Source organism: Rattus norvegicus, chromosome 13 (genome assembly GCF_036323735.1).
Source record: "Rattus norvegicus strain BN/NHsdMcwi chromosome 13, GRCr8, whole genome shotgun sequence".
Taxonomy (NCBI): domain Eukaryota; kingdom Metazoa; phylum Chordata; class Mammalia; order Rodentia; family Muridae; genus Rattus; species Rattus norvegicus.
Window position 1 is genome coordinate 86,666,126 of NC_086031.1, and position 117,272 is coordinate 86,783,397.

A 117,272-nucleotide genomic window follows, 5' to 3' on the forward strand; every position below is an offset into this window, starting at 1 on the left:
GAACAGAGCCTCATTTACCTCAGGCTCACCTTGAGCTTGTTAACGCAGTTTTCTGAGTTTCTGACCATCTTGCCAACGCCTCTGGAGTGCAGCCATTACAACCACACACCAAGACACTCAGTTCATACTGTGCTTGGACTGGAAGCCAAGGTTGCACGCGAGACGTGTCTTTCAGTGACTCATAGAGCACACTCAGTTACCTTTCCCACTTGTGATGCCATAGCATTTCTAGCTTTATAAAAAAATGCGTGACCTGTTTTTTTGTTTTTGAGATAAGGTCTCATATAGTCTAGATGGACCTCAAATGCATAGTCCTTCTGTTTCAGTCTCCTGGGTGCTAAGATTATAAGCAAGTTCCTCCACAAATTAAATATTTTAATTTTCACAAAAGTAAATGCATAATAACAATAAATGTTGATGATGGTGGTGGTGATGATGATGGTGGTGGTCGTGGTGGTAGTGGTGATACTGACAGGGTCTTCCTACATAGCCTATGCTGGCCTCAAATTTGTGGTTAGCCTTTCAAATGCTGGGATTATAGGCATAGATTCCTCCACACCTGACTATAGAACCTGCAGTTTTAAAAGCTAACTTGATTACATTATTTTATGTATATAGATGTTCTATCGGCATTATATCTATGTACATGCCTGGTGCCATGGAAACCAGAGGAAGTTACCAGATGCCCTGGGACTGGAGTTACAGATGGTTGGGAGCCACCTAAGTCCTTTGGAAAAACCCATCAGTACTTTTAAGAGCTGAGCCGCCTCTCTGGCACTCTGCCTTGCGTTCTTAAAGCCTGTGCCCACGTAACCCTCATTTTTCACCTTACTCTTAGGCAGTTTCCAGAATGTGTCTATTGCAAGTAGCAAAGTAATGCATATTTTCTGTAGGCGAATTCCGCAATGCCTTTAAAACGATCAAAATAGGGGACACTGAAATAAAAATACAGAATTATTACCTGGATGAATTTGAAGCCTAGGCTTCTTCCGGCCACGTTGTAAATAGTTCTCTCCAGGTGCCTCCCTCTCACCTTTGAGAGATGTTTCAGGGAAGCCTCCCTTAATACGTACTGATTTTATTTAAATAATATTTTATTTCTTCATAAAATGAAAGTAATAAACACAGTACTTAATATACAGCATTTAGTAGCATTTTATCTGTGCCTTGGACAGGTGCCTATGCAGCTCTGGGCAGAGCCTAGCTTAGCCCTCTGTGGCTGTGACAGAGTTGCCACATATTGAGGGATACATCCTATTTTTACCTTTCATTTCTCCTCCAGTCAGCTCAAAACACCGTCTTGGTTTCTTCTCTTTTTAACATGGATTTGTCTACTTGATTTCATATCCCTCAACCCTGGAACCGTAGTTCCCTTTCAGCATTCTCATGAAGACATCTAAGTCCTTGTTCTGGGAGCACATTGTACTGGCTGGTTTTGTGTGTCAACTTGACACACGCTGGAGTTATCACAGAGAAAGGAGCCTTCCTTGAGGAAATGCCTCCATGAGATCCAGCTGTAAGGCATTTTCTCAACTAGTGGTCAAGGGGGGGGCAGCCCATTGTGGGTGGTGCCATCCCTGGGCTGGTGGTCCTGGGTTCTATAAGAGAGCAAGCTGAGCAAGCCATGGACAGTAAGCCAGTAAGTAACATCCCTCCAGGGCCTCTGCATCAGCTCCTGCTTCCTGACCTGCTTGAGTTCTAGTCTTGACTTCCTGTGGTGATGAACAGCAATGTTGAAATGTAAGCTGAATAAACCCTTTCCTCCCCAACCTGCTTCTTGGTCATGATGTTTAGTGCAGGAATAGAAACCTTGACTAAGATACACATCGAATGCATACACACACACACACACACACACACACACACACACACACACACACCCTATTCAACATGCTCCCATGTCTCTTCCATGACACTAAAAGAAGAAAATAAGCTTTATGGGAGAGGGTATATGTCTGTTTTACCTAGAAGACTAACTTAGCAGAAGTTCTCAATAAAGACTCATTGGAAAAACAACAACATCAACAACAACAACAACAAAACCAACTGTAAAAGTCTTCAAGCCATCAAACCCCAGACTCTATCTCTGATGCTAGGTCTTAGACTAGATCCAAAGTTTGTATGCAGGCTATTTCTCTAGTGATAAGGTGGACTCCTCTATAGGTCCAGGGCTTACACGCTTCCCTTGGAGCATGCAGGTATAAACGAAGTCGAGATGAGTGGTCCCTGTCTTTCATCATATGCTTGAAATGACCTCAGATTACCAGCCAAACATAGGTGTTTAATTGGATTTTCTGTCCTTGCCCATTTTGACCACTGGTACTTACATACCCTTCTGGGACTCCACAGTCAATATTTCTGTGGCACCCTATAAAGTGGCTTATGCGATATCAAGCAAGAGTGAAGGTGTTGGAATAATTCGTGCAAATGCAACACAGTACCTGGCTCATAGCTGGTGGTTCCATTAATAAATTAATACCTTTATTTTGGGGGGTCAAACCTGCTTGTGCTGGACCCATTTGTACACCCCAGCAAGCAGTCTCCCGGTAGTCCTGATCTCAAGATCTGCACTAGAATAGGACCTAAGATTCTGTCCTGAGGCCTTGATTAATATATACTTATGTGTTGAGGCATCTCCCAGTCTTTTCCTCTGGGCTAACTGACAGAGTCAGTCACATTGGCAGAAAGAAACACAGATTCTGGGTTTGACAATGAACCTCAAAGTCCAAAGACCCTAAGAATAGCTTATTCTGGAAGGAAATGGTATTAGTTACCGCTGTGTCAAAATCCTGGCAGAAGCAACTTACAGGGGAAGGGGCTGATTTTGATTTTGTGTTCTAGAGGTTATAACCCATTGCCACCAGAGGCGTGGCGGCTTCAGGGGCATGGTCTGTGTTGGAAGGAGTTTGCAATATCTGCTTCTCCACAGCATGGTGGACAGGACTCGGCATGAGCTGGAAGCAGAAGGTTTGCCCATCGTCTCCAGGCAGGCTTTATCTTCTCTAGGTTCTACAGAGGCCTTGAATAACACCAGCTGGTCAAACACAACAGCCTGTGCGTGGAGCGTCTTTTAAGACTCAACCCACAATGTTCACATCTTGGCGCAATAGATTTATAGCCATCACACAAAGCAAAATGCAGTCCATCTGACTTCAAGGGTCCCGAGCGATAACAGTTCGATAGCCAATGTCTTTTATTGAGACGAAAGGCAAAGTCTTAGCTGTGAGCTCCTACAAAATAGAAAACTCACATACTTTCAATGTACAATGGCAGAGGAAACATTCACAGTCCAAAAGGGAGGGAGGGGGCGTGGCAAAGAAAGAGCCAAAGACAGGTCAGAACCTGGCAGAGAGACGTAAGCCTTGAAGCTCCGTATCTGGCATCCTGCTATGTGGTATCATCATGTAAGCTCCAAAGGATTTGGACCCTGCATCCTAAACCACACACGGCCTCTTTCTTGGGTGTTTTCAGTGGCTGAAGTTTTTCTTAGTAAATGCTTCATGTTCCTGGCAGTTCCAGCTCCCTGGAGTCTAAGCTGCAAGTTAGGCTTTGCCTTCATGGTTTCATGCACGCTCACAGGGCAGGTCCACTCAGAAAGCCCAACCTCGATACACATCACCTGGTTTTCCTCTCCTGGAACCACAGTGGCTCCCCACATTTTACATTCTGAACGTGTGGAAAGCCTGGATGTCGCTGAGTTCTGCTGCCTCTCCAGGAGAGAGCCATACCGGCTTGAATCATTGGGTCAGGGCTCCAGAAACTTCTGAGAACTGTGAGAATCCAGAGAAACACTTCCCCAGTCTTATGTGACGATCCAGGATGCTCCTGTGTTCAGGCGTTCTGTTTAAATGAAAGCTTTTTGAATAGTTTTCAGTTTATACCGTGAAGTTTTTCATAGACAGGGTCTTGCTCTCCATGCCCCCTTTCTATTGCCCTAGGGCACAGTCTGGGGTTACTCTTTTTTTTTCAATGTTCAGTTTCCTTTAATGATCCCCATCTCCCTTGAAGGGTAGGTGCAGGCAGCTAGGCGACTGGCAAGACACGTTCACTTGAAGATCTTGCCTTGATTGACGGTTTTGCCCACGTGCTGGAAGGCCCCCTCCCAGGAAAAGTACTCTCGAACGAGGGTCTGGGTCTCCTCACTACCAGGATCCAGTTTCCGCCATGTATATGACTCATAGTCCACCTGCCAATCTGGACTCAGCGGAAAGGCAAGATCTTGGCCTCGGAAGACCCAAACCCCAGAAATGGAGCTGCTGTTGTTGGTTCCAAACAGGATAACACTAGCAAAGGCATTCTTTCTTAGTTTGTCCAATCGCTGAAACATTCCAGTGATGAGGTTACAACTCATGAAGGTCTGGGTGAGCTCTTCAGGGAAGCGGTACTCAGCATACCACAGGGACCAGCCATCCTTATCAAAGTGCTCCCAAAAATATGGCAGCGCCACAGAGAGGGTGTCCTCATTGGTGTACTTTCGCTTAAACTCATCCAACACAAAGGTACTCTTGGGCAGGTGAGCGAAAGGGTCCTTGGCCTTGGGCTCAGCAGCCAATGCTTGCTCACAACCATCCATCTCTTCCTCAGGAGCTGGGGCAGCTGCCTTTTTTTTCCGCTTTCCGCTCAGTCTGGGGCTTCTGCTTCTCTTTTCGTGAGCCCTTTTCTTTCTTCGGGGTATCCTTTTTTGGCTGGCTCTCTGCGAACTTCTTAGCATCAAACCGAGCCATCTTTTCACACAGCTTCACCTCCCCCAAGATGGCCCTGAACTGGGGCTGGTTAATGCAGGTAAGGAACCTGGTATTGGGGAAGGCCTGGCGAAAAGAAGGCTCTAAGACCTGTTTATAGAGCCACAATAGGGTACAGACAACCGTGATGTCAGCCAGTGTCACTCTCTCACCAACCAGAAAAGTCCGTGTCTTCAGATGAGTGTCCAGCAGCCCCATGATCCGCTTCACCTCCTCTTTGGCATTTTCAGTGGCCTGCTTGTTGTGGTGCATAATGCCTAAGGTGGGGAGCACCCAGGTGCTGGCTGGAGGGACGATGTCACTGTCAGCAAAGCTCACCCACTGCACCACCTGCGCTGCTGCCTCTGGCATACTTCCCCGCAGCTCCTCATTGCTTACGTAATAGGCGATGGCATTGCTCTCAAATACGCAGAATCCGTCATCGCCCTCAAAGGCTGGAACCTTGTCCACAGGAAATTTTCTGAGAAATTCGGGGGTGTGGTTGGTTTGGCCGAAGTGGAAGTGGGGTGGTGCGGAGAGCACGCGGACCTAGCCCCGCTGTACTGAGCAGCGATGAGGGCCTTGAAGGCCCTCCAGTTTTCAGGGTATGTGGACAGGGTCCCAGCTGCCATGGTGATTCCACAGAGAGAGGGGGTGGGGCTGTCGGCGCTGTGGCAAAGTAAGCCGCAAGGGAGCTGGGGTTACTCTTTAAAGGAACTCATCTCTTTAACCATTACAGTCTAAACTGAAAAACTCATTTGAAAGCCTTTCATGTTCCCTATCAAACTGCATGCTTTCCCCATCTTCCTGTTCCCTTTATTTTGAGTTCTGTTGAGGTTTGGTCTGCTGCTATATATTGTAATACTTATTAATGGTCCCCAAGGTCTGGTTGCCCTCAGTGACTAGAGAATTCTCACCTATACAAAGCATGTATCCTTGCTCCTTAATTCAAAACTATTGTTTGAATAAAGATGCCGGCAGCCTATAGCTGGGCAGAAGAGAGGTAGGCGAGGTTTTTGTTCCCAGGCTTGGGATCTGAGGCGGAAGGATCATGAGGAGGGAAGAAAGAGAAGGTGGAGAGAGAAGATGCCATTGGGTAGGCTAATTATGAAAATGTGGCCATGAGGGCTGGCCAATTGGAGTAAGAGCTGCCCAGATGAAACATAGAAAATTATACCTCCGGGTTATTGATAGAGAAGTAGACATAATAACATAGAGGGTAGATATCTGCCCAGTCATGGTACTTAAAGGCTTATTATAAATATAAAAGGTTGTATGGGAACTGAATGATTGAGATTAAATATTTACACACAACAGAGTTACTATAAATGTGAATAAAAACGGTGAGTATGACTGTGCCACAGCCTAGATGCTGTGCTGTCTTGAAATTTTCTTCATCAAACAAATTAGTCCAATGCCTATGAATACAGCCTCATTCATAATTACTGGAGACAGGATGGGTATAGCCAGATTCTTTGTCAGAATATCTGAATGGGCTATATCCCAATCCCCAAGAGTCATTGTTCTCTGAAACCCCTTGGGCCTGCCTGACCTTCACCATCTGTATGCAAATACATGGGTCGTTGGGGGAGACATTTACATCCAGTCTTTGGCGGGAGTTTCTCATTCTGCTCGGAATGGTGAGATTTTTGTAGTTTCTTCCTTCCTTTCTTTCTTTCTTTTTTTCTTGAGTAAGAGGACGGAGTGCTGCTGTCTAGATAACATTTTCAAAGCTTAATGACCTTGGCGGGTGTGGCATTGCAGGTGGGGAGCTGGGACTCTTCACCTGTAGGCAGACATGAAGAAGAACACTGAACATGGGCAGAGTGCTGGATCTCTCACAGAGGACCATGTTGGGAAAACCCACCCCACACATATGGTATCAACTGGCTATGAAGATGTGCCCCTGTTTCCTCAACTGTTGATTGCTCTGCACAATGGTACCAAGTTGGCAGGATGTGTGGGGAGGAGTCTCTCCCATTATGCTAATAGCTTTTTTGCATGAGATACACGCATTTGAGGAATAAAGAGCTGGAGGTTGGAACTGGGGCAGAAGGAGAGGTAGAGAGAGGCAGAGAGGGAAGGAAGATGGGAACAGGTCAGGGAGGTAGAGAAAAGCGAGAGCCACATGGAGAGGCATGGTAGCAGGGAAGTTGGGTTGAGTCTGATGCCCCAGCAAACAGACTAACAGCCTTATACTATACAGGTGCATTTATTATTAAATCCCAAGCGGGAACCCAAAAGCCCACCCTGCCACCTGCGATAGCTGTTCATCCCAGACACTCTTTCTAAAAGGTACCCAAGCCATAGCTCATCCATGCAAGGTCCTACTGTTTACTTTTAGCTTAGAGAGATTACTCTCTAAGTGAAGTATAGTTATCTTTCTCCACCCTTAACAAGCCATTCGGTCTTGGGGTTGATTCACAAGTGCTTCCACCACTAAGGAAATCGTCTCCAGCTTCGTTATCTTATTGATCGTTTTGTAGAGGAAAGGAAAACAGAGGAGAAGGCACCATTGTTTCTGCAAAGCACAAGCCGCGGAGGGATAAGCCATGCATCTTACCACATCTGGTAAGAAGGAGGCTGCAAAGCAGGTGTTATACAGCCAGAGCAAGCAGATCTCCCTCCTCAGGTTACCATCTGCTCAGGAACAACAGGAGTCACCATAACGGTCACTGCGCATGACCCCTTTCCTCCCGTGCACAGCACAAACCACAGTTCTTCTCATCCAATTGCTTTAGACAGAACCCTTCCAATTTTCTTTATAATTCTAATCTGGAACCCCTTCCTACTCTGTTTTCATCTATTTCCTATATTTTTTGGGTTGCCTCAAACAAAGCCATGAAAAACTATCCAGAAGACACGCTCAAAGCTAAATGGCCTCCACATGTCTGGCATCACAGGCAGGGAGGGAGGGAGAGCTCTCCAGGTGAAGGCAGACATGAGGAGCCAGCCCGGGATCTGTTTTAGTCCCCTGAGAATCCCTTAGTCTAAGAAATACGGGTCTGAGCATGAGACAGGGAAAGGGGTTGGCAAGTAAGACGAGGCTCAGCCGTAGAGCTTCTTACCACTTTGGGGATCTGCACAGTGGAATAAAGTGTGTTTGGCGCATCTTCTTCTGGTCTCGTTTTCTGTTAATAAACACAGAACAACAAACAAACACAATCATCACCTAGCTCCTGAGTCATGTAGACAAGACCAGGGAGACAGCCAAGAGAAAGCAAAATATAGGAAAGAGAGGGTGGAGGGAAGAAAAGGAAGGTTCTAGAATGGGTGTGGGCAGTAGTAGTTCTCTTGTTTAACTCCTGCTATAACGATGTAGATTAATCATGTTGGAAGAGAGTCATTGCTTTTTATTCATATTGTTGTTCAGTCTTCTTTACTGTACTATTTTCTGTATCATGTTTCAATGAATTTCAAAATATGTTGTGCTTTGTCTCATGAACTGTGAGTGTCCTAAGGTGGCTGAAGACTGCTATGAAATTATAGTGTTGCAAACTGACTATCCTATAGCTGAAGGGCTCCTGGAGAAACAGTAAGGCTACCCAATGAATTGAACAGGAAGCATCGGTAAGGACAAAAACTTATGATCAGAGATAAACACCTTAAGTTAGTTTAAGTCTGTTCCTGACTGTACACCTCCTACCTCCTATGAGGAATTGAAGACCGACATCATAAACCGAGAAAAGGAAAAGATGACTCATGAGTGTTACATGAGTGTTACAGGCTTGGGTCAGAGACAGGTGTTCTAAAGGTCACCAACTTCTGCACAGACAAGAATGACGGTGTGTTTGGGGAGGCAGGTTGACTGAAGGTTTGGGACTATACATCCTAATCCTCTTCCTCTTTCCATGTTATCCAAGGGAGAAGCCTCAAGTGGAACAGGGAAAGACGTAGAGAGGTGGAACTGGTCACAGAAAAAGTAAATGGAAAAGGACTCACTTCTGTGTAAGGGATTGTGTCATAGTCTGTGTTCTCCAAGTGAGGGCAAGAGTTGGACATTTCCTGGTGGCCGTCCACTCTCTTCTTGTCTTCCTCAAAGCCTGAAACCAGGTTGAGAGAATCAAAGCCCATCTCTCATATCACTCACCATCTCCCCGGCCCTGGATGGTCCCGCTCAGGGTGCCCAGCCACCCCACTCTGAACTGGCAATGCTTTTGAGGACAGAGAGCTTTCAGTGGTAAAATGGAGAAAACTCTCAACAAATGAGGATGAGTTAGTCATTGTGTCATGTCATTTCCCAATCTCCAAATCTAGGTAGCCAAAGTGGAAGCAGAAGAGGTCAGGAATGTCCCCAGAATGTCTCTGACAGAGAAAGACAATCTATCTCAAAGTCTGCATTCATAACTTGATTGGTGCCACAACTTTCCTCTATAGTCCACACTTGACTTCACCAGGGATAGTACCAGTGGGGAGAGAAGAAACAAATGAGGAATTGGGAACACAGTGTGACACACATTGTAGAGAGTCAGAAAAAGGTATATCCAAGAGGAAAATGTCTAAGCAATATGTGAAAAGAAAGAGGAGTCTTGACGCTGATTGAGTAGAGAAGACAGGCTGGTTGGGGCACTGACAGGGATGAGGATAGGAAGAGTTGGGAGATCATTGTCTGCCAGGCAAGAGCAGAATGAGAGTCAGCAATGAGGGTAGGATCTGTGTCATCAGAAAGGCCACCTCTATATGTCCTTCTGAGGAAAGGACAGAAGTGGGCACTAGGGTAGGACCCTGTCCTCAGGAGAGAAGGCAAGGAGTGCTCTCTCTAGGTCGGAGCTAAGGCATAGAGCTGACTGCTTTCTTCTCTTTGTGTATGTGTGGGTTCACACTCATGTGTGAATAAGTGCAGGTATGTGTGTGCACACATGACTGCATGTGCATTGTGGGAAGGCCAGAGGTCAACCTTGGGTATTGTTCCTCAGGCATGGTCTGCCTTGTTTTATAAGACAAGTTCTCTTACTAGCTTGAACTAATGACTGGGTGAGGAGAGCTGGCAAGTAAGCGCCAGGGATGCACCTGTCTCCACCTCCCCAGTGCTGGGGTGACAAGTGCATGCTGCCACATATGGATTATTTTTTTAAAACGTCAGTTCTGGGGTTCGAACTCAGGTCTTTCCACTTGTATGGCAAGCACTTTACTGAATGAGTCATCTCTCCAGCCATTAACTCTACTTCTTAAGAGAAGAGACCATGCCCTCTTATGCCTGTATCTTTAACACTAAATTGGCACTAAATCTTGTACACAATATATTGCTTGAAGGATAAAAGGGAGAAGATATAAGAAAAACAAAAAAAATTCATAGTTTACCTTTTCCTTTCGGTATCCACCTAAAAAGAATAGTCACCAGCAGGATACAGAACAGGACGAGCACTAGTGTGACGCACAGAATGTATTTGAGGACCCTGGGTGAATTTAGGTCCTTGGCAGCATCTTTAAAGAGAAAATGAGCAGAGGCATGAGGAGGGTGAATGTGTGCGTGGTGGAGTTAACTAGGGAACAGGATCTAACTTCCACTTTCCTCCCACCCTGGTGGCTTCCCAGAGGCCTTTAGTTGATACAGCCTGTTTCCATAGGAACTGGGAGCTAAAGAAGATAGCGTTTCTCCAACCAGAATCTCCTGGGAAAAGGAGACTGTCACCTTTACAGAGCTTCTGGGCGAGGAGTGGGGTTGAGGAACTGCTGCTGACTGGATTCCTGGCTGTGCAGATTATGGTCTTGTCTTTCTCTCCCAGTCTCCAGGAGATGGAGAGGTTGGCACTGTCATGAAACTCATCGACTGTCTGTCCCACAGCTTTCCAGCTGTATGTCACATTCTCTCCTCCCCGTTCCACGGAACATGTCAGATTTAAGATGCAGGTGCCGTCCTTGCTGCTTTGCGAATCTGTGTTGACCTTGGGCCTTGACAGGTGCTCTGTAAAAGAGAAGGAACAACAAAAGATAGAAGTTTGTTAGCCCTACAGTCTTGCGTTCTTGGAGTTAACCTTCCATATCTAGGACCTCAATCTCCCTGGAATTCAAGAGAGGTAAGGAAGCAAGAAATCAGAGTAGAATGACTTATTATTTTGTTTGTTTTTGTCTTGTTGGTTTTCAATCTCTCTCTCTCTCTCTCTCTCTCTCTCTCTCTCTCTCTCTCTCTGTGTGTGTGTGTGTGTGTGTGTGTGTGTGTGTGTAGTCCTGGCTGTCCTGGAAGTGTTATTTTGTAGATAAGGCTGGACTTGAACTCACAGAGATCTACCTGTCTTTGCTTCCCAGAGTGCTAGGATTAAAGGCATGCTCTCCCCCTACCCTTGCAGAATATTTTATTATTATGTGGGAAAATCTGCTTGGCTCTTTTCTACACAGCAAGAATAAGAGCAGCAATTACAGAAGAAATAACCATTCAATCAAAAAGAACTGACATCCCCTGAGGCTAGCCTCAGGGCAAGCACTGCACTTACTTGCATTTTAGATGTTCTCTGTCTTTACCAGAGGCCTCTTAGCACTTGCCCCCAGACTTTCTTAAGTACACTTTCCTTTCTCCTCTCCAGGATAGAAAAGCGTTTGAGTGACACTTTTCCCTGTCATCTTGCTCCCAGCCCTTTAGGCTTGGAGGATCAGCAAATGGTTTATTGGTATTCATTTTCTACCCTAGAGCTTGGTCCCTTAAATATTTTTGCTTAAATACCTTCTTCTTCTTCTCCCTCTTCCCCCATAGACTGTCTGCAGATTATCTGCAGATTTCCAGTCGTTTCTACAGTGTCTGTATGGAACATAAGCCTGGATTAAGGTGTGTTGCCTTCCTCCTGAAGGCAACTTTTAGGTTCCACCTCCTCATTTCTCTGATACTGTAGTTCAGTGCACAAGACACCTAACTCTGGAAGATTGCTGAGTGACTGATTTATAAGCGTAAGTTCCCTGAGTGGTCTGTCCTCCTTCCCTCCCTCTTCACCTTTCTCTTTCTGTTGCCCAGGCTAGCTTCTACATGCTGAGTCTATGCAATTCTCCTGCCCCAACCCCTAGAGGATGTACAACTACGGGATGAGCCCAAGTACCTGGATCTTACTTTCTTTCTGATTTTTGTGTCTATTTCTCAATTGCTTAGAGGTTATAGGGGAAAGAATGTAATCATTTGTATCTAATAATCTCCTTAAGATAGACGCCATTATCCTCTTCTGTATATGGAAACTAAGACTTAATGAAAGCAACTTGGCTAAGGCTGTACCTAGTAAGTAGGCAACCCTTGGCTTCTGTCTCTGCGATAGCCACTTTGTTGCTGTTGTTTTTGAGACAAGGGTTCTCAGTGTGGCTCTAGCCATCCTGGGATTTAGAGATCTGCCTGCCTCTGCCTCCTGAGTGCTTAAAGGGGCATGCCACCACTGCCTGGCTGACAGTCTCACTTCTTAGGTTGCCCATTGTCTACACTGCATAGCCTCTTATGGAATCTCAGAGTATGCAGAGACCTTCTGGGCCAGTTACACATCATCCATTTGGGAGTCCTCTGCCCTGTGATCCTTGCTGTGTGATCTTGACTTGAATCTCCCAGGTATCAGGATGCTCACGACATCCATATGCTAGCCATCTACTATTAGAGCTGAGCCTGCTTACCATGGACATGCAGCACGTACTCCTGCATGAAGGGAGATGAAAGTGAATTTGACGCAATGTGAATCTCTGCACGGTAGTCTCCAGAGTCATTCTTCTTCAGCTGGCTGAGCTTCATGGAGTGTCTATCTAAAAAGACTATCCTTTCTTCATAACTTTGTGATTTGATGGTACCATTTTTATTTATTATGGCAAGAAAGAGTGTCTTGAAGGTCCATACAACACTGTCAACTTTTACTTCAGTAGTATTCAGAGTGAATGTCACAGATCCATCAAGGGCACCGGCCACCTCCTTTGGCGTTCCAGAAGCTGCTGTGACTGCAAGCACAGAAACCAGACTGTCAGCTCTTGCCACAAATTACTATGTCCTTCGGGACCTTGGAAAATCCTGAGAAATATCTAAGTTCAATACAAGCAGAACCCTGCTCTCACAAAAGCACTGAGATTAGAACCTGCAAGGTCACTGACTGCCATCACAACACATTCTCAGAGACCCCTACCCCTCAGCTCTTTGGTAAAATCGAAAGCCCAGCTCCATCCTCAGCAGGTTCCTGTGTGGGGGAACAACTAGGAGAGTTTGTCTGAGTCTCGTAGGACTACTGCATTGCTCCAGAGACAGTTTTGCCTGAGGTTGGTGAGCTAGGCTGCCCAACCTGGGAGCAGTGGTTCACAAGCATGAATCAGGGTATTGGGAAGAAAACAAAACGTTTGTGGTAACAATAGCTGACATGTTTAAGGGTGAATTCTCTTCCTAGTTTATGACATATTAGTGGATTCAGGGTCATCCCCATAAAAGGTTTTCATCCACCTGAATCCTAGCATACTCCTGTAGGAAGAAGAAAAAGGGTGAGTCTGACTGTCGGGGAGCACTTCTGTGGTGCTCACCCCACATGCTAGGGGAGTGTGGTTCTGTGTTCCTAGTGGGGTGTGGGAACTCTGCTGGTCAGACAAACATGGAAGGCTAGATTGCATTTACCCTGTGCTATCATTGGGTTGCTGGTCTTACAGGAAACACTGAGGCTCAGGGGTGAGAGGATATAGCCTACGATGTGGAACTCAGCAAGGATGAGAAACAAGGCAGGCTAAAGCTGGAGCTGGGGTTCACAAGCTCCCTGGAATCCAGTCGCCGCTGGGAACTGCATGGAGTGGGGAAGGAAGGGAGCCTGCAGGCTGAGGACAAGCCCAGGGCAGGGGGTGGGGACGGGGGTCCCGGCTTAGCTCATTGGCAATTGCCCTGAGTTTAGCAGTGATTGTCCTTAGCTTAGCAGTGATTGTCCGGGAGCACTGAGGGGCCTTCTGCAGGAGACTTAGATAGTGGGGTTCTTTAGACCAAGGCGCCGTCCATGCTCCCCATGGTGGTTCTTGATGAGATAGTCTATGCTGATCTATACCATTTATTGACTGGTCATCGTGGAAAATGGGTACATACCACCTCCTCAGGGTGGACCAGAGATTAAATACCTTTTGCAAGAAGGAATGTCTGGGAAGGGAAACTGATTGGCTAAACCCTCAGGGCCCATTTAGATACCTCATTAGCAAGGAGAACTCTGTTCTGATCTATGTGACCATTGGTCACAATCCTACGTAGGGTGTCAGGAGCCATAATGGGACAAGCTAATAATTAGCAGGTGATCTTCCTGAGAGGGCCTGCTTCGGATTATTATATAATCTGTGACTGGTTTGCCCTTATTAAGCAAGGCTATAAGGGATTCATTTTAGGAAAGATTCCTGCTATTAGAATGCTTTTCTTGTTAAACATATATAACAATCATTAAGTAACAGCACACCCCTTTGGAGCAGATCTCTGCCGATCTACAAAGATCTACTGTCTTGTGTGATGCTATATAGACAAATAGATGACTTCTTAAGTCTTACTGATAATCTTATAAGAATTCCTAAAATCACTGATTGTTAAACTCTTTTATAGTGGAACTGCTATTAGGTCCTCTTCTGATAGTCAAAACTGCAGAGGGAGTGTGGTCAGGTGTCCAGGCCAGGAATTTTAGTAGGGAGCAGGGAAATGCCTATGGTCCTCTGATCCCACTCAACCTTACCAAGTTGCCTGGCGCAATCCACTGACTCACAGGGGAGCCCTGCTTGTGGTGCTCACTCCACATGTTAGAGATTACAGTTACGGTTTTCATTTCACAAGAAAGTTTTGTTTTTGTCTCCCCACAGATAGCCGCTAGAGCATGACTCTGAAGCAATTTACACTGATCATATGATTCCACATGAAAGAATGAACTCTTGGTGTAACTTCCAGAAGAAGCTAAGTCTTTCCAGTGATGGTGACTGGGTGGTTATCTGTAAAAGTTTAAGAAACAAAATCTGGGGCCAGGGGGTGTCTAACAAAAGTCCCTTCAATTGGGGCCAACAATTGAAACCATGTACTAAGACTTTCTTTAGCTGTTAACATTGTTAGAAGAAGAATTTTTATAGCTGCATCTTAAACTCAAGACCTACTTTCTCTCTTAATTACAGGTGTGGGAGATCTACACATGTTTTGCTAAGATAATATTCAAAAATACTTGCTTCTCTCCCTGGAACAAATTTCTGTTTTTCAAACATTTCCCCTTACAATTTATCAGTCAGTGCACACATACCTTGGATTCCTCCAATATTTTCAAATGATCTAGCTAAATAATCTGAGTTTTCAAGAGGCTTCCTACTTCTATAATAGGAAGGCCAGGATGTTTTAAACTGCCTTTACTTTAGTTAACTCAAAATAGTAAACATAGTACCAGTAAAAGTTACAGATAAAAATCCAATTTATTCTGATTTCTTAAAAAAAATTGATTGAGCTCATTTTTTTTTCATTGCAACAACAGAGATAGAAAGGGTAAATATTTTGAAGTCGGGTAATGATTGGGTATCACTTGTGTCCCATGTGGGCCTAATTCCTGGGCCTTCAAGTAATTTAATTTTCACACTAGTATTGGCAGAATATATCTATGGTATATACTAGTCCTTTTCCAAAGTGATAAAAAATATGCAAGGCTGAATAGTTTATAAGGAAAGGAGGTTTACTTAATTTACAGATTGGGAGGTTGAAACTGAGTATGTACAACACTATGCGTGAAGCCTTTGATGACGACTTTCTTGTTGGGTCATAAGATGGCAGAGAAACAGAAAGAGAACAAACCGCATGCAGAGCAAGAACAGAATGGCTTCCTTATAACAAATCTGCTCTCAGGACACTTAACTTACTGCAAGGAGGCAGTGGTAGTTCTTTCCTGGCATGGTATCCTTGTCACCTAACACCCTCGGTGAGGCCTCATCTGTAGAAGGTTTTATCACCTCTCTCACCACAGTGGGAACCTTGATTCTAGTATCCAACTAAGGGGTGGGACAAACCACATCCAAGCCACAGCAACATGATAAGGTGGCAGAGCTGTGACAATATGGCTTCAGTGTGTTAGCATGAGTGCATGCATGTAAGCCGGGAAGAAGGCCTCTCTTCACTCTCTCACTGTAGGTCTCTATTTTCTCAGGGTAAATGTCACCAGATTTGAATAGCGTGAAGTAAGTGGGAAGAAACGTCTGCTATTCGCTGTTTCTTGTTAGAATGCAAGTGAAAGGACACTGGGCAGCATGCTCCATGACACAACCACCACACTTCTCCTTCTCTCTTCTCTCTCCTTTCCCTTTATTTTAAGAAAAAAAAAAAACCCAAAAAACCAAGGTCTTCTGTGGTTGGTACAAACTGGCTTCAAACTTGCTATATAATTAAGTCACCAGTGATGGCCTTGAACTCGTTTTTTTTTTAATTAAAAAATTTAGTTTTTAGATATTTTAAAGTTGACTTTATGTATATGAGCATTTTGCCTGAGTGTGTGTGTGTATGTATGTATGTATGTATGTATGTATGTATGTATGTATGTATGTCATGTGTGTGCCTGGTGCCTGCCAAAGTCAGAAGAGGGCGTTAGTTCCTCTGGAACCGGAGTTACAGATGTTTGTGAGCCACCATGTGGATCCTGGGAATGAAACCCAAGTCAACCAATCATTGAGCCATCTCTCCAGTGCCATGGCCTTAAACTCTTGATCTTCCTGCCTCCAAGATTATTTTTTCTATCTTAAATGTATCTTCAGGATGGAAAAGGAAGTCCACTGAAGAAAAGTTCCCTGCAAGGCTTGCAAATTCTAACCAGTTTTATTTTATTTTATTTTATTTTATTTTATTTTATTTTAGTTGACTGGGAAAAGGGATCTAGAAACCACAGACATTTAAAAATAGTGTTCTAAGCTGAACTGAAATTGGGTTTTTGTGTTGCCTTTACCATATCGAAGTTCGACTACAGTTTGCCCTTGTCTAAGTAGATCATGTTTGCTATGTCGGGCATTCTTTCTGATTATTTTATTTACTGACATGTCACATGTTGTCCCCCTTCCCAGTCCATCGGTGTTTTGACTGCATGTATATCTATGTGAAGGTGTCAAAGCCTCTGAAACTGGAGTTACAGACAGATGTGAGCTGGCACATGGGTGCTGGGGACTGAACCTGGGTCCTCTGGGAGAGCAGCCAGTGCTCTTAACCCCTGGACCATCTCTCCAGTCCTTGGTTTACTTTTTAAAAATTTCATGCTATTTTTGTGCTTCAGCTTCTCTGTGTATTGGAAATAAATCTCACTCAAAACCTTGTTTAAAGCCAGTATGAAAAAGGTCTCTCTGTCTTCAGTGGGAATCAAGGGACCCAGAAACAACTCTGGGTCCTCCACCGTCACAGTTCCAGAAATGAACATCTGATGTCTGCAAACAAGTCTGATGGGCTTATCTTTGTCTATCTTCAGAACAAGCTCAGGAGATAAGAGTTAACACATTCCATTTTATAAGCTAGAATACTAGGGCTGAGTGACTTTTCCAAGGCCACCAAAATGGCAGGGGTGTAGCTCAGTGGTAGAATTCCTGGCGGATGCCCATGAAGCCCTAGGTTTGACTCTCGGTTTGAGAGATGTGAGCGCTAAGATCCTCTATCTCAGAGGCCTGTGGTTTTTTTGTTTTTGTTTTTTACCATCTTGAATTTCAGTTCTCTACACCTTATAGGAGGAAAAACACCTTCATGTCCTAGGAATTTGGGGAAGTTGAAGAGTGAATGTGGATCTGAAAATGTTGACAAAATCTAGAGCAGCCTGACAGCAAGGTGGGGGTCAGGAGCCAAGGGTCGAGAGTGCTTTGTGAAGCCTTTCCCGTTTTTGCACTCTCATATCTGCAATGTGTAAGAGAGTAGTTCCCAAAACAGGTGGATGTGTTCTTAGTCAGCCAGAGCCTCAGACACCACAGAAGTCCACCTGTAGAGGCAGATGGCGCTGGGCCAGGAGACCATCTGCCTTTGTCTCCAGTGTGAAGAACGTCATTATGTCTGAGATATACTCCAGAGTGGAATGAGACTGTATCTCCTCCCTCTTGTCAGCTCCCTTTCATCTTGTCAATTCTCCCTCTTGCTACATTCTCCCAGAAAGATCAAAAGTAACAGCAGCTACAAACCCAGAGGAAGAGGAAGGCACAGGGAGAGGACTCAGGGTCCAGAGCTCAGCTGCTTGACAGCCCAGAGAATTCTACAGAGCACCAGCACACTGACACGCTAGTCCCTCCTCAAGGAGATCAAGAACAGAACATCTCAGAATGGGGAGGAATCTTCAGGTGGTAATAATTAGTCCAATTCCAGTCTACTTCCCTGACAGGGAGCCTGGCATCTAGAGACTTAGGGTGATGTAGGAGGCCAGGACAAGATTTCTCCTGTACCTCTCCCTACAGTTGGAGTTTCAAAATCTCAGTCTTTCTGGGGAGCTCAGGGAGAGGTGTAAGGCTGGCTTTGGGGGCTTTCTCAATTACAGAGAGGTTTCAACCACACATAGATTCACTTATGCATTTGTTTTTGTTCAAAATTGAAAAGTATTTCCCCCATGGGAAAAACAAGTGGTTTGAAATGTATTGTCCTTCAGCTAACTTCTCACATCCCCTTGAAAACTGCATTGTGATGGGGTACACACACAGCAGAACTTGCACACTTCCCGATTCATCACACCCCTTGCCCGACACAGCCAGCCTGCTGCATTCTCGTTGAAGGCTGTTACCACTGTGCCTCTTGTGTCCTCCACTCCCTTCTCTGCCTGCTTCTGGTTCTGTGCAGTGGTTCCACACTCAAAGGAGCAGACTGTTCGGCCCCTTCCTTATCCTAACGAGATCATCAAGGCTGCAAGAGCTACCTGCCTTGTGGCGCCTGTCAAATTGTCTAGAGTGACATCCTGTTGGTGCAGCCATGTCCTCAAAATAGTGCTTCCTGTTTGTGGAGGGGTTTTACCCTCCCTACCTTGGGCTCATGTACCTGGAGAAAGAAGAAATCCCATCTGGTTCTTGCTGTGGAAGACATAGTTCAAGTGTACTTTAACAGAACACCTTCCTGATGTCAGGTGTCAGGGTGGTTCAAATGTTTGGTGGCCTGGAGGGAGCATCAACTTGGGAAACTCGGTTTCTCCTTTACCTTGTGATAGCTGTGTACTCTTGTTTATAAAGTGTGACCTCTCTCAGCCTAACATTTCTTTATCTTTAAACCCACATATTATAGACTTGTAAGGAGATAGTACAAAAAGTATCTTTGGGTATCAAGGGCTTAAGAGGCAGTTATTATCGAATTAATTTGCCTTTGATATCTTACTTTAAAATGTCAAGTAATTCTGAAAGTTAGTTTTAATTATCTGATAGGAACAGAAAAGCAAAGTTCAAAGTTGCTTGTTCACAGCAATGTGTTACGAAGTTAAACTAAGAAACTCTCATCCAAGGTCTGTACTGCTCCCTCTGCTCTTCCCGTTGGAAGTTCTAGGACAGTCTCTGACTCTTTTAAGCCACAGCAGGCATAATGCCAGACTGCCCACAGTTTACCAGAGCAGGGCAGCAGAGGACTCAGGTTATAGCCCCGTGGTTCTACATACACGTCAGGTAAACACCTGGGCCCTTCCCTACCTCCCTCTTAAGTTCTTATTCTGATCACCATTTCCGTTCATGGAGGATTTTTAGAAACATGACTGGTTTTGGACAAGCCAGGTGCTTCCTAAAAATGCAAGCTTCGATGAATTCAAGGAGTCCGTAGATTTGAATCAGTATGGTCTGCCATGGAGAGGACAGAATTGAAAATGCTATGTGGTTTAGGAGCAAGTTATTTCAGGTAGGTTTAGTGTATACAGATATAACAGGTGTCCGGGGGGAGGGAGGGAGGGAGAGAGAGAGAGAGAGAGAGAGAGAGAGAGAGAGAGAGAGAGAGAGAACATTCATGGCCGTTAACCCCTGTGTGAGAGAATACTGAGTAAAGTCTTTCATGGTTATCATGCCTATAACAGGGTCATTCATATAGTCCCTCAGTCCTTCACAGGAGTAAACACAGAGCACCTATAATAAATTAGTTCTCTAAACAGAGGCAGATTGAGTTGCTTGGGTTAAGAAAATAGATTCAAGTATTTCCTTCCATTGACCTCATCCGTATGCATAATCATCACATCTATTTAGAGACATTTAATAAAAATATTAATTAAATTATGAACAACTTTCCTCCTAAATTTGTCTTCAAAAGGAGGGAAAGCTAAAAGACAGGGAGACTCTGAAGTCCAGGGAAGCGTTCACAGTCTCCACTTAACTCCCAACAGATCAGGATCAGAAAACAGGTCTCCTAAAACCCAGCCCACCTCCTCTCTGAGCCCAGTCTCCTTCCCTGAGTGGTCAGAAAAGACCTAGTTCCAAGTCTTTGTCTCTGTCCAGGTATCAGTGATTAGTCAAAAGGATGAGGAAGTCAGGATGGGTAGGATAGGGTTAGACTCACCTGTTAGCTGGCAGAGGACAGAGGTAAAGATGATGTGTGTCGAGAAACGAGCCATAGTGCTTTCAGGTTGTCAGTCAGTAAACATGAACAGAGCTCACTCTGGTAATCCTGCTTCTCTAGTGCTCAGCTGGGATTTAAACTAGGTAGGAGGAGTCATGTCACAATGAGTCATCTCACGTTTTTTATGTCATGGTAATAAGATTTCCAAAAGGAAGGAAAGAATGATTGATAAGACTCTTACTTTCTGTTACAGATGAGGAATCACACACTTTGTAGGACTTTTTTTTTTTTTTTTAATAGAAGCGGCTCGCCTGCTTTATTTTTTTACCCATTGCTTCTAAGAGACTCAGAAACAGGAAATAGGTTAGATGGGGGCAGGGAGGGCAGAAGGGAGAAAATAATATTTAATATGCTTTTCTAAATGCCAGGTGTTCTGTGAAGACTGTGTACATACATTGCTTTATTTATTCTTCGCATGAACTGTACGGATGAAATTCTACTGTACATCCTATTTTACAGTTGAGAACAGAGCTTAGCCCCTGTGACAACAATGTCAAAGGCTCCTTTTGGTGCTGGAGAGATGGCTGAGTAGTTAACAACACTTGTTAATCTTCCAGAGGAACTGAGTTCTGATCCCACTACTGACATAGGGGGATTCAGGGGATCTGCCACCTTCCTCTGCTCTCAGGAGGCACTTGAGAATGTGACATACTCACATGTAGAGATATGCACGCATACAGAAATAATAATAAAAATAAATCTGAAGAGAGATCTTTTAACTAAAAGAAACTATTGTTGGAATAAAGGGAGAAGTCACAGAGTGGGAGAAGGTATTTGTGATGTTTACATCCCGTGAGGGATATGTACAAATTTCTAAAGAACTCCTCATATCAATAAAGATTAGGAAGATAAATCAGGAGCAGTGGTCCGTGAAATTAACTTCAGTGCTTAGGAGGCAGAGACAGGGGAATCTTTGTGAGTTGGAGGCCAGCCTGATCTACATGGTGAGTTTCAGGCCAACCAGGGCTGAAAGGTGAGTCAGCAGTCAAGAGACTCATACACTTCATTAAGAGTGTGGTCAAAGGGACGATGGGGAGAAAACCCAAAAGAAAGAATATGCATGCCTAAAAAGTTCAACAGTGGCATTACTAAAAGTAAATTTATTTTAAAAATATCTAATATTGTTTAAATAGAAGGAAAAATGTTAAAAAACAAAAAGAATAATCAGACCTAAACCCAACTACACTAATGCTTACAGGGAAGAGTGTTAAAAAGATTAAAAAAACAAAACAAAAAACAAACAACAACAGCAACAAAAAACCAAGACCGAAGTATCTAGTTTACAAGCTATACCTTCAAGATGGGGCGGCGTACAGGAAAGCGAGAGGCTGGAGAGATGGCGGGATGGGAGGCAGCTGCACAGTAAGTGTTCTTAGAAGATGGGACCGCGGTGATGCCCGCTGTGGACTCTGGATGGATAAAGTCCGGCGCACTGGGTTTCATGAGAGAATCCTGGGAGTGGAGCTGGGAAGGGAAGAGCAAGGGGGCAGGGTCTGAAATGGCAAATCTGAGCACACATCCAGGTGCTCCCTAGAATGTGAACTTGGCTCACTTCTGCCCTTTGCCTCGTGGCTTCTGAGTGGCTCTGGGACACGCGGCCAGGCGCTAGAGATCCGCTTCTGTGGACATTTGCGTCTTCCACAGCATTCAGCAGCCTCTATATCCCACTCCCCGCTTGCCGTCCTCTGAGCACTGAGCTATAGTGTCTTTGTTTTTTCATATGTTGGCAGGTTTTTGTTGTTGTTGTTGTTTTGTTTGTTTTTGTTTTGTTTTGTTTTAATTGGGGCTGGATCATCTAAGTTAGGTTACTGGCTAAATTTTTTTTTTAAAAAGAGGAATATTCAAAATGTTCAAAAGTGACAGGGTTGTAATAAGGTTGGTTTTTGTTGCTGTTGTTGCTGTTGTTGTTGTTGTTGTTGTTGTTGTTGGTGGTGGTGGTGGTGGTGGTGGTGGTGGTGGTGGTGATGGTGGTGATGTTCCCCCCTCCCCCTGCTTGGCTGGTGTTTGGAACATCATCAGGCTAGGCCCTGTACTCCCCTGAAGAAGACAGTACCTGGAAAAAATGTCTGCTATCAAAGGGAAGACCCACTAAGAACATAGAGTAATAGACACGTAGCAAACGATCACCCCTAGTCTTCGCTCATTGAGAGGAGTAAAGAAACATGAATAGATCAATATCAATATCAATTGCTCGTGGGGTTGAATAGGAGGAACAAGGGCAGAGTGACTTGTGAGGGAACAGTATGGACAGAGGTGAGGATGGGGAATGAGGCAGTTTTGACTAAGAGTACAAGGAAAGAGAGGTCAAGAAATACATTAAGTCCCAGGTCTCGGAAGCCTGAGCCGTGGAGACCCTGCAAACTGGGCTAGCCTATGTTCTTTGGGAAGCCTATGGAAAGGAAATTAAGAATTAAAGAATAGAGAAAAGGAGGGAGGAGGAGAGCAAAACTAACAGTGAGCACAAGAGAGAGCTCACAGTAGGACAGCGCTGGCTGGCTGGTGTCCTGCATTGATACTGGGAATTCAGGGAAGGAGAGACCCAGGTGAAGGGGGCGTGGCTTGAGTGTGGATGAAGTCTGGCCCTTCTAGTCTTGGCTTCCTTCCTGGGGTCCCAAATGCCTGTTACACCCCTGAATGGTTCTTTGTGAGGCTGGATCACAGATGCTGGCCTCATCCATGAGACATGTCCTGGACAGTCCTTTCCAGTGTTTACTGGGTCACTTGGAACCTGGATCTTTGTCCCCCATTCCCATCTCCCTGCTCCTGCACGGGGTTCTGTCCAAGATTCCCTCCCTACAGTCTAAGGCATTCTGCCGACCAGGTTTTTGCATACAGTTAGGTGGGCGCTTGCTTCTGTGTCTGGAAAATGAACTTCATGGCCGGTCTGGGCTCTCAAGCTGCCGGCTGGACTCAGTTGGAGTTTTTTTGAAGTGGTGTCTCACCACAGTTCTGGCCAAGAATTTTCCCAGTATCTCTCCTGTCTGTGTCACTATAGAGCATGACTTTCCCCTCCCTCTTGTTTCTCTTTTTAATATCTCGATTGCAAATGTGATCTGAAAGAAGAACCTGGGAGGCTGGGCTGGAGCGGTCTAAACGGGTGTGGTGGTGGTGGTGGTGATGGAAGGGAAGGGTAGATGGGGGGAAAAACTAGCTTGGAAACTTATTATTTCATACATTTATTTAAAATTTTAGAACAAAATTTAAACAAGGTTACCATGTGCGGGTGGGCAGGATTAAATGAAAATACCAACATCTTACCAGTTGTTCGTCAGGGAGGTTCAGGGAAGCCCAGAGGCTCCCAAAACATGACAGGCTGACACCACTGCTCTCGGTTGCCCACCAGAATTTGATGGTAAGACCCCGTTGCTGCACACTTCAGATTCAGAACACAGAGACATCCGGAACTGAACTGGAAGCCTCCTCCTCCTGGCTGGCTACCTTTCACAGTTTTAGAAGGTGTTATGCAGGCTACTGGGGGAGAAGAGCCACTCATAGTCTTACCTTTGAACCCTGCAAGCTGTAATACTGACCTATCTGACAAGATGTACCCACTGGTGCCACAGTAGCATGATTGTGATCGGAATAGTAAGTTACTTTCTGATTGGATTCCAGGCCTTTCAGCCTTGCTCAGAAATGCCTCTTGTAGCTGTGGGCAGTGGTTAGTGCAGAGACTCCTAACTGGTCAAAGTTCCAAGAACTTTGATGGTGGAATTCTTAGCTTGAAAGAAGACATCTGTATCACAGCTCAGGAAACGCTGTGGAAGAAGGGGTAGAAAGAACGTAGGAGCTAGAAGACAAGGAGGCGTGCTGTGAAATGATATCTTCCGATCGAGACACAGCCCTTGTGCTCATGAGTTTGCTGCACCCGTGGTTTGCTACACAAGCTTGGCCAGGCTTGGGCCTTGAGCATTTCAGCATGGAGAGGAGTGAGGCTAGGGACTATTGTCAGTTAACAGTTGCCAGGCAAGGGACTATTGTCAGTTAACAGTTGCTGGGGGGAGGAGTGTCCGCGATGTCTTTGATGTTGTTATCACCAAGCAATAGCTGATGCTCTAATAACTGCCCACCAGTGCTCGCGCAGGTAACTGTGATTAGATTGTGCGGATCTTACACGACAAGCGACGTGAAGCTAGGTGTGACTGTTAGGGAGAAGAGTCCAACCGGAGGAGGGTGGATGGGAGAGGAACAGGTGTGAAAGTGACTAAGGCTCACCGTATTTGCGGGGAAACTGTCAACGAACAACCTCTAAAAAATAGAAGAATGAAAAACAAAGATGCTCGTCACTGAGAGTGTGGGTGCAGGCTCTCCCCCTCCCTCTCCCCCTCCCCCTCCCCCCTTTCCTTCTCCCTCTCCCTCTCTTCCTCCCTCCCCTCTCAGGCTAGAGCTCCACAAACCCTCCAGTCCATCTGGGACAGACAGGGACTTCCTCTGTTCCACTTTTATCACCTTCCGTTTTACCTTGCCATCAAACTGGACACTTCTTTTAAATGGTTTGAACTCACCTCTCCTGATGGCTTTAACCAACTTTACTCAACGTATTCCCCAGAGATTCTTCAGGCCATGTCTGTGTGTTATCCATCATCTTCCGAAAGCCTACCTAGACTTCTTTCCAACGTGGCTCGTAGGCGGACAGGTATTTGGTCATCTTGACCTAGTTCAATTAAGAGCCGGAGATGTAGTTTTTCTAAGTACACTCTATTAGCAAACATTTCATTAGCAAAGCCGGGACAATAACCCACACGCAGTGACGGCGACTCCTATCATCCTATATCCTGTCACAGACATTAAATGAGTGTTGCTTGTTTTTGTCACACGCTGTGCAGATGTGGGCAGTGATGGAAGCAAGAGTTATTCAAAAACCTTGCCATTTTGATTCCTGAAATTCTTGCCGAACAGAATGAAGAGATCCTATTCATATAAATTGGCCCAGAAGGGGCTTGGGTAACTCAGGTCAGAGCTTTCCTTGTTTCTGTAAATGGCCAGACTTAGATCTTTTATGTAATATGGAGAGAACTTATGAAAGGGAAAGAGGCCCAGATGAAGTCAAATTAGTCACTGAAAAGTCCTGAGGTGTTCCCTAAGAGCTACTTGGACAGAAATTGAAAAGGAAAGACTAAAATAAAGGAAAAACTGCTTTTGGGAACTAACCCCACACCAGCAGTCCCGGCCAGCACTCAGTCTCCTCCGCGAGATCCCATTCTGTCTCGTTCTCCTTCATTCTTTGTTGTGAATCTCTTATCTATGAAGAGTGAAATATTTCTAGGTTAAGTCTTAAACTTAGCAATTTCTTTATCTCTGACTTAGGCCACCTTACCTGGTCTTTTGATGGAATGTTTTTTGGTTTTACATCTATCCTTCCTGAGCTCAAAGCTTGTACATGCAGCCATCCCTTGGCATCTGCATGGAGAGGTTTAGCAGGCATCTGAAGCTCTGCATGTACCACACCAACTCTTGCTTTCTCACCCCGGGCCTCCTATTTCACCTGAAGTATCTTCATCCCAGGAAATTGCTGCTAGAGTCACTCACCTTTTTAGGCCGGCCACTTGTAATTTACCCTGAGTCTACTCTCATGTCCCATATCCAACTGTTAGCAAATTCCATGGACTCTATGCTATGCTTCTGTTTGAATATGAGTCGTCTTCCCCAAATGTCTGCATGCCCTCAGGGTGATACTATTGGGTGAATGCTTAGGGAAGACCTTCTGTTTTATGGGATCCAAATACTTCAAAGGAGACTTCAGGGCCCCAGTATCCTCACCTCCCTCTTCCTGGCCTATGATTGTGAATAGTTCGCTCCACCATGCACTCTCTGCTGTTGCCATCTGGTGCCCTTCTGAGCGGCCCCAAACAATGCGACCACCTAATCTTGGACTGGAGCCTCCAGATCCATGAACTAGATAAATCTTTTGTCACGTTGTCACTTGCGACTTATACATTCTGCTTCGGGGTGGGGGGGGCGGAGACACCTGGATTGCAGTCATATTGTATCATCTTCACCATAGTCAACATTACCTAACTAGTCTCCTGGTCTGTCTTGGCCCCTGAAATCCAAAATAGATTCTAAAGAGGGACATCTAACTTCTCAGCCTGTGTTAGTCCTCTTCTTGTTGCTTGTCTCCCATAGAAGAAAATGTAGGTCCTTTCTAGAGTCTTCAAGGCCCTAATGATGATTTGTGCATCCATCCTGAAGTCATCTCTCTTGAGGCCTGTTTTACACTTGTCTTTAGTGTGGTCAAGAACTCTTAAGTACACCCTTCGAAGTCAATCTTCGACATTAAAATAAAGTTCTCCCTTTGCTCCTCAGATGCCCATATGGCTACCACTTCTTCAAGATCTACTAAGGCTTCCCTTTCCCCCTCTACAGAGCATCATTCCTGGATTTTTAAAGATTTGATTAATTTACTTACTTTATACACTAACCTTAGTTTTCCCTCCCTCCTCCTCCCTCCTTCCCCTCCTTATCCCTCCCTTTTGCCTTATTATTTTTGCCACAGAATCTACCATACTAAAATATAAAAAGTATCAAGGAGATTGTTTGCTTTGCCTGTTTCCGTGTTCCTACAACTACTGATCCAATTGTGCGGTAAGTTGGACAAATGAGTCCTGACCCACTGAGCATGTGTCAATGATCTGGTGCTGCCTTCTACTTGGAGATGGAAGTTGGGAGCAGGAAAGGACAGGATTTCCAGGGCCCCAGGAGTCTGTCTTCTGTGAGTCCTGTGGAGGAGAAAATGCGGATGGGATTTGGGGGGGGGGCTCGAAAATTTCAGAATTCTGCAAAAAAGTGTTTTGAAGAAAGACTAGAACATTTGTCCATTTGGGGGTGGGGTTTGCGGCACTCACGTGAGGAGCCTTTGAAACCATGGCAGCAATGAAGTCTGTAAGACAGCAATTTACTAGTTGTTTGTCTTTTCAGAACCCACATAGGGTACCAGAGACAGAGTAATTTGTAAAGAATGAACACTTGTTTCTTACTGTCCTGGAGGCTGGACAGTCCAAAGTTAAAGTGCCTGCATCTGGGGAGAGAATGCCTTTCTTTCCATCTTGTGTTGACAAGTGAAAAAGAGGAGGCAGTGAAAGACACAGACACACACACACAGACACACACACACAGACACACACACACACACACGCACACGTACACATGCACACACGCACACGCACTTGTGCACTCACAGAGAGAGGGGCGAGGAAGGGAAGGGAGGGAGGGAGGGAGACCCTGCCACCTCAGTTCTGTGACTCACTGCCTTTACATCTGTATCACAACTACCTTCTTTTACCAAGATCTAACGTGTGGGATGGAAATGGTGACACAGGGTAACTCTGCAAAGCAGTTGTGTAGTTAAAAACTATACAGAGGCCCAGGATCCTAATCCAGGAAATGCTCCTGATCCCCATTAGATAGGGGATTTCTATGTCAGTTAACCTAATCTGGGTATTTCCTTCTTGGTTTGCACACACCGTAAGTGACGATAGATCCCATCAGAGTGAAATATCAATCTTCAGAGTCTCTTGCTCTTTATGTGGCATCAAGTGAGTTTAATAGTTGATATTCCATACCTCAGTTTCCTCGTCAGAGAGATACGCATGGCTGCAGTTTCTACTCATTGAAGTTGGAAATGACGAGCAAAATAACACATATATAAGCAGTAAAGTGGACTACCTTCCGGCTAACCTTTGGTAAGACGACTATCACTTAAAAACATTTAGATTTAGTCACGTTAGTTGTTTTATGGGTAGGAGTGTTTTGCTCGCGTCTGTGTGCACGCACCGCACACATGCAGTACCCGTAATAGTCCGAAGAGAGCCTCAGACTCCCTGAATCTGGGATAGTGGATGGTTATGAGCTGGCTTGTGGATGCTTGGATTCAAATTCAGGTCCTCCCCCACAGTAGCAAGTGCTCCTAAGTGTTGAGCCGTTTCTATAGCCCCAACATTAGCTGCTATTTAAGTCATTTTACCAGCTTTTGCTGACTTCTGAGCAGATCTTTGGTTAGGTTCTGTGTATTAATAGATCGAGGAAGCTCAGCCGTTGTGTTCAATGAAGGATGCTGGTGAACCATCTGCCGACACCAGCTCTCTCATTGCCCTGTGGTCTCCAGTGCTGTTCTAGCTTCTTCTCATTGCCCTAGTCTGGTCCCGATTGCTGGCCCCAGTAACTCACGCAGTAGTGTGTGTGTGTGTGTGTGTGTGTGTGTGTGTGTGTGTGTGTGTGATGTACATGTGTGGACAGTTGTAAAAATGTCTGTTATGGCTACTCCTATTGTCACAAGTTTATCAAAGAGAGAGACAAGAAGGGAGAGGATGAAACGTAACAAAATCTTAAAAATGTTTCCAGTTGACTAGTAACTGTGCAACAGGATATAAACAGGTTTATAGCATATTTCTATAAATAGCTTCTATAGATAATTTTTCTATGCCGAATGGCTGAGAAACACCTAAAGAAATATTCAACATCTTTAGTCATAAGGGAAATGCAAATCAAAACAACCCTGAGATTTCACCTCACACCAGTGAGAATGGCTAAGATCAAAAACTCAGGTGACAGCAGATGCTGGCGAGGATGCGGAGAAAGAGGAACACTCCTCCATTGTTGGTGGGATTGCAGACTGGTACAACCATTCTGGAAATCAGTCTGGAGGTTCCTCAGAAAATTGGACATTGAACTGCCTGAGGATCCAGCTATACCTCTCTTGGGCATATACCCAAAAGATGCCCCAACATATAAAAAAGACACGTGCTCCACTATGTTCATCACAGCCTTATTTATAATAGCCAGAAGCTGGAAAGAACCCAGATGTCCTTCAACAGAGGAATGGATACAGAAAATGTGGTACATCTACACAATGGAATATTACTCAGCTATCAAAAACAACGACTTTATGAAATTCATAGGCAAATGGTTGGAACTGGAAAATATCATCCTGAGTGAGGTAACCCAATCACAGAAAAACACACATGGTATGCACTCATTGATAAGTGGCTATTAGCCCAAATGCTTGAATTACCCTAGATGCCTAGAACAAATGAAACTCAAGACGGATGATCAAAATGTGAATGCTTCACTCCTTCTTTAAAAGGGGAACAAGAATACCCTTGGCAGGGAATAGAGAGGCAAAGATTAAAACAGACACAGAAGGAACACCCATTCAGAGCCTGCCCCACATGTGGCCCATACATATACAGCCATCCTATTAGACAAGATGGATGAAGCAAAGAAGTGCAGGCCGACAGGAGCCGGATGTAGATCGCTCCTGAGAGACACAGCCAGAATACAGCAAACACAGTGGCGAATGCCAGCAGCAAACCACTGAACTGAGAACAGGACCCCCGTTGAAGGAATCAGAGAAAGAACTGGAAGAGCTTGAAGGTGCTCGAGACCCCATATGTACAACAATGCCAAGCAACCAGAGCTTCCAGGGACTAAGCCACTACCTAAAAACTATACATGGACTGACCCTGGACTCTGACCTCATAGGTAGCAATGAATATCCTAGTAAGAGCACCAGTGGAAGGGGAAGCCCTGGGTCCTGCTAAGACTGAACCCCCAGTGAACTAGATTGTTGGGGGGAGGGCGGCAATGGGGGGAGGATGGGGAGGGGAACACCCATAATGAAGGGGGGGGAATGTTTGCCCGGAAACCGGGAAAGGGAATAACACTCGAAATGTATATAAGAAATACTCAAGTTAATAAAAAAAAAAAAAAAAGCACAAACCTAAAAAAAAAATAATAATTTTTCTAAACCACAAAGGGTGGTGTTGCTACAGAAGGCCATGTTACCCCATCAAGCAGTGGATAACATTGAATTGATAATAAAAATCCCAAGTATACTGCAAGCTACCCCTTTTTCACATACACACACGATTCTGTTAGGCCATGGTCAGCTCTGGCCTACCCAAGTCTGTCCCTCTTTCTTTTATCTTTCCCATTAATCAATCAATCAATCAATCAATCAATCAATCCACTCCTGTTCCTCCCAGTCCCCTCTCACATGCTCCCTACCCCTACTGTCTCCCCATCACCTCTGAGAAGGGCGAGGGTCCCTGGGTACCAACCCACCCCTACATCTCAAATCACTGTAAGACTAGGTACATTCTCTCCCAAGGAGGCCAGACAAGACAGCCCGGGTAGGGGAGCAGGATCCACAGTCAGCCCCTCTAACTAATCATGTCTAACAAGCCACATTGCCCCACCCCCACATTCCCCATCCCCAAACCTGCCAGTGAACACTGGAGGTGAACAGGCTCTGTGCCTCCAGTGTAGTAAATGTTCTCAACCACCGGTCTATGTTCCTAGGGTGCCACACACTCTTCAGAAGTGTGGTATCTAACCCCATGCACGTCCTTTGGTGGGTTTGGGTGCCGATATGGTCGTGCCTGTGACATATCAGCTTGTGTTCAGCAAGTCATATGAAGTAGCTGCTATCGTGTTAAGGCTAAGACAACACACACATGTGTTTACCCCCTAGGAATACAGCAACACAATCAAAGTTGTAAAGCAGGTTATTCAAATAATGAGTAGGCATGTCTGGCAAGTGAGCATGCTCACAAGGGGAAAACGAGGAGTAACATCTGAATAAGAGGAAGCTGGCAAAAAAGAAAATGCCCAAAGAGATGATGGGAGTAAGTGGTAAGTAGATTTGTCTAAGATCAGATTAAGTCATACTCGTGCTATGAGAGTCACTTATACCCAGCGATGTGTGAGTGGCCGTAAGCTCCCCATCTGTGGAGGATCCACGTAATAGTGCGATGACTCAGGGGCATGCGGTTTACATCTGTTGGAGGACAGAGTTTATATGTAGACTCCATAACTGCTGGTGCTTTCACAATCTGAGACTTTCCTCTAACTGTAACTCTGCATATATTTGCCCACTGATGTAACTTTGCTCTTCCTGGATGGAATCATGAATTCACTGCCAGATGTGTGAAGCCTGGACACATCTGACTAGCTAGAAGCAGGCAAGCAGAAAAATAGCAAGCAGCACCCTCTTGTGTTCCAGTTCAGTGCTGTCCTTTGGTATCAGATCTTTGGCTCCTGGCAGCAGCCAGTGTTAGAGCTTTCTGTCTTGGGTCCAGAACTCTTGGCACCGAGGACTGAAGGCTCTCTGTACTTTTCTGGTAAGTAGGGCCTGCAAATCCTTCTCCCTGGTTCCTGGGAGCCTTTTATCAGTGTCTTCTCTCTTTCCCTGCGCCTCTCCTTCTTTCTTATTGCCTACCCTGCCAGTTTTGCAGTGTTCATAATCCCCCTTTAATGAAATCAAATTCTTTTCTCATATAATGTATCCTGAACACAGTTTCCCTTCCCTCTACTCCTCTTCTCCCATTCAGATGTGCTGCCTTTCAGACTCTCATTAGAAAAGAACAAGTTTCTTGTTGAAGCTATGTCCCGTTCTTCCTCCCAGCCCCATGCTTCCAGAAATAAGACTCAGACTCAGAATATATTTCAATACCTTGGCCATATAGCTAGGCTTTTCTCTGAATATATATAACTTAAAATATCCTAATTACTCTAGCTTACATGCTACCACATGGCTGGTTAGCTGTGCCCAGATACCATTCGTCTATCTTGTCACATCCTCCCTGCGAGTTTCCCACCTGACTCCCAGAATCCTTTCTCTCTCCCAAATGTCCCACCTCTATTTCCTGCAGAGGCCATAGGCTTTTTAATCAACAGGCGAGGCATCCATACAATACACAAAATAGTCTCTCCACGGTTTCTAACAGATAACAGCAAAACACAACAAAACAAAATATAATAAGACAAAACGAAACCTATCACATAAGGCAAGGCAAACCAACAGAAGAAAGAGCCCCAAGAAAAAGCAGAAGAATCAGAGATTCACTTATTCACAAACTCAGAAGTGCCCTAAAAATGCTAAGCCAAAAGCTATAATCTACAGGCAGAGGACCTGGTGCAGACCCATGTAGGCCCTATGCTTGCTGCTTCCGTCTCTATGACTTCGTATGACTTCAGAGAAGTCATTGCTTGGTTGATTTAGAGAGACCTGTTTTCCTGGTATCCACATCCCCTCTGGCTCCCACACTCTGCTGCAGGCTTCCCTGAGCTCTGAAGGGAAGGGATTTGACAGGGACGACCCACTCAGAGATGTGCGTTCCAAGGGCTTTCTCTCTCTGCATAATGTCTGGCTGTGGGTCTCTGTATCTGTTCCCATCTGTTGCAGGAGGAAGCCTCTCTGATGTTGACTGAATAAGACACTGATGTATGAGTACAGCAGAATGTCACTAGGAGTCATTTCATTGTTATCTTCATTACTGTTGTTCTTGGTTTTGGTCAGTCACCCAAAAAGTGTTGCTGTGGATTCCATTTTTCATAGTGGGCCATAGTCAAACCAAACATTGGTTGATTAATCCCATAAGTTTTGTGCATGCCCTAACATATTTTGCAGGCAAGATAGAGTGTAAATCAAAGGTTTCATGGCTGCATTAGTGTTTATGTCTCTCTCTGGGTAGCCTGCAGAGTACCTTCCATACCAAAGACACCAGAACATGCGGATGAAGTTTCTATGTAGGCACCAGCTGCGCTCTCCATGTTCAATGAGATGTGTGGGTGTGGTCTTCAGCAGTTGGGCCTTGTTGTCAGTTGATGGAGAGCAACCTATTGCCTTGGCAATAGCCTGGGGCTTGGGGGGATTTTTTGGCTAACAACTTAAATCGGATGTAACGCAGTTCAGGTAACAAAGCTTCTTTGGTGACAAGAGATGGCCAGATGGGACTCAGTCCTCCTCATTGGAGACTTCATTTGGATCACCTTTATGTATTTTAAGTAGTTTCCACTGCACTAGATTTCTATACTACTTCTCAAATGCCCATCAAGTCTACTTGATTTGCTCTACAATCCCTTCCCCAACACTGTCTTTCCTTTCCCCCCACACCTGATTCTCCACTGTTTCCATCCCCACTGCCCCAGGTCCGTCCATAAAATCTATAGTTCCCACTCCCAAGGAGATTCATGTATCTCCCATAATCCCTTCCTCTATATCTCTCTGGGTATACAGATTGTAGGTTAGTTATCATTTATTTAATGGGCAATGTCTGACTATATACCACAGTTACCTTTCTGGATCTGGGGCACCTCATTCAGGAAGATTTTTTTTTCTAGTTCCATCCATTTGCGTGCAAATTTCATAATATTTTTTAAATGGTGAATCCATGTTATTTCTTTTTTTAAAAGATTTATCTATTATATATAAGTACACTGTAGCTGTCTTCAGACACACCAGAAGAGGGCATCAGATCTCATTACAGATGGTTGTGAGCCACCATGTGGTTGCTGGGATTTGAACTCAGGACCTCTGGAAGAGCAGTCAGTACTCTTAACCACTGAGCCATCTCTCCAGCCCCTCATAATATTTTTTTTAAAACAACTGAGTAATACTTCATTGTGACAATGTACCACATTTTTTCTTAGCTATTATTTTTTTGAGGGACATCTAGGTTATTTCCAGTATTTGGCAGTTCTATTATGAATAGAGTAGCAAGGAACATGATTGAACAAATATCCTTGTGGTAGGATGAAACACCCTTTTGGTATACGCCCAAGAATAGAATATGTGGATCTTGAGATATATTGATTCTCAATTGATTCCAAGGAGCTTCGATATTAATTTCCATAATAGAGGTCCAAATTAGCACTCTCATTAGCAATAAGTGAGTGGTCCTTTCATTTCACATCCTTGCCAGCATGAACTGTCACTTGTATTATTGATCTGTCTGAAAAGCAATTTTGTCTCATTTTATAGATAATAATAAATTACCACTAACATAGAGAAACAGAAAGTCACTCTCTAAACTCATTACTATAAATTCCTCTGATGACTGTATTTATTTTCATTCTGTAAAATCTGAAAAGGGAGAAGTCAGTGGTATCATTTTCTACATTCTACCAACCTCCAGAAATAATCTGTGAAAGCTGGTAAACTGAAAATGGTGGGACAGTCCTCTAAATTCCCTTATTTCTTACATCAACTTACACAGGGACTTCTCAAACCACAGTCAAGTTACATAATTCAGTAGAAGGACCCGCATGAGTTACAGAAAACTGATACTGTAGTTAGAGTTAATAGGGTTAATTTACAACCAGAGAATGGTTCTAAATAATGACTAAAGCGACTGAAGGGAAGAGACGCTGGAGTTGAGTCCAGGAGGATTCTCTGTCCATGGACTCACCAAGAGGTTTTTTTTTTTTCTCTTTCTGATTGACATGTGATGGTACACATTGAATATTGTCTATCAGAAAAGCACATCAAAGTCTAGAGCTAGTGTTGGGATATAATCATGTGGGCATGACTAGATGCTTATTTCAGTCCTTCAGGAGTTTGAGCTGATATGGTAGGTGATCCAAAGCCCTTACACCAAATCATTTTACTGGTTCACTGGTGCGAGTCTCTGCTAAACACACGCAGTTCTCTCAGGCATGATATTTCAAAGACTCCTACATCACCTGTCATAGTCCAAGGACAAATGTTAGACTTCTCTTTGGGTGAAGTTATAGGGTTATCTTTCTTTCTTTCTTTCTTTCTTTCTTTCTTTCTTTCTTTCTTTCTTCCTTCCTTCCTTCCTTCCTTTCTTTCTTTCTTCTTTTCTTTCTTTCTTTCTTTCTTTCTTTCTTTCTTTCTTTCTTTCTTTCTTTCTTTCTTTCTTTTTTTTTTTTTTTTTTTCGGAGCTGGGGACCGAACCCAGAGCCTTGTGCTTGCTAGGCAAGTGCTCTACCACTGAGCTAAATCCCCAACCCCCTAGGGTTATCTTTCTTTTCTCTGTTCTCCTCCTCTCCTTCTTTACTCCTTTTCCTCCTCTTGTTCTATTTCCCCCACCTTGTCTCTCTTCCACCTTCCCTTTTCTGACTCTACCATTGAGCTACATTCCCAAGACCAAGGTAATAGTCTTTACTATATGGCCTCTTTAAAAGCATTGGTTAAATATCCTTTTCTCAATCATTTGACTTTCTAAAACAGAATGCAATGAATGGAATAGCTTATATATAATATAAATGTATTTCTCACAGTTTGGAGGGTGGGATGCTGGTAGATTCAGCATCTGGTAAGGCTAGCCTCTGTGTTCACAGATTAAGCTTCTCACTGAATCTTATATGGTGGAAAAGGTAAGAGATCTTCTAGGCCTCGTTTACAGGGCATTAAACTTATTCATGAGAACTTCACTTTCTTGATTTAATCAGTTCTTAGAGGTTCTACTTTCTGATATCATCAGCTATGGAGTTAAGATTTCTTCAGATGTATGAAGGGGGTGCAATTGTTCAGAATAGACTGTAAGGTTTGGTTTTGATTTAGAATGGACACATAGGATATTCTAACACTGGTTAACTGATAAAGAGAGTCTAGTTCCTAAATATCCTTTTCTTATTGCCATGGAAGAGACCAAAAGCAAATGGTGAAACCCCGGCCAAGCGCTGGTGACCTGGAAGGAAGCCATTCTTGGGTCACATTGCTTATGATTTAATTAGGGTTTCGGTTGTTGCAATGCAAAACCATGACCAAAGCAACTTGGGGAGGGAAGGGTTCATTTGGCTATATTCCCATATCAACCATCACCAAAGGAAGTCAGAACAGGAACTCAAACAAGGCAGTAGCTAGGAGGCCGGAGCTAATGTAGAGGTCATGGAAGGGTGTTGCTTACTGGCGTCCTCCTCACATCTTGCTCAGCCTGCTTTCTTAGAGAACTCAAGACCACTAAGCCTGGGACGGCACCACCTACAAGGGGCTGGGCCCTCCCCCATCAATCACTAATTAAGAAAATGCCTTACAGACATTTTCTCAACTGAGGTTCCCTCCTCTCAGATGACTCTAGCTTGTGTCAAGTTTTGCAGCCTTAGGTGCTACTAGAAAGGGCTCACCTTGAACTTTTATTTGCTGCCTCAGAGGTAGAATGCCAACCTTGAAGTCGTGAAGACCCCAGTTTAGAAATTTGCTCTAACAACAATCCCCTTCCTATTCCCATCCTATATCGGTGCTATTCTATCAACCCTTCTATGGATTGGAGCGTTCACATGTGTTTTTAAAAACAAATCCAATTTTGTTGAGGTTTGGTCTATTGCTATGCACTGTATTGCTAAATTCTATACGTGAAGGTCTAGGCCTACGAGTGACTTCTCATGTGTATAAGCTTTTGTTGTGCAAACCTTGTTCTTTGATATAAAACTATTCCTTAAATAAAATTGGCTTTAGCCAGTTACTGGCGGGATTAGAGGTAGGTGGGTTCGGGGTGACTTGGTGGAGGAGGAGAGTCCAGGGGAGAAGGAGGAAGAAGGGAGAGGGGAGAGAGAGAGAGAGAGAGAGAGAGAGAGAGAGAGAGAGAGAGAGAGAGAGAGAAAGCAAGCGGTCATGAGGGGAAGATGGATGATAAGCACATGGCCAGGAGAAACAGCAAGAAATCTGGAGGTACACCACTAGGGAGGTGACCAGGCCAGCAGTAGACTAGGGGTTACCACCAGTAATTGTCAGGACCAAATAAAATAAGCTAGTCAGGGATAAGCATAAATTGATTGTACTACACAATTTTATCAAGTGCATGTTGTTTAAACAATCATGGTGTCTTAAGCAAGACGGAACAGATCATCAATAGCAAGTTTGAATGACTGAAAAACACTTTCTCTATGAAAGAGCAAAACTTAAAAACAAACAAACACATACCAGTGATTTAAAAAAAAAAACCTTGTAGTTTCAAGGCCAAACTGAAACTCTAGTGATGCCTTTGCTCTAACATGAATGTTTATGCAACAGTCTGCTGCTGAGAGTGGTTTTGTATTACAAGGGACATTTTATGATTTCTGAAGTTTATTACAACTGGAACCCAGAGCGTGTCCGTGACGTGTAATGCAGAATCAAGGGATGACTCTAACATGCTGAAGAAAACCCAAAATATCACTTAGGACAATTAGAGAAGTAGCCATGAACCCCAAGTGCACATGTCATGTGACATGTCTAATTCCTCTGGGCTTCTGTTCTTCGTCCATCTGTTCAGTATCTCTCTCTTTAAAATGTTTTCTCATCATCTTTCCTTTTCTTGGGGATATATTTTCTCCTCTTTCTTAAAAGCTCTTGAGGCTTGGTTTCTGGCATTGTAGGAGAGAAGCTTTAGCAGACAAACTATAATCTTTCTTGGTTCTATATCCTTAGACTGTCCATGAGCCTTCCTCCTTGTGGAAGCCCTGGGTGAGATAGAAATGAAGGATAGGGGATGAATCCAAAAGTTGTTCTTTTCTCTTCTTCACACCATGGACTATCAAAACATACATACACACATGCATACATTCATACATACATACATACACACACAGATTCAGACTCATGCTCTACCTATTTATCTGTTAATTCAGTGTAAAATAATGTTTTATCTCATGATTTTTTTTTTTGTTAAAGATTTATTCATTTATTATATATAAGTACACTGTAGCTGTCTTCAGATACACCAGAAGAGGGCATCGGATCTCTTTACAGGTGGTTGTGAGCCACCATGTGGTTGCTGGGAATTGAACTCAGGACCTCTGGAAGAGTAATCGGGTGCTCTTAACTGCTGAGCCATCTCTCCAGCCCTTATCTCATGATTTATCTGAAATTGATAGCTTATCAAATCCAATGAGATTCAGAGAAACAGAGTTTGATTCCCAGCATCCACATGGTAGCTCAGATTTATCTGTAACTTCATTGCAGGGGAGCTTATAGGCCCTTTTTAGTCTCCATTGGTACCAGGCATGCATGTAGTGCACATACATACGTACATACATACATACATACATACATACATACATACACATACATATACACATACATAAATGGAAAATGCCCATCTACATATTTAAAAATAGAAACATGCTTATTGTGGCAAAAATCAAATAATAAAGGCTAAACATTTATTCAGGTCTTCTAGTACAATACTGAGCTAAAATATTGTGCCTAGTTTTATGCCATTCCATTTGTGTGTTTCTTTAATTTAATTTTTTTTTTCAGAGCTGGGGACCGCCATTTGTGTGTTTCAATGCATATATAACCATATTAAACACAGCTTTTTCTACACACACACATTTTAACAAAAACAAGTGCACCATATGGCTTGATTTCTCAAATTTCTCCCTGAGATCTTGTTTATACAAGAATTTGTTTATTTTGTCTCCTTTTCATTACTATTTGTAGGTAATTTTCAACGTCATTATAAACGATACCAAATGAGGCAGAAGGATCTCTGTTGAGTTCAAGGCAGTTCCAGCACAGCCAGAGCTGTATAGCTGTATAGACAGACCCTGTCTCAATAAACAAACAATAAAAACTTGAATGTTGTATGTGAGATTGTACTTCTGTAGTTCTCTCTCTCTCTCTCTCTCTCTCTCTCTCTCTCTCTCTCTCTCTCTCTTTCTGTGTGTGTGTGTGTGTGTGTATGTGTGTGTGTGTGTGTGTGTGTAGGTATGCATGTTGTATGTATGTGCATGTGCATACAGAGATGAGTATTGATGTTGGGTGTCTTCCTTGGTCACTCTTCTCTCCTTCCGCTGAATCCAAGCTTAGCAGCTCATCTAGGCTGGTGGGCTTGTTGGCTTGCTCAGCTCGCTGAGTTCCCAGAAGCCATCTTGGCTGCTCTCACAAAGGCTGGGCTTTAACCTGCGTTGCTACTGCAGCGTTTATGCAAGCTCTGGGGGCCTAAACTCAGGTCTTCATGCTTACACACAGGTATTTCACCATCTGAGCTATCCCTCCAGGTCTATATTGCATTTTTTATATAGCTTATTGCAAGTAGAATGCATTACCAAAGTAATGTGTAGTTAAAATTTCAGAAACATTAAATAGCCCTCTGAAATGACAACATCAATATATACTTTTATTGTGTGTGTGTGTGTGTGTGTGTGTGCTACTTTTAAAACCATTTGGAATCTATTATTTCAATTATTTTTTTTCAACTTGAAGGAAATTATAGTTTTACTTAATTTGAATGTCTTAAATTTCCTGAATGAGTTGGTGTTTTTCATGTTTCTTGGCAATTTCCTATTCTTATTTGTGTGACTTTCCCTGGGGCATATGAGGTTAACATCTGCTTCTGAAGGGACAGCACCAATAGCCCAAATACTGGTTCACATAAAAACAGCTTGATCAGCGAAAGGAGTCATCAAGGGTGAGTTAGAGAACAGAAGGCAACCAGACAGCTGCATTTTCCGAAAGCCACCAACTCCTCTAGCTACCAAACTCTCATTTTATACGATTCAAAGTAGGAGCAGAATTGATGCAAACCTCTGCTCACAGTACTACCCAGTTTTAAAGCAGCAGAGGTGATTCCAAGCTTAAATAACACATTGCACAGACTCTGGGTAAACTGTGCACATGTGTGTTCTTCATCCTTCCCTTGTCAGGGACCTTGCTGGTTTAGGGAAACATTGTGAGAAGGATGACTTGTTCAGATGACATCTGGCCCACAGAGAAACATTTGATGCAAAGTAGAGTTACTCTGAATAGAATTCAGGGCACCAGTCTCACTACATAACTTTATGAATGGAGTATTCAGATACATTCCAATGCACATGTTGCATAATCTCATCACATCACATTTCTATATTTGGCAACATCAACATCTCAGTTATTCATGTACATCTATTTGGTTTCTTCTATCTATCTATCTATCTATCTATCTATCTATCTATCTATCTATCTATCTGCCTATCTACCTACCTGTCTACCTATCTACCTACCTGTCTGTCTACCTACCTATCTATCATTTATGTATCAGCTCTCCCTCCCTCCATCTCTCCATCTCTTCCCCTATCTATCTGTCTGTCTGTCTGTCTGTCTGTCTGTCTGTCTGTCTGTCTGTCTATCCATCCACCTATCCGTCTATAGACACGGTCTTTATATGTATCCCTGATAAGCCTGAAACTCTCTGTATAAAGCAGGCTCGCCTCCAAGTACTATGGTCAAAGGCATGTACTACCATGGACAGCTGCTCTCTCTTCCGACCAGAGCTTAAGCTGCAGTTCCTATCATAACGTTGTCGTTGTCCTTGTTTCCTCATGAAGTACAACTCACCGTTGGTGTCTCTGGATCTGAGATCCAGTCACAACTAGATCCATACCTATCACTGAGGTAGTCACAGTTAGTTTGTTCAGAATGGATGGCCTGTGGGGTTTGGAGATTTAAAATGCACATCCTTCTCATTTTCTTGGACAAATGTTCAACTACAAAACCTTTCCCATGAGAATGTCCCTCCATGGAATCAGTGAGCAAATTAGAAAGAAAGGGGTAGGGGGTTTCTCTAGTGTCTGCTTGCTCTGTGGGCCACAAGTCTGCCATCCTAAGTTTTATCTTCTCACAGTGATACATGGTATAGCCATGAACACCCAGAGGCATTGTTTGTAGTCCCATGGGAATAGAAGGATTCTCCCCATTCCCTGCTGTTTTGTCGGTGCTCCATGTCAGGGCCTGCTGTTTCTTTCATAACTAGAGTTCAGTGTGCCTGAATTTCTCTTTCTCCTTATCTACTGTTTACTGGTGTCCTTTCTTGCCACCTCCCTGATGAGCTTCTCAGGTCTTCAAATCCTTTAATTTTCCACCAATTTCCTTTAAAATATTTCTTCCTACTTTGCAGATCAGTCTCAATCAACTTCATTTACATGTTTCTTTCTTTGCCATCCCTCAATTGTTGGTATTTCCGGGGGATTTCCTCTGTAACCACCCTCACTTCATATATTCTAAGTGAAACTCTTCATGTGCATGCATATAACATGACTTGACCATAATTTGTTCATATATCTGGTATGTAATTCAGATTTCTCTTCCTTCTCCTTCTCTTTCTTCCTCTCTCTCTCTCTCTCTCTCTCTCTCTCTCTCTCTCTCTCTCTCCCCCCCCATATATGCATATCTGTATCTTATACTTTCTAATAGTAACGTATTCAAGAACTGTATCATCTTTCAGGCCCCAATTCATCCCTTATGCCACCTACTGTTGTGATCACTCAAGCCAGAAACTGGATTCCTTTCTCCATTCTTATCCTTATACACAACCACATATTAAGCAGTGCCCGTTGTGACCTCTTCTCTTTCTGATCACCCCAGACTTCATCATTATAACTTCTTTATTATAACTAGGGCGGGCCCATCCCATAACCTTATACTATGTTCTTGTTTCTATTTTAGTCTCTCTCTTCGTCACCATAATCTTTTTTTTTTTTTTTTTGGTTCTTTTTTTCGGAGCTGGGGACTGAACCCAGGGCCTTGCGCTTCCTAGGTAAGTGCTCTACCACTGAGCTAAATCCCCAGCCCCCACCATAATCTTTTTAACTTGTGACTCAGAGCACAACACTCATCTTTTTAAAATTAGCCAATGACTTCCCCTCACAAACTTCCAGGGCCAAATCCAAACTCTTATTCATTTACACAGAAGCCTAGCTATCCAGGCCTTCTTCCCTAAGCCGATGTTTCTTTCCACCACTCTAAAATGCATCTTTTTATTTGACTTATTGAAAATTTCATGTCCAGCATTTTAATATGATTTTCTTTAGTATTTCCTTTTATTGAATTTATTGGATATACATTTTCATATTCAATATGGACTCCAGTTTTTCCATCTACTATTTGTTATATTTTCTTGAAATTCAGGAGTTCGTGTCATTTTGAATTGTTTGAAAATATTTACAATCGTTCTTTTGAATGCTTTGTCTGGGATTTCATCTAACTCACTCTCATAGCAGATATTACTGTGGGGTTGGCGATTTTTGAAGAAGACTTGATACCTTGGTTTCTTATATGTATTGTATTTTTGCATTGGGACTTGTACATCTGGGGTTACGTTATTGATTGAATTTTTTTTTTTTTGGTTCTTTTTTTCGGAGCTGGGGACCGAACCCAGGGCCTTGCGCTTCCTAGGTAAGCGCTCTACCACTGAGCTAAATCCCCAGCCCCTTGATTGAATTTTTTTAAGTCATCTTTCTTCCTTTGGTGGATGTGTTTTCTGTTGAAACAAAGGCATAAGCCTCTCCCCAAACACAACACATTTCTCGACTTCGACTCTGAAGTTAGCACAACCCTGTAATATATGGGTTGCTTTAATTCAAGAGTCCTTTCTAAAATTCAGTGCTTTCCAGCAGCTGTGCTACCTGTCTCATTGTCATTTAAAACATTTGAAAGTCAGTAAAGTATTTAATCTGTTTTCAGGAGATCCCATGTCCCCCTTCCATTTTATGAGCATTTTCTTGAAAGTATAGTTAGATCGGTTTACAACTGCTTGCTCTGTGGGGCTGTATGATCTATCTGTAACGTGTTTCACACCATAATGTCTGAAATATTGTGCTCTATTGGATACATGTGCCATAAGGCATCATCAGCTTCAATCTGCAAATGCGTCTTAAGATAAACACTGTCTCCAGCAATCTCAGAATCTTCCTTTGCAAAATGCAAGGCAGAAGCCCTTTGGAATTCTGAATGTGTATCGATTGTGTGACGTATCAAAGTGCGTACATACTTTAATTTTCCAAAATTCTACAAAATGAGACATGCGAGATATTGTTTTTCATTGCTCTAAGATGGCATCATCAGACAGAATCTGTATCCTTAACTCAGTATATTGCATCTCTATAGGTTGTCATTCTGCAATTTTATCACAAGGTGGTGCCATGGGTTTTTAGATCGAATTCCTCTGAAGCTTGTTTTGATCTTTCTTAAAGAGGATCTATGAAATTGCAGTCATTACTGAACATATAATTATGTCTATGCTGATATTTGAAACAAAATTATACAGGGTCCAAATGCCCTTTGCCATTTTTAAACATAGAATATATATACATATATACATATATATGTATATTAATATTTGTTTTTCTTTTACTATTTTCAAACTTAAGCATTTACCTCTGCACTCATGCTTATATAAACTCTTACTCTTGGGCATTTCTAGTCACTGTACAGGTCAGAGGTTCATCTGTGATCAGGACTTCCAGATCTTGGCATGCATTCAGTCCTCAGCAACAAGTGCTACACAGCTCTATCCTCTGATTCAGGGTTGGTTGTCCTGGCTTCTGCCACAGCTACCGACCTAGCGTGCCACTGCCGTCCAGCCCTGGGCTGCACTTCTGCAAGCCATAAGCACCGAGGCCTGCCTTCTGCCCTGGTTCTCACAGGCCCCATTTGGCTTGCAGGTCAACTGGAAATCAACTGCTCTGAGGTTTCTGTCACCCATTGCCCATTGGTGTTAGGTTGTTAGGAAATCACTTCCAAGGCTTCTGTGCCTGGGTTGGCCTAATGCCTAGTCTGTCTAAGTTTGGACTTCTAGCTCTACAGTGAGCCAAATACTGTTGGGCTGTCTCAATCTGCCAGCTCCCAATAATGACTATAAAATAAGCTTTGAACTTCTAAATCCTCCTACTTCCACCACATAAGCATCTACCACTACACCTAGTTTAGGGAGTTCTGGAGATCATTCTTATGTCTTCTCCATGCTGGGTCAGTGCTCAACCCACTGAGACATATTTATAACTCTGGAGCTACGTTTTCTCTTCTATAAAATGAGAGCAGGGCTCGTGGGTGTCCTCATTAGGATGTTTGGGTTGGACCAAGACTGTGTAGGTAAAAGTTCTGTCAGCTATCTGCCTCAGTGGGTACGTGTGATGGCTACTCCTGGTTATCACTTGACTATGTCTGGAATTAGCTAAAATCCAAAAATGGGGGGCATACCCATGAGGGACTTTTTTCTTCTTCTTAATTTGAAGTAGGTAGATCTTCTTCTCATCCATATCTTTGATGTGGGAAGACACTTGCTTTTGATCTGGATCTCAAGATGGGAAGATACACCTTTAATCTGGGTCACACCTTCTATTATAAGCCCATATAAGGACATTTGCTCTTTGCTTGGTTGCTTTTACCCTCACTAGCAGATCCATTCCTTCATTGGCATTAGAGCCTACTTCTTCAGAATTCCCAGCATCTAGTGAAGACCCACTGTGACATCTAGCCTTGTAAACTGAGAAACTTCTGGATTCATGGACTTTCTGTTCATAGCCAGCCATTATTGGATCAGCTGGATCACAGCCTGCAAGTTATCCTAATAAATCTCATATATATATATATATACATATATGAAATTAATATATATATTAGTACATATTCATTCTTAAGTTCTGTTACTATAGAGAACCTTGACTAATATAATACTCAAAAACTCTATCATTAGTAGTGGAGAGGGGCCACCAAGAGAAGATACTCCAGCTTCTGTTTGAATTCACACGATGAGATCAGTCTTCTCGTACATAGTCACAGAAGAGGTGTCTGCAGCCTTCCCTGTAGGCATATCTTGGCCCCAGGGAGTTAGACACCTGCTGTTCTAGATAATAATTAGCTGATTCACCCCTGTGTAAGCCACTGATCTTTTCTGTATAGCTTCTCCCAGCCTTGGTTTTACAGGGTTTTTAGACTTAAGGAGGCACCTTGAACCTTGGAATGAACATTCCAAATATGCCTGTTGCCAGGAGATGCCTTAGAAGAGGAGGAAGGTATCAATTCCACTGAACAAGAGTAAAAGACCTCTCTACCCAATTTCTTTGGTCAAATTATGCAAACTTTCTTTTCTGCCGGACAGGACTAAGTCCCTAAGGTTGAGTTTGAGAAAATAGCATCAAATATAGCTGAAGGCAAGGGTTTATATAACCCCCCAAAACTGTAAGGCTAGGGATTGAGGGGTTTCCAGCGGAAGTTTGGTTACATAGGAACGTGGCTGAACATTTCAAAGTTATTTGAAAAAGCATCTTATCAGAGTACATTCTAGGTGTGACTCAAACTCCATAGGGTGGCGAGTATGTAAACTTTCAGAAGTGGGTTAGAGCACCCAGTCAAGCTTGAAATTTGCAGCAATCAGAAATGAACTTATTCTGACTCTTTAACGAAATGGCTTCGATCCTTAAGATGGAGTCAGGGTGGTACATCAAAGGTTTCTTGGGCTCAGTCTGTGTTCTGTTCCTTTTCTTTTCTTTTTTTTTTAACATCAGATCGAACAAGTCAGCACTGGGTATATTTCTGTGAGTTTGAGGCCAGCTTTGTCTACAGAAAGAGTTCCAGGACAGCTAGGGTTACACACAGAGAAATCCTGTTTTGAAAAATCAAGCCAAACCAAATCAAGGACAAAACAAAAACAAAAAACAAGAGTCAGTTTAACCACGCCCTTTGAGAGCTCTACGGGATTCTGTTATCAATGCGGCCTGATCTACCACACCTCCCTACTGGGTAAAGGCAGACTCAGAGTATGACCTCCCTGGCAGACACAAGGACCTAAGTAACATTTTCATCCTTTCCTTATGTTAGCTGACAATTGAAACAATGGCACCCCAGTTAAATTTCCCTAGGAATCCTATCTGGGGAGGGGTATGTGGGCTTTGATGTTTCAGATACTCAAGCCAGGTCCAGAGGTTTGGTCTCATTGACTGCTGCCTTCAGATTGGGATGTAGAACTCTTAGTTCTGTCTCCAGCACTGTGTTTGCTGTTGAAAGTCATTCTTCTTTCTATGATCACAGTGGACTAAATATCTGAACTGTAAGTGAGCCCCCAGTTAAATGTTTTCCTTATTAGAGTTGCCATAGTCATGGCATATCATCACAGCAATAAAACCCTAACTGAGACAGTCACACTGAAGAACTTGCCTCTATTTGGTTCTCACCATTGTTTATATTATTAATTGAAGTATTGAGAATGGGCAGCTAAACCTGATTGTTTGGAGGTCAGAGGCCAGGTTTCCCCCCTAAATGCTCCAGCAACAAAAGCAAGGATACAATTTCCTTAAGTTGACACACCTTGTTAATACATAACTACAAATTTAAAAATGTGAAATTCCTACTAGAATTATTCCCTTCTTAGATTAAGATAGTAAAGAATATAGAATTCCTTCTCTGCATTGCACCCAGAGTCAATTCCCACTAGTCGCTGACAAATCACTAAGAAAATACAGTAGACATCTAGTAGAAAAGAAATGCTTGAAGAGCTGTGTGTCCACACCAGCAAGTATTGAACTTCTAGTCTACATCTTCTTGTTGTTGTTCTTTTTGAATTCATCCTTTTTCATCTTTGGGGGATAAGTTTTCTATAATAGTTATTGTCTTAGTTAGGGTTTCTACGGATGTGAAGCTACACCGTGACAATTACAACTCTTATAAAGGAAACAGTTAATCAGGGCTGGCTTATAGTTTCAGAGGTTTAGTCCATTACTGTCATGGGGAGAAGCAAGGCAGCACACAAGCAGGCATGGTACTGGTGAAGGAGCTGAGAGTTCTACATCTTAATCCACAGGTAGCAGAAGGAGACTGTGTACCACCCTGGGCATAGCTTGAGCATATGAGACCTTAAAGCCCGCCTCCACAGTGACACACTTCCTCCAACAAGGTCACACCCACTCCAACAAGGCCTCTCCTCCTAATAGTACCATCTAAGTCTGTGTGGGTCATTTGTATTCAAACCATCACAGTCACATAATCATTTTAATTAGAACCCTTTTTCACAATCCTTTAGTCTATCCTAGAGCTTGCACTGTTCCCTTGAGAGTTGAGATTTCTATTAAGTGATACAAATGAGACTTCAGGGAAGCCAGAAGAAAGAGACACAGGGAAGATAACTCTGAATCTCTAGAGGTTATCTAGAGGGTATCTAGTTGATGAGTAGAGAAGAGGCAAAGGAACTCCAGGCAGAGAGCATAGCAAGGAGGCAAGAGACCCAGTTAGAACTTGGTTCAGACTTCTAGTCTTGGATTCCTCATGGATGGTAGAATCTGCACATGGTCTAGGTATGTGTTGATGGGACAAATGGCCAAAATGACAACAAATGCCAAACTAGCCTATCAGTTCATTAGCATCCTACTTCATTGTCTACTTCCACTGGGATCTCTTGCGAACCATATACAGGAGAAAGGTGACGATTTCAAATCTTCATTTGCTACGTTCTTCCACTCTAGCTTAGGTTCTTAGACTAGCCCAATCCTCCAGATCTTCTCAGGTAACTTGAAAATCAACTCTAGGGCATGGGACATATCGGATTGGTTGGTTCCGGGCACAGGAAAGCTTGGAGTTAGTGGTCAGGAGAAAAGGAAATGGCGGATAGAGGAATGCCCTAAATTCAGAATTACTCCACCCTCTAGCACACTTTCCTTTGGTGTGAGGCTTCCTTCAGGTGGCTACTTCTAGACTATGTGAATGAAACTCCCAGAAGGAAAGCCATACCTATGGTAAACACTCTAACAAGGTGTTCCACTCTTGACTGAATGGAACTTGGAGTGTTGGAATGTTGCCATTTTAAAGCCAAATTATTTTTAGTCCCTTTAATGCCCATTGGTTGTTTATCTCTGTGGCTAAATATCCTTGTTACTACTATCCTTGTGTGACCCTATGGAATGTATTAAATTAATAGATCAAGAACTTTCACCAACCCCAAAGCTAAGACTGTCACCAGAGAGCATTTCAGGGATTACCCTATTTCCACCAATATATCCCTGAAGTGCCTTGATTCGTGGACTTCTTTAATATGTAACGGTAAAACTTCTATAAACCAGTTTCTACATTGCACACACTATCAAGGATTATATGAACCTGTGTTCCTGAGCTATGGTCTCTCATATTTGACTCACGAATAAACTATTTCTTATTCCCTTTGAGATGAGAACTGTATTTCTATTTCTCTTTTCTTCCCCCTTTCTTTTCTAGTCTTTTTCCTTCCTTTTTTTCTTTCTTTCTTTCCTTCTTCCTTTCTTTCCTTTCTTCTTTCTTCTTTCTTTGAGAAAGGGTTTCTCTGTGTATCCCTGGCTGTCCTGGAACTTGTTCTGTAGCTTAGGCTGGGCACAAACTCAGAGACCCATCTGCCTCTCTACCTTTCTGCCTCTGTCTCAAGTGCTGGGATGAAAAGGGTGCACCACCACGCTCAGGTTGAGAACTGTACTTTTTTTACTGATTTTTTTTTTTTCTGGAGCTGAGGACTAAACCCAGGGCCTTGCGCTTTCTAGGCAAGTGCTCTACCACTGAACTAAATCCCCAATCAGAGAACTGTACCTTTTTTTTTTTTAAAGTTTTATGTTTATTTATTTTTGTGTGTATGACTGTTTTGTCTGCATGTACATATGTAAGCCACGTGCATGCCTACTCGGCAGAGGTAAGGAAAGTGTGTAAGATCCTCTGGGCTACAGTTACACATGGCTCTGAGCTACCAAATGGATACTGGGAACTAAGCCTGGGTGATCTGCAAGAACAAGTGTTCTTAACTACTGAGACACCTCTGCAGACTGAGAACTGTGTTGTGTATTCAGAAGTGCTGCAGCCGCAGCGGGTATCAGCCAGTATCAGCCGGTATCAGTCTCAACACAGGGTCACTGCTTATTCTTTGCAACTCCACCCTCTTCCGCTTCTAGGCTCTACTAAAACCGGTGGGGAGGTGGCTTTGAGAGACTCCGGGGCAGGACCAAGCTTATTTCCTGATTCTTCTGGTTCTTCTCCCATTTCAGTCCACGCTCTCCTCTCAGTTCCCTTTCAGTGAGTAATCTAAAACAGTCTGCGCCAAAATCCTGCTTAAAGCCTTGCTCGTTTGTTCCTGCCCTATCTTCTCTTCTAGTTCAAAGCTTTGCTGTCTGCCATGCTGGGCAGAGAAAACAGCAGGCACAGTGCAGAGAGACATAAGAAAAGGGTGGGATGGGGTTGGGGATTTAGCTCAGTGGCAGAGCGCTTGCTTGGCCCTGGGTTTGGTCCCCAGCTCTGGAAAAAAAAAAAAGAAAGAAAGAAAGAAAAAAGAAAAAAAAAAAAAAAAAGAAAAGGGTGGGAGGCTGGCCAGACCTGATTTCTAGAGGATTCTGGTCCAGACTCACAATCTTGACATCTTTCTGCATGTGGAGAATACATAGGGAGTTCACCATAGCTGACACATGATTTAGGCAAAGCCTGACTCTGAGTTTCAATAAGGTGCAACTATTGATACCTACCCCGTAGCCACCTCGCAGGCCTCCTGGCATGGGACTTCATGCCCAGTGCCAGGTAGTGAGTTGGAGTCTCCTCCTGTGGGCCCCGTGAGATGATGGTTGCAAGAGGGCACAGGACGGAGAAGCCATCTTATTGCTCACCTCCATTCTGATCATCAGAAATATATTCAATCCGGGAATGATTACAGATATTCTGTCTCGGGGACTACGACGACTCACCTCATGAGTCTCCCATAGTGTCCTAGGTGAAAAAAATAGTTCACTTAGACTCAATGAATTAGAGTGAAGAACGGGCTCAAAATGCCTGAGACCACAAGGGTGAACAATCCTTTCTTTTCTTCCTTTCTTCCTTTCTCCCTTTCTTTCTCTCTCTCTCTCTTTCTTTCTTTCTTTCTTTCTTTCTACCTTCCAATAGCTTATTAGAAAGAATGTAGACATTTAAAAAAATCCTTCCTGTCATGAACATAAATTGAGGTTTTCCAGCCAGGGCATAAGCTGAAATAAAAACAGGAAATAAACCAATCCAATAGTGTATTACCATTTTCCTCTCATCTGCCATACTTCAGTGCAAATACAAATCTGGTCTAAAATGTACATATTCTCCAGCACCAATGCAGGCTTTCTCCCTCCTCCATGCTAAGCGATGTAAAAGCTTAAGACCGAACAATACCAAGTGTATAGACTTCAAAAACCATCTAAGTCAGGGCATCCACTCGTTTTAGCTAAAATATACCTGAACACTGACCAGTGATCACATCCAATGATGTAAAGTACACTGTCTGTGAAAGATAAGCTTTAGTGGAAGAATTCTGAAAGGGATCCTTGAAGAATGGCAGGGCATCAGTTTAAGATATTAGCCAACAGGACTGACCCTAGACTCTGACCTCATAGGTAGCAATGAATATCCTAGTAAGAGCACCAGTGGAAGGGGAAGCCCTTGGTCCTGCTAAGACTGAACCCCCAGTGAACTAGATTGTTGGGGGGAGGGCGGCAATGGGGGAAGGGTGGGGAGGGGAACACCCATAAAGAAGGGGAGGGGGAGGGACTAGGGGGATGTTTGCCCGGAAACCGGGAAAGGGAATAACACTCGAAATGTAAATAAGAAATACTCAAGTTAATAAAAAAAAAAGTGAAAAAAAATATATTAGCCAATTTGTTTCTGCTTCCTTCAAGTCCATGGTCTAGGATCTAACACCTTTATCTTTCCCTAAGCTGGGAGCTTTCCTAAGGTGAAAGAAGACTTAGGGGAAACTCGGTTATTCAGCAGCGCCTAGAATCTCAACTGCCTCATGGAATCCTGGGAAATGTTCATGCATAAGGATATTGCCTTAGCTGACTCAGGTTGCCCCATATTATGGTACATAATCAACCCTCGGTGAAGCCTTTAAAAAAAAATCAGGTTGAAGAGTGGATTAAAGGAGGCGAGTACAGCACATCTGCCTTTTGAGCTATCAACTCAGGGATTTTCTCAATTGTGAAATCTTGCAGAAGTTATTTTTTCTTTCTCAAGACCCAGGCAATGACAGCACTGCTTACTCCAGATCTGGCCTTTCCTTCACCACCACTGTCTTGTGAATGATCATCTGCTCCGTCTACATCTGGTAAGTCCTTATCACCACCCATGTGTTCCATTATCCCAGAGAAGCGGTCAACATTGGACACGTCTTCATCTCAGCCATCCTCCCAGTCTTTCAATTACTGAAGTCCACACTAAGCCAGCCAATCAAACTTTGCCCTTTCCTGTGGTAACCTAGGCCACAACTGGCCAGATTCTCCTTTTCGCAAACAACATAAAATTGATCTGTGTCTTAGTGAGGGTTTTCATTCCTGCACAAACATCATGACCAAGAAGCAAGTTGGGGAGAAAAGGGTTTATTCAGCTTACACTTACGCATTGCTGTTTGTCAGTTGCTGTTCATCGCCAAAGGAAGTCAGGACTGGAATGTAGCAGGTCAGGAAGCTGGAGCTGATGCAGAGGCCATGGAAGGATGTTACTTACTGGCTTGCTTCCCCTGGCTTGCTCAGCTTGCTCTCTTACAGAACCCAGGACTACCAGCCCAGGGACAGCACCACTCACAATGGGCAGGACCCTTCTTCCTTGATCACCAGCTGAGAAAATGCCTTACAGCTGGATCTCACGGATGAATTTCCTCAAGGGAGGCTCCTTTCTCTGTGATAACTCCAGCTTGTGTCAGGTTGACACACAGAACCAGTGAGTACATCTGCCCGTTCTTTTATGCTTGCAATCATTTGGGCCAATACAGTGAAAAAGAGCAATTTTATTTAAATGCTGAAAATTACTGCTTCCTTCAGGACAGTTAAAAGTAAGTTTGGATTTTTCAAAGTTCACATTAACATCTTTACATAGTCCCTTTGATCGTACCACTTTGCAGAAGCAGGCTGCATGGGGAATGGATGGGCCGGCTTTGCATGGGGAGCAGCTGGGTGGGTGGGCCTTGCTAGGAGCGGCTAGAGAGAGTCTCCAGCGAGTTCTCCGGCGAGTTCTCCGGTTCAGCCCAGATTTATCGCCCAAAATGCAACTTTTTTTTTTTTCCGGAGCTGAGGACCGAACCCAGAAAAAGTCGTTATTTAGCTAAATCACCAACCCCGGATTTGAATTTTATTCCGTTTGGTGTGAACGTAGTGGTTCTTCTTTCTATTTCTATGATAATTCATGAAAAAAAAAAAAAAACACGAAACGGAAAAACTTCATACAACTTCCTGCCTTGGGGTTTTGATGCTGGTTGAAGGCGCGGTTCCAGTTGTCTCCAGTGTCACAGGCAGCTTCTCAAAGTATTATGTACTTCAAAAAACGGAGATGGTTTCTGATCCTGGAATCGCTTTTGCTGTCTTTGGTAACTGGATTTCAAGGTAGTTTTCACTAAGTGGTCGTGCACTGAAGGCACTGCCAGTTGGGAAAGGGGAGGTGGGGCTTAGCTCAACCTTGGAAATGAGTGCGCTCTTGGGCTGGGTGCTCTCAGCGGGGCTCTGGGAAGGCAGGAAGCATTCCTTAGCTCTGGAAAACCAGGCCCGTTTCTTTTCACAAGGGGACAAGAGAAACGGAACCTAGGGGAGATAGAGAAGTGGGACTCATGGCTGGAGTTCTGTGAACAAATTTTCAGTAAGAGGAAGGAAGCTCTCTGCTTGCTAAAAGGGGCTCCTTTTTTGTTTTTTGTTTTTTGTTTTTTAACTTGCCATGTTTTATGTTCAGAAGCAATGTGTTCCCTTTGGTGTTGGAAACTTGCTTTATGTAAGTCTTGCCCTGAGAGAATATAAAAAGTAGTTGACTGTATCAGAGACAGATCCAAATTGTGGGAATGTTACAATGGCCTGCTCTGTCGGGAGTCTCCGAATGAGGGTCTGAGTCTAAAAGTGGAGTTATATAAAATAACCGATTTACGTTGCGATAAGGTCCACTGCTCAGGGCCTGAGTCCATTTTTCTACTCCAATTGCCTGTGGTCCCAGGCCAGCTGAGAAGGAGTTAGGCCCTTGCCTCTCAGGCTAGTTCTCTGGGTAAACACTTTTCACTGTAAGGGGCTTTACTTTCGGCAATGGGGGTGAGAGTGAGTAACACCAATGAAGGGAATGCCAGGAGGCTCCCAGCCTGGAGAGGGTAATGGCGGAAGCAGAGTAGAACTCTGGTGGTTACTTTGAAGTCTGAGTGTCTCAGGAAGTTCTAGCCCTCTAACTGTACTGAAATGCTGGTGATAACTTCTTTTCTGAGGGTAAAAGGCTGCCGGACATAGGCGATTGACACCTGGGAATGTGGCCTTTTTTCCTCTCTGGGGTGGGGTGGGGTGGTGGTGGTGTATGAGAACTGCACGGCTCTAACTTTCAGCCAGCAAGTGGGGAAGTCACAGAAAGAAAAAGGGACACTTAGAAAAGTGATTATAGTGTTTTTTACTAAGTTGTAAAAAAAGTTTCCTATGAAAGCTACCTAAGGGGGAAGCTGAAAGATCCTAAGCCCGGAAAGAGAAAATTCTTCTCTAAGCAGGGAAAGGGAAGAAATATCTCTAAGGGAGAAAAATTCTTCTCTCTTCTCTTTGCCCTCAGCACTGACAATCTTTACTGAAAGATTTACGTTGCGATAAGGTCCACTGCTCAGGGCCTGAGTCCATTTTTCTACTCCAATTGCCTGTGGTCCCAGGCCAGCTGAGAAGGAGTTAGGCCCTTGCCTCTCGGGCTAGTTCTCTGGGTAAACACTTTTCACTGTAAGGGGCATGATTACACGCTACAAAGTTCATCACAACTTCACACAAAAAATCAAATCATAAATTGAAATAGAAGTTTACAACAGGATGTTTAGTTCTTGTCCATTAGGAGTAATTATCTGGCTAAACATCCATCACCTGTAACGGCCCCACAGGTTCCCTGAAGGTTTAAAACCATAACTAAGTTATTAGTGAAGTTTTGTATAAATAAACCTACTTAATATTTTATCTTCTGTCCTAGCACCTATAATAAATCATTAGTTCCCTTTTTATGAGCTTTGGTTAATTGCTTTACAATCTATTGGAATATGCTCTGAGTAGGAGAAAGTCTGGTTACCATCTAAGAGCAATTAGCTGGGAGACTGGCAGAGTTCTCACTGCAATTTTGACTATCAGAAGAGGACCTAATAGTAGTCCCACTATAAAAGAGCTTAACAATCACTGATACAATTTTAGGAATTCTTACAGGATCATCATTAAGACTTAAGAAGTCATCTGTTTATATAGTATCACCACAAGACAATAGGTCTTTGTGGATCTGCTGAGATCTGCTCCAAAGGGGTGGGCTTTTACTTAATGATTGCTATATATGTTTAACAATGACAGGAAAATCATACTAATACCAGGAATCTTCCCCAAAATGGATTCCCTTAGGCCTTGCCTAATAAGGGCGAGCCTGCCACTGATTATATAATAATCTGAAGCAGGCAACCTCAGGAAGATCATCTGCTAGTTATTAGCTTGTCCCATTATGGCCCCTGACAAAGGACTTTGAAGAATGAAGAACATTGTAAGACTGTAGTGGTGTGCAAGTCTTAGGGAGACAAACTGGCCCTGTGTGGAGGAGAGCTGGCTGGATCCCTCATGCCAGGCTACTCTCCCTGGTGATCCTGGGGCGGTCTGGCTGCAAGTCCAGGGAGACACTGCCAGCAGGGCCCTTTGTAACTGTACTGAGCACCGTGGACTGATTCAGCTCCTAGGACAATATTAGAGCTGTTGACTTTGGAGCCAATAGGAAGTATTGGTTAGCTGTTAAGACCAAACTGGCAGATCTGAATTTTGTTGTTTGCCTAAAAAGAAGTGTCCATCTTAACCCTGGGCCTCTCTGTCTAGAGTTCTATGTACCCTCAACTCATCCTGCCTTGCAACAGCCATTTTGTTTTCATGCCTCTTCTTCTTGGAAGCCCTGGGGCTCAGATCGCAGCTCATGACTTGTGGGTTTCTATCTTGTTGGGACAGTATCCTGTTTCTCAACGGTGCTCGGAGCCCAGCACACACTCAGCATTTAACCTCAATGAAAACTTCAAAGATCTTCCCTTTGCTCTGCCTGTCCATACCTTCATGAGCATTTGACTAGCCTCTTCCCTTTGTAATGCTTGCCTTCAGGGTAAAGTTTGAGACGCACTTTTGATAATTCTTCTCTCACCATTTTTGGGGTTCCCTAAACTGTTCATTTCAAGGTGATGATTCAGCGTGCTCTCTGCTCCCTGGGCTTCTCTGTACACATGGTCTTTAATAAATTTTATTAATACTAATACAATCCTGCCAGCCCCCTAATAGTGAGAGTTCTATGGATTTACTTAATCAGTTCTAGCACAACCACAGGGGGATTACCCCTAGTTAAACTGTCTACTTCCTCAACTACACTCTCCAGACACTTGCTGTTGTGTCTTCCCAGGTTATTTCTTCTCTATCAGCCTGTCCTCAGAGTCCATTTCACGCCTGGTCCCTCATATCAAATGGACACCTCCTGTTTTCTCCTCCTCCTTCCTCCGCCTAGAAGGAGGCACTGAAAATGGCATTATACTGGGGTATGAGGAGAACTTGTTTTTGTCCTGACTCCATCCTGTAGGGTGTTTCGTTTTGTTTTGTTTGAAACGGGGTTTCTCTGTGTAGCCCTGGCTGCCTTGGATTCTCTTTGTTGGCCAGGGTGGGCCTCGAACTCCCAGAGATCAGACTGCCTCTGCCTACTGAGTGCTGCTGGGAGTAAAGAGGTATGCTGGCATGCCCAGCCGGTAGGGCATTTCAATGACTCAGTTTCCTCAAAAATGAGCATGCCGTCTTACCTTCCATGTCTCTGAGGCGCTTCTAGTCAGATTCAATGAAAATCTAAAATGTCAAGATGGACTGGAGACATTTGTAGCCTGAGGCAGATGGGAGTGGGGGGATATGCATGCATGAACTCTCAGGCCCCAAGCTTCCACCCCAGATCTGAGTTTCTGTTCTTTTTTTTCTTTCTTTCTTTCGAGTGTCTACTCTAGACTTTCCAGACACGTATTCAAACTTTGACTCAATGGGATTTTTTATTGTTCCGACTTTTTATTTCTGTTTAACGAGTGCCCACAGAACCAGTGCTGAAAATAACAGGTACAGCTCATGTCACTCAGGAGTCGGAGGTGGTCTTCACTAGATACTGTTCATCCACGGCTTCTCTACTACTTACAGAGAGATTGTGGTGAACCCCAGAGTCATCTGCAGGCATTCTGATTTGCATGGCCAGTGTCTGAACTGTAACGCACCCAATAGTCAGTTAAGACCAACCCACCAATACTGCCTGTGGTTTCTAGCTTTGCAAGTCGCATCTCAGCATTCTGTTCATTGAGGCAGCCATGAAGGCTCATCCAGTTTCTAGAGGAGGAGACATTATTGTTATTGTTCTTTTGAGACAGGGTCTTTTGTAACCTAGGCTGACCTCACATTTGCTGTGTAGCCGAGAATAACCTTGAACTCCTGGTCCTACTGCCTCTGCTTCCCAACTGCTGGGATTGCTGACTTTTCCTCAAGGGAAAGGGAGCAGGAACCCCAGTACATAATACTGACGGGAGGTGTAAACCATTCCCACAGCCAAGCATGGTGGTATATGCCATTAATCCCTCCCACTCGGGTAGATCTCTGTGAGTTCAAGGTCAGGTTGGTCCATATGACAAGTTCCACCACAGCCAGATAATAGGAAGACCCTGTCTTAAACAAAAGAACAGGACAAAAACAAAAAGCCCATGTTCCATCATTTTTCTCCTCCCTAACTTTTCTGTCCTTTCATTGTTGTCTGCCCTAACTAATAGCACATCAATTTGCTTAGTTTCTCAAGCCAGAGTTCTAGTAGTTCTCTCCAGTTCCTTTTCCTTGTCTCGCACGTTCAGATGTGTGCAAGTCTATCCACACCCATTGTCTCCAATCCTGGACCAAATGGCCCCTTTCCAGTAGAAATCTGCAGCAGTAGCAGCATTCATCCACCCTAGCTGCTCTTTTTGGACCATTCTCTGTACCCAGCTGATTTTGAATACTGCCATTGGGTTAAAGTTTCTACAATAGTTACATTTATTTCACTTTTTTCTTTTAAAAATGTGAAACTTTTCAATAGTTGCTATGGCAAATGAGAGGGCTGACATTTTGAGTACAAAGGTCACCAGTCATCTTGCAGTCCCCTCCTGCCCTTACCCAGTCTGTGCTCATTGCATTGAAATGAATCTTGCCTCTGTTGTCTTTGAATGGTGGATGTATTATTAGATAATTAGATCTAATTGGAGTTAAGAAGGACTACCCTAAATTTGGCCCCACTTTCTCGTGGCAACCTCTATAAAGGTCAAGGAAGGAGGAGGCTTTTGCTCTTTCCTTGCTAGCCCTCACTCTTGTTGACAGGTCCATTCCTTCCCTGGATTCCAGCTTACTTTTCAGGATTTTGGTGTCTACTGAAAACCAGCTGAGACATTCACCCTCATACTGGATTCTTGGACTCTTTATTAGGAGATGGCCATTGTTGGATTAGTTGGGCCACAGCTTGTGAGCCACTCTAACATATCTATTTAATAAATCATTCTATCAGTTCTGTTCTTCTAGAGAATCTTGACTTATACAATAATTTAAGTCATTTCAGTCCCTAAGTCAAGCAGACAAAACGGAACCTTCTCTCTTCACCTTCTCTGTCCTTTTGCTTTGGATCCTTCCCATCTGCACCGTAACACCTGGAGAGGAGATCTGATCTCTGTTTCTCCTGTTCTACATTCCTCAGAGTCCGTGTCAAGTGGCCTATTAACTTCATTATGTGCCTTGTCTCAGAAAAGATCATCTTGCGTGTTGTGACCAAGACTTAAATCCAGGATCTTAATATCTATTCACTAAGTGGGTTTATATAGGCTTGTTACATATATGGTCTTCTCAGAGAACTCCAGGTGATACCACACCAATGTCTTCAAGACTCAGCTCCAGTTTATTCTTAAGGAATTTTACAAAAAAAAATACAAGATTTGTGGTTTTAGTAATCTGAATTTCTTCTTCAGACACTTTTCTCTCTCCTGAGCAATTCCTTCGTATGAAATTATGACATCTCTCTCTCTCTCTCTCTCTCTCTCTCTCTCTCTCTCTCTCTCTCTCTTTCTCTCTCTGTGTGTGTTTTAAGGGGCTCACTGTGTAGCACTGGCTGACCTTGAACTCATAATTCTATTGAGTCTAACTTTCAAGTGCTGGGATACAATTATATGCTATCACAACAGATATAATTATGCTTTTCTAACACACAACTAGCATGGATACACAGAGGCAGGATCACTTCTATCACTTCTATTCCTATTATAAGCTATGGGCAAGTACTGTTACTTTGTCTTGAGTATCTAGACACACCGCTTTGATGAATTACATGAAAACCAAGGGTCATTCGCTTTAGTCCTGTCTCATCTACCTTCTTAGAAATAACAGAAATATCCATACCGATCCATGCTTATCACCCTGTACAAAGCTTAAGTCCAAGTGGATCAAGGACTTCCACATCAAACCAGATACTCTCAAACTAATAGAAGAAAAACTAGGGAAGCATCTGGAACACATGGGCACTGGAAAAAATTTCCTGAACAAAACACCAATGGCTTATGCTCTAAGATCAAGAATCGACAAATGGGATCTCATAAAACTGCAAAGCTTCTGTAAGGCAAAGGACACTGTGGTTAGGACAAAACGGCAACCAACAGATTGGGAAAAGATCTTTACCAATCCTACAACAGATAGAGGCCTTATATCCAAAATATACAAAGAACTCAAGAAGTTAGACCGCAGGGAAACAAATAACCCTATTAAAAAATGGGCTTCAGAGCTAAACAAAGAATTCACAGCTGAGGAATGCCGAATGGCTGAGAAACACCTAAAGAAATGTTCAACATCTTTAGTCATAAGGGAAATGCAAATCAAAACAACCCTGAGATTTCACCTTAGACCAAAGAGAAAGGCTAAGATCAAAAACTCAGGTGACAGCAAATGCTGGCGAGGATGCGGAGAAAGAGGAACACTTCTCCATTGTTGGTGGGATTGCAGACTGGTACAACCATTCTGGAAATCAGTCTGGAGGTTCCTCAGAAAATTGGACATTGAACTGCCTGAGGATCCAGCTATACCTCTCTTGGGCATATACCCAAAAGATGCCCCAACATATAAAAAAAGACACGTGCTCCACTATGTTCATAGCAGCCTTATTTATAATAGCCAGAAGCTGGAAAGAACCCAGATGCCCTTCAACAGAGGAATGGATACAGAAAATGTGGTACATCTACACAATGGAATATTACTCAGCTATCAAAAACAATGACTTTATGAAATTCGTAGGCAAATGGTTGGAACTGGAAAATATCATCCTGAGTGAGGTAACCCAATCACAGAAAAACACACATGGTATGCACTCATTGATAAGTGGCTATTAGCCCAAATGCTTGAATTACCCTAGATGCCTAGAACAAATGAAACTCAAGACGGATGATCAAAATGTGAATGCTTCATTCCTTCTTTAAAAGGGGAACAAGAATACCCTTGGCAGGGAATAGAGAGGCAAAGATTAAAACAGACACAGAAGGAACACCCATTCAGAGCCTGCCCCACATGTGGCCCATACATATACAGCCATCCTATTAGACAAGATGGATGAAGCAAAGAAGTGCAGGCCGACAGGAGCCGGATGTAGATCGCTCCTGAGAGACACAGCCAGAATACAGCAAATACAGAGGCGAATGCCAGCAGCAAACCACTGAACTGAGAATAGGACCCCCGTTGAAGGAATCAGAGAAAGAACTGGAAGAGCTTGAAGGGGCTCGAGACCCCATATGTACAACAATGCCAAGCAACCAGAGCTTCCAGGGACTAAGCCACTACCTAAAGACTATACATGGACTGACTGTGGACTCTGACCTCATAGGTAGCAATGAATATCCTAGTAAGAGCACCAGTGGAAGGGGAAGCCCTGGGTCCTGCTAAGACTGAACCCCCAGTGAACGTGATTGTTGGGGGGAGGGCGGCAAGGGGGGGAGGATGGGGAGGGGAAAACCCATAAGGAAGGGGAGGGGGAGGGATTAGGGGGATGTTTGCCCGGAAACCGGGAAAGGGAATAACACTCGAAATATAAATAAGAAATACTCAAGTTAATTAAAAAAAAAAAAAAAGAACGGATGCATCAAGACATTAGCCACGAACAAACCACTTCCGTATTTTGTAAGCAGGCATACCCAGTGATTAGGTCATTGTTTTAGAAATGTTATATGCAGATGGTTGAGGAGGAAGGCACAACATCCTGTCCACAACTGTTTCTCTGCACTCTCCCACGTGGGAAGTGTCTATGGCTTATTCTCCTCTCCTCAAATCATGAGCATTTCCATCTTCAAGTGTCCATGTGAGGCTTGTCAGAGAGGCTGTCTGGGATAACCCAAGTGAGTTTTTTATGGTTGGGTGGGGAACTTTGGTCCCAATGCCTGAGATACTTTTGGTTATCTCCAATGAGGAAACGCTACTGGAGTCTGGTGGGCAGAGTCTGGAGTTACTTAGAACTTTAGATTCTTAGAATCACAGAACAGATCTCTCTTCTACCAAGAAAAAGAAAAAGGTAATATTTGGCTCCAAATACCAAAATGACAATAAAATTCACTGACTTGGGCCACATATTAAATTCACATGGAAATAAGAATGGGAATAAATGTGGGATGTATATCCAGAGACTTAAATCTGGACATGATGGCACACGGGTATTATTCCAGCATTTGGGAAGCTAAGGCAAGAGAATTTTTCACTTAAGGTCATCTTTGACTACATACTGAGTTTGAGGTCATCCTAGGATACATGTCCTTGCATCTGAAGACATAAAATAAAGATCCCAGTGAGAATGTTCTCTTGGGCTGTGTATTTTAAAAGGCCAGGGCACTTGCTTGTATTGCTTCCAAAACCCAGAGATATGAAGGCTTGTGGTTGTACAGTATCTGTTGTTTAGACTGAAACGATTCTGTGTGAAGGAAGGTCAGATATGGCCTGGACCAATCAGAAGCGACTGGAAACAAGTGTCTGGTCTGTCCGAATCAGTCAAAAAACAAAAAAACAAAACAAAAAACAAAAAAACAAAGCAGCCAGTGTAAGCAAGACAGTGAAGCACCACGCTAGACTGCTCTATGGGAATGAAAAGTTTATTGTGGAACAAAACTTGTTCCAGAGAGCAGAGAGCAATGGCTTGGCAGGAAAGCAAGCAGTTTTTATACGACAGGGTAGGAGTCTCTGGGGCACACTGGCCGTTTGAGCTCATTGGGAAGTAAGTACACTTTGCCTGCATTAGGCTCAGAGAAGGGCAATTGTGGCTTTCCTGAGAAATAAGGACCCAAAGCACAGGGTGTCTGAGGCCTGGCTGACTTTAGGTTTCTTACCTGGTAAGAGTTCTGTTCATCTGAGTTGGGCCGGAGGCCATCATCCTAGGATACCATCAGTAAACACTCCCTGTTGGGGTAACCTGCTTTGTGACATAACATGTAAGTTCAGAACAAATGGTGGAGTGGATAGATGAACTGGAAGGATGAAGCAACTCTGAAATGAAGGCTTGAATGAATTTTGAAAGTTCTGGAGTCATGGATCCTTTTATCTTTGGGATCCATCTTCTGATATCTTCTTCAATTTCTTCAATGACTTGAATTTTTTTTATCATCCAAGTATTTCTCTTGCTTGATTAGAGTTAACACAAGATATCTTATATTATTTGAGGCTTTTGTGAAGGTGGTCGTTTCCCTTACCTATTTCTCAGTCTGTTTGTCATTCGTACATAGGAAGGTTGCCGATTTCTATGAGTTAATTTTGTATCCAGCTACTTTGCCTGAAAGTGTTTATCAGCTACTGGAGTTCCCAGGTGGAATTTTTAGGGTCACTCGTATATACTGCCTTACTATTTGCAAATAAAGATACTTTGACTTCTTCCTTTCTAATGTGTAGCCCCTTGATCTCCTTCAGTTGTTGCTCTAGCTAAGACAAGTACTGTACTGATAGGTATGGAGAGAGTAGACAACTTTGTCTTATTTCTAGTTTTAGTGGAAATGCTTTGAATTTATCTACATATAATTTGATGTTGGCTAAGGGCTTGCTATAAACTTCCTTTTACTTATGTTTAGGTACATCTCTTGTAGCTCTAATCTCTCTAGGACTTTTATCAGGAAGGACTTTGGATTTTGTCAAAGGACTTTTTGCATCTAATGAGATGATCATGTGGGTTTTTTCCTTTCAGTTTATTTATATGGTGGGATATACACACACAGACACACACACACACACACACACACACACACACACACACACACACATACACACACATCCTCCATGCATCTCTGGGCTGAAGCCTACTTTATCGTGTGGATGATATCTTTTGATGTGTCCTGGATTCAGTTTGTAAGTATTTTACTGATTATAAGGGAAATTGGTCTATGATTCTCTTTGTTGAATCTTTCTATGGTTTGAGTATCAGGATATTTGTGGCCTCACAAAAATGAATTGGACAATATTCCTTCTGTTTCTGTTTTTTTTTTTAATAATTTGAGTATTACCATTAACTCTTCTTGGAAAATATGGTAAAATTCTGGGCTAAAACCATATGACATGAACATTTTTTGGTTGGGAGTTTTTTTTTTTTTTAATCCCCAAGACTGCTTCTATTTCACTAGGTTTGTTTAAATTGCTTATCTTATCTTGATTTAATTTTGTTAAAGGTAATATATAAAGAAATTATCCATTTCTTTTAGATTTTCCAATTTGGTGGAGTATAGGTTTTTAAAGTATGTTCATGTGATTCATCTCCCTTTTTGTTTCTGATGTTGTTAATTTGGACCTTCACCCTCTGCTTTTTAGTTAATTTGGATAAAAATATGTCAATTTTCTCAAAGAATCAACTCTTTGTTTCATTGATTCTTTGTGTTGTTCTTTTTGTTTCTATTTCATTGCTTTCAGCCCTGAGTTTCTTTCTTGTCTTCTACTCTCCTTGGGTGTGCTTATTTCTTTTTTGTTCTAAAGCTTTCAGGTGTGCTGTTAAGTTACTAGTATGAGATCGCTCCACGTTTCTCTTCTAGACATTTAGTGCTATAAACTTTCCTCTTAGCACCACTTTAACCATTTTCCAGAAGTCTGGGTATGCTGTGTACTCGTTTTCACTGAATTCTAGAAAGGCTTTAATTTATTTTTTAATTCCGTCTTGATCTCAGTTTCCTTGAGTTTGTAGGCTTTCTGTTGTTGTTGATATCCAGCTTTAATCCATGGTGGTCAGATAGGATGCAGGGAATCATTTCAATTTTCTTGTATCTTTTGAGACTTGCTTTGTGTCTGAATATGTGGTCAATTTGGAGAAAGTCCCATGAGGTTCAGAGAAAAAGGTGCATTCTTTTTGTGTTTGGTTGAAATGTTTTGTAAACATCTGTTAAGTCCATTTAGTTTATAATGTCTCTTAACTCCAGAATTTTTTTTTGGGGGGGTTAAGTTTTTGTCTGGATGACCTGTCCATTGTTAGAGTGGGGTATTGAAGTCTCTCACTCTCAGTGTGTGAGGGTTAAGCTGTAGTAGTGTTTCTTTTACAAATGTGGGTATACTTGTGTTTGTACAAGATATCAAAATGGCTACATGAACTTGCTTCTTAGGTCCATTTGCTTGGAATATATTTTCCCATCTTTTACTCTGAGATGATGTCTATCCCTGATGTTGAGGTGTATTTCTTAGATGCAACAGAAGGATGGATCCTGTTTTGCCCCCATTCTGTTAGTCTGTGACTTTTATTGGGGAATTGAGACCATTGATATTGAAAGATTTTAATGAATAGTATTTGTTGATACCTGTTATTTCATTATTGCTGCTGTTGGTGGTGCTGTGGTTCTCTCTCTCTCTCTCTCCCTCTCTCTCTCTCTCTCTCCTTTTTTTGATTTTGTGTATCTAGAATTATTTATTCCCTGTATTTTCTTGGATGTAGTTATCTCCTTTAGATTGTCGCTTTCCTTCTAGCATTTTGTGGAAGGCTGGAGTTTTAGACAGATATTGATTAACTTTGTTTTTTTTTTTCTTTTATCATGGAATATCTTATTTTCTCCATGTATGGTAATTGAAAGTTTCTGGGTATACTAGTTAGGGTGGCATTTGTGCTCTTGCAGCACATCTGTCCAGATACTTTTGGCTTTTAGAGTCTCCACGTTTGTTTAATTCTAATATGTCTGCTTTTATAAGTTATTTATTCTTTAATTTCTTGAAGCTTTTAACATTCCTTGTTCTGAACATTTAGTGTTTTGATTATTATATGCCAAGGAGGCCTTTCTGTTCTGCTCCAGGCTATTTGGAGTTCTGTAAGCTTTTTATACTTTGATAGGCATCTTCTTCTTTAGGTTAGGGAAATTTTCCTCTATGATTTTACTGAAAATATTTCCTATGCCTTTGACCTACATTTCTTCTACTTCTATTTCTATTATTCATAGATACTCTCTTTTCAAAGTATTCCAGGTTTCCTGGATGTTTTGTGCCAGGAGTTTCTTAGTTTTAACATTTCCTTTGAATGGCACATCCACGTAATCTATTGTGTCTCTGAGAGTTTCTTAGTTCTAACATTTTCTTTGAATGGCATATCCACGTAATCTATTGTGTCTCTGATACCCAGGATTCTCTTTTCCATCCCATATTCTGCTTGGTAAAGCCTGCCACTATGCTTCCTGTTCGAGTTTATTTCCTAGTCGAAATAAAATTTTCATTTCCTGATTTCCTACAGATTGGCTTGATTCTTTTTCACTTTTAGGTCTTGAAGGTTTGATTCATTTCTTCCCACTGTTTGTTGGTATTTACATAGACTTCTTTAAGAGACATATTCCTTTCCTTTTTAAGGAACTCTATTACATCCATAAATGCTCTTTTGATCTTTTCTTTGTGCCTTAGATAGGTTGCAATATTCAGGACCTGCTGTCATAGGGTTGCTGGGCTCTAATGGAGTCATATTGTCTTGGCTACTAATGGTTATGTTTTTACAGTGGCATCTAGGCATCTGAGATTTGGAAGATTATAGCTCTAGGTGCTGATATCTGTTCTTGTCTTTGTTGGGTAAGTGTTTTGTTCCTTGGTTTCTTTTTCATCTTCGTATTTTAAGAGAGGATAGTGGCTGTGTGTTGTCTGGTAGGAAATTCTTCTGGTGCCCTCATAGGTGTGGCCACTGAAGATTCCAAGTAAAATGTTTTTATGGGCATTGAGAGCTGACACTTAGGATAGGGTATGGGATGTCAGGACTGAGGGGGGTCCACAGAATGAGGAAAGCAAGGTGTTCCACAAGGATTTGCTTAGTCCTCTAGAAATGGGTACAGAGTATGAGGAAAAGCATAGAAGGTCTGCTACAGAGCTGGGGATGAGACTAGAAGGTTGGACTTAGAGGAGGAATGGAGGGAGTGTGAAGTTCTGTTAGTCCACTTGCTTCCCTGCTTAGAGTGGCCTGTGGGTTCTCAGGGAGTGCCTGCTGGGGTTGGAGACTGGGACAAAGCAATGGGTTGTGGTAAGGAAATTTGGATGTGAATATCTTTGTGATCCATTGGGGATGGGGAGGAGGGGGTCTGCAACAAGTGTTCTGCTACAGATCTGGAGATGAACCTGGGGGATTCAAACTGTAGGAGTAGACATGAAGGTCTTTGGTTAGCCTACTGGCAGGAACGTTCACTTCTTATGTGATAGCTCAAGGGCCTCTTAGGATTAACACACTGACGTATTCCCACCTCCTCATATAGTACCTGACACATGATTTTCAAGGAGTATTAGGTTTTAAACATCGTCTTACTCACATTAGTGGGCAAAGCATCAAAGAGATTTCCCCAGCTTTCCCCCATTCCCTATTCTATATTCCAAATAGTGGCTTAGTCCCACACTACCCTGTCCTTGTCCTTATTATAGTAACAAGATATTATACTGTCAATGCTTTTTTGAGGCAGGGTTTCATGTAGCCCAGGCTTGCCTCAAGCTTACTATGTTGACAAAGAAGTTGTGATATTTGAGATATTCGTGAACTTGAGATACTGCCTGTAACTCCTGAAGGCTAGGATTATAGGCAAGCCCGCTACCAACTAAGCAACACACCACCCCCAGTCCAGGTTTATTTGTTTTTATGTTCAGCTCCCACTTGTGTATTAAATATATTAGATTATAATTATATAATAATGATGTCTGTGAGTAATGTGCTCATTGAATACAACTGGACAAACAGGAAACAGGCCCATAGAAGAAGACTTAGGACCAATTTACTTCAAATTTTGTGTGTGTGTGTGTGTGTGTGTGTGTGTGTGTGTGTGTGTGTGTGAGAGAGAGAGAGAGAGACAGAGACAGAGACAGAGACAGAGACAGAGAGACAGAGATAGAGACAGACAGAGAGACAGAGAAACAGAGAGACGGGGGAGGCTGAGAGGCTATGAATGAAATATCAGGAGCAGCGTAGCATCCTTTGTCTTTTTGTATAACGGCAGAAATTTGGGATTAAGTTCTGCTCCACCCAGTCCTGCCTCACCCTGTTTCTTAGGCTCTAACTTCTTCCTCTTCTATCACCTCAAGCTAAAGTTGGGCCATTGGATAGCAATGCTTTCTCCAAGATAAGTCTCACTCTGACTTTCCTTGGCAGATCAATCAGTACCAAATGTAAATGCCATAACCGGCAGCAACGTAACCCTGACAATCCTGAAGCACCCACTTGCATCGTATCAACGTCTCACCTGGCTTCATACTACCAACCAGAAGATTTTAGAGTACTTCCCTAATGGTAAAAAAACTGTCTTCGAGTCTGTATTTAAAGACAGGGTCGATCTTGACAAAACAAATGGTGCACTTCGTATCTATAATGTCTCGAAAGAGGACAGAGGTGACTACTACATGAGAATGTTGCACGAAACTGAGGACCAGTGGAAGATAACCATGGAAGTATACGGTGAGTCTGGGAGTCAAGGGACAAATGCCCATTCAGGGACCCTGCTGTCTACTGGGAGCCAGGGGGAGCTGACTGAGAGAGGGAGAAGAGAACACTAGGACACATTTAATTAATTTCTCCAGGACATACATCTAGTTGTGAGTGAGCCTGACCCACCTGCTGCCCATTTAAAATACCTTCTGAAGTGAGTCTAAGATTTAAAGTGTTAGGTTTTCATTACTATGACAAAATACCTGAGGGAAAGAATTCAAACAAGGTAAGGTTAATAGCTTCAGAGGGTCTAGGCTGAGGGCAATTGGCTTCAATGCTAAATGACTGCAGGAGGTACAGCATCATGGCAGAGTCGGGCAATGGACCAGAGCCGGTTACCTCAGGCTGGGAAGGAGATATCAGGATGAAGGGTCAAGGACAAGACATGCCTTTCAAAGGCATGCTCCTAGTAACACTTTCCCAATTAGGACCCTCCTTCCAGTTTCTACCATTTCCCAATAGTCCATTCAATTATAATCCATCAATGAATCAATCAATTGATGAGATCAAAGCTTTTTATGTCAATCAACTTTCCACAAGTGCTGCCTACGAATAACCAAGCCTTCAACATGAGGCCCTCCTGAGGAGCCACAAACAGGAAGAAACAACGCCAGACTGGAAACAACAAGGACTATTTCTTCTCTAGTTCCTTATTCCACCCTGTGAGCAACCTAAATTAGTTTTGAATGTACCTCAAATGTACTCTGTCTGAACTTGGACTTCATCAGACTTGTCGAAGAGAAAGGTATTAAGAAGATAAGTTGAGATGGTTCTCAAGGACAGTTCTATCAGGTTGAGCATGACAAATATTTCCATTTACAGCTCCAGCCTAGCCAGTTCCTATGGAAAGAAGATTAGAGTCCTTGGAGTCAGAGGAACCTAAGTTTAAAGCTCTGATTCAATGAAATAAGAATGTGCAGAGTGGCAAACACTCCTGTGTTCTCTCTCACCCATGTGCGGGAGGTTGGTTTCATAGTCCTTAGAGAGCCGTTGGATAAAGAATGCCAACATAGAGTTAAATAGAAGGGGTTTGCTGGGGTTCCATAGACCAGTATTTCAAAATAGCTGGAAAAGAATACCTAAAAGATTCCCAGCCCTTAAGAGGGTTAAATATTTGAGGAGGCAAATCTTAACTTTCTTGATGTATACCAAAATATCATGAAATCCCCCCACAAATATGTGTTGTTATTACATGTCCCTTTAATACCTTAAAATCCCTCTGGTCAGTTACTCAGTGGTTGTGGAGTAAGATTAAAAATATCTCTTCACCCATATTTGGTAAGGATTTTTGGAGGGAAATTCCAGAAACCAACTCTTTGTTACTTTACAAAAAAAAGGGGGGGGGGATGTTAGATGTTGTTCTACGAAACTCCCTAGAGCAATTCAAGGGAGTGCAGAAGACTAAGCAGGGCTGAAAAGAGAAAGACAGGGGCCAGTTCAGAGTTCTGAGTCTCAGGAACTTACAGATCCCACCATTAACAAGACGTAATTTATGCCCAATCAGAAACTCATAAAAAAAATCACTTATTTACAGTTTGTTTAAATTGTGTAATGTGTGTTTCTATGCGACCTGTCTAAATGTTTAATAAACTCACTAACTTTGCTTCATTCTGGTTCACCACAGAATTCTTTTCTGTAGGATCATCTAGGATCCAGGCTTTACCCAAACTCATGTCCCCAAAGGGACAGAAAACTCCGTAGGCCACTGGTGGCTATATCGTAGTGTGTGTTCTTGCTACATGGATAGAGATAAGAAGAAAGAAATCTATGAGGCCACGAATAATTGGAAACCTTACATCTTCTTTTCTCTTTCAAAATGGGTGGACTTAATACTACATTCTCCTTGGCCCAGAATTAAATAAAAATGGTTTCAGAAACAACTCAGGGTCCAGCTTCCATGTTCCTCAGGAAAAGACCGATCAGCCTGTTTTGCAGTTAAATTAATGTGTTCTGGCCTTCGCCTCATGGCTTCCTACAGTTTGTAAGATGGCCACAGGTACAGTGTGTGTTTAGGGGTGGAGGATAAAACTAAACAGCCACCAGTGACTAAAGAGTTCACTGTCTTCCTCCTTGCAGCTCTCTGTTCAAATAAAGCTGGACCCTTGACTACCCCATGGAAAAAGATTCATGATTCAGAATGAAGCAAACAGTACATTTATTAAATACTTAGAAAGTCACAGAAAAAGACAAACTAAGCAAATCCACATTTCTTTATGAGGTTTTGATTCACAACGGAGACAAAGATGGCCTGTTTATAGATTTAAGCATTCCGTACTGATAGTGTGAAGAACTTCAGGCTTCTCTGTTACAGGTTGAGGCCCTTCAGGATTCTCTTTGAATCTGAACTCCAGAATTCTTGAGGGACAGAATAGCGCACTGGTGCTTGAAGTGGGTTATTTTTGGAGAACAGGCCCTGAGTATCTCCAATAGGAAACACAGAAGCCAGCTGGTCTCCCCAGGGGCACTTGACTCATAGATGAGCTCACTTTGTTCCTAATGGCAAATAGTGGCCTCGAGCTCCCCCTCCTGGATCTTCCTTAGTATCACCACCAAACAGCAGCCTCTTGAAGACGAAATTGCTCCCTGTCTCCATCTGTAGGAGTCTCTTGTCCACGGCCATCTTAAATGGCAAGTATGGCCCCTCTCTGTCTCCCTTTGTAGTTTGTTGGCTAAACTTTTGCATCATAAATACAGCACAAATGCATACACCCACTCTGTCTCATAGTAAACTTTTTTTCAGATCTTGTGTCCAAGCCTGCCATCAAAATCGAGAAGACTAAAAATTTGACTGACTCCTGTCACCTGAGGCTATCATGTAAGGTAGAGGACCAAGGTGTTGACTATACTTGGTATGAGGACTCGGGGCCCTTTCCCCAAAGGAATCCAGGATATGTACTCGAAATCACCATCACTCCACACAACAAGTCTACATTTTACACCTGCCAAGTCAGCAATCCTGTAAGCAGCGAGAACGACACACTGTACTTTATTCCACCTTGTACGCTGGGTAAGAATTATCTCCCAGGGAGCTGAGGTGGGCACAAGATGACTGGTTTCTTTTGAAGGAAGAAGGGTGTGGGGTTCTTCCTCTACCTCCTGACAAAGACATAGTGGAGAGTCTCAAAGGCATCATTGATGTTTGAGAGGCTTGGCTTCCGTCTGGCTCTGCAGCTACCTATCAGCCAGCTCACGTCATCTCTCCGAGAAGTTGAGCCCTGAGTAATTATAGGACAGTCTGAGATATCAGGACCATTAGGGAGAGTAGAAAAGTGAAAGAGTAGTCTAGGCAAGAAAGTAAGGGGAAGTGGATGAGTGAGAGAGAAGTTAGTGAATAGGAGAGAGAGTCTTGTCAGCAGATAGACAATGTACCAGTGTTATGCACCTTGGTAAAGGTGGGAAGGGAAATGCTAGGCTTCATGCTTCAGATTTCTCTGTGTTGCCTAGGAACATCTGTTCACATAGTGTCCCTCCCCTTTAATTCAGACCTACGCAGGTACCATTGAAGCCCTAGATTTTAAGAGTCAGTCACTTCTGGGACCACTCCTGATCTAGTCATGGTATTAGTTATTTTTATTGTACCATACTGTAGCATAATAATGTGCTTTTGTTTTAACCCCAGGTGTGGGGATGTGGGGCTGCTTCGGACTCTCCGCATCAGCTGACTGTGATTTGCCTCATGCTTTAGCAGAGGCATGGTTTGGCCAGCTACAGATAGTTTCTGCAACTGTGTAATGTTTGGAATTTGGGAACTTTTCATGTAAATGTGAGATCCTGGAGAGTCAGAGTGGTTGGTGGTAGTTTAGGAAGGTTGTTTTCAGTTTGTTAGCAGTTGTGCTCAAAGAAGAAACAAAAGGGAAAAAATTAGATTCAGGGATCAATCTCTCTGTATCTCTGTCTATTTCTCTGTATCTCTCTGTCTCTCTCTGTCTCTGTTTCTCTGTCTGTCTCTCTGTCTCTTTCTGTCTCTGCCTCTCTCTCTCTCTCTCTCTCTCTCTCCCCCCTCCCTCCCTCCCTCCCTTCCTCCCTCCTCTGTCCTTCTCTCTCTCTCTCTCTCCTCTATCCTTCTTTCTCTCTTCTGTCTAGTTTTAGGGGGTAAAATTGGCCAGAAGGGATAAAGGGTGACAAAAACAAGAACCCACATAATAGCTAAGATCAGCTCCACCGTACAAAAACAGCATAAGATAGGACGGGTAAGAATACAGTCTGTCTCGACAGCGAAGGCGTGGCAATGGAGAGGTCAGATGGCTTTACACATCATGTCCACAGTCAGGAAGCAGAGGGCTGAATGTTGGTGCTCAAAAGGCTTCCTTCTTTTCATGCTTCATTAAGTTGGAGGCCTCAGGTTATGGAATGGTGTTGCCCATATTTAACATACACCTTCCCTCCTCGTTTAAATCGCTCTGGAAATATCCTTAACAGAAACGCTCAGATGTGTGTCTCTTAGGTGATTCCATAGCCCACCAAACTGACAACTGAGTTTAGCTGTCATATCAGTTTCTCCAAGCTCTGTTTCTCTTAAATGTAAGACAAAATACCTGCTCTTATAAAGCTGTAAGGAATAAACGAATGATACGTGTGGATCATGTAACACTAATCCTGGCAAATTAATCACAAATGATAAATAGTAACGGTAAATTAATAGCACCTAAGTTATATTTGGTTCCTCTAACTCTGGAAACAACCAGACTTGGGGGACCCTTTAATGAAATTGTTTACAACCTCCAGAACTCTAGCTACCCCATGCTCCATATTTAAAAGTGCTATCCTTTAGCCCCGATGTACACAGTTTCCTAGAGTAGCTCATACCTGTAGTAGCAATGTTTTTCTGTGACCCATGTTATGTCGGATAACTCTCCTGACAGGCAGAAAGATATTCATTTTTTAAAAAAAATTTATTTATTTATTTATTACATATAAGTACACGGTAGCTGTCTTTAGACACATCAGAAGAGGGCATCAGATCTCATTACAGACGGTTGTGAGCCGCCATGTGGTTGCTGGGATTTGAACTCAGGACCTCTGGAAGAGCCGTCAGTGCTCTTAACCGCTGAGCCATCTCTCCAGCCCCAGAAAGATATTCTGAAGAGACAAATGTACTCTCCATTTGGGAACAGGTAATTTCAATATTAGCTGTTGAAAGTGGGACGTGTTGGCTCATCTAATCCCAGCACTTTGGAGATTGAGGCAGGAGAATAAAATATTTTGGAACCAATGTAGTCTTCATAGTGAGACCCTGTCTCAAAGCCAACAACTAAAATGGGAATAACTCCTACCAAAAGTAACTAAAGTTGAGGGATTATGGAAAAATTATTCTTATGCCTAATTACCTGGCACTCGCTGTCTTCTGACTGTAGTTCCTATTGATATTATGTTTGTGATATTTGTTTCAGATGCAAACATATTTTACCTCAAGACTGAGGTCTCAGGGAGCTGTGCAAAAGAGGAGGCAGAAAGATTGTAAGAGCCAGTGGGATAGAAGGCACCAAGGAAACAATGCCTTCCAGACATAACAGGATTGATGATCATATGAACTCATAGAGACCATGAATCTTAGTTAGGGTTGTACTGCTGTGAGCAGACACCATGATCAAGGCAGGTCTTATCAAGGACAACATTTAACTAAGGCTGGCTTACAGGTTCAGAGGGTCAGTCCATTTTCATCAAGGCAGGAGCTTGACGGCTCCAGGCAGGCATGGTGCAGGAGGAGCTAAGAGGTCTACATCGTGTTCTGAAGGCAAACAGAATACTAGCTAACAGAAAGCTAGGATGAGGATCTTAAAGCCCACGCCTGTAGTAACACACCTCCTAATAGTGCCATCCTTGGGCCAAGCATATTCAAACCACTACACCACAGCAGCATATACAGGGCTGGCACAGGTCCAAGCCATACGGGGTCCCAACAGGGAAGTGGACGTGAGCCTCCATCCCTAACCCAGAAGCTATTTCCAAGTGTCAACCATTTGCAAAGGAAAGTTTAGTTTTCTCCAATGAAGCCTTACTGTATACAAACCATACTAAAGGGCTGGCCCATGCCCAACAGTAGGTGGCCAACACAAAATGAACTCAGTGGTACTCTGGAAGGAGTGTGTCTGTGTGTGTGAGGGGGGGGGCGGGGTGATTTGTTTGTTTGTTTGTTTGTTTTTTAACTTTTCTGGTCTTTTGTTAATATATTATGGTTTCTGATTTTATATATCTGTATGTGTGTCTTTCTCATGCTCTTTCTTTGTCTTTTTGGATTTTCGTTTTTGTTTGTTTGTTTCATTCTGGCCGGTTTGTTTGTCTGTTTTCTAAGGAGACAGAGAATGAAGATGTGGGGTTGGCTGCGTGGGGAGGTGGAGGAAGATCTGGGAGAAGATGAAAGAGGGAAAACCAGGAACAGAATATATTATCGTTGAAACCACAACAACAAAACAGACTGAGGAGTAGAAACAAAGTGGGGAAACGTAGCACTCGAGGTACCGTGACCTTCATTTTGGATCTCAGACCACTGAAACAGTGGACACTGTGGTGGTTGGAATAGGGATGGCCCCACAGGCTTGTGTATCTGGATGCTTGGCTATTAGGGAATGCTACTTCTTGACAGGGATTAGGAGGAACAGCCTTGTTGGAGGAAGTGTGGCACAGGGGGCAGAGAAGCTTTGGGGATTCAAATGCTCAAGCCAGGTCCAGTCTCTCTCTCTTCCTGATGCCTGCCAGTCCTTCCACCGTTTCTGCCTGCATGCTGACATGCTTCCTGCTATGCTGATGGTGGACTAAATCTCTGAAACTGTGAGCCCCAAATAAACACTTTCCTTTATAAGAGTTGCCTCGAACAAGATGTCACTTCACAGTGATAGGACACTAAGACAGACCCCAAGAAATTGGATTTTCTCCAGAAATCCCATGTTGGAAGAGTCAAAGACTATAAAGGCTGGCACCTGCTAGAGGAAGGGCTTGTCTCCAGGGAAGAGATTTCACAGTTATCACAGCATGCCAGAACACCTTGCAGGAGAGATTAAAACCACGTGGGACCACACTCTGACTAAGACTGCTTACTTACGTGTACCTCTTGCCTTCTGTGTAAACCTCAACTACATATTCGGACCTGAATGTGGATTATAGTGGGGATGTTCCTGGACCTTGTTTCCCTCTTCCCAATGTAGTTTTCTTTAACAAATCCCCCCAAAACTTTACTTGGTCTTTTTAATTGGCTTATTAAAGGTGAGTACCTAAGCAGGGTTCTTAGAGCTACCAGGACCCAGACTCTGATCACAGAAACACTCATAATATCTTATCTCCAGAGAACCTGAGTCCTGGAGACATTGCTGTCTGTGTTTCTCAGGGCTTACTCTCCTGGGTCAGACTCTTCTTTGTCTCGGCTTCTGCACATGGGCTGCGGATCTCTATTTTCTTGTTCCCTTCTCAGCCGACTGGTCACAGCTTTCATCTTCCCCTAATATGCTCTCTCACTACAGATCCAATGTGACAGACATTGGGTTATGAGACCACAATTAGGCGAGCCAATTTCCTGTCAATACAACATTCTGAGACCTGGAAAAGGGTGATACTGTTCCTTTAAAAGTGGGAGAGACTGCAGAGAAAATAAAACCACCCCTCCCTGCTATTTGAGGAAGGCTAAACTTATCTTGACATTTTTTTTTTGCCTAAAATTTCCTAGAAAGCCCATCAGTTCTCCTCATTTAATCACTCATCCCTTCTGATATCTCAGATCTCTCCTCTCCGCCTTCCTTCATTGTTATCCATTTTCCTTCAGTCACCTTTCCCCCTGCCCCCATTTGTTTTAGTTAGTACAAATGACTAGTGTGTTAGAAAAACAAGGAGAAGTGGTCCCTTTGTCCCTGACATCAGACATTTTAAAGTTACATGGCCGTATCTCATTGTTCTCCAGTGTATGGGATTGGTTCTTTCCTGGTCCTATGGATAAGCTGGGATAAGTATCCATCACTAGAGTCAGCCATGCCAATGACATTTAAAGAATTTCCCAACTCTTTACAACCTCTGAAGAGGTTGAGCTTTTGGAAGGAGGAGGAGGATTTCCCCAGGGAGGAACCCTTTTCTCCACTGCATCCCCATGCTCAGTCCTTCTCCTCAACCCAGCAAGCAGAGTCTAAGTGATTGGGATTTTCTTCTTGCAGCCAGATCTTCTGGAGTCCATTGGATTGCAGCTTGGCTAGTGGTCACGTTATCCATCATTCCCAGCATCCTGCTAGCCTGACAAGATCTCTCCTCAGTCAAGAAGGAAACATCAAAGCCGTATCTTGCCTTCATCCCCTGCACTGCTCCTAACCATTGACGCTGCTCTGGCTCCGTGGAGCAAAGGAAAGTGTGTTATTGTTATCTGTGCTGGTTTGAATGCATGCTCTATGGAGTAAGCACAGGACCTAGTACAGTGCTACATCACTGATCTTTACAAAGATTCTAAGCTAATTTTTTAAAAACTGGGGGTAGCATCTAATTTTATATACCCTAGTTGTTTCCTAACATTCATTGAAGATAAATGCATTCCTTTTACCAAAATATGTGGCTATCTTATACTAATGTTGTTTATATCACTCTTTTTTTATAAAGATAAATGCATTCCTTTACCAAAATATGTGACTATATCATGCTAATGTTGTTTATATCACTCCTTTTTGTGAAGATAAATGCATTCCTTTTACCAAAATATGTGACTATGTCATGCTAATGTTGTTTATATCACTCTTTTTTATAAAGATAAATGCATTCCTTTTACCAAAAACATGTGGCTATATTATACTAATGTTGTTTATATCACTCTTTTTTATAAAGATAAATGCATTCCTTCTACCAAAATATGTGACTATATCATGCTAATGTTGTTTATATCACCTTTTTAAAAATAAAATCTTTTCACATACTACGATGGCCTGTATATGCTTGGCCCAGGAAGTGGCACTATTGGGAGGTATAGCTTTGTTGGAGTAGGCGTGTCACTGTGGGTGTGTGCTTAAGATCCTCATCCCAACTGCCTGGAAGTCAGTATTCTGCTAGCAGCCTTCAGATGAAGATATAGAACTCTCAGCTCCTCCTGCACCATGCCTGCCTAGATGCTGCCATGCTCCCACCTTGATGATAATGGACCAAACCTCTGAACCTGTAAGCCAACCCCAGTTAAATGTTGTCCTTTATAAGAGTTGCCTTGGTTGTGGTACCTCTGTCCATATCAGTAAAACCCCAACTAAGACACAAGATGGTACCAGGGACTGGGGTATTGCTGTGATAGGCCTGACCATGGTTTTGTTTATAAGATTTAGGGACTTTGGATTTGGAAAGCAGTGGAATACTGTAAGTGGGGTTTAATAAGAATATGAAAGGCTTTGTTATTGAGAGTGATTTGAATTGTAGAGACCTGTCCCAAGAGGTTTTAGTGGAGAATTTCAATATGTGGCCTAAAGACTGTTTTTGTGGTATTTTGGTGAAGAATGAGGCTATTTCTTGCCCTTCCCTGAAGAGTTTGCCTGAGGCTAAGGTGAAGAGACTCAGATTAATTGCGTTGACAAAGGAAGTTGCAGAAACACCCATCATAGACTTTGTTCTCTGGTTAAGCCTCATGAAGAGCATTTTAAACAAGCATAGCAAGCTGAGAAAGGAAAAATATAAAGTACATGGTTCGAGTATGAAAGGGGCAACAGGAAGTGAAATGGAGCTGAATTCCATATTCAAGGATATTAAATTGAATTTAGAGTAGTGACCTTGGGGCAAGATCCTACCCAACTAAGTTTAGGATAAGACATGGTATTATAATCCTTTGATCACAGGAGGCAAAGACAAGCAGATATCTGAATTCAAGGCCAGCCTAGAACAGAGCAAGTTCTAGGTGAAGAAAAACATAAATCCAGGCTTGGTGGATCACACTTTTAATCCCAGTGCTTGGGAGACAGGCATGCAGATCTCTGAGTACAAGGCCAGTCTACAGAGCAAAATCCAGAACAGCCAAGCTGAGTCAGTGAAGAAGTTGGAAAACGGTAAGCTAGTGACAATGTAATAGAACAAGGGGCTCCACTCTCTCCCTACTTATTCAATATAGTTCTTGAAGTTCTAGCCAGAGCAATCAGACAACAAAAGGGGGTCAAGGGGATACAGATCGGAAAAGAAGAAGTCAAAATATCACTATTTGCAGATGATATGATAGTATATTTAAGTGATCCCAAAAGATCCACCACAGAATTACTAAAGCTGATAAACAACTTCAGCAAAGTGGCTGGGTATAAAATTAACTCAAATAAATCAGTAGCCTTCCTCTACAAAAGAGAAACAAGCCAAGAAAGAAATTAGGGAAACGACACCCTTCATAATAGATCCAAATAATATAAAGTACCTCGGTGTGAATTTAATCAAGCAAGTAAAATATCTGTACAATAAGAACTTCAAGACTCTGAAGAAAGAAATTGAAGAAGACCTCAGAAGATGGAAAGATCTCCATTGCTCATGGATTGGCAGGATTAATATAGTAAAAATGGCCATTTTACCAAAAGCGATCTACAGATTCAATGCAATCCCCATCAAAATACCAATCCAATTCATCAAAGAGTTAGACAGAACAATTTGCAAATTCATCTGGAATAACAAAAAACCCAAGATAGCTAAAACTATCCTCAACAATAAAAGGACTTCAGGGGGAATCACTATCCCTGAACTCAGGCAGTATTACAGAGCAATAGTGATAAAAACTGCATGGTATTGGTACAGAGACAGACAGTTAGACCAATGGAACAGAATTGAAGACCCAGAAATGAACCCACACACCTATGGGCACTTGATTTTTGACAAGGAACCAAAACCATCAAATGGAAAAAGGATAGCATTTTCAGCAAATGGTGCTGGTTCAAATGGAGGTCAACATGTAGGAGAATGCAGATCGATCCATGCTTATCACCCTGTACAAAGCTTAAGTCCAAGTGGATCAAGGACCTCCACATCAAACCAGACACACTCAAACTAATAGAAGAAAAAGTGGGGAAGCATCTCGAACACAAGGGCACTGGAAAAAATTTCCTGAACAAAACACAATGGCTTATGCTCTAAGATCAAGATTCGACAAATGGGATCTCATAAAACTGCAAAGCTTCTGTAAGGCTAAGGACACTGTGGTTAGGACAAAACGGCAACCAACAGATTGGGAAAAGATCTTTACCAATCCTACAACTGATAGAAGGCTTATATCCAAAATATACGAAGAACTCAAGAAGTTAGACTGCAGGGAGCCGAATAACCCTATTGAAAATGGGGTTCAGAGCTAAACAAAGAATTCAAGCAGAGGAATGCCGAATGGCTGAGAAGCACCTAAAGAGATGTTCAAAATCTTTAGTCATAAGGGAAATGCAAATCAAAACAACCCTGAGATTACACCTCACACCAGTGAGAATGGCTAAGATAAAAAAATTCAGGTGACAGCAGATGCCGGAAAGGATGTGGAGAAAGAGGAACACTCCTCCATTGTTGGTGGGATTGCAGACTGGTACAGCCATTCTGGAAATCAGTCTGAAGGTTCCTCAGAAAATTGGTCATTGAACTACCTGAGGACCCAGCTTTACCTCTCTTGGGCATATACCCAAAAGATGCCCAAACATATAATGAAGACACATGCTCCACTATGTTCATAGCAGCCTCATTTATAATAGCCAGAAGCTGGAAAGAACCCCGATGCCCTTCAACAGAGGAATGGATACAGAAAATGTGGTACATCTATCTACATAATGGAATATTACTCAGCTATCAAAAACAATGACTTTATGAAATTCGTAGGCAAATGGTTGGAACTGGAAAATATCATCCTGAATGAGGTAACCCAATCACAGAAAAACACACATGGTATGCACTCATTGATAAGTGGCTATTAGCCCAAATGCTTGATTTACCCTAGATGCCTAGAACAAATGAAACTCAAGACGGATGATCAAAATGTGAATGCTTCACTCCTTCTTTAAAAGGGGAACAAGAATACCCTTGGCAGGGAATAGAAAGGCAAAGATTAAAACAGACACAGAAGCAACACCCATTCAGAGCCTGCCCCACATGTGGCCCATACATATACAACCATCCAATTAGACAAGATGGATGAAGCAAAGAAGTGCAGGCCGACAGGAGCCGGATGTAGATCGCTCCTGAGAGACACAGCCAGAATACAGCAAATACAGAGGCGAATGCCAGCAGCAAACCACTGAACTGAGAACGGGACCCCCGTTGAAGGAATCAGAGAAAGAACTGGAAGAGCTTGAAGGAGCTCGAGACCCCATATGTACAACAATGCCAAGCAACCAGAGCTTCCAGGGACTAAGCCACTACCTAAAGACTATACATGGACTGACCCTGGACTCTGACCTCATAGGTAGCAATGAATATCCTAGTAAGAGCACCAGTGGAAGGGGAAGCCCTGGATCCTGCTAAGACTGAACCCCCAGTGAACTAGACTGTTGGGGGGAGGGCAGAAATGGGGGGAGGATGGGGAGGGGAACACCCATAAAGAAGGGGAGGGGGAGGGATTAGGGGGATGTTTGCCCGGAAACCGGGAAAGGCAATAACACTTGAAATGTATATAAAAAATACTCAATTTAATTAAAAAAAAAAAAAAGAACAAGGGGCTCATGTTCCAGCTCCTGCAAGCAGCAAAACTCAGCAGCTTTGGCCATGTGGCTCTGGTTTTAGAGTGAAAAATAAAAGGGACTACAGGGATAATTGATGCTGGTCAGCTGGAGCTAAGAAATTAGTGGTGATGAAGAAGAGACCAGCATCACTGAGGTGAAATCTGGGAAGTGTTTTTTGAGAGCCCAAAGAGGCTGTGCTCCAGAGAAAGCCAAGGTTGTATTTCATACTGCAACTGTGCTCAGTAATGTGTAAGAGTCACCCAGGTGGTACTGGTTTTGAAGGTACGAAAGGGTCATGTAGAGCAGCTGAGGCTGGGCACTGTGAGAGGCCAGGGAAGGCCATTGGTGAAGGTGCAGCCTCAGTTGTAGTTGATGGCCCAGGACTGAAGGGGTCATGCAAAGGAGTTGAGGCTTAGCACCATGAAGAGGGCCTATGACAGGCTATTGGTGAAGTCTAGTTATAGCAGAAGACCCCAATGTATTGGAGATGCCGATACCGTGGGATGATCACCAAGAACAGCAGCGGCAGTGGAGTGGATCAGTCTGAGTTTAGAGTGCTACAGAGGACAGGACTGGAGAGGAAACGCCAACCCTTTGGAGAAGCCCAGAAGATGATGCGTGATCCCAGACACCGAAACAAGCTGTAACATTTGGAGCAAAAACCATCCAATGGAAAAAAGATAGCATTTTCAGCAAATGGTGCTGGTTTAACTGGAGGTCAGCATGTAGAAGAGTGCAGATCGATCCATGCTTATCGTCCTGTACAAAGCTTAAGTCCAATTGGATCAAGGACCTCCACATCAAACCAGATACACTCAAACTAATAGAAGAAAAAGTGGGGAAGCATCTCAAACACATGGGCACTGGAGAAAATTTCCTGAACAAAACACCAATGGCTTATGCTCTAAGATCAAGAATCGACAAATGGGATCTCATAAAACTGCAAAGCTTCTGTAAGGCTAAGGACACTGTGGTTAGGACAAAACGGCAACCAACAGATTGGGAAAAGATCTTTACCAATCCTACAACTGATAGAAGGCTTATATCCAAAATATACGAAGAACTCAAGAAGTTAGACTGCAGGGAGACGAATAACCCTATTAAAAATGGGGTTCAGAGCTAAACAAAGAATTCACAGCTGGGGAATGCCGAATGGCTGAGAAGCGCCTAAAGAGATGTTCAAAATCTTTAGTCATAAGGGAAATGCAAATCAAAACAACCCTGAGATTTCACCTCACACCAGTGAGAATGGCTAAGATAAAAAAACTCAGGTGACAGCAGATGCCGGCAAGGTTGTGGAGAAAGAGGAACACTCCTCCATTGTTGGTGGGATCGCAGACTGGTACAACCATTCTGGAAATCAGTCTGGAGGTTCCTCAGAAAATTGGTCATTGAACTACCTGAGGACCCAGCTATACCACTCTTGGGCATATACTCAAAAGATGCCCCAACATATAATGAAGACACATGCTCCACTATGTTCATAGCAGCCTCATTTATAATAGCCAGAAGCTGGAAAGAACCCCGATGCCCTATACAGAGGAATGGATACAGAAAATGTGGTACATCTATCTACATAATGGAATATTACTCAGCTATCAAAAACAATGACTTTATGAAATTCGTAGGCAAATGGTTGGAACTGGAAAATATCATCCTGAATGAGGTAACCCAATCACAGAAAAACACACATGGTATGCACTCATTGATAAGTGGCTATTAGCCCAAATGCTTGAATTACCCTAGATGCCTAGAACAAATGAAACTCAAGACAGATGATCAAAATGTGAATGCTTCACTCCTTCTTTAAAAGGGGAACAAGAATACCCTTGGCAGGGAATAGAAAGGCAAAGATTAAAACAGACACAGAAGCAACACCCATTCAGAGCCTGCCCCTCATGTGGCCCATACATATACAACCATCCAATTAGACAAGATGGATGAAGCAAAGAAGTGCAGGCCGACAGGAGCCGGATGTAGATCGCTCCTGAGAGACACAGCCAGAATACAGCAAATACAGAGGCGAATGCCAGCAGCAAACCACTGAACTGAGAACGGGACCCCCGTTGAAGGAATCAGAGAAAGAACTGGAAGAGCTTGAAGGAGCTCGAGACCCCATATGTACAACAATGCCAAGCAACCAGAGCTTCCAGGGACTAAGCCACTACCTAAAGACTATACATGGACTGACCCTGGACTCTGACCTCATAGGTAGCAATGAATATCCTAGTAAGAGCACCAGTGGAAGGGGAAGCCCTGGGTCCTGCTAAGACTGAACCCCCAGTGAACTAGATTGTTGGGGGGAGGGCGGCAATGGGGGGAGGATGGGGAGGGGAACACCCATAAAGAAGGGGAGGAGGAGGGATTAGGGGGATGTTTGCCCGGAAGCCGGGAAAGGCAATAACACTTGAAATGTATATAAAAAATACTCAATTTAATTAAAAAAAAAAAAAAAGAACAAGGGGCTCATGTTCCAGCTCCTGCAAGCAGCAAAACTCAGCAGCTTTGGCCATGTGGCTCTGGTTTTAGAGTGAAAAATAAAAGGGACTACAGGGATAATTGATGCTGGTCAGCTGGAGCTAAGAAATTAGTGGTGATGAAGAAGAGACCAGCATCACTGAGGTGAAATCTGGGAAGTGTTTTTTGAGAGCCCAAAGAGGCTGTGCTCCAGAGAAAGCCAAGGTTGTATTTCATACTGCAACTGTGCTCAGTAATGTGTAAGAGTCACCCAGGTGGTACTGGTTTTGAAGGTACGAAAGGGTCATGTAGAGCAGCTGAGGCTGGGCACTGTGAGAGGCCAGGGAAGGCCATTGGTGAAGGTGCAGCCTCAGTTGTAGTTGATGGCCCAGGACTGAAGGGGTCATGCAAAGGAGTTGAGGCTTAGCACCATGAAGAGGGCCTATGACAGGCTATTGGTGAAGTCTAGTTATAGCAGAAGACCCCAATGTATTGGAGATGCCGATACCGTGGGATGATCACCAAGAACAGCAGCGGCAGTGGAGTGGATCAGTCTGAGTTTAGAGTGCTACAGAGGACAGGACTGGAGAGGAAACGCCAACCCTTTGGAGAAGCCCAGAAGATGATGCGTGATCCCAGACACCGAAACAAGCTGTAACATTTGGAGCAAAAACCATCCAATGGAAAAAAGATAGCATTTTCAGCAAATGGTGCTGGTTTAACTGGAGGTCAGCATGTAGAAGAGTGCAGATCGATCCATGCTTATCGCCCTGTACAAAGCTTAAGTCCAATTGGATCAAGGACCTCCACATCAAACCAGATACACTCAAACCAATAGAAGAAAAAGTGGGGAAGCATCTCAAACACATGGGCACTGGAGAAAATTTCCTGAACAAAACACCAATGGCTTATGCTCTAAGATCAAGAATCGACAAATGGGATCTCATAAAACTGCAAAGCTTCTGTAAGGCTAAGGACACTGTGGTTAGGACAAAACGGCAACCAACAGATTGGGAAAAGATCTTTACCAATCCTACAACTGATAGAAGGCTTATATCCAAAATATACGAAGAACTCAAGAAGTTAGACTGCAGGGAGACGAATAACCCTATTAAAAATGGGGTTCAGAGCTAAACAAAGAATTCACAGCTGGGGAATGCCGAATGGCTGAGAAGCGCCTAAAGAGATGTTCAAAATCTTTAGTCATAAGGGAAATGCAAATCAAAACAACCCTGAGATTTCACCTCACACCAGTGAGAATGGCTAAGATAAAAAAACTCAGGTGACAGCAGATGCCGGCGAGGATGTGGAGAAAGAGGAACACTCCTCCATTGTTGGTGGGATCGCAGACTGGTACAACCATTCTGGAAATCAGTCTGGAGGTTCCTCAGAAAATTGGTCATTGAACTACCTGAGGACCCAGCTATACCTCTCTTGGGCATATACTCAAAAGATGCCCCAACATATAATGAAGACACATGCTCCGCTATGTTCATAGCAGCCTCATTTATAATAGCCAGAAGCTGGAAAGAACCCCGATGCCCATCAACAGAGGAATGGATACAGAAAATGTGGTACATCTATCTACACAATGGAATGTTACTCAGCTATCAAAAACAATGACTTTATGAAATTCGTAGGCAAATGGTTGGAACTGGAAAATATCATCCTGAATGAGGTAACCCAATCACAGAAAAACACACATGGTATGCACTCATTGATAAGTGGCTATTAGCCCAAATGCTTGAATTACCCTAGATGCCTAGAACAAATGAAACTCAAGACAGATGATCAAAATGTGAATGCTTCACTCCTTCTTTAAAAGGGGAACCAGAATACCCTTGGCAGGTAATAGAAAGGCAAAGATTAAAACAGACACAGAAGCAACACCCATTCAGAGCCTGCCCCACATGTGGCCCATACATATACAACCATCCAATTAGACAAGATGGATGAAGCAAAGAAGTGCAGGCCGACAGGAGCCGGATGTAGATCGCTCCTGAGAGACACAGCCAGAATACAGCAAATACAGAGGCGAATGCCAGCAGCAAACCACTGAACTGAGAACGGGACCCCCGTTGAAGGAATCAGAGAAAGAACTGGAAGAGCTTGAAGGAGCTCGAGACCCCATATGTACAACAATGCCAAGCAACCAGAGCTTCCAGGGACTAAGCCACTACCTAAAGACTATACATGGACTGACCCTGGACTCTGACCTCATAGGTAGCAATGAATATCCTAGTAAGAGCACCAGTGGAAGGGGAAGCCCTGGGTCCTGCTAAGACTGAACCCCCAGTGAACTAGATTGTTGGGGGGAGGGCAGAAATGGGGGGAGGATGGGGAGGGGAACACCCATAAAGAAGGGGAGGGGGAGGGATTAGGGGGATGTTTGCCCGGAAACCGGGAAAGGCAATAACACTTGAAATGTATATAAAAAATACTCAATTTAATTAAAAAAAAAAAAAAGAACAAGGGGCTCATGTTCCAGCTCCTGCAAGCAGCAAAACTCAGCAGCTTTGGCCATGTGGCTCTGGTTTTAGAGTGAAAAATAAAAGGGACTACAGGGATAATTGATGCTGGTCATCTGGAGCTAAGAAATTAGTGGTGATGAAGAAGAGACCAGCATCACTGAGGTGAAATCTGGGAAGTGTTTTTTGAGAGCCCAAAGAGGCTGTGCTCCAGAGAAAGCCAAGGTTGTATTTCATACTGCAACTGTGCTCAGTAATGTGTAAGAGTCACCCAGGTGGTACTGGTTTTGAAGGTACGAAAGGGTCATGTAGAGCAGCTGAGGCTGGGCACTGTGAGAGGCCAGGGAAGGCCATTGGTGAAGGTGCAGCCTCAGTTGTAGTTGATGGCCCAGGACTGAAGGGGTCATGCAAAGGAGTTGAGGCTTAGCACCATGAAGAGGGCCTATGACAGGCTATTGGTGAAGTCTAGTTATAGCAGAAGACCCCAATGTATTGGAGATGCCGATACCGTGGGATGATCACCAAGAACAGCAGCGGCAGTGGAGTGGATCAGTCTGAGTTTAGAGTGCTACAGAGGACAGGACTGGAGAGGAAACGCCAACCCTTTGGAGAAGCCCAGAAGATGATGCGTGATCCCAGACACCGAAACAAGCTGTAACATTTGGAGCAAAAACCATCCAATGGAAAAAAGATAGCATTTTCAGCAAATGGTGCTGGTTTAACTGGAGGTCAGCATGTAGAAGAGTGCAGATCCATGCTTATCGCCCTGTACAAAGCTTAAGTCCAATTGGATCAAGGACCTCCACATCAAACCAGATACACTCAAACCAATAGAAGAAAAAGTGGGGAAGCATCTCAAACACATGGGCACTGGAGAAAATTTCCTGAACAAAACACCAATGGCTTATGCTCTAAGATCAAGAATCGACAAATGGGATCTCATAAAACTGCAAAGCTTCTGTAAGGCTAAGGACACTGTGGTTAGGACAAAACGGCAACCAACAGATTGGGAAAAGATCTTTACCAATCCTACAACTGATAGAAGGCTTATATCCAAAATATACGAAGAACTCAAGAAGTTAGACTGCAGGGAGACGAATAACCCTATTAAAAATGGGGTTCAGAGCTAAACAAAGAATTCACAGCTGGGGAATGCCGAATGGCTGAGAAGCGCCTAAAGAGATGTTCAAAATCTTTAGTCATAAGGGAAATGCAAATCAAAACAACCCTGAGATTTCACCTCACACCAGTGAGAATGGCTAAGATAAAAAAACTCAGGTGACAGCAGATGCCGGCGAGGATGTGGAGAAAGAGGAACACTCCTCCATTGTTGGTGGGATCGCAGACTGGTACAACCATTCTGGAAATCAGTCTGGAGGTTCCTCAGAAAATTGGTCATTGAACTACCTGAGGACCCAGCTATACCTCTCTTGGGCATATACTCAAAAGATGCCCCAACATATAATGAAGACACATGCTCCGCTATGTTCATAGCAGCCTCATTTATAATAGCCAGAAGCTGGAAAGAACCCCGATGCCCTTCAACAGAGGAATGGATACAGAAAATGTGGTACATCTATCTACACAATGGAATATTACTCAGCTATCAAAAACAATGACTTTATGAAATTCATAGGCAAATGGTTGGAACTGGAAAATATCATCCTGAATGAGGTAACCCAATCACAGAAAAACACACATGGTATGCACTCATTGATAAGTGGCTATTAGCCCAAATGCTTGAATTACCCTAGATGCCTAGAACAAATGAAACTCAAGACAGATGATCAAAATGTGAATGCTTCACTCCTTCTTTAAAAGGGGAACAAGAAAACCCTTGGCAGGGAATAGAAAGGCAAAGATTAAAACAGACACAGAAGCAACACCCATTCAGAGCCTGCCCCTCATGTGGCCCATACATATACAACCATCCAATTAGACAAGATGGATGAAGCAAAGAAGTGCAGGCCGACAGGAGCCGGATGTAGATCGCTCCTGAGAGACACAGCCAGAATACAGCAAATACAGAGGCGAATGCCAGCAGCAAACCACTGAACTGAGAACGGGACCCCCGTTGAAGGAATCAGAGAAAGAACTGGAAGAGCTTGAAGGAGCTCGAGACCCCATATGTACAACAATGCCAAGCAACCAGAGCTTCCAGGGACTAAGCCACTACCTAAAGACTATACATGGACTGACCCTGGACTCTGACCTCATAGGTAGCAATGAATATCCTAGTAAGAGCACCAGTGGAAGGGGAAGCCCTGGGTCCTGCTAAGACTGAACCCCCAGTGAACTAGATTGTTGGGGGGAGGGCGGCAATGGGGGGAGGATGGGGAGGGGAACACCCATAAAGAAGGGGAGGAGGAGGGATTAGGGGGATGTTTGCCCGGAAACCGGGAAAGGCAATAACACTTGAAATGTATATAAAAAATACTCAATTTAATTAAAAAAAAAAAAAAAAAGAACAAGGGGCTCATGTTCCAGCTCCTGCAAGCAGCAAAACTCAGCAGCTTTGGCCATGTGGCTCTGGTTTTAGAGTGAAAAATAAAAGGGACTACAGGGATAATTGATGCTGGTCATCTGGAGCTAAGAAATTAGTGGTGATGAAGAAGAGACCAGCATCACTGAGGTGAAATCTGGGAAGTGTTTTTTGAGAGCCCAAAGAGGCTGTGCTCCAGAGAAAGCCAAGGTTGTATTTCATACTGCAACTGTGCTCAGTAATGTGTAAGAGTCACCCAGGTGGTACTGGTTTTGAAGGTACGAAAGGGTCATGTAGAGCAGCTGAGGCTGGGCACTGTGAGAGGCCAGGGAAGGCCATTGGTGAAGGTGCAGCCTCAGTTGTAGTTGATGGCCCAGGACTGAAGGGGTCATGCAAAGGAGTTGAGGCTTAGCACCATGAAGAGGGCCTATGACAGGCTATTGGTGAAGTCTAGTTATAGCAGAAGACCCCAATGTATTGGAGATGCCCATACCGTGGGAGGATCACCAAGAACAGCAGCGGCAGTGGAGTGGATCAGTCTGAGTTTAGAGTGCTACAGAGGACAGGACTGGAGAGGAAACGCCAACCCTTTGGAGAAGCCCAGAAGATGATGCGTGATCCCAGACACCGAAACAAGCTGTAACATTTGGAGCAAAAACCATCCAATGGAAAAAAGATAGCATTTTCAGCAAATGGTGCTGGTTTAACTGGAGGTCAGCATGTAGAAGAGTGCAGATCGATCCATGCTTATCGCCCTGTACAAAGCTTAAGTCCAATTGGATCAAGGACCTCCACATCAAACCAGATACACTCAAACCAATAGAAGAAAAAGTGGGGAAGCATCTCAAACACATGGGCACTGGAGAAAATTTCCTGAACAAAACACCAATGGCTTATGCTCTAAGATCAAGAATCGACAAATGGGATCTCATAAAACTGCAAAGCTTCTGTAAGGCTAAGGACACTGTGGTTAGGACAAAACGGCAACCAACAGATTGGGAAAAGATCTTTACCAATCCTACAACTGATAGAAGGCTTATATCCAAAATATACGAAGAACTCAAGAAGTTAGACTGCAGGGAGACGAATAACCCTATTAAAAATGGGGTTCAGAGCTAAACAAAGAATTCACAGCTGGGGAATGCCGAATGGTTGAGAAGCGCCTAAAGAGATGTTCAAAATCTTTAGTCATAAGGGAAATGCAAATCAAAACAACCCTGAGATTTCACCTCACACCAGTGAGAATGGCTAAGATAAAAAAACTCAGGTGACAGCAGATGCCGGCGAGGATGTGGAGAAAGAGGAACACTCCTCCATTGTTGGTGGGATCGCAGACTGGTACAACCATTCTGGAAATCAGTCTGGAGGTTCCTCAGAAAATTGGTCATTGAACTACCTGAGGACCCAGCTATACCTCTCTTGGGCATATACTCAAAAGATGCCCCAACATATAATGAAGACACATGCTCCGCTATGTTCATAGCAGCCTCATTTATAATAGCCAGAAGCTGGAAAGAACCCCGATGCCCATCAACAGAGGAATGGATACAGAAAATGTGGTACATCTATCTACACAATGGAATGTTACTCAGCTATCAAAAACAATGACTTTATGAAATTCGTAGGCAAATGGTTGGAACTGGAAAATATCATCCTGAATGAGGTAACCCAATCACAGAAAAACACACATGGTATGCACTCATTGATAAGTGGCTATTAGCCCAAATGCTTGAATTACCCTAGATGCCTAGAACAAATGAAACTCAAGACAGATGATCAAAATGTGAATGCTTCACTCCTTCTTTAAAAGGGGAACCAGAATACCCTTGGCAGGTAATAGAAAGGCAAAGATTAAAACAGACACAGAAGCAACACCCATTCAGAGCCTGCCCCTCATGTGGCCCATACATATACAACCATCCAATTAGACAAGATGGATGAAGCAAAGAAGTGCAGGCCGACAGGAGCCGGATGTAGATCGCTCCTGAGAGACACAGCCAGAATACAGCAAATACAGAGGCGAATGCCAGCAGCAAACCACTGAACTGAGAACGGGACCCCCGTTGAAGGAATCAGAGAAAGAACTGGAAGAGCTTGAAGGAGCTCGAGACCCCATATGTACAACAATGCCAAGCAACCAGAGCTTCCAGGGACTAAGCCACTACCTAAAGACTATACATGGACTGACCCTGGACTCTGACCTCATAGGTAGCAATGAATATCCTAGTAAGAGCACCAGTGGAAGGGGAAGCCCTGGGTCCTGCTAAGACTGAACCCCCAGTGAACTAGATTGTTGGGGGGAGGGCGGCAATGGGGGGAGGATGGGGAGGGGAACACCCATAAAGAAGGGGAGGAGGAGGGATTAGGGGGATGTTTGCCCGGAAACCGGGAAAGGCAATAACACTTGAAATGTATATAAAAAATACTCAATTTAATTAAAAAAAAAAAAAAAGAACAAGGGGCTCATGTTCCAGCTCCTGCAAGCAGCAAAACTCAGCAGCTTTGGCCATGTGGCTCTGGTTTTAGAGTGAAAAATAAAAGGGACTACAGGGATAATTGATGCTGGTCAGCTGGAGCTATGAAATTAGTGGTGATGAAGAAGAGACCAGCATCACTGAGGTGAAATCTGGGAAGTGTTTTTTGAGAGCCCAAAGAGGCTGTGCTCCAGAGAAAGCCAAGGTTGTATTTCATACTGCAACTGTGCTCAGTAATGTGTAAGAGTCACCCAGGTGGTACTGGTTTTGAAGGTACGAAAGGGTCATGTAGAGCAGCTGAGGCTGGGCACTGTGAGAGGCCAGGGAAGGCCATTGGTGAAGGTGCAGCCTCAGTTGTAGTTGATGGCCCAGGACTGAAGGGGTCATGCAAAGGAGTTGAGGCTTAGCACCATGAAGAGGGCCTATGACAGGCTATTGGTGAAGTCTAGTTATAGCAGAAGACCCCAATGTATTGGAGATGCCCATACCGTGGGAGGATCACCAAGAACAGCAGCGGCAGTGGAGTGGATCAGTCTGAGTTTAGAGTGCTACAGAGGACAGGACTGGAGAGGAAACGCCAACCCTTTGGAGAAGCCCAGAAGATGATGCGTGATCCCAGACACCGAAACAAGCTGTAACATTTGGAGCAAAAACCATCCAATGGAAAAAAGATAGCATTTTCAGCAAATGGTGCTGGTTTAACTGGAGGTCAGCATGTAGAAGAGTGCAGATCGATCCATGCTTATCGCCCTGTACAAAGCTTAAGTCCAATTGGATCAAGGACCTCCACATCAAACCAGATACACTCAAACCAATAGAAGAAAAAGTGGGGAAGCATCTCAAACACATGGGCACTGGAGAAAATTTCCTGAACAAAACACCAATGGCTTATGCTCTAAGATCAAGAATCGACAAATGGGATCTCATAAAACTGCAAAGCTTCTGTAAGGCTAAGGACACTGTGGTTAGGACAAAACGGCAACCAACAGATTGGGAAAAGATCTTTACCAATCCTACAACTGATAGAAGGCTTATATCCAAAATATACGAAGAACTCAAGAAGTTAGACTGCAGGGAGACGAATAACCCTATTAAAAATGGGGTTCAGAGCTAAACAAAGAATTCACAGCTGGGGAATGCCGAATGGTTGAGAAGCGCCTAAAGAGATGTTCAAAATCTTTAGTCATAAGGGAAATGCAAATCAAAACAACCCTGAGATTTCACCTCACACCAGTGAGAATGGCTAAGATAAAAAAACTCAGGTGACAGCAGATGCCGGCGAGGATGTGGAGAAAGAGGAACACTCCTCCATTGTTGGTGGGATCGCAGACTGGTACAACCATTCTGGAAATCAGTCTGGAGGTTCCTCAGAAAATTGGTCATTGAACTACCTGAGGACCCAGCTATACCTCTCTTGGGCATATACTCAAAAGATGCCCCAACATATAATGAAGACACATGCTCCGCTATGTTCATAGCAGCCTCATTTATAATAGCCAGAAGCTGGAAAGAACCCCGATGCCCATCAACAGAGGAATGGATACAGAAAATGTGGTACATCTATCTACACAATGGAATGTTACTCAGCTATCAAAAACAATGACTTTATGAAATTCGTAGGCAAATGGTTGGAACTGGAAAATATCATCCTGAATGAGGTAACCCAATCACAGAAAAACACACATGGTATGCACTCATTGATAAGTGGCTATTAGCCCAAATGCTTGAATTACCCTAGATGCCTAGAACAAATGAAACTCAAGACAGATGATCAAAATGTGAATGCTTCACTCCTTCTTTAAAAGGGGAACCAGAATACCCTTGGCAGGTAATAGAAAGGCAAAGATTAAAACAGACACAGAAGCAACACCCATTCAGAGCCTGCCCCTCATGTGGCCCATACATATACAACCATCCAATTAGACAAGATGGATGAAGCAAAGAAGTGCAGGCCGACAGGAGCCGGATGTAGATCGCTCCTGAGAGACACAGCCAGAATACAGCAAATACAGAGGCGAATGCCAGCAGCAAACCACTGAACTGAGAACGGGACCCCCGTTGAAGGAATCAGAGAAAGAACTGGAAGAGCTTGAAGGAGCTCGAGACCCCATATGTACAACAATGCCAAGCAACCAGAGCTTCCAGGGACTAAGCCACTACCTAAAGACTATACATGGACTGACCCTGGACTCTGACCTCATAGGTAGCAATGAATATCCTAGTAAGAGCACCAGTGGAAGGGGAAGCCCTGGGTCCTGCTAAGACTGAACCCCCAGTGAACTAGATTGTTGGGGGGAGGGCGGCAATGGGGGGAGGATGGGGAGGGGAACACCCATAAAGAAGGGGAGGAGGAGGGATTAGGGGGATGTTTGCCCGGAAACCGGGAAAGGCAATAACACTTGAAATGTATATAAAAAATACTCAATTTAATTAAAAAAAAAAAAAAAGAACAAGGGGCTCATGTTCCAGCTCCTGCAAGCAGCAAAACTCAGCAGCTTTGGCCATGTGGCTCTGGTTTTAGAGTGAAAAATAAAAGGGACTACAGGGATAATTGATGCTGGTCAGCTGGAGCTATGAAATTAGTGGTGATGAAGAAGAGACCAGCATCACTGAGGTGAAATCTGGGAAGTGTTTTTTGAGAGCCCAAAGAGGCTGTGCTCCAGAGAAAGCCAAGGTTGTATTTCATACTGCAACTGTGCTCAGTAATGTGTAAGAGTCACCCAGGTGGTACTGGTTTTGAAGGTACGAAAGGGTCATGTAGAGCAGCTGAGGCTGGGCACTGTGAGAGGCCAGGGAAGGCCATTGGTGAAGGTGCAGCCTCAGTTGTAGTTGATGGCCCAGGACTGAAGGGGTCATGCAAAGGAGTTGAGGCTTAGCACCATGAAGAGGGCCTATGACAGGCTATTGGTGAAGTCTAGTTATAGCAGAAGACCCCAATGTATTGGAGATGCCCATACCGTGGGAGGATCACCAAGAACAGCAGCGGCAGTGGAGTGGATCAGTCTGAGTTTAGAGTGCTACAGAGGACAGGACTGGAGAGGAAACGCCAACCCTTTGGAGAAGCCCAGAAGATGATGCGTGATCCCAGACACCGAAACAAGCTGTAACATTTGGAGCAAAAACCATCCAATGGAAAAAAGATAGCATTTTCAGCAAATGGTGCTGGTTTAACTGGAGGTCAGCATGTAGAAGAGTGCAGATCGATCCATGCTTATCGCCCTGTACAAAGCTTAAGTCCAATTGGATCAAGGACCTCCACATCAAACCAGATACACTCAAACCAATAGAAGAAAAAGTGGGGAAGCATCTCAAACACATGGGCACTGGAGAAAATTTCCTGAACAAAACACCAATGGCTTATGCTCTAAGATCAAGAATCGACAAATGGGATCTCATAAAACTGCAAAGCTTCTGTAAGGCTAAGGACACTGTGGTTAGGACAAAACGGCAACCAACAGATTGGGAAAAGATCTTTACCAATCCTACAACTGATAGAAGGCTTATATCCAAAATATACGAAGAACTCAAGAAGTTAGACTGCAGGGAGACGAATAACCCTATTAAAAATGGGGTTCAGAGCTAAACAAAGAATTCACAGCTGGGGAATGCCGAATGGTTGAGAAGCGCCTAAAGAGATGTTCAAAATCTTTAGTCATAAGGGAAATGCAAATCAAAACAACCCTGAGATTTCACCTCACACCAGTGAGAATGGCTAAGATAAAAAAACTCAGGTGACAGCAGATGCCGGCGAGGATGTGGAGAAAGAGGAACACTCCTCCATTGTTGGTGGGATCGCAGACTGGTACAACCATTCTGGAAATCAGTCTGGAGGTTCCTCAGAAAATTGGTCATTGAACTACCTGAGGACCCAGCTATACCTCTCTTGGGCATATACTCAAAAGATGCCCCAACATATAATGAAGACACATGCTCCGCTATGTTCATAGCAGCCTCATTTATAATAGCCAGAAGCTGGAAAGAACCCCGATGCCCATCAACAGAGGAATGGATACAGAAAATGTGGTACATCTATCTACACAATGGAATGTTACTCAGCTATCAAAAACAATGACTTTATGAAATTCGTAGGCAAATGGTTGGAACTGGAAAATATCATCCTGAATGAGGTAACCCAATCACAGAAAAACACACATGGTATGCACTCATTGATAAGTGGCTATTAGCCCAAATGCTTGAATTACCCTAGATGCCTAGAACAAATGAAACTCAAGACAGATGATCAAAATGTGAATGCTTCACTCCTTCTTTAAAAGGGGAACCAGAATACCCTTGGCAGGTAATAGAAAGGCAAAGATTAAAACAGACACAGAAGCAACACCCATTCAGAGCCTGCCCCTCATGTGGCCCATACATATACAACCATCCAATTAGACAAGATGGATGAAGCAAAGAAGTGCAGGCCGACAGGAGCCGGATGTAGATCGCTCCTGAGAGACACAGCCAGAATACAGCAAATACAGAGGCGAATGCCAGCAGCAAACCACTGAACTGAGAACGGGACCCCCGTTGAAGGAATCAGAGAAAGAACTGGAAGAGCTTGAAGGAGCTCGAGACCCCATATGTACAACAATGCCAAGCAACCAGAGCTTCCAGGGACTAAGCCACTACCTAAAGACTATACATGGACTGACCCTGGACTCTGACCTCATAGGTAGCAATGAATATCCTAGTAAGAGCACCAGTGGAAGGGGAAGCCCTGGGTCCTGCTAAGACTGAACCCCCAGTGAACTAGATTGTTGGGGGGAGGGCAGAAATGGGGGGAGGATGGGGAGGGGAACACCCATAAAGAAGGGGAGGGGGAGGGATTAGGGGGATGTTTGCCCGGAAACCGGGAAAGGCAATAACACTTGAAATGTATATAAAAAATACTCAATTTAATTAAAAAAAAAAAAAAGAACAAGGGGCTCATGTTCCAGCTCCTGCAAGCAGCAAAACTCAGCAGCTTTGGCCATGTGGCTCTGGTTTTAGAGTGAAAAATAAAAGGGACTACAGGGATAATTGATGCTGGTCAGCTGGAGCTAAGAAATTAGTGGTGATGAAGAAGAGACCAGCATCACTGAGGTGAAATCTGGGAAGTGTTTTTTGAGAGCCCAAAGAGGCTGTGCTCCAGAGAAAGCCAAGGTTGTATTTCATACTGCAACTGTGCTCAGTAATGTGTAAGAGTCACCCAGGTGGTACTGGTTTTGAAGGTACGAAAGGGTCATGTAGAGCAGCTGAGGCTGGGCACTGTGAGAGGCCAGGGAAGGCCATTGGTGAAGGTGCAGCCTCAGTTGTAGTTGATGGCCCAGGACTGAAGGGGTCATGCAAAGGAGTTGAGGCTTAGCACCATGAAGAGGGCCTATGACAGGCTATTGGTGAAGTCTAGTTATAGCAGAAGACCCCAATGTATTGGAGATGCCGATACCGTGGGATGATCACCAAGAACAGCAGCGGCAGTGGAGTGGATCAGTCTGAGTTTAGAGTGCTACAGAGGACAGGACTGGAGAGGAAACGCCAACCCTTTGGAGAAGCCCAGAAGATGATGCGTGATCCCAGACACCGAAACAAGCTGTAACATTTGGAGCAAAAACCATCCAATGGAAAAAAGATAGCATTTTCAGCAAATGGTGCTGGTTTAACTGGAGGTCAGCATGTAGAAGAGTGCAGATCGATCCATGCTTATCGCCCTGTACAAAGCTTAAGTCCAATTGGATCAAGGACCTCCACATCAAACCAGATACACTCAAACCAATAGAAGAAAAAGTGGGGAAGCATCTCAAACACATGGGCACTGGAGAAAATTTCCTGAACAAAACACCAATGGCTTATGCTCTAAGATCAAGAATCGACAAATGGGATCTCATAAAACTGCAAAGCTTCTGTAAGGCTAAGGACACTGTGGTTAGGACAAAACGGCAACCAACAGATTGGGAAAAGATCTTTACCAATCCTACAACTGATAGAAGGCTTATATCCAAAATATACGAAGAACTCAAGAAGTTAGACTGCAGGGAGACGAATAACCCTATTAAAAATGGGGTTCAGAGCTAAACAAAGAATTCACAGCTGGGGAATGCCGAATGGCTGAGAAGCGCCTAAAGAGATGTTCAAAATCTTTAGTCATAAGGGAAATGCAAATCAAAACAACCCTGAGATTTCACCTCACACCAGTGAGAATGGCTAAGATAAAAAAACTCAGGTGACAGCAGATGCCGGCGAGGATGTGGAGAAAGAGGAACACTCCTCCATTGTTGGTGGGATCGCAGACTGGTACAACCATTCTGGAAATCAGTCTGGAGGTTCCTCAGAAAATTGGTCATTGAACTATCTGAGGACCCAGCTATACCTCTCTTGGGCATATACTCAAAAGATGCCCCAACATATAATGAAGACACATGCTCCACTATGTTCATAGCAGCCTCATTTATAATAGCCAGAAGCTGGAAAGAACCCCTATGCCCTTCAACAGAGGAATGGATACAGAAAATGTGGTACATCTATCTACACAATGGAATATTACTCAGCTATCAAAAACAATGACTTTATGAAATTTGTAGGCAAATGGTTGGAACTGGAAAATATCATCCTGAATGAGGTAACCCAATCACAGAAAAACACACATGGTATGCACTCATTGATAAGTGGCTATTAGCCCAAATGCTTGAATTACCCTAGATGCCTAGAACAAATGAAACTCAAGACGGATGATCAAAATGTGAATGCTTCACTCCTTCTTTAAAAGGGGAACAAGAATACCCTTGGCAGGGAATAGAAAGGCAAAGATTAAAACAGACACAGAAGGAACACCCATTCAGAGCCTGCCCCACATGTGGCCCATACATATACAACCATCCAATTAGACAAGATGGATGAAGCAAAGAAGTGCAGGCCGACAGGAGCCGGATGTAGATCGCTCCTGAGAGACACAGCCAGAATACAGCAAATACAGAGGCGAATGCCAGCAGCAAACCACTGAACTGAGAACGGGACCCCCGTTGAAGGAATCAGAGAAAGAACTGGAAGAGCTTGAAGGAGCTCGAGACCCCATATGTACAACAATGCCAAGCAACCAGAGCTTCCAGGGACTAAGTCACTACCTAAAGACTATACATGGACTGACCCTGGACTCTGACCTCATAGGTAGCAATGAATATCCTAGTAAGAGCACCAGTGGAAGGGGAAGCCCTGGGTCCTGCTAAGACTGAACCCCCAATGAACTAGATTGTTGGGGGGAGGGCGGCAATGGGGGGAGGATGGGGAGGGGAACACCCATAAAGAAGGGGAGGGGGAGGGATTAGGGGGATGTTTGCCCGGAAACCGGGAAAGACAATAACACTTGAAATGTATATAAAAAATACTCAAGTTAATAAAAAAAAACAAAAACAAAAACAAGGGGCTCATGTTCCAGCTCCTGCAAGCAGCAAAACTCAGCAGCTTTGGCCATTTGGCTCTGGTTTTAGAGTGAAAAATAAAAGGGACTACAGGGATAATTGATGCTGGTCAGCTGGAGCTAAGAAATTAGTGGTGATGAAGAAGAGACCAGCATCACTGAGGTGAAATCTGGGAAGTGTTTTTTGAGAGCCCAAAGAGGCTGTGCTCCAGAGAAAGCCAAGGTTGTATTTCATACTGCAACTGTGCTCAGTAATGTGTAAGAGTCACCCAGGTGGTACTGGTTTTGAAGGTATGAAAGGGTCATGTAGAGCAGCTGAGGCTGGGCACTGTGAGAGGCCAGGGAAGGCCATTGGTGAAGGTGCAGCCTCAGTTGTAGTTGATGGCCCAGGACTGAAGGGGTCATGCAAAGGAGTTGAGGCTTAGCACCATGAAGAGGGCCTATGACAGGCTATTGGTGAAGTCTAGTTATAGCAGAAGACCCCAATGTATTGGAGATGCCGATACCGTGGGATGATCACCAAGAACAGCAGCGGCAGTGGAGTGGATCAGTCTGAGTTTAGAGTGCTACAGAGGACAGGGCTGGAGAGGAAACGCCAACCCTTTGGAGAAGCCCAGAAGATGATGCGTGATCCCAGACACCGAAACAAGCTGTAACATTTGGAGCAAAAACCATCCAATGGAAAAAAGATAGCATTTTCAGCAAATGGTGCTGGTTTAACTGGAGGTCAGCATGTAGAAGAATGCAGATCGATCCATGCTTATCACCCTGTACAAAGCTTAAGTCCAATTGGATCAAGGACCTCCACATCAAACCCGATACACTGAAACTAATAGAAGAAAAAGTGGGGAAGCATCTCGAACACATGGGCACTGGAGAAAATTTCCTGAACAAAACACCAATGGCTTATGCTCTAAGATCAGGAATCGACAAATGGGATCTCATAAAACTGCAAAGCTTCTGTAAGGCTAAGGACACTGTGGTTAGGACAAAACGGCAACCAACAGATTGGGAAAAGATCTTTACCAATCCTACAACTGATAGAAGGCTTATATCCAAAATATACAAAGAACTCAAGAAGTTAGTCCGCAGGGAGACAAATTACCCTATTAAAAATGGGGTTTAGAGGTAAACAAAGAATTCACAGCTGAGGAATGCCGAATGGCTGAGAAACACCTAAAGAGATATTCAAAATCTTTAGTCATAAGGGAAATGCAAATCAAAACAACCCTGAAATTTCACCTCACACCAGTGAGAATGGCTAAGATCAAAAACTCAGGTGACAGCAGATGCTGGCGAGGATGCGGAGAAAGAGGAACACTCCTCCATTGTTGGTGGGATCGCAGACTGGTAAAACCATTCTGGAAATCAGTCTGGAGGTTCCTCAGAAAATTGGACATTGAACTGCCTGAGGATCCAGCTATACCTCTCTTGGGCATATACCCACAAGGTGCCCCAATATATAAAAAAGACACATGCTCCTCTATGTTCATAGCAGCCTTATTTATAATAGTCAAGGTGGAAAGAACCCAGATGCCCTTCAACAGAAGAATGGATACAGAAAATGTGGTACATCTACACAATGGAATATTACTCAGCTATCAAAAACAATGACTTTATGAAATTCGTAGGCAAATGTTTGGGACTGGAAAATATCATCCTGAGTGAGGTAACCCAATCACAGAAAAACACACATGGCATGCACTCATTGATAAGTGGCTATTAGCCCAAATGCTTGAATTACCCTAGATGCCTAGAACAAATGAAACTCAAGACGGATGATCAAAATGTGAATGCTTCACTCCTTCTTTAAAAGGGGAACAAGAATACCCTTGGCAAGGAATAGAGAGGCAAAGATTAAAACAGACACAGAGGGAACACCCATTCAGAGCCTGCCCCACATGTGGCCCATACATATACAACCATCCAATTAGACAAGATGGATGAAGCAAAGAAGTGCAGACCGACAGGAGCCGGATGTAGATCGCTCCTGAGAGACACAGCCAGAATACAGCAAATACAGAGGCGAATGCCAGCAGCAAACCACTGAACTGAGAATAGGACCCCCGTTGAAGGAATCAGAGAAAGAACTGGAAGAGCTTGACGGGGCTCGAGACCCCATATGTACAACAATGCCAAGCAACCAGAGCTTCCAGGGACTAAGCCATTACCTAAAGACTATACATGGACTGACCCTGGACTCTGACCCCATAGGTAGCAATGAATATCCTAGTAAGAGCACCAGTGGAACGGGAAGCCCTTGGTCCTGCCAAGACTGAACCCCCAGTGAATGTGATTGTTGGGGGGAGGACGGTAATGGGGGGAGGGTGGGGAGGGGAACACCCATCAGGAAGGGGTGGGGGGAGGGGAATGTTTGCCCGGATACCGGGAAAGGGAATAACACTCGAAATGTATATAAGAAATACTCAAGTTAATAAAAAAAAAAGGGGGGAGAACAAGAATACCCTTGGGAGGAAATAGGGAGGCAAAGTTTAGAACAGAGGCAGAAGGAACACCCATCAGAGCCTGCCCTACATGTGGCCTATACATATATAGTCACCAAACTAGATAAGATGGATGAAGCAAAGAAGTGCAGGCTGACAGGAACTGGATGTAGATCTCTCCTGAGAGACACAGCCAGAATACAGCAAATACAGAGGCGAATGCCAGCAGCAAACCACTAAACTGAGAATGGGACTCCCATTGAAGGAATCAGATAATGAACTGGACGAGCTTGACGGGGCTCGAGACCCCATATGTACAACAATGCCAACCAACCAGAGCTTCCAGGGACTAAGCCACTACCGAAAGACTATACATGGACTGACCCTGGACTCTGACCTCATAGGTAGCAATGAATATCCTAGTAAGAGCACCAGTGGAAGGGGAAGTCCTGGGTCCTGCCAAGACTGAACCCCCAGTGAATGTGACTGTTGGTGGGAGGGTGGTAATGGGAGGAGGATGGGGAGGGGAACCCCCATAGAGAAGGGGAGGGGGGTTAGGGGGATGTTGGCCTGGAAACCGGGAAAGGTAATAACAATTGAAATGTAAATAAGAAATACCCAAATTAGGGGTGAGGATTTAGCTCAGTGGTAGAGTGCTTGCCTAGGAAGCACAAGGCCCTGGGTTTGGTCCCCAGCTCCGAAAAAAAAGAACCAAAAAAGAAAAAAAAGAAATACCTAAGTTAATAAAGATGAAAGAAAAAAAAAAGAAGCTGTAACATTGAAATTGCCTTGGAGACCCCAAGATTTTCAAGATGCTAGAGCCATAGGATATCTGCTGAGGAAAGCTGCTAACAGGAGTGGAAACAGCCCAGGAAAAGAAGTTTGTTGCCGTCAAAAAAGATAAAAAAGGACTTGGAGATCTGAAGACTGCTTTGTCATCAGACATGGAGATGCAGAGTTTGGAGTTTGCCCAACAGCTTTCCTGTCTAGACTTAGGGATTTCAGTTAAGTGATTGACTGAATCTCAGAAGAGACCTTGAACTTTTGACTTTTAACATTGTTGAGACTGCTATTGGCTATGTGAACTTTGTAAGGTTAGACTAAATGTACTTTTTTTTTTATTATGCGATGTCTAGATATGGGCCTCATATGTTTGAAGAAGCCTATGGGGGCCAGAGAGTGGAATGTGACGGTTTGTATATGCTTGGCCCAGGGAGTGGCACTATTAGGAGATAGCCTTGTTGGAGTAGTTGTGTCACTGTGGGTGTGGGCTGAAGACCCTCATCCTAGCTGCCTAGAAGTTAGTATTCTGCTGGCTGCCTTCAGATGAAGATGTTGAACTCTCTGCCTACCCTCTTCCTGCACTCTGCCTGCACCATGCCTGCCTAGATGCTGCCATGCCCCTGCCTTGATGATAATGCACTGAACCTCTGAACCTGTAATCCAGCCTCAATTAAATGTTGTCCGTTATAAGACTTGCCTCAGTTGTGGTATCTTTTCACAGCCATAAAACCCTAACTAAGACACACACAATGTCTTAATTACAGTGTCGCCTTCCTCTATTTCTCCCAGTTTGTTACCACTTTCCCCTCCCATTCAGGTCCTCTTTTTTTCAGTCTTTCATTAGAAAAAAAAAAAACAGCTTCTAAGAGGTAACAACAAAACATAACGAAATACAATAAGGTGAAACAAAAATCATTGCACCAAGATTGGACAAGGCAAAGCAGCAGAATAAAAAGAGCCCCAAGAGAAAGAACAGGAATCAGAAACCCACTTGTTCACACATTCAGGGGTTCCATTAATATGCTAAACTAAAGCCATAGTATATGTGCAGGGGACCTGGTGCAGACCTGTGTAGACCCTGTGCTTGCTGCTTCAGTCTCTGAAAGTTCCTGAGACTTTTGCTCAGCTGATTACAAGAGACTTGGTCTCCCACGTCCTCTGTCCTCTTTGGCTCTTACACTCTTTCCACCCCCACTTTCACCGATTTCCACAAGCCTCGAGGGGAGGGATTTGATGGAGACATTCTACTTAAGATCTGTATGTTCCAAGCTCTCTCTCTCTCTCTCTCTCTCTCTCTCTCTCTCTCTCTCTCTCTCTCTCTCTGTGTGTGTGTGTGTGTGTGTGTGTGTGTGTGTGTGTGTGTGTGTGTGTAATCTGTGGCTCTGGGTCTCTGTATCCTCATATATACATATCCACATACAATATTCTGCTACAAGAGGAAGCTTCTCTGGCTGAATACCACTAGGCGTCATTTTATTGGTTTGTTTTTTGCTTTCCGTGTTGTTTTGTTTTTGTTTTTTTTGTGTTTTAGATCAGAAGTATTTGCTTTAACCATAGGTCTCCAGGCTATCTAGGATCCAACTCTTGCTCACCCGTGGCTACTCCACAAGATTTGTGTCACCATTCATTCCCCTAGTCTATTCTTCAGGTGGGACAGATTGTAGACCAAAGGTTTTGTGGCTGAGTTGCTTTTTGTCTTTCTCTTTTGATAGCCTGTAGAGTACCCATAGAGTACCCATAGAGTACCCGTAGAGTACCCATAGAGTACCCATAGAGTACTCTAGAACAGTGGTTCTTCAGCTGTGGGCCATGATCTAGTTGGGAGTTGACCAACCATTTGACATGGGTCACTTAAGACCACCAGGAAACGTATTTACATAACTATTCATAACAGTAGCAACTTAACAGCTATAAAGGAGCACCAAAAGTAATTTTATAGCTGGGAGTCACCAAACGTAGGGAACTGTATTAAAGGATCACAATTTTAGGAAGGTTGAGGACCACTGCTCTAGAATGTAGGGATGAAGGTTCTAGATGTGCTCAACATCTAAACCGTGAACTCTCAATGGAGGAAACATAAATAACTAAGAATCATGTGGAGAAATGTTCAACACTCTTACCTGTCAGGGAAATGCCTGGAGATTCTACCTTACGCCTCTCACAAATGGCAAAGGTTAATAGTTCAGATGTCAGTGCATGCTGGCAAGGATGTGGAATGGGGAGCACACATTCATTGCTGGTGGGAGTTCGATCTTGTACAGCTACTATGGAAGTCAATAGGGCAGTTTCTCAGAATGTTGGGAATTGATCTACATCAAGATCAAGCAGTGCCGCTCTTGGCCATACACCCAAGGGAAGCTCTATCCTACCACAGGAATGCTTGCTCAGTCACACTCATTGCTGCTCTGTTTGTTATGCCCAGAGCCTGGAGGCAGCCTAGATGTCCCTCAGCAGAAGAATGACAGGGAAAATGTGAATTTGCACAGTGGAATGTTAGCCACGTGTTCTAGAAAGTGACATGAAGTTTGCAGGCAAATGGGTGGAACTGGAGAAGGATGAGGTAACTCAGAAAGATAAATATGGTGTGGGTTTATTTATTTATTTATTTATTTATTTATTTATTTATTTATTTATTTATTTATTTTTGTGGCCACCGTGCAGGTGATAGCCAAGCTGCACTCTGCAGACCTAGAGTGACTGCGTGTTGAGGAGGGGTCTAGGCGGGTCGTATGGATCTCTTTAGGGTGGGAAATGGAATGGATTTTGTGGGTGGACTAGGGGCAGTCGAGATAGAAATGAGGTGATGTCTTGTGGGACAGGATATAAGGTTGAGGGAGAGAGTTGGCTGGAATTAATGGGTATTTGAGGGATAGTGTGGAAGCCTGGTGCAGTAGGAGCCTCCAAGTATATGGGGTGATACCGGTGGGGTCTTTTCTGGTGGGAAATGCAAAAATCTCAACTGGCTAACTCTTCTCACCAAACAGGATTGATTGGTGGGCCTGGGTTGATTTCAACTGAGCGGTTGGCGAAGGTGTTCCAATGGAAGTTCTCCGGGCAACTCAGGCTGTTGCTAAGGCAACAGGTTTCTCTCCACAGTCTGACTGTGGGGCCCATTGTGGAGGACAACACTCACACAGCTCATTGAACATGGAGAACTTGAGCTGGCATCTACATGGACTCTTCACCCCTGCGTTCTGGTGTTTAAGGTGCAGGAGGGTACTCTGTAGTCTACCGAGAAAAGAAACGTAAAACACCAACCCAGTCACAGCACTTTTGACCTACGATCTGTCCTGCCTGCAAGGTAGGCTGAGGCAACGGTGGCACAAAACTTGGAATATTCAACCAATGTCTGATCTGACTTAAGGCACACACAATGAGACAGAACCCACGACTGATCCTGCTTGTGTGACCAAGGGCCAGAGACCGGATGGCCCAGAGACCTAAATTAAAACCAAACACTACTGGTCTTAAGCTGTGGGGGAGCAGGGGGACAGGGAAGTCCTTAACAATAAGATGACTCCTAGTGACATTCTGCTATACTCATAGATCAGTTCCTTATTTAACCAACATCAGATAAGCTTCCTCTGGCAGCAAACTGGAACAGAAACACAGACTCATAGTCAGAGGGGAAGGGGGAGGGGGAGGAGGAGGGAAGGCAGAAGGGGAGGGGGAGACTAAATGGGATGTCTCCATCAAATCTCTCCTCAGAGCTGGGGTGGGGGGAACCCCTGGAAGGCAGAAAGAACCAGAGGGGATAGAGGAAGTCAGGAGAACAAGGCCCTCTGAATCAACCAAGCAGGGCTCGTGTGAACTCACAGAGACCGAAGCAGCAAGCACAGGGCCTACCCGGGTCTGCACCAGGTCCTCTGCATATCCACTATCACTTTCAGCTTTTTGCATGGGTCTCCGATTCTTGTGTCTGCTCTTGGGAGCTCTTTTCTTTCTGATGGGTTGCCTAGTCCTGCCCTGATGTGATGGGTTTTGTTTTATCTTATATTTTATTTTCTATTCTTTTTTTAATGAAAAACAGAAAGGAAGTAGATTTAGAGAGGAGGGTGGGTGGGGAGGAACTGGGAGTAGAGGGAGGAGAAACTATAATCAAGATATTGTAAGGGGAGGGTCTGATGCCCTGTTCTCCAATTAGTCCTTGATTTGTCAATAAAGAAGGCCGGGGGCCAATTGCAGGGCACAGGTGGGACTTCCGGGCCTCAGGAGGAAAAGCAAATGCAAAGGAAGGAGAAAGGCTATTTGCCTTCCTTTGGAGGAAGGACACAGCAATCATCTAAGGCCTCAGGGGCAGCTAGGGCCTGTGACCTCCACTACGGGCAGATGACCAAGGATGTTGACAGGGGCTCGGTGATACAAGCCACTAAGTTTGGGGGTTGGCGGTGGGGGGAAATGGAGATAATAAATTGGTAAGGGCACGCATTTCCAGGCAGGAGATATCTGTGCCCAGCAACTGTGCCGAGTAGGCAAGTTAAGGTAACAAGACTGTATATCTTTTATCCCCGGATTCAAGGGTCTCGGGAGTGGGCTGGTAGCGCGACCCCTCCAGGAGTAAAAGCGGATAGGAAAGGATGCTGGGTTGGGGCTAGTGACAGCCAATCCCGGAGCTAAGCCGGTGGAACAAAAGGAAAGATGGGCGGAGCCAGAGCATGCCGCGGTCCCGGGTAAAACTACTCACAACGGAATATATTAGAAAAGAATCTATTTTTCAATAAAAGGGAAAAAATTAAAAATAAGGAAAAATTATCCATTTATTTTAGGGTTCCAAATTTGGTGGAGTATAGGTTTTAATATAAGTCCTTATGATTCTCTGGATTTCCTCAGTGTCTGGTTATGTCTCCCTTTTCATTTCTGATTCTGTTAATTTGGATATTCTCTCCCTGTCTTCTAGTTAATTTGAATAAGTGTTTGTCCAGCTTGTTGATTTTCTCAGAAAACTAATATTTTATTTCATTGATTCCCCACATTGTTCTATTTGTTTCTATTTTATTAATGTCAACCTCTGATTATTTCTTGCCATCTATACTCTTCTTGGGTGTAATTTCTCTTGGTTCTAGAGATTTGAGGTGTGCTGTTAAATTGCTAGTAAGAGATCTCTCCTGGTTTTTCATGTATGCCCCTAGTGCTATGAATTTGCCTCTCAGCACTGTTTTCTTTCTGTCTCATAAGTTTGGGTATGCTGTGTATTCATTTCCATTAAATTCTAAAAAGGTTGTATGCCTTGATTTCTGTCTTGGTCTGCTTTTCATTCAGGAGAGTATTGTTCAGTTTTCATGAGTTTGTAAGCTTTAATCCATGCTGATCAGATAGGATGCAGGGAGTTATTTTAATTTTCTTGTATCTTTTGAGACTCGCTTTGTGTCTGAGTATATGGCCAATTTTGGAGAAAGTTACACGGGGTGCAGAGAAGAAGGTATATTCTTTCTGTGTTTGGTTGAAATGTTCTGTAAATATCTGTTGGGTCCAGTTGTTTTATGATGTCTGTTAGCCCTAGCATTTCTCTATTGTGTTTTTGTCTGAATAACCTATTTATTGATGGACATGGGGTATTAAAGTCTCTCAATATTAGTGTGTAAGGGTCAGAATGTGATTTTTGCTGTAGTCGTGTTTCCTTTACAAACGTAAAATGTGTGTGTTCTTGTGTTTGGGGCAGAGATGCTAAGAATTGAAATGTCCTCTTGGTGGAGGACATTTCGTGAGAATGTAGTATTCTTCCTTGTCTTTCATGATTAGTTTTGATTTGAAGTCTATTTTGTTACATATCAAAATGGCTACACCAGCTTGCTTCTTAGGTCCATTTACTTGGCATATTTTCCCTCCTTTTACCTTGAGGTGATGTCCATCCCCGATGTTGAGGTGTAGTTCCTGGATACAGAAGGGATAAATCCTGGTTTTGCCCCCATTCTGTTAGTCTGTGTCTTTTACTGGGGATTTGAGACCATTGATATTGAGACATCAGTGAACAGTGTTTGTTGATTCCTATTACTTTGTTGTTGTTGTTGGTGGTGGTGGTGGTGGTGGTGGTGGTGGTGTGTGTGTGTGTGTGTGTGTTTCCCTTTTTTTTTTTTTTTTTGCTAGTCTGAAATTATGTATTACCCCTAGTGTTTTCATGGTTGCAGTTAGCCTCCTCATGTTGGAGACTTCCTTCTAGCACCTTCCGAAGGGCTTGATTCATAGATAAACATTGTTTAAACTTGGCTTTATCGTGGAATATCTCATTTTCTCTATGGTAATTGAATAGTAGTCAGGGAGAGCATCTGTGGTCTCAGGGTCTACAGCACATCTGTGTAGCCACTTCTGGATTTTACAGTCTCTGTGAAAGTTAGGTGTAATTCTAGTAGTTCTGCCTTTACATGTTACTGGGTCCTTTTTTTTAGCCACTTTTAGTATCCTTTCTTTGTTCACTATGTGTAGTGTTTCAGTTATTATGAACAGAAGGGGGTTTTCTGGTCTAATCTTTTTGGTGTTCTGTATACTTCTTGTACTTTTTGTACTTTAGGAAAATTTTTCCTATGATTTTGTTGAAAATATTTTCTGGGCCTTTGGGATGGGTTTCTTCTCCTACCTCTATTCCCATTATTCTTAGATTTGATCATAGTCTCCCAGGTTTCTTGAATATTTTGTGAAGTGGGAACTTCTGGTTTCTTTGGAAATTTAGCATGTCAAGTGATGTTTTGCTGGGGCACACAGGTGAAAGGATGTTTGGGGAAGGAGTATAAAAGCGACCTCACAGACAGTGGGAGATGAGCACTGAGCATTGGTTTGGTTCGCTCCACCTTGATAATCTTTTCTATGCTGCCACTGAGAGAACCTCACCCAAAAACTACTCCTGAGGCAGCTTGTCACTTCTGTGGCCTCACCTCAGGCTGGTTGGTGAGCCTAAAGGCTCCTTTAGGATTGAACTACCACTCCTAGTTTGTGCTGATAGGACTGGACTGTAGCTGCCAGTTCGTATGTGTTGTCTGTCCGCCCAGAGGACTGGTCTGCAGCTGCTAAGTTGTATTTGGTGTTTGCTATGGGACAGAACTGCTGCCAAAGAAGATTGAGCTCGAGAATGATGGCTCAGTGGTTAAGAGCACTGACTTCTCTTCCAGAGGTCCTGAGTTCAATTCCCAGTAACCACAATGGTGACTCACAACCATCTATAGTGGGATCTGATGCCCTCTTCTGGTGAGTCTGAAGAGAGCAACAGAGTACAGTATACTCACATACATTAAATAAATAAGTCGTTAAAAAAAAAAAAGATTGAACTCATCCCCATAAAACTATTGCTGAAGAGGTCAGCTTCCACCCTATCCTAATAACTTTCCTCTTACGCTAACTCTACTGAGTGGTAGGCTAGAGCCCTTATTAAGGGTTGGGTCCTTATTAAAAGTAGGCTGCAAAAAATTATGCCTACAGTTTTGTGTCAGGAGTATTTAGATTTAACGTTTTCTTTGACATATCCATTTCTTGTCATATCTTCAGTATCTGCGATGTTCTCTTCCTTCTCTTGTCATCTGTTGGTTAAGCCTGCCTCAGTAGTTTCTGTCCAAATTGCTAAATTACTCATTTCTAGAATTACCTCAGTTTGGGTTTTCTTGGTTGATTCTATTTCTGTTTGGGGGTCTTGAATAGTTTTAATCATGTCCTTGCCCTCTTCGTGTCTTCTTTGGCTTCTTTGAGGAATTTATCCCTTTCCTCTTTGAGGATCTCTACCGTCTTTCCCGTGTGCCTCAGCTGTCTTAGAATACTCAGGGTCTGCTGTGGTGAGGCTGCTGGAATCTGGTGGAGACGCATTGTCCTGGAGGTTATTTATTTATTGTATTTTCATGCAGGTATCTGGATGGTACCTGGGATTGAGATGATTATAGATCTAGGCGCTGATTTCTGGTTTTGGTTTTTGTTTTTGGGGGTGACTTGTTCCTTGGTTTCTGTTTCCTTTGTGGTTTTTAGGATAAGATAATGGCTGTGCGTTGTCTCACAGGAAATTTTCTGTAGACCTAAAGCTCGCCCCCAAGGACTTTTCCCTTATTTGCTCACTGACTCATTCCTGAGACTGATCGCCAAGATCCAACTATCAAAACACCAAGGTCCAGCAATCAAAATTCATTATTTGGCTACACTGACTGACCTGTCCAATCAGGACTTACCAACTTGTTGTTGTAAAATTATATTAATAGCTTTCTTTTACCCTGCTAGGATCCAGTACTGTAGTGCCCCAAGATATCCGGTAGACATCTTCATCTCAGTCAGCAAAGCGTCTCACCCACTCCTCTCCATCCCATATCACACTGCCGACGGCCTCTCTCTGAGCTGGCAGCCATCTCTCTACCCATCCAGTTCCCAAGGCAGGTCTCCATGACAGAGACACATCCCAACTCTGTAGCGACTTAGTGTCCCAGCCACCACACGCTCTCTTAAACTTAATTCGCCATAAGAAAGAGCACACAACACAATAACCTCTGATCTACCCTTATTCCTCCTCCAGGGTAATAAATCTCCTTTGTACTACAGTGTGTGTGTGTGTGTGTGTGTGTGTGTGTGTGTGTGTGTGTGTGTGTGTGTGTATGTGTGTGGTCTGTACTGACCCTGGGATCCTTCATTTCCCTTCTCCACATACCCAATTGTCAAAATCTATGTTCACCAAACTATGTTATTTCTCATTTAGTCATCAGAAAAAAAAAAAGTCTTTTCTCTTTGTATCAGCTAAAGTTGCTTCTAGTTAACAGAAAGTGTGGCGTTGATGTGGCAGTCTGGGAAACACGATGACGTAATGCAGGGAACAGCTTAGTTGGAAAGCAGCTACCTCGTCTGCACTGCAAATACAAGCAGGAAAGTTTGGACTTTGTCTGGCCTATAGATCACTGCTCTCTCTCCCTCAGCCCAGCCTATGGTCCCTTTCCAACCTCAGATCTCAGCAGATGGCCTCCTTCACTTGGACTATCCCAACCTCCTTCAGGCAGCAGATGGCCTCCTTCAATTAGGCCATCTCAGCCTCCTGTCGGGATGTAGCACCCTTTTCTCACCCGCAGTTTTCCTGGTGAGAGAGGAGGAATGGAGTGAAAAGGCGCGCTTTGGAAAATGGTAACAAGAAGAGAAATGCCTTTTTATATCACAGATGAGCGCACCCCTCAGGTGGTGACGCAGGCATACGCACCCCTCAGGTGGTGACGCAGGCATACGCACCCCTCAGGTGGTGACGCAGGCATACGCACCCCTCAGGTGGTGACGCAGGCAGACCTCTCCAAGAGCTACATCTCTACCCATTCTGACGTCTTAGAAGTCGGAGGCAGATCCACACCTTCGGCGGCCCAGGTCACAGGCATCGGCCCTTGCCTACCCTCGAGGCCCTGCTCTCATCATCCCATACAGGATCTCTGCTCCTCGATACAAAATAAAAACGTGAGCCCCTTGTTTAAAATGTAGGGAAAAACGTACCACATAAAGTCTAAATTACAAAATGTTTCCTTTTCTTCAGCAGTTCATACTTGAGATTATTTTTATGTCCCCTACTTGATATTGTTGTCAACAAAACTCTAAATTTTAAAATCACTATCATAAATTTTACTTTGTATATCATAGTGCTGGTTTTAAATGTAAATAGAAAGACATTTAGTTTATACATGACATTTAAATTACCCAATTCATATTTTGTAGTTTATGTTTGCATTTGTGTTTTATAATAAAATTGTAAATGCTAGCCAAAACAAAACACCCCTCAAACTCCCACCCCAGAAAACCCACTGCACATTATACTTAATAATCAATAAAATAGTTTCTGGAATGGGGTTGATTTAACCTTACTTGAATGTAAATGTACTCCCTGATACTGTGAGACCACTAGAATGCTGTGTTCAGGGGAGGAATACTGTAAAATGTGAGTGAGACAACATCTTTCATGTATGTCTTCCTCTCAAATGCATGCCCCATTATCCTAATGAATTTGTGTTCACACACACGCACGCGCACACACACACACACACACACACACGCACGCACGCACACACGCACACATGCACGTACACACATGTTGAAATGATTGGGAATTTACAGACGGTGACAATCGAGCATTAGCTCAAGTGCAGCATTCCTCTGAACATGAGGCCATGTGTAACATGCTTATAGGCTCTCGTACATTACTAACGCTGCAGGATGCACCTCATGGACACAGGGATATTACCCTCATTAGCAACTGTCAAACTGACACAGCCAAGGATCTCACCTGGAGAGGAGTCTCAGTTGAGGAACTGTCTTTGTCAGGATGGCCTGTGGTCTTGTTTGTGATTGTCTTTCTTGACAGTTGATGTGGGAGGGCCCAGCCCACTGTGACAGTACAGTTCCTTAGGCTGGGAGTTCCTCGGCTGTATGAGGAGCTAGCTGAGCATGACCTGGAGGGAGAGCCAATACGTTAGCCAGCAAATGGCGTTCCCCTTGGTTTCTGTTTCCAGTTTCCTGCCTTGAGTTTCCATCCTGTTTTCAATGATGGACTGAGACCTGAAGGATGAAATAAGCCCTTTCCTTCCCTACGTTGCTTTGAGTCAGAGTGAGACGAAACTAGAATAGAAATCTACTTCTTGTGTTAGGACAACTCCCTTCTTTAGAAGTCTCAGGGCAAAGACCAAGCCTCGCTCTCATGTTTCCAGTCTCTTGTGTCTGTGTGATCAAAACCTACCAGGAGGGGTTGGCTTGGGAAACAGCACCAGTAAGGTCTAGAAGTGAAGCTCGAGGGGGCCTGCCCTCACCCTGCATCCCGTGCCTACCCTAGATGCAGTGCCCACCAGGTCAGCCTGGCCCATCTATAATCAAAGTCACCCCCTATCTTTAACAACCACAGGAAGCCAAAGCTTTCCAGTTCTTCTGGCCCTAACTGTGAAGACAGAGACCTTCTATTTGGTGTCCAAGGGAAATGGAAATGTTTGTGATTTCCTACAAGGAGGTTCGATTATTCATTAGAAGATCTGATGACAAACTGACTTGTAGACCTTATGCAATCCTGTGTCTGTGTTCTGTGTGGATTCCTCAGAAAGAGAATGTGGTATTTCAGATCTGATTCAAGAGTTAGTACGTACATCAGGTAAGTGTTTGAAAATGGCTATGAACTGGATTTGAGTGCCCCATGTAGACAAGGTTCACAGTAATCTTGCAGAAAGAGTGATGGGAGATCGGCGCTGGAGACCGACATAAATGAGATCGTTGTACAAACAAATCTACTGGAGCAATCTCAGGCCTGCTGAGCAGGGACTCCATCCCATGCTACATTGCAGGGAAGAACATGAATCATCCTGAAATGTCAAGAAATGCTAACACTGATAACACCATATCCAAGTGCAGAACTGGGCTGGAGAGATGGCTCAGTGGTTAAGAGCACTAACTGCTCTTCCAGAGGTCCTGAGTTCAAATCCCAGCAACCACATGGTGGCTCACAACCATCTGTGATGGGATCTGATGCCCTCTTCAGGTGTGTCTGAAGGCAGCTACAGTTTACTCACATACATACATACATACATACATACATACATACATACATACATACATACATAATTCTTTAAAAAGAAAAAAGGTACAGGATCTGCCCTCTTTTAAATAAAATATCCAAGAGGCCAGTCACAGGTAGAATCCTGGGGGAGAGTCATCTGAATTTACCATGAAGCTATTTCCAAAAATAAAGGAGGGTTTTACCTTTGCTCTTGGATTTAAGTCAAGATTTATACTTGGATTGATATTTCATGGAAGCTGTATAGAGTCAATATGGAAGTTCAATGTTGCTTTTCTCCCTCAGTGATTTTTAAAGAATTGAGTTGTTCCAGTGTGGGTTTCCTCTCCCCTCCCCTTCCCTCCCCTCCCCTCCCCTTCCCTTCCCTCTCCCTCCCCTCCCATCCCTTCCCTTTCCTTCCCTTTCCTTTCCTTTCCTTCTCTAAATTGCATCCCTGGAGCCACGTAAAGGCTCTATGTATGACTCGTATAGTATTTTGAAAAGTCAGGCATTTCTTTAAATACACACAACCCAAAGTATCGGTGTTCTGTGTGGATCACAAGTACAACATTTAAATGGTTTTCTAATCTTTTTGTGTGTATGAATTTTCACCTGCATGTGTATTTCATGTGCAACATGTACCTGTCTGGTGCCCTCAGAGGCCAGAAGAGGTTGTCAGAGCTTCTAGAACTGGAGTCATAAATTACATATGGTTGTGAACCACCATGCGAATTCTGGGAAATAAAACCTGGGTGTTTTGTAAGAGCAGCAACTGCTCTTAGCTGTTGAGCCATCTCTCCAGACCCCAAGTGTAGTTTTCTTTAATTCTTTCTTTTGTTTGTCACAATTGTTATTTAAAAAAGAAAACAACAAAAAAACCAAGAACACAAGACATGAAAACAGTGTGGCCCTTTTCTTAGTTTACATAAACTCCAAGGTAATGGGAAAACCAAACAAAATACTTAGTAGACGAGGCTGGAGGGATGGCTCAGTGGTGGACGCAAAGCTCTGGCTGCTGTTCTCAATACTATCAAACAAAACGTGAGCCACTCAACAGGCTTAACCTTCAATGAACTCCAGTAGCTGGCCTATGTTCAAAGAGGCTACAACAGTACTTGCCAAGAAGCACCACAGAACTGCAGTCCCTCAACCAGCTCAGATAAGCGCTGTAGTGCTGCCCTCTGTTGGCTCCCTTGTAGCAAGCTTACAAAATTTCAAAGCCTCGGAGACCACATAGAGAGATTGAGGCAACCATCCACCGTCAGATAACTAAAAAAAAAAAACGGTCTGGTCCTCACCTTTTGCCCTATCTCATTTGAGAAGCTTCAAGGAGATGCGGTAAAGGAGAGGGGAGACCAGATCACACCCTCTTTCCTATTACAGAGTTTAGACCATGAGGCAAGCTTAAACAAGTGACAGGAAGAGGCGCAGGGGAGTTTTACACTGAACTGTTAAGTTACTGAAAGTGATAGAACTGAAACTGAGGGATTTGCCCCAAACGTCCTTAAGTAATGACCACAGATGTGACAGGGTCCTCACGTGCTTAGAGAACAAAAAGCTCCCGGATGCTAACTCCCACCCAACCAAATTCAAGAATTCTGTTGTTCGAAAATGTGGTCAGTTGTGTTTCCTGAGCATCTGCTATGAGTCGAGTTGCCTTCTACATTTAACACAGAGAAAGATAGCTCTTCTCCTCATGCAGGATTTCATTCCTGCTGAGGAAGCTTGCCACGAGGAGCTTTAACTTCCCTTATGACAAGAGCTGCACGTACTGCTGGACAGAAAAGCTATTGAGGACCAAGGACAGGGACACAAGGATAGACTCTGACTGTAAAGTCAGAGAGAGCCTCTCCTTGAAACCAGAGACTGAAAAATGAAAGATGATAGGCAGGCCAGGGCGGGTTATGAGAAGGGATCTTCAAGGGAAAGGAGGGGGAAGGATGCAGTGGGTGTGAAGGAACATCAGGCCACTCCATGTCAGCTCTGGCCGGCCTTGCCCTTCTCCCCACTCCCTCCGACTTGCTAAAAACATTAGGTTACATTCCTAAAGCTAGCTACCAAGGTGCATTCCCTTGTTTGGCCACTTTCTCCTCCTGAGGCTGACCACCGAGGTTCAGCTCTCAAAGTATTGAAGTCCAGCAATCAAAAGCCCCTTTTGACTCACGGAATGGACATAGACGATTAAAATTACGCACCTCACCCTAACACGAGTTTTTCCTTTATAAACCACCATTTGCCTAAGGGCCATGTCTGTCTCCTCTCTGTCAGAGGCAGTCCTTCAGAACAAATACCCCTTTCCCCTCTCCCTTGTTCCCTTCTCCATGTTCCCTTCCCTTTCTCCCTCATCCTCTATCTCCTGTCTTTGCCTTTTATTCCCTGCCCTCTGTCCCTTTGGGATGAATGAATCTCCTTTGTGCTGAGAACTTGGTCTGGGGGTCCTGAGCCAATTATACTGATACGGGGTGACCTCGCTACTAAGTGTTCGTCCTTTCGCTGTGCCAAAGCACCGGGCAAACCCAACTTAAGTGAGGAGAGGTTCATGGTGAGGAAGTGAGGGTGGCAGGAACACACCTCAAGCTGTAATGGTAAGAGCTGGCTAGTCACACAGTGTTCCTGGCATGAAGGAGAGGGAGGGTGGGAATGTATATATTACATATACATGTAGACGTTGAGGTGTAGACACAATGTGTGTTGAATAAAAGGCAATGCTATTCACTTTGCATGTCTTAACCCTATACACCTCTAATTCAACAGATTTCTATGTAACATACAGAGCTCAGGTCTACAGGACATTAAGCCCTTAGGTGCAGGGATTTCTAATTGCAGATGTCTATGTATATATTATAAAATGTAATAACCCCAAATGATTGGTCTTAGGTTTTCTACTGCTGTGAAGAGACACCATGTCCACGGCAACTCCTGTAAAGGAAAATATTTAATCAGAACTGGCTAACAATACAAAGGTTTTGGTCCATTGTCATTATGGGAAACATGGCGGCATGTAGGCAGACATGATACTGGAGAAAGATCTGAGAGATCTACATCTTGATCTGCAGGCAGCAGAAGGAGACTGTCTCACCGGGCATGGCTTACGATTATATGAAACCTCAAACTCCACCTCTACGGTGACACAGGTCCTCCAACAAGACCACACCTCCTAATAGTCCCTCTCCCTATTTTATAAGTGTTCAAACACATTCCTCTCTGGGGGCCTCTCCTATTCAAACTATCACAATATAAAAGAAAAAGTTAAAACATATAACATGTTTATGTTTTAAATTTTATTCTTGACACAAGGTTTCACTATTTATCCCAACCTGGCTTTGACGTCACTGTGAAGCCCCTATGATCAATCTTGAATGGACTCAGCAGGCTGTATTTATTCATACATGTTGTGTTTATAAATATACATGTTATATACACGCATATGGAACAACAATGATTAAAGAAAAAGATTTATGAGTATCTGAGACAGATTGGAGGAAACTAGGAGTTAGGATTTAACAAATGGTTGGGACAAGTGGCTGAGGTACTTATTTAATATACCAAAGCACACCTTGCCATCAGGTTCTCCCAGCATCCCTCAGTCCCTACCTGTTACAGAACCTCCTGACTGGCACATCCAGCCCCCTACCCTGAACTTTCCAGCCCAGAGGGCTGGGCTGCTTTTGCAAATATAATCCAACCACTTCGGTTACCCACTCTCCCCCTCTCCCCTCTCTTCACCCCTCACTCCTCTTCTCACATGGCCCAGCTCAGTCTGATCACCTCCACTTTGGACTCTCCCAGATGTTCCTGCCTCTGGCTGTGCTCTCCCACATGTCTGCAATAAACCTCCTTCTTCACCATAGCTAGGAGCAGTCATGCTTTTTTTGTTTTTAGATGTTTGCTTCCTTTTTTATTTTTTCTTTGTTTTTTTTCATTCACCACAGGGTGGGGGTTGGGAGGGGTGTTAGGGGTAGAAATGATGCCAGTATAGTACCCATGTAAAAAAATTTTAAAGTAAGAAAAAAACACCCACCTTATTTTAGCATGTGAATTCTTTTCTTACCCCTCAGAGTATTACCTTTCCTATTTAGAATTCTTTCTCAAAAATTTGTTTTCTCACATGCAACTTTTAAATATTGTCCTTCTACTTAGAGTCCCTCTCTACCTTTCTTCTTTTATAAGTTAAAACTTGAAAGAACTTTATAAAATTCCTGAATTTAGATAAAATTACCCATGTTCTTAATAAAATGAAATAGTTGTTAGCAATCTTATGCTTTAGTGACAGCTCAGAAAGTTGCATTTAGAACATAGAAAGTGATAGGTCTTGTATCTTAAATATTTCACAGATATAAATATAAACACGGGTAAAATACATATGTTAGTGGTCCTGGAGACATTTGGCTGGCCCACAAATTAAATTAACTTATCTGCCACAGCTTTACCTAAGTCATATGAACTAAGAAGCATTTTGGTTGATTTAACAGTTTTAATATGCATGAATATTTATCTATAAGCCAACCTTGTAGCATGCAAACAATACACAAACATGAACTCATATAGACATAATTTATAACACACACGTATACACAGTCAGATCCTACCCCAGAATAAACAAAACCCCAAGATTTTATAGCTTTCATTTAGGTTTATCATTTGTCAGTTTTTTTCAGATTCGACTAGTGATCTGATCACTATCCATAGGGTTGCGAAGTCATCTTTGATCTTAAATCACACTTCTGAAGATATGACACTTGGAAAATTTGCATTTTAAAGACCCAGACATTGAGAATGACTTAAGGAACAACCCTGTGAAAAGGTAAAAGGTTGACAGTGGCCCTGCAGCCTTTAGATTAATGTCTCTCCCTATTTTGAAGTAATCGGTAGAGAAGGAGCTGCCCTTAAAAATGAGTATTTCTTTTACAATTTTTAAAATGTTAACTTAGGGCCGAAGGGTTAAAAGGTGCTTGGCATCAAATCTAATGACCTGCATTTGATCCCCGGGACACAGGAACACATGGCAAGAGGTGAAAACTGACTCCCAGAAGTTGTGTTCTGACTACCCTGTACACCAGGGCTAGTGCACACCCAAATCCATCCATCCATCCATCCATCCATCCATCCATCCATCCATCCCATCCATCCATCATCTATCCATCCATCCATCCATTCATCCATCCATCATTCATCCATCCATCCATCCCATCCATCCATCCATCCATTCATCCCATCCATCCATCCATCCATCTATCCATCCATCATCCATCCATCCATCCCATCCATCCATCATCTATCCCATCCATCATTCATCCATCCATCCATCCCATCCATCATTCATCCATCCATCCATCCCATCCATCATTCATCCATCCATCCATCCCATCCATCATTTATCCAGCCATCCATCCATTCATCCCATCCCATCCATCCATCCATCCATCCATCCATTCATCCCATCCATCATCCATCCCATTCCACCATCATCATTCCATCCATCCATCCATCCATCCATCCATCCATCCATCCATAAATTTTTTAAAACAACCAATTAGAATGTCAGAAAGTCACAATTTGGAGCCTTATTTGGATAAAGTCTATATATCCAAATTTTCTACTCAGAGATAAACCTTCTATGAGGAAACAAAGGTCAGTTTGTATGAATAAGGTCCCTATTGGCCTTTCTGAAGCTTTCCTGTTTTAGCCTGTGAGGTCCGATGTGGCCTGGTACATCAGTGAGGCCACCAGTGATATGATGTGCACAGGAATTATTGTCTGAGTACCTATTAAGGGCTTTTAACCTCAGATACCCACTTTCAGATACTCCTCGTCTGCACACCTTAAATCAGAAAGGAATCAAGACGAAGAGCCCTGGCTGGCACTGAGAACCTTCTGTCAAGAGTACAAGAGAGGAAATGATAAGACAGGTCCTCGCAGAACCACTGGCTTTCAGGACACTTGCAGGAATGCCGGGTTTACAGCAGTGATTTCTCTCTATTTTCCAGAAGGAATCTATGTTGGCTGTGGAGAAGGTCCCTTAAAATAGAGGCATCTCTCAACTTCCCAGGTTCAAGTTCCCTGTGGGGTCTTCCCAGGGAAGTACCCTTCCCGGCGACGACGACGATGACGTACAGTGAATACCAGGAACAAAAAGCCAGTTGGAGCACTCTCAAGTGACAACTGAAACGTCC

The 117,272-nt window shown here is 43.5% G+C and overlaps 2 protein-coding genes and 1 long non-coding RNA gene across 7 annotated transcripts; 1 reads left to right on the forward strand and 2 right to left on the reverse strand.

Annotated features, from left to right (window-relative positions):
• Nucleotides 1-1,934: 1,934 nt before the first annotated feature.
• On the reverse strand, nucleotides 1,935-22,097 carry Slamf7 (SLAM family member 7). 2 transcript variants are annotated; one of them, NM_001412827.1, is made up of 7 exons: nucleotides 20,107-20,216; nucleotides 12,300-12,614; nucleotides 10,354-10,626; nucleotides 10,023-10,145; nucleotides 8,664-8,764; nucleotides 7,790-7,852; nucleotides 1,935-6,507 (listed from the first exon to the last, which is right to left on the reverse strand). In NM_001412827.1, exons 1-7 carry the CDS (start codon nucleotides 20,159-20,161, stop codon nucleotides 6,436-6,438), a joined length of 1,002 nt encoding a protein of 333 aa, NP_001399756.1. In that variant the 5' UTR covers nucleotides 20,162-20,216; the 3' UTR covers nucleotides 1,935-6,435. The 2 variants fall into 2 exon arrangements, with proteins under 2 accessions (NP_001399756.1, XP_038946882.1); XM_039090954.2 differs by lacking the exon at nucleotides 8,664-8,764 and having other exon boundaries at nucleotides 3,959-6,507; nucleotides 20,107-22,097.
• A 2,432-nt stretch (nucleotides 22,098-24,529) lies between these two features.
• On the reverse strand, nucleotides 24,530-51,134 carry LOC103692286 (uncharacterized). 3 transcript variants are annotated; one of them, XR_001840901.3, is made up of 3 exons: nucleotides 50,996-51,134; nucleotides 49,246-49,345; nucleotides 24,530-24,817 (listed from the first exon to the last, which is right to left on the reverse strand). It is a non-coding gene; the product is annotated as an uncharacterized LOC103692286 (long non-coding RNA). The 3 variants fall into 3 exon arrangements; XR_005492636.2 differs by lacking the exon at nucleotides 24,530-24,817 and adding an exon at nucleotides 36,678-37,347; XR_595560.4 differs by lacking the exon at nucleotides 24,530-24,817 and adding an exon at nucleotides 36,678-37,347 and having other exon boundaries at nucleotides 49,108-49,345.
• A 700-nt stretch (nucleotides 51,135-51,834) lies between these two features.
• Cd48 (Cd48 molecule) lies at nucleotides 51,835-75,415 on the forward strand. Of its 2 annotated transcripts, none has more exons than XM_063272019.1 (4): nucleotides 51,835-51,975; nucleotides 66,203-66,505; nucleotides 69,276-69,542; nucleotides 72,828-72,974. In XM_063272019.1, the coding sequence occupies exons 1-4, from the start codon at nucleotides 51,903-51,905 to the stop codon at nucleotides 72,839-72,841; spliced, it is 657 nt and encodes a 218-aa protein (XP_063128089.1). In that variant the 5' UTR covers nucleotides 51,835-51,902; the 3' UTR covers nucleotides 72,842-72,974. The 2 variants fall into 2 exon arrangements, with proteins under 2 accessions (XP_063128089.1, NP_620803.1); NM_139103.1 differs by lacking the exon at nucleotides 72,828-72,974 and adding an exon at nucleotides 74,671-75,415 and having other exon boundaries at nucleotides 51,869-51,975.
• Nucleotides 75,416-117,272: the final 41,857 nt, after the last annotated feature.

Coding starts and splice junctions, on each gene's coding strand:
- Cd48 (NM_139103.1), top strand. CDS start 51,903: ATGTACTTCAAAAAACGGAGATGGTTTCTGATCCTGGAATCGCTTTTG. Junction 51,976..66,202: donor TTTGGTAACTGGATTTCAAG/GTAGTTTTCACT, acceptor TTTCCTTGGCAG/ATCAATCAGTACCAAATGTA. Junction 66,506..69,275: donor GATAACCATGGAAGTATACG/GTGAGTCTGGGA, acceptor ACTTTTTTTCAG/ATCTTGTGTCCAAGCCTGCC.
- Slamf7 (NM_001412827.1), bottom strand. CDS start 20,161: ATGGCTCGTTTCTCGACACACATCATCTTTACCTCTGTCCTCTGCCAG. Junction 10,627..12,299: donor GTACGTGCTGCATGTCCATG/GTAAGCAGGCTC, acceptor TCTCTTTTACAG/AGCACCTGTCAAGGCCCAAG. Junction 10,146..10,353: donor CGCCCAGAAGCTCTGTAAAG/GTGACAGTCTCC, acceptor TTCTCTTTAAAG/ATGCTGCCAAGGACCTAAAT.